The 144,179-nt window shown below is 43.1% G+C and overlaps 1 protein-coding gene across 2 annotated transcripts; it reads right to left on the reverse strand.

The window, feature by feature from the left end:
- Nucleotides 1–35,249: 35,249 nt before the first annotated feature.
- LOC138754003 (PH and SEC7 domain-containing protein 4-like) lies at nt 35,250–96,374 on the reverse strand. Of its 2 annotated transcripts, none has more exons than XM_069917709.1 (16): nt 96,135–96,374; nt 89,843–90,903; nt 76,769–76,880; nt 76,253–76,670; nt 71,850–72,029; nt 69,040–69,120; nt 68,765–68,877; nt 64,256–64,314; nt 61,484–61,573; nt 60,788–60,831; nt 59,085–59,251; nt 54,957–55,027; nt 51,387–51,532; nt 49,033–49,177; nt 46,710–46,853; nt 35,250–41,335 (listed from the first exon to the last, which is right to left on the reverse strand). In XM_069917709.1, the coding sequence occupies exons 2-16, from the start codon at nt 90,812–90,814 to the stop codon at nt 41,090–41,092; spliced, it is 2,988 nt and encodes a 995-aa protein (XP_069773810.1). In that variant the 5' UTR covers nt 90,815–90,903; nt 96,135–96,374; the 3' UTR covers nt 35,250–41,089. The 2 variants fall into 2 exon arrangements, with proteins under 2 accessions (XP_069773810.1, XP_069773809.1); XM_069917708.1 differs by lacking the exon at nt 96,135–96,374 and adding an exon at nt 95,674–96,125.
- Nucleotides 96,375–144,179: the final 47,805 nt, after the last annotated feature.

Below are 144,179 nucleotides of genomic sequence, written 5' to 3' on the forward strand. Positions count from 1 at the left end.
TTGAATTAAGCAGGAAAGCACGTGGATAAAAAGTTTACATGTACCTCCCAGGAAAGAGAAATGTCACTTTACCCAAAGATCGTCAGGCCCTCGTCCACATAGCTGCTGAACGCTTCTCACTTTCTGGAGGACAGTAAAATAAATCTACATGCTAGGGGTTTAAGGAGATTCAGTATGGCACCAAAGACTCTCGTAAACTTCTACAGGTGTACCGTGGCTGGTTGCCTCACTGCCTGGTATGGAGATGCCAACTCTCAGGACAAGAATAAACGCCAGAGGGTCGTTAACTTGGCCTGCGACATCACGGACACCAATCTTCACTCCACCGAGGACATCTTAAGAAAGCAGCCTCTATCCTCAAGGACCCCCACCACCCAGGCCATGCCCTCTTCACTCTGCTATCATGGGGGAAAAGGTACAGGAGCCTGAAGGTGAGCATTCAGTGGCACAAGGACAGCTTCTTCTCCTCCGCCATCAGATTCCTGAATAATCGATGAACCAAAGACACTACCTCACATTGACTTTTCCTTGAACTATTTTTTATTTATTTTGTAAGGTGGTTTATGTCAATGTTTTCCCTGCGGCGCTGCTGCAAAACAACAAATTTTGTGACATGTTCATGACAATAAATTCAGATTCTGAACTGTGTGAAAGCAAACAATTTTATTTTGTTTAACTATTGATATGTCCAGCCTTTATTTTCTTCTATTTGAATATCCATCACTCACTAGTGAATGATTTCCTTGTATACAATATCCTTCACCTTGCTCACTGGTTAACCATTCTTCATCTTTGAACTTAATATCCACGGAGGGCCCATTAGTTTCTTTAACCAGAATCCATAAACCAGAATCTTCATAAAATGGTGAATTTGGATTTCCCTCCTCCCGATGCAAAGGGTAATGTTATCAGATAGAGGGTTTGAAATGAGGCTGCTTTTTTTTTGGCTGGGGCGGGTGGGTAAATCTTATTTTCCAAAACAGAACCAGAGAGGGATTTTGCAGGAGTAATAGCTGGCAAAGATGCTCTGGAGCAAAGAGCCACTATGTTTGCACAGACAGCAAATGGGTAAACATACAGCCGTTCATGCGTGGGATATAACAGAGCACTTCTGTGCTTCTCGGCTTCAATGCTTTTCAGTTTTACATCCTGTCCTTTTCACCACTTATTTTCTGATGATGGACATACATTGAGATAAATTTTATATTCCTACAATGAAACATAAAATCTCACTTCAGCATAAGACGAATAAACAACTCCTTCCATTAATTTTCCATAAAGCACTTCATTTTATGGCATTTTAAACTAACGCCACACTCCCCTTGCCACTGATAATTGGAGTGAAGTCCCATTGAGCAAATTTTTAATTAAAAAAAAATTTGTCATACAGCCCAGTAACAGGCCAATTCAGCCCCGCGGGTCCGCGCCGCCCAATTTACACCCCATTAATCTACACCCCCTGGTACATTTTTGAAGAGTAGGAGGTAACTCAGAGAAAACCCACACAGATACGGGGAGAACGTACAAGCTCCTTGCAGTCAGCGCGGGATTCGGACCCGGGTCCCAATTGCTGGCGCTGTAAAGTTGTTGTGCCAACTGCACCAATATTCTATGAGTGGCAAAATTCATATATTTTAGAGGTTCAAATATAAGAACAAATAAATAATCTGAATCATATGTAATTGACTGAAGAACCTTATCTTAAGAAACAAAGATGGAAACCTCCACTGTTTTGCCCATGGACAGAATAATCGTAGGGTATAGTATATGCCTCTCTGGAATATTCATGGAAGGTGCAGTAAAGTTAAGGGAATTAAATAATTCTTATTCAGGTTAAGATGTTTTAATAAGATATCATGAATCAGTACCTATGTAATCATTAAAATAAAATCTAGAATATCACTATTCAAATGACCAAGGGGTTTTCATCAAATCAAATTTATTGTCACCTGATTGTACATGTACAACCTGATGAAACAGCATCCTTCGGTCCTCGGTGCAAAACACAGAGACACACAACCAGACATAACACACATACAGAGAAACAATACACCTGCAGGACAAGTATTCAGATATACAAATATATAAATGAATATGGTTTTGTAAATATGAGAGTGTCGGGCGGTGACTGTGAGCCGTTCCTTTGGTTGTTCAGCATTCTCACTGTCTGTGGAGAGAAGCTGTTCCTCAGCCCCATGGTGCTGGCTCTGATACTCCTGTATCTCTTCCCCAATGGGAGTAGCTGAAAGATGCTGTGTGCGGGGTGGAAGAGATCCTTAATAATTTTGCACGCCTTCTTCAGACAACGATCCCGGTAGAACAATAGTTCCCAAACTTTTTTGAGTGCAGGTTGCTTGGCTTCCAGGCCACACCTTAAGTGACCCCCAAAACAATGGCACTGGGGGTGGGGGGGTTAGTGGTGGCTCTGAGCAGAGTGGGGGATGGGTGCTTGTGGTGACGCTGAGCGGGGTTGGGGTTTAGTAGTGGCATTGAGTGGAGTGGGGGGGGTTAGTGGCAGCGCTGAGCAGAGGGGAGATTAGTGTCGGCGCTGAGTGGTGGGTGGTGGTGGCAGCAGTGGCTCTGGGAGGGGATAGTGGTGCCAATATAACATGGCGGCCACCGAGACCAGCTCTCGTGAGAAGACCCTGTCGTCATTTATTTTGCCCACTACGGCCACCCCAGTCGGGCCAAAGTTACTGCACTGGCTTCTTCTTCAAACTGAATAATAACAAGTCTGAAGGTTTGGGACATCCCCTCACTGCCCCCTGACTCCCCCCTTTTTCCTCACAGCCCCCTTGGATCATTCCATCCACCCAAGAGGGTGGGGGGGGGTGTGTCAGCCCCCACCTTGGGAATCACTATGATAGATCATGTCATTGGGGGGCAGGGGTGGAGGGAATGTAATATTAGATAGTATAAACAACTGGTGGGGCTCAACAATAAAACCCTCAAGAATGATTGACTATGTCTGATTCCAATCACCACAGTTCATGAATAATAAGAAAATACATTTATATAATCCCGTTGATGTATTGAAATAGCTGAAGATGCATCTTGCCATGTTCCTACATTCACTTCTGCGATCTCTTCTCCTCTTGAATCGGCAATGTCATGCATGTAACGGCAGATCCCGACCTGTTTTACCGATCACCTGGGAGGTGCCACTTTGGAGTGGCCTATATAGCAGAAGGTCATTTTAAGAAGTTCAATGGCATTCTCCATTTGGGTCCTTTATGTAGCATAGATACATAACAAATGCTTTAGGCTTGAGCCCTTCATCAAGGTATGTGCAAAATGTGGGCAGACGCCCAAACAAAATGGTGGGGGGTGGGGAGACTATAGTGAGACGCTGCGGCATTTGAGGTAGTGCAGATGTGTGTCAGAAACAGACTTTGTCATCATATACCCAGCTCCCTGCTCCGATCTCTCTCTCTCTTCCCCATCCCTCTTTCCTCCAGCTCTCCTTCTCCTTCCCTCTCCCTTCATAGAGCTGTCCCCCCACTCACTGATCCACCTGTTTGCTGCTATGCCCTCCCTCCCTTATCCACCTGTTACCACCTGCCTGTTCTCCTCCCCCGGCCCCTCCTCCCCCCCACCATTTTGTTCGGGTGCCTGCCCACATTTTGCTTGTCCCTTGATGAAGGGCTCAAGCCCAAAACGTTGGTTATGGATCTTTATCTTTGCCATATAAAGGATGCTGTTTGACCTGCTGAGTTTCTCCAGCTTTGTGATTTTACTTCAGTCACGGTGCTTGCAGACTTTTGTGTTTTACTCTCAGGACATGATGCTATTGCCTCCCACAAAATGAAGGAGACACATGAACTCCCTAAATTATATCTGACAATGATCACAAGACCATTCTCCTCATTTTAAATAATTAGGAGCCGCTCCCATCCATGAAGAACTCCAGATTCCGAAAGATTATCTAAAGCAGCAGACTGGATTTTCATATGTTGGACAATCCATGTGATTGTGGTCCATACCTTCATCGCTGAAGGGAAATAGAAAGTCCTTTCTCATAATGTACAGTGCACCAGCGACCTCCCTAATGCTGGAGTGAGCAGCAGGCAGTGAGATATGAGACTAGTCGTTCACAGGCACTTGGAATGAATTGGAAGGAAAGGAAATTGTGCGCCACTCTGGCCTTGACAAATCCAGATGCTCGTGCTTGGATGGAGATCTGCCCAGCAAATGTCATGTTCCTGCAAAGATTCCGAGATAAACCTGAGCCTCCAGAAACGTTGGTCCTTGGAAGGGTCAGAGTTCGTGTCCTCATGAGAGAAGGTGGTAGAGAGAGGCTTTGAACATCAGCACTCGTTGTCCCTAAGCCAGCAGCGTCTGGGCTGCCCCTCCCATTCAAAAAGCGCAACCTTGGAGATCGCTCTGGACGAAGTGCTTGTGGCGATATTGTGGAACTATCCCCTCCCCCCCCCCCCCCCCCCCCCCCACCCCCGAGACTTCTTCAACTGCCTGCAGGACTTTAATGTTTCAGTGTGTGGCCTTTTCAATGATGTTGCCTGAGAACCAGTAGTGCCTTGACTTGGGGCTGCCAAATAGAAGTGGTTTCGTGAATCAATGTCATCGGATTTAAATTGGAAATGCTGAGGAAAAAAAAATGCTTTAAGAAGATAGATGTTATTAAGTACACATTTGACACAGAAAACTTGTCAAAACCATAATGCATATCCCGATTGTAAGTACATTATCATATTTCCAAAGTGCAAGCGGAAAATAATAGCAATAACTAACACTAGGTTAAAATGATTTTTGATCACAAGGTGCTGTGTGAAATCTAATTCCTAGGTCACTATGAATAAATTGCTATACAAATAATGAAGAATAACCTCGGGGGGGGGGGGGGCGATCTAGAGGTTTTAAGTCATTCACCTAGCTTTTATTATTCTGTATGGGCTTTAGAAGTAATTGCAAACTGCCTCCTAATCTTTGTTGACTCCTGAATTCTTCATTGTTAATTAAGTTAAAAAAAATTATTGTCATTTTTCATTAGTTAAGCTGTGCAGAGAATATGGCAGACCTCCCATGGCCTTGTTTTATTTGAAACCTGATTTCTTTAATGACATGTGATGCAACATATTGTTCCCCGTACCTAATTAGTCCGAGAACACAAAGGACAAACAGAGAAATATCAGTGGTGTGCAACGTGGCTTCAGAGAAATTGCTTACTGGTCCTTAGCAAGGTAAGAGAGGGAAAAAAAAAACTGTCAGTGATGGGTTAGAACCCTGACTGCCTATGTGTAGGAGCTGACAAAGAAATCAGTGTGGCATCACCAACTTGTCTAAATGTTTATGGCATTTGTATAGAACACCCTCTCTGCATCAGCAAAATGTACCCAAACTGGCTCCTAATTAAGAATGGGAGGGCACTCACCAAGTCTAACGGCCATCCTATTAATCTACTGAATGAGTTGGCGGACATCATTATTTGTATATGGCCTGACTAATTATAATCTTACAATAGCCAATAAAATTATTATTTCTCGGCAGTAATAATATTGTAACTATATTTCCACAAGACTTCCATAAATCGCGACCGCACATCTGGTAATTGCACTGCATTTATTTGAAGACTCCTACTCTGACATTTGAAATAAGCTTCCTCATTCTGTTCAGCCCTTCACAACAACTCAACAGACAAGGAAAGGAGTGCTTATAACTAGAGCGTGCAAACCATTTGGATTAAACTGCCTGACAGATTTTCTTCTCTCCCTAAAGTTAAGTACCCTGAGCTCTCTGACTGCCGCACCATAATGCATCAGTAGGAATCTCAGCTTTAAGGAATTAGAGGAGTCCAGGCAAGCAATTATTGTTCACTTGCAGATTGTAAGCGTCTATATTTGTGTACTGGTACGACTATACAGTAGAAGTCCGAAAACCTGGACTGCTCGGGGATTGGGTCAATCCAGATTTTCGGATTTTCCGGATTCTCAGGCAGTATTTTTAAAATTCAGACTTAAGGAGGAAACAAAGAAGAGATGACCAGGTAAATGTGTTAGTTTATTCATTAGCAAATACAGTGGGCTTCATTTATCAAAAATGAGCAGTTTTAAAGAAAACGAAATTCAACGCTTGACAAAAATGTGAACCGAAGATTTGTTTCACTCCAAAAAATTTATGTTTAAAAGCGAACGTTGTAAAAGAAAAATACAGGATACAGATGAAAGCATTTTGCTAGATCTCCGGAGGACGTTGCTCAATTTCAAGTCTGCTTGAATACCGATTTCAATCTTGGTTGGCGGATGGGGATCGATCTTTATAATCAGCCTTTTTTTTCTCTTTTTTCTTTTTCTTTGTTTAGATTGGAATATGAGTCCATGTATTATCATTTTTATATATATGATACTGATCCAAATATTATATTTAATGTGGACTTATAATGTATGGTTGTATGATAAAACTCAATAAAAATAATTTTAAAAGAAAAGGCAAATGAAAGTAGAAGTTATTTTATACAAATTCATCCTCTTTATAGCGACATACCTTTCTTCCCGGTCGCCTGTTGCCACCGGGCATCTGTGCTATTTCTGCATGCAGCATGCAAAAGCCCGCTAAATTTTAAAAGTTTGAAAAGTCCGGATTCTTGGGTAGATTTTTGGACTTTAACTGTATTTAGTCCCCTGCAAGGATTGTAACTTCTTCGCATCCAGTCCCCTGGAAGGATTCTACAAGATTTTGGTCGGGTGCCTGCCTACATTTTGCTCATACAAGCCTGAAACATTGGTTATGTATCTTTACCTTTGCCATATAAAGTGCACCGTTAAACCTGCTGATTTTCTTCAGCACTGTGTTTTTGTTTCCAATTATGGTGTCTGCAGACTTTCGTCTTTTAGTCCATGATGAAATAGATAAGAGCAGAGGCAGAACTGGTTTAAAACCTGAGAAAGAATCAAGCAGATTCATTGGAAAGGCTAGTGTGGAATTGAGCTAAATATTAGCACAGATCCCTTGGACTCAATGGCTTGTTTTTAATTGTAACTTAGTAACTATGAATATTAATTTTTCCAGTGACTGAAAGAAAGGGAGACCTTAGGAATTATGTTGGAGATTTGAGTGATCACCTGCCTTTGGCTGTTTATTTTCTTCAGGTTCCTATTTAATACAGTCAGGTACATCACAATCAGACTTTATCCCATTGCCGCGTGACTGCTTCCCAACATAATCTCGCAGATGGTATTGTTGGTTCTTCTCCACTCTCCTATAACCACTTGTGGTATCAATACCTCCAACTTGGATGAGATCAGCTAACAGGATGGGCTAAAAATGACATTGGGAACTGCGTGAGCTGGATAAATTTAACAATCCGCAGGTTTTTTAAAAATATTACTTTTTAAAAATTCTTTCAAACGGTGTTGCTCTAGCTGCTAGCATGACTCTTGCACCCATATTTATGTAATAAGTCTGTACATGGTCTTTCTTCCTTATAAAAAAATGCTGAAAGTTTTCCGATTACAAACATACATCTGGACAGCCAAGATGCATACATCAGGATGCTCTTTATCGACGACACCATCATCCCCTCAAAATTAATCAGACCTGGACCTCAATAACCAAGTGTGGAAATGGATTTCCTCACCTCTAAACTCCAGTCAGTGTGGGCTGGTGAGAACATCTCTGCACAATCTCCATCAGTACCAGAACACCATTGGGTTGCATTCTTAGTCCCCTGGTCTACTCGGACTGAGTGGCTCAATATGACAATAACACCATCTACAAGTTTGTTGATGATTCCCCAGTCGTGGACTGTATAAAAAGGGGAAATGAGTCAGCATACAGGAGGGTGATTGAAAACTTGGCGGAATGGTGCACCAAAAATGCCGCCAAGGCCAAGGGAGCCGACTGTGGACTTTAGGTAAGGGAAACCAGATTGTATGATCCAGAGATCATTAGGGGAATCAGAGGTGGAGAGAGTGAGCAAATTTAAATTCCTGGGATTTAATTTCCTTTCTCGGAGGACCTGTACAGAAGTGTGCTGACTGGCTGCATCACGGCATGGTCTGGGGACACCAATGCCTCTGATTGGAAAAGGTAGTGGGCACAGCCCAGGACATCACTGGCCAAACCCCTCCCCTCCGTTAAGAAAGTCTACGGGGAACGCTGCCGTCAGAGAGCAACAGCGATCATCAAGGATCCCCACCACCCAGCACATGCTCTGTTCTCGCTGCTGCCATCAGGAAAGAGGTACAGGTGCCTCAAAACTCCACCACCAGGTTCAGGTACAGCTGCTCCCCTTCCACCATCAGACTCCTGGACGGCAAACCAATCAGACTCATTTAAGGACTGTTACTTTTTTATTACTGCTGTACATTATTTATTACTGAATATTTCTTTCTTCCTGTATTGCACACTCAGTTTGTTTGCATTTCTTTCTTTGCTTACATCTCTCTTTTATATACACCTTCCGTCCTGAGTAGATGCCGCCCAATTATGCCCAATTAACCTGCAACCCCAATACATTCTGAATGGTGGGAGGAAGCTGGAGAAAACCCATGCAGACACAGGGACAAACCCCTTACTGTCAACACCGGATTCGAATCCAAGTCACTGCTGCTGCAACACTACACTAACTGCACTGAAGATATAGGACCACTAGAAAATGACGCTGGAGAAATAATAATGGAAGACAAAGATGGCAGAGGAACTATATGGGTAATTTGCATTAGTAGAAGGCACTTGCCATGTGCCAGAGTTGAAGGGCATCAGGGAAGAGAAGTGATGCAGTTACTATTTCAAGGGAGAATTTGCTCAGAAAGTTGAAAGGTCTAACGGTGGACAAGTCTCCCGTACCAGATGGATTGCACCCTCAGGTCCTGACAGAGGTAGTGGTAGAGATCGTGGAGCCATTGGTAATGATCTTTCATGAATAACTAGATTCTGGTATTGTCTGGAGAATCACAAATGTCACCCCACTGTTCAAGAAGGGAGGGAGGCAGGCAGCAGAAAGGAATTATAGGCCGGTTAGCCTGACGTCAGTGGCTGGGAAGATGTTGGAGTCGATTGTAAAGGATGAGTTTTCAGAGTACTTGGATGCACGTGACAGGATATGCCAAAGTCAGCATGGTTTCCTCAAGGGAAAATCTTTCTTGACAAACCCATTAGAATTCTTTGAGGAAGTGACGAGCAGGCTGGATAAGGGAGATGTGGTGGATGTTGTGCATTTGGATTTTCAGAAGGTATTTAACAAGTTGCTGCTCATGAGGAGAGTGAACAAGAGACCAGGATATAAAAAGAAACATACAAGTGTGGGTGGAGCATTGACTGATTGGCTGGAAGCAGAGGGTCAGAATACAAGGATCATATTCTGATCGACTCCCAGTTGCTAGTGGTGTTCCACAGGGGTCGGTGTTGGGGCCACTTCTTATTAATGATTTGGATTATGGAATGGATGGCTTTGTGGCCAAGTATGCAAAAGATACAAAGGTTGGCGGAGGAGCAGGTCGTTTGGAGGAAACAAGAGGCTGCAGAGGGATTTAGATGGATTAGGAGAACAGGCAGAGAAGTGGAAAATTAAATATAATGTCGGAAAATGTACAGTGATGTGCTTCAGTAGAAAAAAATACATGGACAGACTTTTTTAAATGGGGAGAAAATTGAAAATACCCAGATGCAAAAGGTCCTGGGAGTCCTTGTGCAGGACAGCCTGAAGGTAAACTTGTATGTTTAGGTGGTAGTGAAGATGGCAAATGTGATGCTGGGGTTCATTTCAAGAGGAATATAAGAGCAGGGATATGAGTTTATAAGGCACTGGTGGAAGATTATGAGCAGTTCTGAGTTCATTTAAGCAAGTATGTGCTGACATTGGAGAGGGTTTAAAGGTGGTTCACAAGAATGATTCTGGTAATGAAAGGGTTATCATATGAGGAGTGTTTGGCAGCTCTTGGCCTGAACTCGTTAGAATTTAGGAGAATGAGGGGGAATCTCATTGAAGCATTATGAATATTGAAAGGTGTGGACAGAGTAGATGGAGAAAGGTCATTTCCCATGGTGGGAGAGTCAAGGACAGGGAGGCACAACTTCAGGATTGAACAGTGTCCACTTAGAGAGGAACTTCTTCAGCCAGAGGTGGTGAATCTGTGGAATTTGTTGCTACATGTGGTTGTGGAGGCCAGGCCATTGGGTGGGTTTAAGGCAGAAATTGATAGGTTCTTGATTAGCCAGGACATCAAAGGGGAGAAGGCCGGGCAGTACGGCTGAGCGGGAAAAGGGATCAGCTCATGATTAAATGATGAGGTAGACTCGATGGGCTGAATGGCCCATTCTGCTCCTATGTTTTATGGTCTTATGGTCTTGTGTTGTTGGCTGCTGATTGAAGCATGTTGAGGAAAATACAGATTTCTTAATTGGAAGGAAATAAACCTTAACCTTCGCTCCTTGGTACATACCTTCCACTTCTGTTTGTCATAGCTAAAATAGACACAGCAGTAAATGACCAAGAAGTCTACTGCTTAGCAGGATATAAAAGCAGAGGCTTGTGTAACCCACCACAATAGGTCTCCTCCCCCCTCCAAAAACATGGTTGGGGGGGGGGGGGTTGCAGGTAAATTTGGGGGTATTGGACAGCATGGGTTTAAATGGCTGGAAATGTCTCTATTGTGATGTCAATAAAATTTGAAAAGTAACACCAGCCTCTAAAAACTTTTCACCACTGTGGCTGTGAGTGCCACTGGTCGGTAATCATTTAGGCAAGTTTACCACACTCTTCTTGGGCGCCAGTATGATTAAGGCCTATTTGAAACAGGCGGGTACCTGGCATCTGCGAACTTCTTCAGGCGGATTGAGAGCTTTAAGCAGGTAGTCCTGGAGCAATTAGCAAAGATCAAGAAATTATGCATTCTTTGCGAAGAGATATTCTGAATAAACCAAGAGCGGCATCGGAATTAGCATGCAATCAGAAACCAAATGGTGTATGTATTAAACTCGCCTGCAGCTATACTTGAGGAGAGTCGGTCTGTCACCAAAGGCTCTCGAAAATTTCGACAGGTGGAGAGCATTCTGGCAGGTGGCATTACTGCCTGGCATGGAGGTGCCAACGCTCAGGACAAGAAAAACACTCCAGAGGGTTGTGAACTCGGCCGGCGACATCACAGACATCAGACCTCAGTCCATCAAGGACACCTACAAGAGGCGGTATCTCAAAAAAATAGTAGAAGGACCTAATTCAGTCACTGTAGCTGGTGGATTTGCAATAATAATGTGACCTGAAGGCACCAGGGGATATATGACAGTTAGCTGGCCTGCGTCATGACCTCACAGCAGTTTAACAGATTATTGAAATTTAATGTATCTCATCATTTCCACCGTCAGTTCCGATAGGTTTAGCGTCCATGTGTTTTGCAGGATTTCTGATTTGCTTGTTTGCACTTGTATTTACAAAGATTATTTTGGAATTCTTGGGTTACAAGAAAGTGTGTGACTTGATGCTGACCAGTCTCCATAGTCTTCTCCATGAAGCACTCTGTCCTCATAAATATCCAATCAAAAGTGACAGGAAACAAATGGGGCATGACCCGCACACACCAGGAGGTGATGTGCTTCAGGGGATTGTGGCTGAAGAAATGACAAGAGCTATTTGGACAGTTTCTATGGGCTGTCATTTGATCCCACGAACACATACCACAGTATTACACTGGTTTGGAACAAACCAACAATCATATGTTTCACAGTCGGTGTCAACTGTTCTCCATCTACTCCTCCAGTTTCTTGCTGAACTCTCTGCATTGCAGCTAAATTTCCTATTTCTTGTCGGGTTCTGCCAGTTTTTTTGAAATATTCTGGTTAAACACTTCAAATGAGCACATTTGTTTTGCCTTTCCATAAGAGTACTGCAGCAACATTCTGGATCGTGAAGAACCCTTCGGCCCTCGATGTTGTGCCGACCCATATCTTCCTTAAAAAAAGACCAAACCCTGTAGCCCTCTATTTTTCTTCCCTCCATGTGGGCATCTCGCAAATGCCCCTAATGTTTCAGCCTCTGCCACCATCCCTGGCAGCGCATTCCGGGCCCCCTCAACTCTGCATAAAAAACTTACACCTGACGCCTCCCCCTAAACTTCCCTCCCTTCACTTTGTACAGATGTCCTCTGGTGTTTGCTACTCCTGCCCTGGGAATCCTCTCCAGTCGTTTGCACACCACTGATGCAAGCCCAGGATTCTCCCTATTACCTTCATTTGCTATTTTCCAATCCTCCAGAACCTTCCCTGCGGCCAAAGGGGACTCAAAGATCATGGCTATCTCTTCCCTCACTTCCCACAGCAACCAGGGGACTTATCAATGTTTTTTAAGACGATTCAACACTTCCTTAATCTCAACACTGTGCAGCACCCAAGCCTGTTCTATTCTGACCTCACCCTGATCAAAGTATTTTTCTCTTGTGAATGCTGACCTCTCCAACCTCCTCCGCCTCCAGGCATAAGTTGCCTCCTTTATCCTTTAGCGGCCCCACTTTCATCCTTGTCATCCTTCTGTTCATATATGGATAGATTGTCTTGGGATTCTCCTTAATCCTACGTGCCAAGGCCTTCTCATGTCTGCTTCGAGCTCTCCTAAGCTTCTTCCTGGCTGCCATATCTCATGAACCTGCTTCCTTGATCTAATATATGCTTCCTTCTTCCTCTTGACCAGCTGCCTTACCTATTTGGTCAACAGTGGGACAAACCTATCCCGAACCCTGCAAGAAACGTTTGTATGTGACATGTATTTTAAAATAACTCCATGTAGAAAAGGTTGGAATATTTTAGTTTTAAATAAACATTCGATGTAATTTTGAGGTATGTTTATCAATGTCCTACTGGTCAGAATCAGAATTTACTGTCATGGACGTGACATGATATTTGTTGTTTTGAGGCAGCCTCACAGGGCAAACATCTATATAAACCACCTTAGAAAATAAATTACAATAGTGCAAGAAAAAGGAAAAAGTCAAAGTCAGGCAGTGTCCTTGGTTCATTGATCATTCAGGAATCTGATGGTGGAGGGGAAGAAGCCGTCCTTGTGCCGCTGTGTGCTCGTCTTTAGGCTCCTGTACCTTTTTCCCAATGGTAGCAGAGTGAAGAGGGCATGCCCTGGGTGGTGGGGGTCCTTGAAAATAGAGTTTTCTTTCTTAAAATCTTGTAGATGCCCTCGATGGAGGCTGAGTTAACAACCGTGTGAAATATTTTCTTGTCCTGAGTGTTGGCACCTCCATACCAGGGCAGTGATGCAACCAGTCACATTGCTCTCCACGGTACACCTGTAGAAGTTTTCGAGAGTCTTCAGTGAAACACTGAATCTCCTCCAACTCCTCACAAAATATAGCAGCTGGCACGCCTTCTTCATGATTGCGTCGACATGGAGGCTCCAGGGCAGATCCTCAGAGACGTTGACACCCAGGAATTTGAAGTTCTTGACCCTCTCCTCTGCTCGATGAGGACTGGTGAGGCTAGCAAACACCAGAGACATCAGAGGTACACAGAGTCATGGGGGCCAGGGGTGGTGGTGGAGGCTGGTACAATAGATTGGCACCACATCATGGGCCAAAGGGCCTGTACTGTCCTGTCATGTTCTATGTTCTATTGTGAAAAATTAAATTAAATTAGAAATGTGCATTATGATGATGGGTTAGTTCAGAACAAAATATTCTCATTGATCTCCTTAATATGTATTTTTACCTATCATAAAAACACAGAAATACTGGAAGAACACAGCAGGTATCACAGTGTCCAAGGTCAAGGTAACTGACATATTGGGCCTAAGCAAGGTTCTTCCAGGTACCTTGAAGAAGAGCTCAGATCCGAAACATTGGTCATGTATCTTTACCTCCTGCGGATGGCGCGAGACCAGCTGAGTTCCTCCAACATCTCTGTGCTTTTATTAAAATCACAGTGGCAGCAGACTTCGGCACATAATTTTACCTTAGTCTTGATAAAGGATTCTGACCCGAAACGTTGGCAGACCATTTCTACCCATGGACACTGGGTGGCCTGATGAGTTCCTCCAGCAATTCTTTGCCTATCCCAATTCCAATAGTGGTCCATGGCGAGTCAAATGATTTCACCTGGGACTACAGCTGGGATACAATGACCCCGCATGACCATTCGTGCAATATTCTTGCCCACCATCTTGACTGTAAGAGTTAAAATGTCTGAATCTGTTATTATATGGAATGGTTAAGATAGATAACAGAGGAACTGAAGGGACAGCTGGATAAACATGTATGAGGTCAAAGGAACAGTAAGATAAACATTAGATTATCTCAGATTGTATCAGGCTGGTGTGAAGTAATTATCAGTGACATGATGAAATAATGGTTAATTTCTTACCTGTATGTTCTATGTAATTCTTTGGTTTTTTGAATAATAACGTTAATATAGGATTCTTTGTATGACCATAGGTGCAGCAGAGAAGATCTCTGGGGTCTCCCTCCCCCCACCATTGGCGTGATCTTCCTGGATCATTGTTTGAATAAAATCATTGAGGACCCCTCACACGTCACCATTCAGGTGCTTCCATCGGGGAAAAGATAGAGGAGTATCAGAGCTAGACCCAACAGGCTGAGGCAGTGAGAACGCTAACTCTCAGAGACTCTACTCCACGATTAAACAACATTTGTTTATTTTTATGCACTGCACACAAATCGTCTGTATGTGCGCCATGTCTGGTTGGCGTGCCTCTGTGTTTTGGACCAGAGACGCTGTTTCGTCACAGGTTGTCCTTGTACAGTCAGATGACAGGTTAAACAATGTCAGTGCCTGAGAATCACGGCAGGATTCCACGTTGGGGAAGCAACTGAAATAGTTGGCAAGGAATGTCCCAGATGAAGGTGAAAATACTCTTGCAGCAGGAACACTGAAGGCAAAGAACTCTAGAATTTAGATTCAACACATAGCGTGTTGAATTTACATTTACAAGCCAGGCTGATGTGGAACATGGAGAGTAACCTTGAGGTGGTGGTGCTCCTGTGCACTTACTGGCCTTGGTGGAGGCCAATCATGGTCACCATATTCCTGCCTCAGCAACGTTTGATCCCCATCAGGACACTCAAAAATTTGCTTTCACTGATCTTTGCTGGAAATGAGTTCCAAAGTCATGCATACCTCTTAAGTGATTTTTTTCTCTGCTTTTGTCTCTGTCCCAAATAGATGCTAGATAAGTTTTAGTGCAACGCTGTTACAGCGCCAGCGACCGGGACCGGGGTTCAAATCCTGCACTGACTGTGAGGAGTTTGTACGTTCTCCCCCTGTCTGCTTGGGCTTCCTCTTCGTGCTCCAGTTTCATCCCCCCCCCCCCACCAACCCTTCAAAACATATCAGGGGTTGCAGGTCATTTGGGCGTAATTGGGCAGCACAAGCTTGTGGGCCAAAAGGCTCTGTTACCATGCTGCACGCCTAAAATTTAAATTTACGTGAATTTTCTGGTTGCTTGAGATTGCGTTTGGCATGGATTGGAAAACTGATCCCTAGAGGGGTAATTTTAAACTTCCGTATTTTATACCCATTTATTTTCTGCAATGTTTTTGCAGGTTGCTTGAGGCTGCCAATTGCTTGAATTCCGAATAACAGGAATTTTACCGTATAACCCTACCTCCGTCCAACATTTCTTCATTGGACACCCCATTTGTTCTGTATCAGTCCAGTAAGGGTACTCTGGACTGCTGCCAGTGTACTAACATTCTTCCCTACATGAGGTCTGTAGATGTGCATTCATCAATGCCCACCACAGCTGAAGCACAAACTACTTTTGCGTTCAAAGTTCATAGTTCAGGTTTATTGTAAGAGTACATACATGGCATCACATACAACCCTGAGATTCTTTTTCCTGCAGGCGAGGCAGAATCACCACTTATTGGTAGTGCTAAAACTGGAGTCAAGAAGATATGTGGAATAAGGACATGTAAACAAACTGACTGTGCAATACGGAGAGAAAAAAAAATCAATAAAGTCCTTAAATGAGTCTCTGATTGAGTTTGTCGTTGAGGAGTCTGATGGTGGAGGGGTAGCAGCTGTTCCTGAACCTGGTTGTGCCAGTCTTGTGGCCCCCCTAGATCTCTTTCCTGATGGTACCAGTATGGGCTGGGTGGTGTGGGTCCTTGATGATTGCTGCGGCTCTCTGATGGTAATAGCGTCCTCTTTGCTGTCCTTACTATTTTCTGATCCTGAATACCAGCTCCAGGACACCAAACGTATCTCTCTATGTATCTCAGTGTTCATCATTTAAATAATGTTGAGGAGTGTTGGGCAAAGTGGTGACTCTCCATCTGCCTTACGGTAGACAAATGTTAATAAATTTCATGTATGTTACATTCTAAATGTAGGATTACGTGACAATAATGGAACCTTTACCTTTTAATATACTTCTTTTTATCACTCACTAGTAAAATTGACAATTTTACATATTTCTACAGAATTTTTCACTTGCCTTATCCATGCTCATTCATTTAACCCATCTATCTCCCCTTGTAGAAAATGCTATATTGAATCTTCCTGGCTAGAAATGCTCATGTTAAATACACTCACTGTGCTATTGCCTGAAAACATGTGCATTCAATCTATATCAGTGTAATGCAAAGTATCTGTATATGTGAGCAGCTTTTATAGCCTGTCCCCATCTATCCTGACTCAGCATGCCCAGACCTAAGACAACACTTGCGTAGCACCTGCTCTGAGTTCATGCCCGGGCCTGCTTGAACTGACCACAACAGCTCTCTTTGTGGTCAATATACTAGTAGACTTAAAATATGAAAGGAAATATCAAAAATACATTATATCTAAGAGATGGTATGCAATCAGGAAATTTTAAGGTAATTTCCCTGATCAGCCACCCAAATGCATAAAATACACCCAAAAGTGTTCAGGAAACAGAATCTTGATTGTCCAGCAAGATAGACAGCATCGGTGGAGTGAAAGAGAAAGAAATAATTAACATTTCAGGTCAGTCATACTGTATCAAAACTGATTTTTCATTTGGAAGATCTCCCTTTTGTAAACTGTATACCTTCTGCCTTCTCCTCAACTTGACTGGAGTCTTGTTGAGCTCAGCATGTTTGTAGGAACATTGCCTGAGTTTACATAGTAAAAATGACATCGTTTACCCAGTACCAGGTTCTGTACCCTGGACCCCCAACCATTAACGTATTGGCTTTCACTCCTATTAATGAGTGGGGCCATCAAGTGTTGTAAAGTACTGCAGACTTGTCTGGCTTAGGCATCACACACCCATCCACTGCACAGAATGTTTTCTTAATGAGCAGCACTAATCCTCTTGATCGGGTTGTCTATGTAACTCCAGTGCTCTGATGGTTTTATTTTAAACTCTGTTGCTTCCTGAAGAGGATCTTCAAGTGCCGTATGCGTCAGGAGTACACATTTGTTAACTCACAATGTCTGACGGGTGGTAAAACACAGGATTCTGTTGACACTGGGGTTAAGTGAAAAAAACGTACAAATTCTGGAAAAAATCGGCAGGTCAAACAGTGCCCTTATGTAGCAAAGATAAAGATACATCACCCTCATTTCGGGCTTGCTCCCCCACACCTTGATGAAGGGCTCAACTCCGAAACATTGGTGATGTATCTTTACTTTTGTTGCATAAAAGCACTATTTGACCTGCTGAGTTTCTCCAGCATTTGTGTGATTTTTCATGTCTGAAGGGAAGTTTCCAGTGTTCAGACAAGCTCAGCCTTATTAAAAAAAAGACTTTCTTTGAAATATTTCTTTTGATTCAATCAGCATTCAGCATGGGGGGTGGGGGGGGGGTGGCACAATTATTCTTTTTTAGACATACAGCATGGTAACAGATCCTTTCGGCCCAAGAGTGCAATCCTGGTAGATCTTGAAGGGTGGGAGGAAACCGGATCTCCTGGGTAAAACACGGGGAGAACGTACAAACTCCTTACATTCAGCGTTGGATTCGAACCCCAGTTGCTGGCGTTGTCACAGCGTTGCGCGAACCGTGCTGCCCTTGGGTTAGCCTAGCAGTTCGCACAACACTGTGACAACGCCAGCAACTGGGATTCGAATCCAACGCTGACTGTAACTGTGCGGTACATCTAAATTTAAACAAATTAAAATGACAGGGTAAATGTAGCAACTTTTCTTATCACTTAATTGAAGGGAGAGACGGTGTTTTTAAAGAGCAAATACCTTGTGAAAAAATGCAGAGCTTCAAACTGGTTTCTTGTCTAGATGAGTCGAGTCATTTGGATTTTTAAAAAGTTTTCATAGTCATCGTATTGATGTAAGTATTTTAAAGTAGTTTGGACTCCCATCTTATAGTTTAAAAGCTAAAGTATGGTACATTTTTAAAAATAATTTTATATTTTTCACACTGTGAACCATATCAACCAAACTATATACAAAGGTTTCTCATTAAATATACAGTGGCATTTTCTCCTTTTTTTCCCCCCTACCCTCCCTCCCTCCTTCCCACACCCCTCCAAAATCAATAAATATTCAACATATAAAATATAATAAAACCATAAAACAATGTCGTCACGCAATGAAATATAAACAAGAAAAATGTGTCATCTACTTTTACACACTGAATCAAGTCGTTTTGCATTCTTATCATTTTAGGGGGTTGAGGTCCGAGGCAAGCCCTCTCTGTTATGTTCCATGTAGGGTTCCCAAATTTGTTCAAATAATGTGACTTTATTTTTTAAAATTATATGTTATTTTTTCCAATGGAATACATTTATTCATTTCCATGTACCATTGCAGTATTCTCAGACACTCTTCTGATTTCCAAGTTGACATTATACATTTTTTTGCTACTGCTAAGGCTATCATAATAAATCTTTTTTGCACTTCATCCAGTTTGAGGCCTAATTCCTTACTTGTTATATTACTTAGAAGAAAGATCTCTGGATTTTTTGCTATGTTATTTTTTGTGATTTTATTTAGTATCTGATTTAGATCTTCCCAAAACATTTTTACTTTCTCACATGCCCAAATTGCATGTACTGTTGTTCCCATTTCCTTCTTACAGCGAAAACATCTATCTGTTAATGTTGAATCCCATTCTTTTAACTTTTGGGGCGTGATATATAACCAGTGTAACCAGTTTACCTATCTCGGCTGCACCATTTCATCAGATGCAAGGATCGACAATGAGATAGACAACAGACTCGCCAAGGCAAATAGCGCCTTTGGAAGACTACACAAAAGAGTCTGGAAAAACAACCAACTGAAAAACCTCACAAAGATAAGCGTATACAGAGCCGTTGTCATACCCACACTCCTGTTCGGCTCCGAATCATGGGTCCTCTACCGGCACCACCTACGGCTCCTAGAACGCTTCCACCAGCGTTGTCTCCGCTCCATCCTCAACATCCATTGGAGCGCTCACACCCCTAACGTCGAGGTACTCGAGATGGCAGAGGTCGACAGCATCGAGTCCACGCTGCTGAAGATCCAGCTACGCTGGATGGGTCACGTCTCCAGAATGGAGGACCATCGCCTTCCCAAGATCGTATTATATGGCGAGCTCTCCACTGGCCACCGTGACAGAGGTGCACCAAAGAAAAGGTACAAGGACTGCCTAAAGAAATCTCTTGGTGCCTGCCACATTGACCACCGCCAGTGGGCTGATATCGCCTCAAACCGTGCATCTTGGCGCCTCACAGTTTGGCGGGCAGCAGCCTCCTTTGAAGAAGACCGCAGAGCCCACCTCACTGACAAAAGGCAAAGGAGGAAAAACCCAACACCCAACCCCAACCAACCAATTTTCCCTTGCAACCGCTGCAATCGTGTCTGCCTGTCCCGCATCGGACTGGTCAGCCACAAACGAGCCTGCAGCTGACGTGGACTTTTTACCCCCTCCATAAATCTTCGTCCGCGAAGCCAAGCCAAAGAAAAAAGAAGAAAGAACCAATTATACTGTATCATGCGTAACCTTGTGTCTAATGTATTCTTCATAGTTCCAGAACTTAACATTTGCCATGTTTCATTTTTTTATCTTTATGTTTAAATCTTTTTCCCAATTTTGTTTAGGTTTATAGCTTATTTCATCATTTTCCTTATCTTGCAGCTTAATGTACATGTTCGTTATAAATCTTTTAATTATCATTATGTCTGTAATCACATATTCAAAGCTGCTTTCTTCTGGTAATCTCAGTCTGTTTCCCAATTTATCCTTTAAGTAGGCTTTCAGATGATGATATGCAAACATTGTACCATGAGTTATTCCATATTTGTACTTCATTTGTTCAAATGTTAATAAATTATTTCCCAAAAAACAATTTTCTATTCTTTTGATTCCTTTTCTCTCCCATTCTCTAAAGGAAAGGCTATCTATTGTAAAAGGGATTAGTGGGTTTTGTGTCGATAACAATTTTGGTATTTGGTAATTCATTTTTTTCCTTTCTAAGTGGATCTTCTTCCATATATTAAGTAAAGATGCAGAACTGGTGAACTTTTATATTGTACCATTTTTTCATCCCACTTATAAAGTATATGTTCCGGTATCTTCTCCCCTATTTTGTCTAGCTCTATCTTAGTCCAATCTGGTTTTTGCCTTGACTGGTAAATACCTCCATTGTGTTGCTCTATAATAATTTTTAAAGTTTGGTAACTGCAAACCACCTTGGTTATACCTCTCTGTTAATTTATCTAGCACTATCCTTGGTTTCCCCCCTTTCCACAAGAATTTCCTTATTATTCTCTTTAGTTCATTAAAGAATTTCTCTGTAAGGGAATTGGCAACGATTGAAGTAAGTATTGTATCCTTGGGAAAACATTCATTTTAATGCAATTTATCCTCCCTATCAATGTTAGCGGCAATTCTTTCCAATGTTCTAAGTCTTCCTGCAATTTCTTTATTAGTGGCTGATAATTTAGTTTGTACAAGTGGCTTAAATTATTATCTAACCTGATACCTAGGTATCGGATTGCTTGTGTTTGCCAGTTAAATGGCGAATCTTTTTAAAATTCTGTATAATCCGCGTTACTCATTGGCATCACTTCACTTTTATTTGCGTTGATCTTGTACCCCGATATTTCTCCATATTCCTTCAATTTCTTATGTAATTCTTTTATTGATATTTCTGGTTCTGTTAGGTATACTATGATTTCATCAGCAAATAAGCTGATTTTATACTCCTTCTCCTTTATTTTTATCCCTTTTATTTTATTTTCTGTTCTTATCAGTTCTGCCAATGGTTCTACTGCTAAAGCAAACAATGAGGGGGATAATGGACATCCCTGTCTAGTTGACCTACTTAATTTAAATTGGCTCAATACATATCTATTTACTGTTACCTTCACCAATGGTGCATTATATAATGCTTTAATCCAATTAATATATTTTTCTGGTAGATTGAACCTCTGTAATACTTTAAATAAATAGTTCCATTCTACTCTGTCAAAGGCTTTTTTCTGCATCTAAAGCAACAGCCACTGTTGGCTTCTTATTTCCTTGAACTGCATGAATTAGATTAATACGTTTACAGACATTATCCGCTCTTCGTCTTTTTTAAATAAATCCAGTTTGATCTTGTTTTACTATTTTTGGTACACAATCAGCCAATCTGTTTGCTAATAATTTCGCTATTTTCTTAAAGTATGGTATATTTTTAATGTATTATTACATAACAATAAAAGGAACCTTGACCCCATGTGATGCACTGTAGTAACAGTAAGCAGACACAAGATTCAAAGACTGAACAACAGGCTTTATTCGACTTAAAGTTTCTGCTGTAGTTAGCTGCAACTCTGTGTGACTGACCTCGAGGGGTCAGATGTGGCTTATATCCCAGCAGATATAATGGCTTGGTCCATTCAGGTTGGCTGATTGACAGCCAGCCAGGTGTGGTCTGTCGTCTGCTGATCTTCCTGCAGGTACATAGGTTGCCCCCTGCAGTAGGCTAGTGGTGTATCACCACACCCCATCTATGAGCAAATCTCCTCACAGATCGGTTTGGAGAATAAGAATGCACGCACAACTCTCTGATATGTGCTACCATCCAGGGGTCTCTCAAAATAAACCAATTTATTGAGCTGCCGATCTTGACACCTAAATTACAAAGCAACACCTAATTTTCTGTCTGGGCACTTTCCCACCGGATGGCATTAATAGTGACTTCTCCAGTTTCAGCTGGCCCACTCCCCATTCTCCCTCTCTTTCCCATCCTTCTATCTTCTTCCCTCCACCTCCTTCCCTCTCCATCCCACCTTTGCTGCTGTACCCACCCTCCCTCCCTTATCCACCTATTACCTGTGGGACTGTACTCCTCCCCTTGATGCTCCCCCCACCATTTTGTTTTGGAGCCTGCTGACATTTATCCCTGCTTTGATGAAGGGCTTAAGCCCACAACGTTGGTTATGCACCTTTATCATTGCTATTGCTTTGCATTTGACAAGGTTCCACATGGTAGGCTTATTCAGAAAGTCAGGAGGCATGGGACCAGGGAAGTTTGGCCATGTTGATTCAGAATTGGCCATCCTGTAGAAAGCAGAGGGTTGTGGTGGGGGGAGTACATTCGGATGGGAGGGCTGTGACCAGTGGTGTCCCAAGAGGATCCATTCTAGAACCTCTGCTTATCATGATTTTTATTAATGATTTGGATGAGGGGGTAGAAAGGTGGGTTGGCAGGTTTTCAGATGACCCAAAGGTTGGTGTTGTGGATAATGCAGAGGATTGTAGAAGATTGCAGAGGGACATTGATAGGATGCAGAGCTGGGCTGAGAAGTGGCAGATGGAGATCAATCCGGAGAAGTGTGAGGTGGTGCACTGTGGAAGGCCAAACTCCAAGGCAGAGTACAAAGTTAATGGCAGGATTCTTGGTCGTGTAGAAGAGCAGAGGGATCTGGGGATCCGTGTCCACAGATCCCTGAAAGTTGCCTCACAAGTAGACGTGGTAGTTAAGAAATATTATGGGGTGTTAGCTTTCATAAGTTGAGGAAAATTGAATTTAAGAGCTGCAAGGGAATGACGCAGCTCTACAAAACTCTGGTTAGACCACACTTGGAGTACCGCATCCACTTCTGGTCACCTCATTATAGGAAAGACGTGGAAGCATTTGAAAGGGTGGAGAGAAGATTTACCAGGATGCTACCTTGTTTAGAGAGTCTACATTATGAGCAGAGATTAAGGAAGCCAGGGCTTTACTCTTTAGAGAGAAGAAGGATGAGAGGAGACATGATAGAGGCGTACAAGATATTAAGAGGAACAGATGGAGTGGATGATCCTCACCTCCTTCCCGGGACACCACTGCTCATACAAGAGGGGCACGGCTTTAAGGTAACAGGTGAGAGGTTCACAGGAGATGTTTTTTACCCAGAGAGTGGTTAGTGCGTGGAATGCACAACCTGGGTCAGTGGTGGAGGTAGGTCCATTCAAGAGTCTACTAGATAAGTGTATGGAGGAATTTTTAATGGAGGGTCTTGCATTTTTTTGACCCACTAAGTTTCTCCAGCATTGTGTTTTTTACTTTAATCATGGTGCCTGCAGACTTCCGCATTTTAGTCTTGTGAGTTGCTGCCATTTCAGGTTAATGACAGTGTACATTATGCGTCTCTTAAAATTAAGAGGTTTACGTAATAAGACTGCCACTTTGTATGTCGACATCTACGTTTTGAAGACAAATTAATCATAAATTAAACTATTTCCCTTGATCCCAAGAGAGAGGGATTGATCTGGCTGGGGTGGAGTGGGGGGGGGGGGGGGGGGGTTGGCGTAATTTGTGGGAGTGCTGAAGAATCCAGAGATGAATAGATCTCTGATACCCAGAGCAGGGGAATATAGGATACAGGTTTAAGGCCATAAGATATAGGGGGCAGAAGTAGGCCATTTGGCCCATCAAGACTATTCCGTCATTCTATGATGCTCTCCCACCCAGCCAAACTACTCAGCCTTCTCCCCATAACCTTTGATACCCTGACTATTCAGATACCTATTAATCCCTACCTCAAATATTCCCAATGACCTGGCCTTCACATCAAATTCCAGAGGTTCACCACCTTCTGGCAGAAGAAATTCCTCTGCATCTCTGTTTTAAAAAGGCGCCCTTCAATCCTGAAGTCGTGACCTAGACTCCCCTACCATGGGAAACAACTTTTCCACGTCTACTTTTTCCAGGCCTTTCAACATTCAAATAGCTTATACGAGTTCCCTCCTCATTCTTCGGAACTCCAATGAGGGCAGCCCAAGAGTCACAAAACAAATGTTCCTCATTCCAGGAATCATTTTTGTGAATTGTCTCTGAACCCTCTCCAATTCCAGCACATGAGGAGCCCAAAACTTTACCCCACATTCCAAGTGAGGCCTCACCAGGGCCTTATAAAACCTCAACATTATATCCCGGCTCTTGTATCCTATTCCTCCCAGTGACAGGGGAGAAATTTAATAGGAACCTGAGGAGTAACTTTTTTTTTAGTGTCATGGGGGTATAAAACGGGCTGACAGAGGGGGTGGTTGAGGCAGGTAAGTTTTGCAATGTTCAAGAAAAATTTAAATTGGATAGACCGACACGATGTGTTTGGAGGGATATGGGACTAGTGTGGGTGAGACATTTTGGTCAGCATGGGCATGTTGGGCTGAAAGGCCTGTTTCTATGCTATATGACTCTATGGCCTAAGTTTTGTGAGCTAACCTGTGTGCATGGGCAAGTTCACATGAGTTCAGCAGCAAAGCATTCCGTGAACTGTAGCGCACCCTAAAGTTGGGGTTAGCAATGGGAGAGTGAGTGAGCAGTACGACAGAGAAATTGAAAGGTATATTTAGTTCATGTAGGATCAGTGACAAGTGACGAGAATAAGTAATGAATGTGGAGTTCGATACTGTGGAGAGAGCGAACTGTAGATTCAGTGTTTAGAAAGGGCAACACACATTAATGATAGTTTGAGGTGGCAATATTAGACCATGGTCAACGTGAGCAGCATGTGACTTCACATAGCAATAGATTCAATAAAAATGCCACAGCTATCAGGCTCTTGAACTACCTCCCTGCACTACCTAACCAAAACCTAAACTACCTTGGGACCACCAACAGATCCAGCTGTAATACTAAAAGATCAATTTTTTTCCTTGCAGTAACTGCAAATATGAATATTTATTTATCTATCCTTTGATATTTATTACATTTTTAAAATTTTTAATTAAAAACATTTTAGACATACAGCACAGTAACAGGCCCTTCCAGCCCACAGACCCCTGCCACCCAATTTACACCTACAACCCCCATATGTTTTGAACGGCGGGAGGAAACCAAAGCACCCGGAGGAAGCCCCACACAGAAGCGGGGAGAACGTACAAACCCCAGCGCGGGATTCAAACCCCAGTCCCAGTCAGTGGCGCTGTAGCAGCGTTGCACTAACTGCTATGCCAACCGTGCCATCCTATTTAATTGATATTATTGTAGTTGGTGTATCTTACGTGCCTGTTTAGTTGCTGCAGGTAAGAATATCAGTGCCTCTGCACATTGTTCTCTTGTCTATGACAATCAACATATTGAACATTAAACTGACTTCTGAGGGAATGAGCCTTTGTACTTAATATGCCGGATAAGTGAATTTTCCGGTTGCTTGAGATTGTGTCGTGCATAACTGGCAAAGTAACCACTAGGGGGTGCAAATTTTAAACTTCTGTATTTTTTAACCTATTTATTTTCTGCAATTTTTTTTTGCCAGTTGCTTGAGGCCAATGGTGGCTTGAATTCTAGATATTGGGGATTTTACTGTACTTCCTTTTAAGATTTGCTGGTAAAATGGAGAATTTCACATGTTCCCACCTTATTTTCCATTTGCCTTATTCATTTAACCCAGTGGTTTTCAAACTTTTTCTTTCCACTCCCAGACCACCTTAAGTAATCCCTTACTAATCACAGAGCACCTCTGGTACAGGTATTACTTAAGGTGGTATCACTGGTTTAACCTGTCTATCTCCCCTTGTTGGAAACGCTGCAAATATTCAGCATTGGTGGAGGGAGAGCGACAGAAGGAATGAATATTTCAGGTCAGTGGCGCTGTGTCAAAGCTCCCTTGTAAACTGTCCACTGCTTTCGAATTAATGGGACCATGAAACAATTTAAGCAGGTTCCGTGAGCATGTCCTATATTCAAAATGCTACTCGTGCTTCTGATATTTAACATTTCATCAGTCCAGTAAAAGCCATTCAGTTTTCGAGCATGGCTCCAATACTTTTTGTTTGGATGGGGTCCCACTTCTCTCCTTCTCCACCTTCAGGCAGTGAACTGACAGTGCAACTAATTCAAGGTGAGAGTTCAACTTCTCAGAACATTACCCCCGTGTATATTCATTTACAGAAACCAAGTTACTGGAAATCTTCTGCCCAGTGTTTCCTTTCATACCTGGACTTCAGTCAGAGGTGTAGAGCAGAAATTATCTGATTTGTTCTGTGCCAAGATTTTCACTATATATATAGAAAAAGAGACTTTCTGTTGTGCAATCACAATGGTCTAGAAATCGTTATTCATGCAAATACCATTTTGGCAAAGATGGTGGACCTATCTTTGCAGATTTCAATGGGGTGCAAGGCCACAGATGAGCCTGAACAAAAGCAAATGGATGTGACAGATGTAGTAGTGAGAAGAAATGTTTGAGAATTTGACAAAACAAGTATTGCGCCCCCCACCCCCGGTTTTTGAAAGTTCGCTTTACGCCACTTCACTTTTACGAAAGACCTGTTTTCGCGAACCGGAAGAAATCCAGAGGACTTTCGCTTTTGTGCATAAGCAGTGAGAGTGGCAGCGCCAAGCTCCTTCCCTGGGAACTACACTTGGCATCAAGCCGCCATAGCTTTGAACAGGAGACGGCCCTCCTCCTCTCTCTCCTACACCCCAGTACCTCCCCACCACCCCAACTTCCGGCGACTCAGCCTAACATCCCCACCACCATCACCTCTCAGCCTTCCAGTGTGTTTGCTCTCTTCCCAATTCTGTTAAGTGAAACTACGTTGAACATACATTACTTCTGCATTTATATAGGCTGTGTATTTACCTGCTTTTACTATATGTTTGTGTTGTTTTAGGCTTTATGTGGTAAGAGTTAGTGGGTTATTTTTTTCCCATATAAATTAATGATTCTTGCTTCTTTGCTTTCCATCATTTCAGATCACGAAAGGTTTCATAGGAACGCTCTAATTTTGGACAGGAGGGGATACCCGGCCAATCGTTAGAGTGATCTGTTGGTGTGGAAAGGTTAAAAGGAAGCACAATCTTCAGAATCAGAATTAATTGTTATGAAGGTCACAAAATTTGTTGTTTTGCAGCAGCGTCACCCTGCAAACATTCATACAAACTTATTTGATATTTATATAATTTACAATAATATAATTTAAATAAATCTTGTGATGTGAAATTTGAACACGTACCTGACATCAACTAATATTTCCTAAACATAGCCAGATCGCCATAAATGGTGGTTTTGGGGAAGGACTTTTGCTGTTATGTTTACTGAAGAAATTCTTGGGCACTGGACGCTAAAATTAAGGTTGGCAAGTTCAGAAGACAGCATATGCCAAACCAGAGGCCAGGTTGAAAATCCATAAGCATCTCGCGACATTTGGTGTTTCATTAACAAGTATTGTTGCCCATCTGCCATCTTTCTTCGCGGCCCTGCCTTTTTGAGTGCTAGAATAGAGTCTGTCCCTGCTTCTTCTCCTGGTAGAACACACCAGATTGAAACTAGAAAATACATCTACCTCATGTCACTTCTGGTTTGTTTGACGATCACGTCCATTCCATGTTCCCTGGCCCTGGACTCCTTCAACAATGGGAACAGTTTGTTTCTCGCTCACCTGTTCCTTCATGACTTTAAATGATCAGACGTCCTTGCAGCCTCGTCTGCTCCAAGAACAACCACAGCTTCTTCATTCTGCACATCCAACAAGTCCTTCAGTCCTAGTCATTCTTTCCTGCATCTGTTCTCAAACCTTTACTTTCCTGACAATTTGATGCCACAAACCTCCTTGATCTTATACTCCATGTCCCTGTTTACAAAGGCAGGAATTCCACACACTAATTTTTGCGGACATATTTTAGGTGAGTTTTTTGCAATGGTAAAGACGAATTGATTTGAATGATCGAGTTCCCTATTGTGTAGTTTTTGTGAATCAGGATTTATTGTCATGAACAAGTCACAAAATTTGTTGTTTGTAGCAGTGTCACAGAGCAAACCTTCAGAAAACCACCTTACAATAGATAAATAAAAATAGTGAACGAAAAGTCAAAGTCAGGTTCATTGATCATTCAGGAATCTGATGGCAGCAGGAAAGAAGCTGTCCTTATGCCGCTGAGTGCTCGTCTTCAGGTACAACACAGTGGAGGCCAGATCATTGGGAGTATTTAAACAGGAAATGGATAAGTATCTCATTAGTAAGGGTATCAAGGGGAAAAGGCTGGAAATTGGAACTAGGTGTAAGCAATAATTCAGCTTAGTGTAGAGTCACGGAACAGACTCGATGGGCCTAATGGCCTGCTTCTGCTCCTTTAACTGGTGAGCTTATACTTTTTTCCCGATGAAGTGGATGGTGGGGGTCCTTGGGGATGGAGGCTGCTTCCTTAAGACACTGCCTCTGTGGAACAGTCTGGGCCAATTTTGCTCGCTGCAATCATTCCTGGTACAGTACTTCTACAAATTATGCAGCCTTGGACCAGTGCACAGTCTGAGCTGGAGCCAGTCCCATGCCCATACTTGCGCAAGTGCTGCTTGCCGAATCACTTCACTGATAGTTTGCACAGTGCAGCCAGCCAGCGTGACTTAAAATCCTGCAAAATAAGGGCTGCTCTGTGTCCTCGATGGCTTTTAAGTGACTGTTCACTTTATTCATCTAATCATTACTTTGAGCAGTGAATGAGAAGATGCAAACTGCTGACCAAAGTTTTAAATCCCTTTTTAAGAGTTTCTTGCTGTCCCCTTTTGAGTGTCGCCAAAGCTAATCTTTGAATAAGAGAGAGCCAAGTGGAGCCTGTAGTGGCACTCCTGCCGGGTTAATAGGGGGCTAATGAAGTTTGAGTTCCACTGTTTGTTTTCTTAATGAGTCTAACACAGAAACAAAAGTTCCAATGAGGCATATTTTAAAATGCAGTGCTGCAGCGATAGTCCCCTGTGGAGAGCGCATTCTGTATTGCTTTGCTTGATGGTTTTACATCACTAACTATAAAGGATGCATTGAATTCTTATATCAGTGAAATTATCTTTAAAATATTTTGTCTATGTGACACTACAGGCTCTTAAACCAAAACACTTTCAAGATTCAAGAATCCTTTATTGTCATGTAAATATTTTTCCCCCAAATTTATTCATAATAAATTATTTACAAACAAGACTTTTTACGCTCATAATGTTGGTCACATCCTCATCAACTCACACTAAATCTGCTCTCAGTACACCGTTGCCTCCTTGTCGTTACTGTCATGTAATAGCGTGAAACGTGTAATATGACACAAAACTGCCAGCTGCCTGATGCAAGGCGGACGGAGAGTCGCCATTACCCTGGCCTGGCCCGGCACCCCTTACAGTCGGAGAGAAAGGGAAGCCAAAGGAAGTGACCGTGGACTCGCCTCCAGCGCTCCCGCAGCCTCTACCGCCGCATGGACTCCCCGTTCGAACCATTGGTCGCCCGAGCTCCAGATCCAAACCTCCGACACGATCGGGAAGCCGTCAGCACCCGAGGCTGGAACCCTCAGTGCCCTCTGATAGGCTTTGATTTGTTTTTTTTCTTGCTCTTGACATCCAGTAATGTCCAGTGTGGAGCTCCTGAAGAATAATGACTATTTGGCACAAGAAAAATTAGCGTCTCTTATCACATTCTGAAACTATGAGCCTGAACTTCATTACAGAGAGCAAATGCACATTGTAGGAAGGCACAATAAGTGCCACAGCAGTTTTGCACCGATAGAGTTAATTGGTATTTGCATGTTGATTCTGGCAAGAATGTTTGCATTTTGGATGTTAGCATATTCTTCAGGAGCTCAACGCTGGACATTACTGGATCGAAAAAGCAAGGGAAAAAAATCAATCAGAAGGTGCTGAGGGGGAAGAAGGGCTCCTGAAGGGACTCAGGGCACTAAAGGCTTCCCCAACCGTGTCGGAGGTTTGGATCTAGAGCTTAGATCGTTGGCATTTCCATGTTGATTCTGGGAAGAATGTTAGTCTGGGCCCCAGGAGAATTTTCTCCGAACTCAGAGTCTTTAATGTGAGTGAATCTGCATTCTGGAAAAAGAAGGGGGATAGACTTGAAAATAAAAAATCAAATAAAGGCAGAAAGAACAAAATGAGGCTGAAAATGTAGAATCAATGTGGGTGATATTATCACTTTTCATAATAGGGAAGGTCCAACATTATATCATATTAAATAAAGTGGGAAAAGTAGTCAAATGGTGGCTAACTAGAGTTGTCAAAGATGTACTGGTGGCAGAAGATTTAAAAGGGAAGGTGTTCGATTTAATCCACAGCAATATACAGAAAATCCGCATCACTTGTGGAAAACCAAGGAGATGATTGTGGGTGTCAGGAGGAAGTCAGGGGAACACGACCCAGTCCTCATCGAGGGTTCACTAGTGGAAAGGGTCAAGAACTTCAAATTCCTGGCTGTCAACATCTCCGAGGATCTGTCCTGGAGCCTCCACGTTGATGCAATCACAAGGAAGGCTCACCAGCGGCTATACTTTGTGAGGTGTTTGAGGAGATATAGTATATCACCCAAAACTCTTGTAAACTTCTACAGGTGGACCGTGGAGAGCCTTCTGGCTGGTTGCCTCATTGTTGGGCGTGGAGGTGCCAACCTTCAGGACAAGAATAAACTTCAGAGTTTATTCGGCCTACAACATCACAGGCACCAGACTTCACTTCATCATGGACATCGACATGAGGTGGTGTCTTAAAAAAGTGGCCTCAATCCTCAAAGACCCCCACCACCTGGACTTTCCCCTCTTCACTCTGCTACCATTGGGGAAAAGGTACAGGAGCCTAAAGACGAGCACTCAGGGGCACAAGGACAGCTTCTTCCCCACTGCCATCAGATTCCTGAATAATCAATGAACCAAAGACACGGCCTCACTTTTCGTGCTCCCTTATTGTTATTTTTTTAATATTTATTGTTGTAAGATGGTTATAATTATGACGCCACGCTGCTGCAAAACAATGAATTTCGTGACTCGTTTACGACAATAAATTCTAATTCTGATTTTCAAGAACACCCATTCTCAACTTTTTATCTGACATTTCCCCCGCCCCCACCCCCCCAAGACTCTGCTCAAAGTTAATGGGTCCCCTTCCCTGTGAAACAGTCAAACTGGTTTCTTCTGTAGGGACTTCATAAAAAAAAGAGTAAAATTATTTCTCTTACATGTGGCGAAAAGAAAACAGGCCTTTACTTAAATGCGCTGTGGCCCCTGGGGTGGCCTGTGTGGTGCCCGTTGTGAATGGCTGCTCTGGAATTCACCCATTCTGGTATTGATGCAAAGCTATGAAGAGAATGTAAGAGTTAAAATTGATGAAGTGGGAAGAGGCTTTGTATGGAGAATGGAACCGCTGGATAATTTTGGAAAGAGACAATCGCAGTATTGGGTAGGCTTGAAGAACCAGAAGAAAGGGATAAACAAATGTCTAAGGCCAAAAAGTAGGCATGAGGAAACAATCAAAAATATTAAACCAGGTTGTAAGGGGCTGCACCAGAAAAGAAACAGGGTCCCATTGAATCAAAATCAGAAGAAACTGCAAAGGCAACTCAAGGAATGGTGAGGATTTAAAACTAAATATAAATTTAGCATGGTAACACACCATTTTGACCCCACAACTCTGTTCCACCAAATTATTCTACACCCCACCTTAGCATGTTTTGAATGGTGGGAGAAAACCGGAGACACCCCTCCCCCGGGGAAAACCCATGCAGACATGGGGAGAGCGTACAAACTCCTTACAGACAGCGCGGGATTCGAACCCTGATCCTGATCGTTGGCACTGTAAAGGTGTTGCGCTAACCATCACGCCAACCGGGCCGCCGTTAAATGGATGCCTATTTTCAGATAAAGGACACAATAACAAACGGGGAATGGTGGCAAACTAAGGGACTGAGGAAATTCTGACTGTTTGTTAAAAAAAAATCAAGCTAAGTGGTGGTATCCACTTGACCTGATGGTTCCCTCACCGCGGAGTTAAAAGAGAATCAGAATTTGTTGTCATATGTGCGTCACAAAATTTGTTGTTTTGCGGCAACATTACAGACAGAAATTTGCTATAATTTACATTTTTAAACAATAAACAAAATAGTGCAAATGTGAGGTAGTATCTGTGGTCAGAAATCTGACGGCAGAGGGGAAGAAACTGTTTCTATAACATTGGGTGTTCGTATTCATGCTCCTGTATCTCCTGCCTGATGGTAGCAGTGAGAAGAAGGCATGAATGAATTGTAGCTAGTGAATCGGATGAATTGTAGATAGTGAATTGGATGAATTGTAGATAGTGAATTGGATGAATTGTAGATAGTGAATTGGATGAAGCTAGTGAATTGGATGAATTGTAGATAGTGAATTGGATGAAGCTAGTGAATTGGATGAATTGTAGATAGTGAATTGGATGAAGCTAGTGAATTGGATGAATTGTAGATAGTGAATTCGATGAATTGTAGATAGTGAATTGGATGAAGCTAGTGAATTGGATGAAGCTAGTGAATTGGATGAAGCTAGTGAATTGGATGAATTGGATGTAGCTAGTGAATTGGATGAATTGCAGCTAGTGAATTGGATGAATTGGATGTAGCTAGTGAATTGGATGAATTGTAGATAGTGAATTGGATGAATTGGATGAGGGCTAGAGCAGAGGTAACCAGATCAGAGGAAATATATAGCATATTTGGAATTTTCAGAAGGAATTTGATTACAAAAATCAAATCAGAATACGGATTGTGCGATTTTGTTCACTCGTCAGAATCTATGGTTCCAAACCTTGAGGATAGCAATCAGAGGTTAAAAATCATCTACTTCGGTGTGAAGACTGGAGAAGAATGGAAGGTAGGAAAGAAGGTAGGTTTTTCAAAGGATCTCCATATCCTTGGACACAAACCACAATTTTAGATTCACGGGAAGTTATTCAGAAGTTGACTGTTGTGTTTGCTTTCTTCTAGGGAGCAGGGAACGAGGGCTGCAGTTAAATAGGGCATTAGTGAGATTACACCTGAATGTTCAGTCCTCTCCTGTTTAAAAAAAAAAGGATGTAATGGCCTTGGAAGAGGGGGTAAAGGTTGCTGTGATGAGACTATTTTTGTGTGTTTTTTTCATTTTTAGACACACCACAGTAACGGGCCCTTTCAGCCCACGAGCCCGTGCTGCCAATTACACCCAATTGACCTTCAACCCCAGTATGCTTTGAAGGGTGGGAGGAAACCAGAGCCCCTGGAGGAAATGCAGACACAGGGAGAACGTACAAACTCCTTACAGGCTGTGCTGGATTTGAACCCGGGTCACTGATACTGTAACAGTGTTGGGTTAACTCCTACACCATCTGCCCCTTCCCTGTGAAGAAGGTTTGGAAAGAATCAATATATTCTCGTTTGGGAAAATGAATGATAACCTCAATGAATAATACACTTTTTCTTGGACAGGGTTGACAGGACAGTTCCTAAGAAACTCATTGCCTTGAGCCAGTCGTAGGAGGCATGGCGTCGGAATAAAGGCTTGTACATACGTGACTGAGAGAGAAGTACGTCACTTAGAGCAATCACATTGTAGGCAATTTACTACTCAGGAGGGCCATTGAAACCTGGGATGAATAGCATGCGTGACAATATAGGAATAGGACGGGAGCATGGAATTGATGAAGAAATTCTCCCGTGATTAATTATGGAGCAGGAGGAGAAAATGTCTGGCCTATTTATATTCCATGACTTTTATTCGCGAAACACAAACGCCTGCATATGGCGTGGTTGTCTTAAAAATGCATAGAAATGCTGGAGAAAACCCCGCTGGTCTTGCAGCATCCATAGGAGGTAAAGATATAATTACTGACATTTCAGGACCTTCTACTTTTTGTTTATGCCTTGAAGAAGGGCCTGGTAATATCTTTACTTCCTATGTATTCTGATTTCCTGCAGCATTCTGTTTTTACTCTCAGGAACTAGGAGAACATTTGTGGTTATATAACACCCTTCAGTCCTGCAGTGCAGCAGTGCCCTGCCTTTAATATTGCAAAGTGGAGAGAAAGGCCAATTGGCCCAGCGGATTCAAAGCACCATTACAGAAACTTCCCCCAATCCTTCTTCACCAGCATTCTGTTTCATCCTCTGCATATTTGAAAGGCGAAGTGAAGTTAAAAAAAAACACGAGGGCCGGAGAAACTCAGCAGATCAAACAGTATCCTTTAAAGAGCAAAGATGAAGATACATAACCGACATTTCAGGCATGAGCACTTCATCGAGGAATGAGCTCTTCATTGAGGAATGAGCAAAATGTCGGCAGGTGTCTGAACAATATGTGGGGGGGGGGGTGGGTAGGGAGAGGAGCACGAACCCACGGGCAGGAGGTAATAGTGGATAAGCGGATGAAGTGAAGCGCAGTTTAAAGTCATCCTTGGCACCACTTCAACTGTTTAAACAAAACACAGGCATTTTTTTTCCCTCAGTCTCGAAATACTTTACACTTTTTGATCAGGTATAGATTTTTTGGGAAGCAGACATTTCACCAGGCATTCATCACAAACCACCCTGCACTCCCCCCCCACCCCCCCAGATGTGGTACATCTGCTCATGCATTTCAGCTTTTACTTAATCCCATCACGGCAGAAAGAGATCTTCCCAAGATGCATTATTCGCTGGCCGACAATTTCATTCATGTGGAGAAATGTTTTTGTGCACAACACAAGTTCAGCTTCAAAATTCAAATCACTAAATGGGACTGGATCATGCATTTGACCTAAATTAACTCTGGGCCTTGGCTTATATGACATGCATATTCATTGAGGCTACCAGCTGTGTTCAGTGATGATAAACAACACATTTTGACGTCCAGTACAATTTTTTTTTATTGTGTTTGAAGTCTCTGAATGATTGCAGCTAATTTCTAACAGCTAACAAGAGAACTGAGGCTGGCTTTGGCGTGGAATCCGAGGAACGGCTGGAGTTAACTTTAAACGGGCTGATTAATGTCCTATCCCCACCTCAGTCCAGTACAGCTGCCCTCTGCTTACCAGAGAGTGTAAAATTCACCAATATATTTTGATTGTAACTTTTTTTGTCGGCATGACATTTGCTGACAGAAGGACACGTGGTCTTCTTGCTCGGTGTGAAGTACTATGAAGATGCACAAATGTATAAATCACTTCAATTTATTTGACAGCTTTTAGCTAAAAAAAGAGGCCTTAAAAACATTAATACATAGACATCTTATTACAGAACTCATTATTATAACATTTCATGGCGCATTTGTTTACTAAAATAGCACACAATTATTTTTCGTTCGACTGAAAAAAATAAATCTTTTGATATTACATCTCTATTTTTGTCTGCATATATTACATATGCAATTATACATTTGGTATCCCTTGACCTGAGTTGTAAAACAAAGAAAATTGGAAAACACAGTGGTTTATTGAGTTAACATTACACATCAGATTTTTTTTTCTCTCTGGGAAGTAAAAAGCAGTTTCCAATTCTGATGAAGGATCTGCAGATAAATGTTCAACAGACTTATCTTTAAGGTACAGTCCCAGCATTTTCTGTTCCTAGTTCAAGATTTCCAGTTTTCTCATTTTTATTTTTAAATATCATCTGCCCAGACTGAAAGGCAGAGGCTGCCCTCTGCTGCTTCCATTCGGTAAGAACCATTGCTGAGAACTCTACAGTAGAAGTCCAAAATCTGGATGCCAGGATTCCAGACCCACACGATAATCTGGACTTTACAAAAATTCTCAAACTTGTAAAATGTCGCGGGCTTTTATGTGCGTGCCTGCGTAAGCGCCACGGATGCACAGTGGGACAGTGGGAACAAGCAACCTCGCTTGTGGACATTTTCTTTAAAACTGCTCCTTTTTGATAAATGAGGCCCACTATATTCGCTAATGAATAAACTATTAAAATTTAACCTGTTCACCTCTTCTTTATTCCACCTTAAATTAAAATTTTAAAAGTACTGCCGGAGAATTCCAAAAATCCAGACTGACCCAATCCCCAAGCAGTCCAAATTTTAGGACTTCCACCTGAATTTTCAATAATTTTTCATTAGATTTAAAATTTTTAAATCAAAAGGTATATTTAAAACTTTTAATCAGAAGCTCTAAAACAGTGCCACTGCATAATCAACCTCTATCTTATGCAAATGAACAATCCCAATGGCAAAAAAATTGGTTCTTTATTTTCACCTTCTTCCTATCGTGGGCTGACACAAATTCAAGGTGAATGGCCCTTGATCAAAAATGACCTCATTAAGTGCAATTAAACAGGTTGAGACACCAAAATGTTGTAGGAACTCAGCTGGTTTATTCAGCATCTCTTGAAGACAAAGATATGTTTCGGGCTCAGGCTGTGAATAGACTGGTCGGGCTCCTCCAGCATTTCGCTGTTTTTACTACAATCACAGGGTCTGCAGCCCTTCTCTAAGTAAACAGGTTGAGACCGGCAAAGAAGAGGTCTCAAATAAATATTGATCACGATGAGAAGGGAGGGACTTGGTGGGTCAGGAGAGAAATGAGCTATAAACCTACTGAATCCCTCCCGTTTCTCAAGATTTGAGCATATGCAGTTTTATGTCTCAAAAAATTGATTCAGTACTGCTCCCATCATTAATAAATTTTTATTTTAAAAAAATTTAGACATACAGCAGGGTAACAGATCATTTCGGCCATTGAATCCATGCCACCCAATTAACCTGCACTCCCAGTACATTTCGAATGGTAGGAGGAAACTGGAGCCCACGGGGAAAACCCATGCAGCCACGAGGAGAACGTACAAACTCCGTACAGACAGTGCGGGATTTGAACCCTGGTCCCAATCGTTGGCGCTGTAAAGGTGTTGTGCCACGCCAACTGTGCCATCTATGGTTACTGAAGAACGGGTGATTTTGGGAACTGGATCAGATTCATTGGTCAGTATCAGATTTTGTGAATCGTTTGGATTTTAAAACAGATATCAGAAGGGACAAATCATAAACACGGAGTAAAGTGCCATAACAATAATAGCTTCAACGTTCCGTTTTTCATTAGACTGGCTAAGTGAGGAGAGTTGAACGCAAATATATCTGGATATCTTGGCCTTTATAGCAAGAGAGTTTGAGCTCAAGAATCAAGGTGCCTTGCTCTCATTAGATAAACTCCCCCAGTGAGGCCAAATCTTCGAGTCTGATTTCTCGATTTAAGGATTGATTCTTGAGGTGGTAGATAGGTTGCACAAAAAATAGATTGAGCTGGATAAACCTTTAATAATGAGATCACAAGAACAGAAGAAATAGGAGCATTTAATAAGATTGTGGCAATTCTGACCATGGACTCAACTCCATTTCTGTTCCCCATAGCCCTTAATTCCTCTATTCTTCAAAAAATCTATCTTTTGAATACATTGAAACTGTTTCCTTGGTAGAGAATTCCACAACGCTCTCAGAGCAGTTCTTCCCTATCTTTGTCTTAAATCCTTAAATCTTGAAGCTATGTCCCCCATTTCTAGTCTCTCCTGCCAGTGGAAATAATAATATTAATCTTCGACTTCCAACCTATGCGAGTCACATCCACCCGCACATACGAACAAAATTATTTTAAAAATCTTTATTAAAACAACTTTACAAGTACATATTTTGTATTAAAGGTATTGACTATGGTGGTCTCCGTTCCCCAAGGCAGCCCAAGATCCCCGATCCCCAACTTGGGACCAACCCCGAGTTACAACCAATCCTTCAGTACCCATTACTATCATAATTTTATGTCTCTTTAAGAGACCCCATTGTCCTTTTAAACTCTCAGGCTACTCAATCTCTTCGAGAACCAGGTCAACTAAATGAAATGCACGGAATTTCAATTGGGCTTGACAGGGTGGTGGGCGTATTTAGAGCCACAGTCGAAAGGGAAGAGGTCAGCCATTCAGATTAGAACTAAGAGGACACTGCTCCATGCAAAAGGGGAGCGAATCTTTGCAATTTTCTACCTAAGGTGGTGGAAGAGGGTTGATGATTTAGATATACAGTAAAAATCCCCGATATCCGGAACCGGTTGCTTTTGATTAGCGAACTGACCACCAGGGGGCGCCAATTTCAAACTCTTTTTCTACCTATATACTTTCTGCAATTTTTTTTTGCCGGTTGCTTGGGGCTGTCAGTTGCTGGAATTCCAGATAACGGAGATTTTACTGTCTATAAATGGCAGAATTTGACAGAGGGAATCAAGGGAGTGAGGTGAATGCAGGTATACAATATCAGCGAAGATCTCATCGATTTGCTGAGACTGACAAGCCTACTCCTGGTTCTGTTCCTTATGATCAATGCTCTTGATGCTACTGCTAGACAAACACATTTAGTAGTCAGTGATTTGAAAAACAATGATGAAAGCTAAGCTCAAATGGATAAAGTGAGAACAACTTGAAGGCTATAGAAAATGCCAAAAGTGAAAGAGAAGGATAATGGTTTGATCTACCCCACATTGCTGCAATTCTGCTTTGTTTCTCCACTGTATAGGCTGCTGTGGAGTGTGTGCAGGGTCCTGCTGTTGTCTTAACCATCCGGTGGAAGAAATGTGAAGGAAGCGCGCTCATGGCTTGACATTCTTTTGATAAAATATATGAAATAGGAGCAGGAGATGGCCATCCGGCCCGTCGAGCCTGGTCTGCTCTTCAATGAGACCATGGCTGATCTGATGATGGGCTCATCTACACCTACCTGCCTTCCACCCCCCCCCCCCAATAATCCCTCAATTCCACTATCATATCAAAATATATTCAACCTTGACAAATATATTTAGAGGTCGCCTCCACTGGTTCAATGGGCTGCAAATTCCACAAATTCACCAGCCCCTGGGAAAAGCAATTGTTACAGGAAGGAATGGAAATAGAAAGGGCACACAGAACACTAGCCCCGAAACCACAGTCACAACAAAAACCAAGATCTGTTTTAGTAGAATTTATGAGATACACGACAAGAGAAAATATGTGAACATGGAGGTGAGAGAGTTGGAGGTTTATTGGCGGTGAGCGGGAGGTTTGAGCTAGTGGAGTTGTTCTAGTGAACCGGTGCGGACTTGAAAGGCCAACATGGCCTGTTTCCGCTCCGTAAATGGTTATATCTCCGCTCTAAACCTACTACCCTGAATCTTGAGGCTATGTCCCCTAGTTCTGTTCCCCCCCACCAATGGAAACAACTTACCTACCTCTATCTTATCTACACCTGTCATAATTTGATATGTTTCTGTCAGATCCCCTCTCATTCTTCTAAATTCCAGTGAGTACAGTCCAAAATCTCTCCTGATGGGGTTATTTTGAGAACAGGTATTAATCAAACAATCTCCTCATCCTAAAAAATCTTGAAACAACAGAAATATTTCTAGCTTTGCGATAAAATCCCCTGGGGCGCAGTTAAAGCTTGGGATGTTACAAACTCTTTCCTTCTCTTTGCTAGAATGACCAGTACTGAGCCTATTGATCCCATATACCAGTAACAGTAACAGTAAATTCTTAAAACACATTTCATCATTTGCTAAAATAGTGCAGATTTCATGAAAATTAAAAATACATTTCGACTCCAGTGCAAACGCTACTGCATTTCATCAAGGAAGTGATTGTAGCCAGATGAACACTTTGCTGCAGTCAGCTTCAGTCACTACAGTAGTCTATAAGATCGATCTAAAAGGTTGGGAAGACACTTTTTTCTACCCACTCCCATTATTCACATGGAATTGCTAACAATGTGCCTTTTAAAAAAATAATTCTCCACACAGTTCCTCCATGTGTGTACATTAACTCCAAACTAACAAGGCTTCTCTTAAAGCCATTGGGCTTATCCTCTGTGTAGCCAGATGACCGTAGCCTCCTGTATTAAGTAAGGAGGAATGAAAGCAGGGCGAAAAATGCATAGTGTGTAGGGATTTTTTTGATTTTATGCGAAGTATGAAACAGGTGATGTTGAATTTGCCACCCATTTTACATCTCTTCCTATTTTTTTTACCTCCACTGAAGCTGTGGGTATCAAATGGGCTGTCGACTCTAGCGCTATTGCACAAAGTTGAGGTATCTTTGCTGCCCCGCCTCTGACATAAAGCAAGCATCAGAAAGGTGGAACCATAAAATTATGGAAAGTTACAGCTAAATCATTAGTGAAGAAAATGCATAAGTAACCTGCAGATTTAATAATCTTTCAACTATTTGAACCTGGTGGAGGTCCACAAAAATTAGCCAATTTATATCAGTGTCTTTTGACCGCAATCCTGAGGTGCATTACATGCTAACAGCCGCTTGGCTTTTCTTACCTTTTTTCTCTTATATTTTAGGTCTTCCTCTTTCTGTCTTCTGCGCCAACAGTTGTTTTTTTTTTGATGAATGGATCATTTAAGTTAGAGGGCAACGCGGTCAATTATCCTGGAGATTTGGAACTTGCAGCACAGAAACAGGTCATTTGTGGCAACTCCTCTGTGATATTTATGCTCAACAGGATTCTTCTTCCATCTTACTTTATCTCACCTATCACACGCGGGAGAAAGATGACTTGAAGGAAGAATGTTGGCAAGGGTGGACAAATTGTTCTTTGTTTAATTCCTCACCAGCAGGGACTAGAGAAGAATGTACGTGTGCCGGCAGAAGCGAATGACCAGCGGTGATGAGGTGAAAACCTGGCTGCGGTTAGTTCTGTACTTCCAGTGACTCTGCGCAGAGCACGACCCAAAGGCTTGTGCAACACCACACGGTGCCCTGGGCCAGTAATCCTTCGCTGTGCGGCAGGTCGATTCGCCTCGTGAAGACGTTTCTTTTAGATGAATGACCCAGCAGGCCACATTCTCAAATTGTAGGATGTGTTCAACGTGAACATTATAAAGCAACATTAAAATTCGCAATCAAAATACAAAAATAAAATACACTCCCTCCTGTGTTGGTCCAACCATTTGGCCTAATATTTCCTTGATTGTCTTCATGCATTTGGTTACCGGAGTCAAAATATTTTGTATAAAACAAAAACAATTCTATCTATATTAATTTTCTATGCCTGATTGGAATAATTTTCCTGTAGGTCCTCCGTTCTGACACATTTCTCTTCACCTTGACAAATGGTACCTGCTCCTGGTTGAGGGATGGACTGGAATGTGATTTTTTTAAGTTGCATTCTTCTCCCTCCAATCTGTTAAACAGCTGCGCCTCCAACTTGTCCAAATCATCAGTGCCTTCACTCAGTTTAATTTTTAAAAGCTTCACGTAGGTTTCAATTCGGTACTTCTGCAAATAGGAAATGATTGGAAAACTGGTTATAGTATTTTGTGGAGTGACACAGTTGAAAGGATCAATGCAAATTGTACATCTAACAACGGTAGCTAAAGCACAGTGTAGTCTTCATTAATGGTAAAAACACAATGTTGGAGAAACTCAGCAGGTCACACATTATATAGCAAAGATAAAGATACATAACCAATGTTTCAGGTCTGAGATCTTCACTGAGGCATCAGAAAAATGCAGGCAAGCATCTGAATAAATAAAGCAGTTGTAAATGATGCATTGGAAGAGGAATTTGATAATGCTATAGGGCACACATGTCAAACTCTGGCCCGCGGGTCAAATTTGGCCCGCGATATAATTATATTTGGCCCGCAAGATCATTTCAAAAATGTATTAGAGGTGGCCCGCTGGCCGCCGCGCCAGTATGGTGCATCCACAGTAATACAACAAATCCCAGAATGCATTGGCGTCAGTCTGCTAATCGCCCCCACCTCCTCTGTTTACGTTGCAGGGTCTCACCGTGGACTCTGGTTTTGGGGCCTGGCCGGTGTCAGGGGAAGCCAAGGCCGCTTCCCAGCGCCCGGAACCGGAGGCCTCGGGCCTGACCTCGCCAGGACCGTTGCCCACTCCCCCTCCCTGCCACAGGCCGATCCGCGACTCACGGTGACGGAGCCGGTGATCCGCCGAGATGCCGCCCTGCAGCGGGAGCCGATGCCCCCACACTGTCGTTGTCCAACCCGATCACCCGCAAACCCCGCCCTCCAGCACACAGGCCTGAGTAAGTATTATGAACTTTAATCTCAGGATAAAACGATCTTCAAATAGTTTCATGTCACAGTGATAAATATATTCCTGGTTAAAAATGGTCCTGCACCTGGATACAAGCTCATTAAGCATAAAACTTGAAAAGTGTGTAAATCAAAGGATATCTGTACCAATGGAAAAAGGGCATGGCAAATAACCCTGCTAGAGTTCATGCCCACAATCAGTCACCCATTTGATTGTTTCAGGAATCATGTTATTCTCCCACATTCTCAATAGCCCTCAGATTTTACTATTCGACAGCACACTAGCAACATTTGACAAATCCTCTATAGAGAAATAATATTTATTGAATATTTTATTTCTCATTTGTTAATGGTTCTGGAAAGAGTTTATCCAAAACTATTATTAAACATTTATTTTAATAAGAAAAAGTTTAACATTACATGTGTTGAAAGAAGAGAAAACATGCAGATGTTGTTGAAAATTTTCAATCAATATTTAGTTCGGCCCTCGACTTAGTCCAAGTTTTTAATTTTGGCCCTCTGTGAATTTGAGTTTGACACCCCTGCTATAGGGTGTAAGAAAGATTCCTGAGAATTCAAAAGTTGCCTCTTCCGTTGCTCTGTAAGTCTGGCCTATCCATTTCTCTCGTGCTTCCCCTTTCTTGATCTTAAGTATGCTAATACTGATTACACTTGCAGGGCAAGTTATTGTTATATTACTTCAGTTATTTCTGATTGAACGTATAAAATAACTCAGCTTTTCACCCTCTCCTGATGCTACTTGACTTGAAAAGTATTTCCAATTTTCTATTTCCAGCAACTCAACTGTACAGGACATTTTGTTCTCCAGCTTTCATTCATCTCCTTCCATTTACACTCCTCTGCAGAGAGCAGTTATGATTAAACAAGTATTCATCACCTCTTTCAGGAAACACCAAAAATGTTTGGGTCATTTGAGCAACCGTGGTGGTCTATATCCTGTCGTAAACATTCCCTTTGTTTTCTTCATCCTGCCTCTGGACTTGAGACTTTCCAGGTTCAATTAAAGGTCCTGAATCTGAAGTATCAACTGCTTCTATCTCTGCAGACACTGTCTGGCCTGCTGAATGTTTCCAGCATTCACTTTTTTATTTTGGATTCACATTTATTTGACAGGGCTGGGGAAGTTAACTTGCGGGCAGTGATCAACCTGAGTGCTGATTAAATTGGGGGGGGGGGGGGGGAGTCTATGATAGAGTGAATGACAAGAATCAATTCCCATAGCATGAAAGTCAATAGCAAGGGTTCAGAGATTTAAGCTAATAGAAGGAACAGAAGGAAGTTGAGGTAAAAAATATACTCCCAAGTTGCAGTTGGGTTGAAGTCTTGATGCATTTAGAAAGCAGTTGGGTGAGGATTTGATTTGCTGTAATCTACATGGTTCTGGACTAATAGTTGGAAAGTGGGATTAGTCTTAATTCCACCCTTCCATTTGATAGTTTTATACGACTCTACAAGGTTTAAGCCTTCTACTTAAGACTTCTCCAATAGTCCACCTACACACACAATGGTTAAGTGATATCATGTATTATTTAAGTCTAGCAAATTTAGATTTGCCATTAAAGATTCAAATATTAATTTCCAAAAGATGTGGAGCCCATTTATGGACGATTATCAAAACCTAAGGAATTTGGGCATTTAGATCTTCTGGTGCGGTGCTCCCTGGTTCCGTGCTGGTGCCACTTGATTCCCATGTATCTTTCTTTTAAAAAAAAACACCTTGATTAGAGGTCGTGGTTTTGATTTAGAAGGCTTTTTTAATGTTTGGGATTTTCTTTTCTACTTTTGATTTTGCTAATATGACAGATAACTGCTTTGTTCAACTGCGAGTAATGTAAACTTTGATTAAAATTATTATGGATGGGGAAGGAAATAGGATTGTTGGTTTTTTAAATAAAAAGAAATGTTATAATTTCATATTTTCTTTCCTTCTTTTTTGTTTCTCCTTTGTGTTGGGTTTATTTTTGGTGTTGTACTATTACCAATGTGCTTTGGATTTCTGAATTGTGTTCATTTTTTCCCCTTTCATTTTAATTATGCTGAACATTGTATGACTGTTCTATTGTTTATACTTGACATACTACTAAAAATATTTTAAGAAAAGACTCTCCAATACAATAGATCTTGCAATAAGTCTCCAATAAGAGACTTCTCTGCATTCCTTTCACCGTGCACTTTTCTGACGGGACGCTTCTTACAGTTTTCACTGTCTTGCACAAAATAGGTCTTTCCCTTTCAACTTTATTCTGTTAACTGCAAATTGTTCCTGAATGCTCTTTCCATCTGCTTTTCTGCTGATGGGGCTATGGTTCCAGATACAAAGCCTGCTATAACTCTTAGCTAATGAGGCTATTTCCCTGTTAACAAAAACACATCATAATATTTCTCTTTAATTGTGCCTTCAGTTTTCTATCCTGGTCTCATCATTACCCTTTTCTCAGTATAAAGTAATCAATTAGGTTTTGTGGAAATTCACTGTAAATGCAAGTTATTCTTTGAAAAAAAATTAACTCCTTCCAGTCGTTAACCATATTGCCTTTCCTAAATTCCTGTTAGCCAAAATTCAAGCAACCAGCAAAAAAATTGTGGAAAATAAATAGGTAAAAAATATGGAAGTTTAAAATTGGCGCACCTTGCCGTTAGTTCACCAATCTCACAATCTCAGGCAACTGGAAAATTCACTTATCCGGCATCTGCCAATCCCCATAGGTGACAGTTATCAAGGGGTTTTACTGCAGTATCAAAGCAAACTAATTGAGAATACAGGCAAGTATTTACTACAACAGAGTTCAGAGTCAACTAATGTTCAGATTCTTTAAGAATCTGCATAACCTTTCACATTTCTTGCTACTTATTTGAACAGATCAGATTATTTGATCATTTCCAGCTTCCAGCTACTTGTGAGCTCTAAATTTATTCTTATTTTTCAATCACTTTTAAAAAAAATTCTCCAGCTAAATTGTAACATCTGAACAAAATTATGAAGTGACAACGTGGATCATTTGGTACAGCGGCAGAAGTCTTCGTTCACCTCTCAGATCACCTTCACCCACTGGTCCACTGGCTGTGAGGGTACTACACATGTTTGTGCTTTCCCAGTTCGGAGCCTTGGGGTACTAGCAACCAAGTGATTGTAGTAAAAAACACAAGAAATAATGGAGGAACTGCCAGTCTTACAACATCTTTAGGAGGTAATGATATATAACCAAAGTTTTGGCTCTGAGTCCTTCCTCAAAATGCAGACAGGCACCTGAATTAAAAGGCTGGAAGAAAGTTCAGGGGAGAGGAGCACAGACCAACAGACAAAAGGTGATAATTGGACATGGATTGGAGGACAGAAAAGAGGAAAGGTGAGAATTGTTTGGGGGACGGAGGGAGTCTGGCTCTGTGGAAGCAAAGCTGGGGAAAGGAGACAAATGGAAAAGGGAAGAGAAAGAGAGAGAGCTAAAGGAAAAGAGGCAAAGGGAAAGATGTAGGGTGGGGGCGGGGTAACGAAAACCAGAGGTCGATGTTAATGTCATCCTGTTGGAGGGCGCCCAGAGGGAAGATGAGGTGCTGTTCCTTCGTTTCAGTCTGGCAGTGGACTGTTGGGAAGGGAATTGTATGAGCAATCATTTACATTTAAAGGGGTGAACTCTTGAAGCATATTAGTTGAAGAGGATTTCAAACCAAGAACTGCGAAGTTTGAAGATCAGTGGCACAAAGTACAATCAGGTTCTGTGTGAGTTCATGGTACTAATTGTACACCCTTGCCCAATGAGAGACACGCGGCAATAGATTCATAATTCAAATTCCTACCTAACCTGTACTATATCAGCAGGTCTGTTTCAGGCAAGTCATCCTTATTAGTATTAAAAACAGGAAATAAATGATTTGAAGTAAAAACACAAAGCTGGAGAAACTCAGCAGGTCAGACAGTGCCCTTTATATAGCAAAGATAAAGATCACCAAGGTATGAGCAAAATGTGGGCTGGTGCCCAAATAAAATGCTGGGGTGGGGAGAAGCATGGAACCACAGGCAGGAGATAATAATTGAATAAGGGAGGGAGGACACAACAGCAAACAGAACTGAAATGGTCGGCCACTGGGAGATCCCGGACACCGATGCAAACAGAGTGAAGGTGCTCGGCGAAGAGATCTCCCAGTCTGCGTCCAGTCTCTCCGATGTAGAGGAGACCACAACGGGAGCATCAGATGCAGTAGATGAGCCTTGCAGATTTACCAGGAAGGACGGTTTGGGTCCATGAATGGGGGAGAGGGAGGAGGTGCGGGCACGTATGGCACTTCCTGCAACTGGGGAAGGCGCCAAGAGGGTAATTAATGACCATCCCACATTATTCATGTTTGGTTGGTGAACGCCTGTGCTCCTCCCCCACCCCTCTCTTCTCTATTTTGTTTGTGCACCTGCTTACATTTTGCTTATATCTTGATGAAGGGCTCAAGCCCTTTGCTACATAAAATACACTCTCCGATGTGCTGAATTTCTCCAGTGTTGTGTTTCTACTTCAGATAACACTGTCTGCAGACTTTTGTGTTTTACAAGATTTGATACCCACGTTTTAAAATCTTACCTCGTATTCATAATACTCCTGCTTCATCTTGTACTCCTCAAATTCCTTTGCTTTGCTTTTCTTGTCTGGAACATTCAGTTGATGATCTTCGAGATCGTCCAAAATCGATTGCAACATGGAATCATGAGAATCGAGCTGTGCCTCCTGAAACAGTAAGTTTAGTGCAGGGATATGGATGTTCTGAGAATGGTCCCTTGGGGTTATTCAAGCCCACCAGAAGCTAGCTCATTCAGAAGGCACTCTTTTGCCCCATTGTGCTCTCCTCTGTACTTGTAGTAATTCTAAAATTTACAGCTTTCTTCAGCTCAGTTTTATTTCCTCTTACCTGTTTGTTTTAGAAATTAACCTTTCTCTATAGAACAGGAACAGTACAGCACAGGAACTGGCCCTTCACCCCTGTGCTAACCATGATGCCATTTGTATATATGCATGTAAGAGTCAAATTCTGTGGACCAATTTTTAGGGTAAAATTTAGTTACTGATTATTACACTAGGGTAAATACCAGCATTATTTGCAACGTTGGGAGCTCAAATGAGCTGAACCGGGTGGTATCCACTTTATCCAGGTGGTTGGGACTGGGTGTTGAGACCGAGTACGGAGCTAGGGTGGGCAGGTGACCAGGGCCCAGGTGAGAGTCCACGATCAGAGCATCGGGAGCTCAGATGGGGAGGGGGACTGCGGCATCGGGAGCTCGGGTGGGCGACTGGGGCCTAGGTGAGACAGATTTCATGGACTCTGTCCGTGGACAGAGTGTTGAGAGCTCAGATGGTAAGGTGGCCGGGGAATTGGGAGCTTGGGGGGGGGGGGGGGGAGGGGGCACGTGGCCGGCTCCTAGGCAAGAGTCTGTGGTTGGGGTGTCAGGAGCTCCAGTGGGCAGGTGGCTGGGGCTGACTTTTGTACTAGTGTAGATGGTAATCCCATCTGCCAGCACATGGTCTGTATCCCACAATGCTCTGCATGCTCATGTCAGTCTAAGTGTGGCTTCGAATTTGTTAAAACACTTCAGTCGATATCACTGCAGCTTTTGGGGGCATTTGCTGTCTTTTGTACATTGCAAACTTAACTAGTTCAAAAATACATCATTCGCTGTAAAGCACATAGGGATGTTCTGGCAAAAATATGACTGACACTGCATGAATTTTCACTTTCTTTCTAATGCACTGATTAAAATTTGCTCTTACATAATTTATCTCGGAAAAAAAAAATGACAGATGACACTGCTTTACAGAATACTGTGATATGGACGATGCTCCAGAATACATGGGGGCCACCTGTAATTGAACTAACTCCTGTCATATGCATTTCCGCAAGGTTTCTCCAGGAGGAACATAAATTAGGTGAAGATATGGAAGAAGAGTTCTGGCAGAATATGAAACTGAGATGGAAGGGTAAATAATGGCCAGGGCATTAGGCATACCCCCACCCCCAATATTTTCTCAAACAGTGGGGTTGGGCCTTTTATATTCACATGAGCTCAGTTTAATGCCTCAGCCCAATCTCAGCTCATGCTACTGAGAGTGTTGGTGTGGATCATGTGCACAAACAACCAGGGTAGGACTTGAGCAACAATCTTATCATTCAAGAGTCCACGATGCTACCTCGCTCTGGAGCCAGAAGCAGTAAGAGAACTACACCCAGATAATACGCAGTGACCAAGAACAATGCGATATATCAGGTTAGCAATCGGGACTGAGGTTCAAATCCTGCACTGTTGATAAGGAGTTGGTACGCTCTGCGTGGGTTTTCCTCGGGGACTCCGGTTTCCTTCCACCCTTCAAAACGTACCGGAGGGCAATAGGTTAATGGGGTGTGAATTGGGTGGAACGGACTCGTGGGCCAAAATGGCCCGTTAAAGAAAGAAATAGTTGAGGGTCAAATATATACCAATTAAAGGCGGCACAGTTAGCTCAAGGCTGTTGCAGCACCAACGACCCAGGTTCCAATCCGGCGGTGTCTGTAAGGAGCTTGTACGTTCTCCCCATGTCTGCATGGGTTTCCTCCGACTCTTCAAAAATATAGGGCGGGCGTAGGTTAATTGGGCGTAATTGGGCTCTGCAGAGGCGCAGAATGAAAGAGATGGGAAAAATGGAAGATAAAAAGAGTAGGAAATGTGGCATTTAATAGTGGTGAGAATAAGAAGGCGAAGTTGGTATTTTTTGTGTCTGTGGGCAACGTCCCCCAATGGACCAGTTTTTGCACGATCTCACTCAGAGAACTTTACAGATAGCACCGTTTTGAATAAGGTCCTTGATATTTTGTTCTGTTTGGAAGGAGGTACTTTGGCAGTAACAATATATGGAATCAGTGCACCCAGGAATGTACCTCCGACTGTTTAGAGACGGTGGCTGGATATATCGGACGACTGAACTTCCTCTTCGATCCAATCGCTGCTGGGAAGGGAGGCGAAGAAAACATGGCAGCCACTAGATTGATCCGGGTGATCCAGGAGTTCATTTGTTCAGCACTTCTGTTAGAGATGAAAAATGGCATTATTGGCACGCCTTGGGTATAGAAGTTTGATTACGTTCATTTAACTTTTGCCTTGCTGATTAGTTTTAAATGTGGGGACTGAAAGAGACTATAAAACTGGTGGGATGACTATTATTCGGTAAGTCCGCCATATCCTTCAAGCATGCCTCGAAATAGTGTGATCAAGGATTATGGCACTGATAGAGTAAGTCATAGTGAATGATATCCTGGCTGGTGTTTTCTGGAGAAGGGAGCATTGCAGGAAATCAATACAAATCTGTTCTTTCTAACCGATGATGGAATTGTGAATTGCAAATGGACCTCTGTTCATAGAAAGAATTTGGGATTATTTCCTGTAACAACATGTGAATTGTCTAAATGAGATTCAGTCTCTTCTAATACGATAGAATTAATGAGTAATTTCACAATGGTGGCTCAGTAAGTTTGAATTTTACCTTGAATTCAAATTGGCACCCCCAAGCCTAAAGCCACAGTATAACATTTCTAGTTGTGAGAAGCAAAATTAGATAGGTATAAGGTTAATTGGAAAATAAAATTAAATGATTTAATGATTTATAAACAACGGCAAGCATTTGAAGATAAGATAATTAATTCTTAATTATTTTTAATTTCATTGAGAAAGAAAGTCTATGTGCAAAATAAATCATCCATGAAATTTGAAAGAGTGCAGAGATTTACTCGGGACTCGAGGAACTGAGTTGCAGGGAAAGATTAAACAGGTTAGGACTTTATTCTCTGGAGTGTAGAAGAATAAGGGGAGATTTGATGGAGGTATTTAAAATTATGATGGGTATAGGCAGAGTAAATGCAAGTAGGCTTTTCCCACTGAGGTGAGATGAGATACAAACCCGAGGACATGGATTAAGGGCGAAAGGGGAGTATTGGGAACATGAGGAGGGGAAATTTCTTCACACAGAGTGTGTGGATGAGCTTCCAGCTGAAGGGGTGAATGCAGACTCAATTTTAACATTTAAGAGAAATTGAGACAGGTACATGGATGAGAGGGGAATGGAGGGATATGGACTTGGTGCAGGACAGTGGGAGTAGGCAGAAGTGCAAAAGGGCCTGTTTTTCTGAACTGTAATGTTCTCTGATTCTATGAAGGAGCATAGAACAGGATAGAGTTAAAACAAGAAAATTGCAGACGCCGTGATTGCCGTTTACACAAAAATGCTGTAGGAACTCAGCAAATCATGAAGCATTTTTTATTTATCTATCTATTCATTCATCAATTCATTTATTTATTCATCTATCTGTTTATCTGTGTCTATCTATTTATCCATTTATTCTCCTATCTATCCACAACGCTGCGTGACTTGTTGAATTTCTCCAGTATTTTGTGTACACGTGGAACAGTATAGTTAAGGAACAGGCCTTTCAGCCATGATACAGCAAAACCCTGATTTCACGTGAATTCGGATATCATCATCCTCTTTATTTATCGTGCATACCATGCCCGGACAGTAAAGACGAGATCGCGTTTCTCCAGGACCATAGAGCATATTTACATAAATACAAGTTAGAATAGAAGTTAAACACATTGAAATATTAAAATATTAAGACGTATACAGTACACTATACACATGTTCTGGGAATAGCTTGGGGGAAACAAACTGTTGGCCAATTTGGACATTAGGGTCCGAGTGCTATGGTACCTCCAACCAGATGGCAGAAGGGAGAACAATTTATGTGAGGGGTGTGTGGGGCCCTTCACAATGTTTATTGCCTTTCGCCTGCATCGTGTGTTGTCGATGTCCTTCATCATAAGAAGAGAGCCCCCCTACGATCTTTTCCACTGACTTCACTATCCTCTGTAGGGTCTTGCGGTCCGAGGCGGTGCAGCTTCCAAACCAGGCGGTGATGCAGTTGCCCAGGATCCTCTCGATACATCCTCTGTAGAATGTGGCAAGGGTGGAGGGTGGGAGATGGACTTTCCTCAGCCTTCACGGGAATGAAACGCGACGAGTCATTGGACTCAGGCGTCGGGCTTCCGGCAGGAGCGGGGACCTTGGACTGCCGACAGGAGCGTCGGGCTGCTGGCAGGAGCGGGGAACTTGGGTAAAATGCAAGTACAGTGAAACCCCGATTTAGCGTGGCCCTGCTTTGTCCGTGATGAGATTTATGGGCCACAACGATCGCGTTATAATGGGGTTTCCCTGTACCTGTGCCGAGCAAAGTTTACTTACTGAGCCTGAAATAGAAATATTCGCCAGTCAGCAGTCTGTAGACGGAAAACGTGAGGGCGCTTGTTATATTCAGCAGCTTTGGATGCTAATGAGTGGTGGATGCTGATGGCCTCCTCCGATGACTGCTTGTCAGGCTTGTATTCATCCTGGGGAGAGTAATCAGATAAAGCATTTCACTGCTACTTTTATATTCAAGTGTACCTGTTTCCCTTGTCTAATGATGTTACTGGGATAAAGAGCAGAGGAGAGCATCTTGATAAGAGAGTGAAACATGAACGTCTGCAAGCGCGGTGATTGTAGTGAAAACAGAGGAACTCAGCTGGTCTTGCAGCGTCCCTAGGAGGTAAAGAAATATGGTTTATATAGCTTTATCTCCGTTAGAGACTGTGAGACCCATGGAGTTTCTCCAGCAATTCTGACAAAAGAACCTCAGAATGTGCAACTCTTGGTTCAGTCACCCCACGCAAGAGTGGTGTGGCTTTGTGGATGGACTTAGAATTGATTAAAAAGGACAATGAGTGTGTTTAGGGGTCTGTAAGCACCTTCCAATAATCCAGACAGTGTGTTGTACAATTAATCCTGTTGATAAGCTTTAGAATTGCATTATGATAGTTGTTATTTTACAAAGGACATGAGGTGAAACGCGAGTTTGGTGGGGGAGGGGGCGGGGCAGTTTGAAAACCACTGGTCCAGACCATGGGTGGATGGGCAACCTTGATTTTTTTTAAAGCTCATATTCCACCTTAAGTATTCTCTATGCCATCAGTGCTCTGTGATTAGTAAGGTGGTATGTGGGTGGAAAGGGAAGGTTGAGAACCACTGGTCTTGACCCAATTGCCACTCAAATGTTTTGCTGGAGTGAAATTGTCATTAGCCTCTTTGGTGTTATGAAGCCATGCACATAACGAGCCAATGAGGGATGATTAAAGCAGTGGTTTTCAAACTTTATCTTTCCACTTTAACCAATCCCTTACTAATTACAGGGCACTTACGGCATAGGAAATATTTAAAGTGGAATATGAGTTTTTTTTTAAAAAAAATGTTGCCCACCCCGGTCTAGACCATTAGAGGCCAAACCGAGTGGCCAGCAGTGTTTCTGTTCTTTTTTTCTCTGGGACCCACAGAGGTTTACAGCTGCTGAAGTGGTTTCCATCTGCTTTACAGGAGATGCAAGCTCATTCAAAACTATTCACGCTTCATTTAAAATTATTTTGAAGTCTCATTGACATACAAGGGTCCTGAATGACATAAAAACCTTTGGGGGATTTTGCATCATCTGGCTGCAAAAACCTCTGTTGATAATCAGACTCTGTGTTGGCAAGTAACTGCTTTTAATTGTCCATCTGGAGACATAAAATTAGATTCATCTTTGCCATATCATGTCTCGACAAGCCATTCTCAACAGGGTCCCCAGGAGGGCTACAGTAGATGTATGTAAAAGCCCGGTTTTCCTCTCACCTCACGGGATTGCTGCCTGTGCCATGCACCAGTGAGGACACAAGCCGGAAGCTGTGGCAGATGAATGCATGGCTGGAGAGTTGGTGCAGGAGGCAGGGGTTCAGATTTGTGGATTGCTGGGATCATTTCTGGGGAAGGTGCCACCTGCACAGAAAGGGCGGGCTGCACCTGAACGGGAGATGGACCAATATCTTGGCGGGTAGGTTTGCTAGAATTGTTGAGGAAAGTTTAAATTGGTTTGGCACGGGTGGGGGGGGGGGAGAGGGGGGAATGGGAAGGGGGAATGGGAGGGGGTGGGAACCAGAACGTGAGGGCAGAAAATAGAACAGAAGGTGGAAATGATGATGCAATGTGTTCTGGGTTTATGAGGAACGGCAGGCAGGAGAGAATGCATAAATGCAGTTCATTGGAGGGTCTCAAATGTGTTTATTTGAGATTCAGAGTACATACATGATGTCACATACAACCCTGAGATTCCTATTAAGTTAGGTTATTAATGTTGTATTGTAATTATATTATTTTATTTTATATTTTTTCTTTAAATGTAATTTTTCTTTTTATTCCTGTGATAAAATCTTTAAATAAAGTTTAAAAAAAACCCTGAGATTCTTTTTTTCTGCGGGTGCGGCAGAATTACAACTAATTGGTAGTATAAAAAATGAACTTTACACAGCGTCAAACATGTAAACAAAAACAGAAAACAGATAACAAATATAAACAAAGCAATATAATGCAAAGCAATAAAATGAACAAGTAAGGGTCCTTAAACGAGTCCCTGATTGAGTTTGTCATTGAGGAGTCTGATGGTGGAGGGTAGCAGGTGGTCCTGAACCTGGTGGGGTGAGTCTTGTGGCACCTAGACCTCTTTCCTGATGGCAGCAGCGAGAACGGAGCATGTGCTGGGCAGTGAGGGTCTTTGATGATTGCAATACAAGGTGTATTAGTTATAAAGGAGATGAAATTTGAGCATGGAACTACAATGTTGTGGCTGTTACAGATACTTGGCTGACGCAAGAACAGGATTGCCAGGTCATGGGAAGAAGACTGGACCGTCATGAGTTAATGGTGCAGCTCTAGAAATCTCTGGTGAGACTACCCTTAGAGTATTGTGTTCAGTTCTGGCATCCTCATTACAGGAAGGATGTAGAAGCTGTGGAGAGGGTGCAGAGGAAGTTTCCCAGGATGATGTCATGATTGGAAAATATGTTTTATGAGGCAAGGTTAGCAAAGCTAGGGTTTTTCTTTTTGGAGAGAAGGATAAGAGTGACTTAATAGAGGTCTATAAGATTATGAGAGGCAAAGAGTCAGCACCTTTTTCCAAGGGCCAAAGTAGAAAACATCTGTAGAAAGTGAAGGAAGGAAAGACTAGTGGAGAGATCAGGGGTAAGTTTTTTTTTTTTACACAGAGAATTGTCAGTGTCTGGAAGGCCTTGAGATTTACAGGAAAGAAACAATTCATTTACCAGAGCTTATGCTTCTCCCAGTCAAATTCAATTCAGTTTATCAGGATTTATTTTGTTAAATAAATGGAAGAAATGATGAGGTCAAGGTACTTGGTGGAATGATTGATTCATCGTCCTTGGAAATTTGTGGAAAGAAAGGCTGACAGAGAGGGAGGACCATTACCTCTGGGTCCCATCTTTACTTCACTATTCTTTGCCAGGCATGACATTTGCAGTCAGAACTTGCAGAAGTGATCGACCACTAAAGCTAAAATGACCAGTGATTGCTTCAACCTGGGTCAATATGCTTGGATAATTCATAACTAATGATTCAAAAATGCCAACAACTTGCAAATGAATCTTGTTTATGTATTTTTTAATAACCCAAACCTAAACATAATAACTCGCGTGCTCCTCATATAGAATAATAACAACTTCTCTTTTCCAAATCAGTTTCTTTAAACCAGTTTCTTTTCAGAATTTGTTTATCTTTAGATTATGGCCAAAAAGAATGTTAGGAGAAGATGAAGAGGTTCATTGTTGAAAAGAGAATGAGAAGGAATAAGATGAGTTAGGAGCAGGTGTGATGAGTTAAATTTCGTTAGAGTAGAGAAAAGGTGAAACCGAAGGTGATTCAGGGGTGTTTGAGGCCAAATGAGAGAGATTTTACCTTCAGCAGATAGATGATTGTTCCCTTTAATACAGCATAAAACGTTTTCCAGCTTCTCTTTCCCCATGGCGCTATGGAAGACAGAAAATCAAGAATTATAAATAGACACAAAACTGAATCAAATTTTACTGGGCTAGTAATTGCATGGGCAAAAAGAAGGTGCTGAGCTCCAGCTCACACTAGTTTTATGGAGATCATAAGTGCGATGCTTCTTTTACTGTAATATAGAAACTTGGGTTCTTTTAAAACAATGAACTTTATTAGCTTTATCATGACCATGTGGAAGTATCCATCCTGAATTATCCTAAGCTACAACAAACTACATGTGACTCCCTCTAGTGGTTGGGAGGATCTCTAGTCCTCTATAACAACAGTCTCCAACTCCCTCTAGTGGTTGGGAGGATCTCTAGCATTCTTTCACGACAGTCTCCGACTCCCTTTAGTGGTCGGGAGAATCTCTAGCATTCTATCATGACAGTACTCCCTCTAGTGGTCAGAAGGATCTCTAGCACTCTATCATGACAGTCTCTGACTCCCCCCAGTGGTCAGGAGGATCTCTAGCATTCTATCACAACAACAAGATATCACATTTCTTTCATGAATGAGAGTTGTCTTTGGGCAGAGGTGAAACTCTTCCACTGCTAGCTCTGTCAATGCAGCATTAGGAAGAATTCAGTTGGTCTGTGGGGATGGGTTTGAAGATGTGGGTAGTGATGATGGGGAGGGAGAGGTGGATGTGATGGGGAATGCCATCTGGAGGTTAATGGATGTCCTAGATTCTCTCTCACAATCCCATGCAAGATCAAGATCATTGGAAGTAACATTAACGCAGTCCCAAACCCTCCAGTTGAGATATGCTTTACTTTGCTAGGTTTGTGCCATTTCTGGATCGAACACATTTTGTAGATGACATCAAAATATGTACTTTGATCTGTCACCAAACATGTCTGGTGTCCTCCTTGCATATGCACAACATATCCATGGAGTTCAAAGTTCAGGTTTATTGTCCATCTTGCACAACCCTGGATTATTTTTCCTGCAGGCCAGGCAGAGTTTTTACTTATCAATAGTGCAAAAAAACTGTACTCAAGAAAATATATTTTTTCAAAAGAGAGAAATATAAACAAACTGACTGTGCAAATAGAGAAAATAATAAATATTCAGTAATAAAAAATGAGGAAATAAATGAGTCTCTGATTGAATTTGTTGTTGAAGACTCTGATGGTGGAGGGGTAGCTGCTATTCCTGAACCTGGAGGTGTGAGTCTTGTGGCACTTATACTGCTTTCCTGATGGCAGCAGTGAGAACAGAGTGTGCTCTGGGTGGTGTGGATCCTTGGTGATCGCTGCTGCCCTCTGACGCCAGTGCTCCCTGCAAATGTTCTCGATAGTGCGGAAAGCTTTGCCTATGATGCACTGGACCGTGTCCATTACCTTTTGGAGGACTTTACACTCAGGGGTATTGATGTCCCCATACCAGACTGTGATGCAGCTGGTCAGCACATTTTACACCACACTTCTGTCAAAGTTTGCCAAGGTTTTTAATGTCATACCAAACCTCTGAAGAACTAGAGGCACTAACATGTTTTCTTCACAATGACATCCATGTTTTGGGTCCAGGATAGGTCTTCCAAGATGGTGACCCCCAGAAATTAAAAATTTCTCATCTTCTCCACCCCTGATCCCCCAATGACCACTGGATCATACACCTCTGGTTCTCCCTTCCTAAAATCCACGATCAATTCAAATAAAGTCCACAATCCACAAGATCCCCAAGTAATTGTCCAGAAAAGCACTCAAAATGAAATTGTTTTTGGATTTTAAATAAATAAACATATAATATGCAGAAAATGCACTGTGTAATAGAATTTCCAGGTCAATGATACATATATCAAATCTCTACATTTTATCTAATTGTCCTAGATTTTTAACTGCTTCGGTGCCAGAGCGAATGCTAGAGGGCATTAGCATGTTAGAGAGGGACACGGTGCAGAGCTCATAAACCTGGCCCCCCCCCAAATGTAGGTGCCAAGGGTGCTGCTTTTATGGTGTCAAGCGTCATTAGCTGCTAGTGACGCTTGACGCACGCTAGTGACATGGATGGGCGGGGGTGGGTGGAGAGTCACTAGCGTGCACCAAGCTAGATGCTGGTGAATCTTGACGCACGCTAGTGACGCAGGTGGGGGGCGAGCGAAGACAGTGACCGTGTGGGGGACACAGCACCTCGCTTGGGTGGGGAGGATGCCCGCGGATGCCCCCCGCCTTGGTTCCGACCCTGGATTTAACACCTTGGACACTGCTTCAAATTACCCAGGAGATAGGTTGTGGGAAGAAATAACAAAAAAGAAGGGTTTACATTTAGTTTGAGCATGCAAACCAGGTTCAGGTGTAATTGTTGTTAATTGGTGAAATCTGTGAAAATGAAATTGAATAAAATATTACCAAATATTTCTTGGGCATGATCTGAATGCATTTAGATTTTATTCCCTCCTTTTTATTTCTTTAGGATTCTAGGCTTGCATCCATATACAAGAAATCCATTTTTGGTTAAGATCGAAGAAACAAGGAGGCCATTTATTCGACATTTGATCCTTCCTGAATCCTTTTTAACATCGCTTTTTTGTGAGTGTAGAGGAGCGGAAATAAACACAAAATAATTGTTTATCCGCTGAAACACGGTCGCCCAGCTTTTGTTTTCTTAGTTAGGGGATATTTTTGCTGCAAAATTTGATTCTGTTTCATGCTTGGCCTTTAAGGGGTTGGGAGGCTTGGTTTCCTTGTCTGTGTTTGTACCTGTTAACCGTTGTTGATACAATCCCCATCTCTTTGTTTATTAACCCGAAACGTAATCAAAAGATTGAAAGACCTTCACCAGCTTCATCTGTGGCATGATCCCTCTCATGCAGGGCTGCCTCACTCTCACCCTTGACTAATTTTGTGCACGCAACCCGTCTCTGACTGTGCACTACCTGAGAGGAACAAGATGAGATCAAGTGCTCATTGTGCACGCAACCACCCAAGAACCCACATCCTTCCGCTGCAGGTTGGAGACGACTAATATAAGCGTGTTGCCATGTCAACGGCTTAGAGGACTCGAGAGGTAAATTTATTTTGTCATCTGCAGCTACAGGTCTCAGATTCTTGCTTTTAGTAATTGTCGATGGTGAAGGTTTCGGCACAAGGCCTGGGGGCAGATAATAATGCACAAATGGAGGATCCTTGCTTGCATAATCTGCCCTGTGATACTTAAATTATGACTGTAATTTAACCCAATCCAAGAGAGCATTATACCTCACCTACACTGTGGTAACCTCACTGGACTGTGAATATCATTCTTTCTCCACTGCACCTTATTCCATTTTGGGCTCTGTAAGATACTTGCTTAATGTCTTACCCGTCGCACACAAATTTTATTTAAAATTTAAAATTTAGACCATACAGGCCATTTCAGTCTACGAGTCCGGGCCGCCCAATTTACACCCCATTAACCTACACCCCCAGTACGTTTTTTTTGAAGGGTGGGAGGAAACCGAAGCCCCCAGAAAAAAACCCACGCAGACACTGGGAGACACGTACAAACACCTGGCAGACAGCGTGGGATTCGAACCCCAGTCCCCATCGCTGGCACTGTAAAGGCTAACCGCAATGCCGCCCGAAGTTTTATCTAGGTAAATCTTTTCCCCTTCTTCCCCCTCCCTGTGTGACTCTGACTTAGAAGAAGGAGAGTTCAAACCTCACCTCGAGACGAACTAAAACAGACTATCATTTTAGTGCAGTACAGGTGGAGATACAGTAAAAACTCATGTTATCTGGAATTCAAGCAATCGGTAGCCTCAAGCAACCAGCAAAAAGATTACTCAAAATAAATAGGTAAAAAATAAAAGAAGTTTAAAATTGGCATGTCTCACTGCTAGTTCACCAATTATGCCAGCATTTACCAATCCCCCGGGGTCTTGCTGTACCACCTATGGTTAAGCTGCTAGCTCAAGTTCCTTTCCTACTTCTCCCTCTTTGTTTCTCTTTCTTTTCATTCTCCTCTTTCTCCCATCACTCTGCTGACGGAGGGGATATGGTAATGGGTAGTCCTGGCATCCCTACTGGAGTGGGGGGGGGGTGTGGAATAACTCACTTTTTTTGCCATCAATGTCAGCGTGGAATTTGCGACTGAGAAACCCTTGCTTGTAGGTGGGAGCTTTGTGGTCGTGTGGGACTTCCAGGAAGGGGCTCATCCCTTTGTCCGTGTTGATGAAATCTTCACACATTGGCATGATCGATTTCTGAAGCTCTTCTTCGTCTCTAGAATTAATGGAAAAGAAGATGGATTTTAATTTTATCTGCTTCCATATGAAATAAGTTGACGATTATACACAATGACATTATTTGCTGAGCATTACATCCTTAACTAGGTAGGCTTTGTCTCGTAAAAGGTCCTGGCCTGAAACGTTGACTGACCATTTCTACCCACAGATGCTGCCTGACCTACTGAGCATCTCCAGCAACTCATTGCAGGCCCCGTATAAACTTGATATTTTGCACTGAGCTCTCTCTGTCTCCCTCTAGATTCTGCATTTGTTTATTGGCACGTGTCTGCGGTACAATGAGAACGTTTGCAAGAAGATTGAGAAGGTCGCATGAACCTCACTAGTTGGATTTTGTATGGACTTGCTTGACGAGACAATGGTGGTGGGGTGTATGAAAGGGGGTGATGAGCAGCATGCCGGAGGGAGATTGAAAACTTGGCTGAATGGTGTCACCAAAAGCAAGGAACTGATTGTGGACTTCAGGAGGGGAAAACCAGAGGTGTACGATCCAGAGATCATTGAGGGATCAGAGGTGGGGCACATTTAAATTCCTGGGAGTCACTATTTCGGATGATCTTTCCTAAACCCAATACCCAGATGTCATCATGAAGTCAGCACCTCTACTTTGCCAGGAGTTTCCAGAGGTTTGTTAATGACATCAAAAGCCTTGGCAAACTTCTAAGTGGGAAGTGTGCTGACCAGCTGCATCATGGCCTGAGCGGAAAGCCAAGCAAAAGGTAGTGGACGCAGCCCAGGCAAAACCCTCCCCATATCGAGAACGTCAGCGGGGGACGCTGCCGTCAGGGAGCAGCAGCGATCATCAAGGATCCACACCGCCCCAGCACACAGCTCTGTTCTCGCTGCTGCCATCAGGAAAGAGGCATATGTGCCACAAAACGCCAGGTTCAAGGACAGCTGCTCCCCCTCCACCATCACACTCAAAAACAAACTCAATCAGAGACTCTTTTTCAGACTCCTACTTTGCACATTTATTATTGAATATTTATTTTCTATTTTGCACAGTTTGGTTGCACTCCCCATCTTCTTTACATTTATCTCTTTTGTGTAAGTATCATTTCTTGACTACAGTTGTTTTGCATTACCAATAAATTGTCCCTGGCCCGGTGGAAAAAGAGACTCAGGGTTGTATGTGTTGTCATGCATGTACTCCCACAATAAATCTGAATTTTGAACTTGATAACTCTCACTACATTCTCCATAGACTCATGGCTCAATACTGAATTCTTCATCAATCTCCCGTCCAACTCTTCCCTCACTGAGCACAATGGCCCTCAATGCTCATCAGCAAATTCTCTCTGAAACTGGAGTCCCTTTATGGATCAGAGGCCCCTATTTACTGTAGTTCTTCATCAATTCAATGTGTTTCACTAGTGGTGTGGCTGTCCTCGTGACTCTCAGAATTGACTGTATGGATCTTCCGCATAAAACTCAGGTCTCTCACTATTTTCTGCAATGATCTTGTGTCCAATTAGTTCAGATTTTATACCAGATTCTGCTGTTAGGTACTTACACAGCCCATTCAAGCTTCTTACTTTTTATGGAATGGTACAGCGCCTGGAAACGAGAAACAGAAAATTCTTTGGAAGTTCAACAGAGATGACCAGTGAACAGGCCGTTGACTCACAGCTAACAGTTACATAATCAGCTTGCACATTAATGCATACACTTACTTGGCACTGAATTGTTTGTGGTTACAATGGAGGATTTATTGCATCATCTAGGTTAAACATAGACGTTAGTCATTCGCAATTCTCTATATAGTGTTTGCAGATTTCAATTAAAGTATCTCGTCTTGGTGCTCCTGAGGGACTTAAAGTTCAAATCAGTCTAAGGCCAGCCATTGTCAATGATGTGGTGGGGGGGGGGGGGGGGCACACGGACTGAAATCATAAAGTATATTTTTATGTTGTCGGTAGTACGAAAGAAACTTGGCTGTTTGACAGGGAAGGGGGCCCATAAACTTCAAGCAGAGTCCCATGGGGCCACAGCCAAAAATAAGGTTGGGAATGGCTGGGCTAAGCTTTTAATGACTTTCTAGGATAACCAGACAAAACTCAAATCAGATGAGGAAGGGGGTCTCAGTGCTTTGCTACCATAAGATGACTGTGTTTCTTGAAACCTTATCGACTTGACAGTGAAGATCTTCAATTCAAGTGAGGAGAGAATTTGTTGAAGAGGAGGAAATTGAAGCCATTTAAATTGGTACCTTGAGGAAGTCTTTTGGAAAATCTTTCCCATCATTCATGCCTTCCAAGTTAGTTATGAAATCTTGACTGGACATACTTTTTCCAAGATTCTAAAGCGGCAAATAATGGCCAACAAAGAGGAAGCATGTTAACAATGAAACATGAGTCAGGGTGAAGTCATATGCTGATAACTTGAGACCAGGCACAGTGGCAACCACCAGTTCAAATGAAGTCAAGCCAAAATGTAGTTGAATGAATTATGATGATGTACTCTTCCCCAATATGCTTAATCTCCTGCAAAGCACAATGAACACCATCTAAGTCAGTAATGAGTTCTAATTGACGAGCGTTATGGCATCTGATATTTCCAATAAAGCAACAGAAAGGCTACTATTATCCCTGTGGTGGAACACAGTGGTGCAGACCTTGCTACATGGTATAGACTGGCCTGCCTCCGACCCTGTAACTCCTCTCTGTAAGATTCCCAATAAAGGCTGATATCCCTAGTCACCTCCCTCAATAGAGGCAGCATGTAGCGACGTGCCTTAAGTTTCAGGATATTAAAGCCTTTAATCACTTGCTTCGAGTTTGCTTGTGACAGATCACTCTATCCTTTGTTGCCCGCTGACAAATTTTTCTTCTCAAAGAACCAATGTTCAGTTTAAAATGACTACTCATTCTGAAATCTTCCAACTGGCCAAAATGGGCTTCATTTGGAGCTGGCCCAAGTGCAGATTTTGACTGTGTCTGGCACCTTGGCAAGGATCTGCGCTATCACGAAGCGTTGGTGAGCTGAAAAATACTTGGCAGCTGCCTAGGCCACATCCCATCAGTAGCTGACTGCCAATTTTGTCAATTCAATTTCCTGACAGTCAAAACTAATCCAAAATGGGTGACACTGCGGTACAGCAGGTATAGTTCCAGTGATCAATGTTGAATCCTTTGATCAAATATTTGCATATCCCTTCTGTGTATGCAAAGGTTTCTCCTGGGAGTTTCAGCTTTTTAATGCATGTGAAAGATGTGCTGATTGGTAGGTTGACAGGCTACTATTAGTTACCCCTGATAGGCAGATATTAACCGATACAGGGGGCATTGAGGGGAATAGAATGAAGAATGGTTTACAGGGAAATAATTGGTGGATGGGACTGCTTTGAAAACCAGTTCTATGAAAAAAAAATTATAAAACAATTAAGGATCAGTAAAATCGTTAAACAGTTTATAAAAAACTTTAATATTAGAACATAAGAAATAGGAGCAGGAGTTGGCCATCCAGCCCGTCGAGTCCAATCCACCATTCAATGGCTGATCTGATGATGGGCTCATCTCCACCTTACCTGCCTTTTCTCCATATCCTTTAATTTCTGTAAAAATCTATCCAACCTTGCCTTAAATATATTTACTGAGGTCACCCCCACTGCTTCAGGGCAGCAAATTCCACAGATTCACCACCCTCATCTCTGTCCTCAATCTACTACCCTGCATAGGCTGTGTGTCCTAGTTCTGGTTTCCCCTACCTCGCCTTTCATAATATGTTTATATAAAGTATCCCCTCTCATTCTTCTAAATTCCAGTGAGTATGGTCCCAGATGACTCATAGGCCAACCCCCTCATCTCTGGAATCAACCTGGTGAACCTCCTCTGCACCCAGTACTGCACGTTGTACTCCAGATGTGGCTTCACCAGAACCTTGTACAGTTGCAGAAGAACCTCCCTGCTCTTAAATGCAGTCCCTCTTGCAATGAAGGTCAATTCCATTGGCCTTCTTGTTAGCCTGCTGCACCTGCAACCCAACCCTTTGCAATTCATGCACCAGCTCTCTCAGGTCCTTCTGCACACGCTGCAATCACTTGCCATTTAAATAATAATCTGATTTTCCATTTTTCCTTCCAAATTGGATCACTTCACATTTGCCAACATGGTACTCCATCTGCCACACCTTGCCCACTCACTTAACCTATCTATATCTCTCTGCAGTCTCTCCGTCTCCTCTGCCGAATTTGCTTTTCCACTCAGTTTAATGTCACCAGCAAACTTTGATACACTGCACTCTGTCCCCTGTTCCAGATCATTAATGTACATCATTAACAGTTGTGGGCCCAGCCCCGACCCCTGCGGCACCCCGCTCACCACTGATAGTTGACCGGAAAAATACCTGTAACCAAACTCTCTGCTTTCTATTGTTTGAAAAATTTCAGACATTTAATTAAATAATTACTCAAAACACATAACTTACTCTTGTCCATCCCAGCCATTTCTTTCTATTTGAACTTTGCTTATTTCATCTTTTTGCCGCAGGTCTGATCTGGTACAGGACAAGGAGGCTGATATCTTGTCATAAGCACTGGAGAAATTCAGTATTTTCTCACATTGATTAAACCCCCTCAAGGTCTGCCCGGCACGTTTGAGACTTCCACATTTATGGAACTGTGGCACTTCAGAGCACGTTCCAGCCTGTTGTCTGCTTGTACATGATCAGCAACTAGTTTGTGGACTTTGTAAATAAATTTAGACATACAGTACGGTAACAGGCCATTTCGGCCCACGAGTCCGTGCCGCCCAAATTTACACCCAATTAACCTAAATCCCTGGTACGTTTTGAACAGTGGGTGGAAACTGGACCCCCCCTCCCTCAGGGAAAGCCCACACAGACACGGGGAGAACGTACAGACAGCACGGGATTTGAACCCTAGTCCCGATCGCTGGCCCTGTAAAGGTGTCGTGCTAACAGCTATGTCAACCATGCCACCCAAGATGCCAGCCACCTGCAGACTAGTTCCTGCAAAACTTACCTTGCCATGAAGATCTGAATTTAAAAGCATAAGTGCACATGTTATGGTGTGAACAGCATCTGCAAAGCATAAGAGACAGAAGAAATAAGATCAGACAAGTGGTTTATTTTTATTCTCATTGTCCTTTATAAATAGCACCCTCAAGGCTGATACTCAGGTAGATGGTGTGGTGAAGAAGGCATTTGGAATGTTGGCCTTCATAAATCGGAGTATTGAATTCAAGAGTAGGAAGGTTATGATGAAATTGTACAAGGCATTGGTGAGGCCAAATTTGGAGTACTGTGCACAGTTTTGGTCACCAAATTATAGGAAAGATATAAACAAAATAGAGAGAGTGCAGAGAAAGTTCACGAGAATGTTGATAGGATTTCAGGGTCTGAGTTACAGGGAAAGATTGTGCAGACTGGGGCTTTTTTCTCTGGAGCGTAGAAGATTGAGAGGGGACTTGATAGAGGTGTTTAAGATTTTAAAAGGGACAGACAGTAAATGTGGATAGGCTTTTTCAATTAAGAAAGGGGGAGATTCAAACTAGAGGACATGGTTTAAGATTGAAGGGGGAAAATTATAAGGGGAACATGAGGGGAAATTTCTTTACGCAGAGGGTGGTGGGGATGTGGAATGAGCTTCCGGCAGACGTGGTCGAGGCGGGATCATTGGTTACATTTAAGGAAAGACTGGATCGTTACATGGATAGGAGGGGACTAGAGGGGTATGGACTGGGTGCTGGTCAGTGGGACTAGGAGGGTGGGGATTTCTTACGGCATGGATTAGTAGTGCCAAACTGGCCTGTTCTGTGCTGTAAGTGGTTATATGGTTATATGGTAATTTCAGGTTTAATTGTGGTTAGAAGACAACCAATCAACTGTTTGTTTCCTTGGCATTGATTTTTCAGGTCTATAAAGAGACGTACAGGAATAAAGGGAACAATGATCTTCTACTGCTGGGACCACTTGGAGATGAAGATTATTTCACATCAGTATGGTCACTAAAAACAACACTTGGAAAGCCTTATATGCATGAAGCTCAATTAATACTGGTTCTCCTACTTTACGCTAACCATCTGGCTTCAGACTTCTGTAGTGTCGCTGAACTGCTTGCTGAAAATGAACATTGATCCATTGCCACTAAAGGCTCTTTTGAAGGTTTTGGACAGGTGGTAAGGATGCCAGTGGAAAAGTCTTGTGGCACTCCAGCAAAGGCTGGGGTAACACATCTCTTGCTTCTAGTTTGAGGGCTGTTCGAAAGGCCATTGACAATCTTCAGTGATCTGTTAAATATATAGAGCTTGCACAAGACAAATTGCAAAAAATGTGTTGAAACTGGCAACTGGTCCTCATTAGTGGCAGATTGTTGGATCTTGGTTTGGTTTGACGCCAAACACATCTTTACAATCAGGTCCTATTTTTGGCTCCCTGAATTGGCCCTGTGGCCTGTTCTCTACCCAGATAACAGTCACAATTATTGGCAAATTTCAACTCCAGTTTCTCTTTGGTAGAGTAGGTTTAACCCTTTGAACTCCGGCCATTTTTAACCTCGTGACTGGGTCCATGTGTAAACAACGGTATGAACACCAGTACGAGCAGCTGTTGGTTGGGTATAAAATGCATCCTGGAAAACTAGCACACAGAGTATATGCACTTGTTGGTAATTCTGGAAAACCAGGTCATGGGGTATATGCGCTGTTGACAGTCCCTGAAAACCAGCACACAGAGTTAAAAGAGAGATTGTTTTTTCCCTCCCATATAAAAAGTAAAACACCATAACTGCCCCATTTTCTCCCCCCCCCCCCTTTATCTGCTTCCACTGCTTCACCTTAACCCCCTCCTTGATCTACCTTACACCCTGTGATAGATTATGTTGTGTTTGTATTGTATATAGATATGTTTTGGGGAAATAAATTGGGGAAGGCTTTTTAGTGTAGGTCACATACAAACAGGCACCAAGACCTTTGGAGAGTGCCCAAGAGACTTCACTAATGGATTGTTGTTTATAAAAAAACAACAGATGAAAGAACTCGTCAGAGCCACAGGCTGTCTGGAGTGGAACTTGCTGTTCTAAGATGGTCATATAGCTTTGCAAGCAGAGAAAGTCAAATTGGTTTTCTCTCTGAGAGAGAGAAAGGGGGGGGGATTCAATTCTGCAGTTTTACAGTCAGCAGCAGCAGCTAGGACTGGAACAGGACAAGCTGGCAAGCTGTGGAAAACCCCATTTGGAAGACTGCTTAGTTCAGCCTGGTCAAAGCCCTTGTGGTTCATGGAAGAGGAGAGGACTGGCTGCCTAATGTTTCACTTGAAATAAGAGAAACAAAAAGGAACTCTGTGGTGACCTGAAAGAAAGAGGTTATCATCTGGAAAACCCTGATGGGGCAAGTTTCTTCAGCAAGACACTGAAGTGACTGGTTACAAGGAATCAGTTGTGGGTGTCCAGCGAACAACAAATCTCTCTCTGAAACCGACAAGAACCTTACCTTTCAAGCACCAAAGCCTGGTGAATTTTATAAATGTTAAATTCTGTGCACAGTATAAGAATTGCCTGCAACCAGTGAACTTGGAGGAATGAGAAGTGAGATTGGAGTGTGAATCAAAGAACTTTTATAAACTTACACACACATTACATAGCATGTGCGCTTAGAATTAGAAGGGGGTTAAGTTAGGTTAGTTAATAGTGATAAGTTAAAGTGTGATTCTGTTTTTATGTTTAAATATAATTAAAAGCAACTTTTGTTTAAGTAACCATTTGTCTTGGTGAATATCTATTGCTGCTGGGTTTTGGGGTCCTCTGGCCTCGTAACACCCCTCCCTCGCTCTACAATATTGCCCTTCTTCTATCTCCTTTCTCTATCCTGAAGCAGGGCTTCGACTTGAAACACCAACTGTTCATTTCCCTCCACAGATGCTGCTGGACCTGCTGGGTTCCTCTACTAGTTTGTATTCTGCTCTAGTACCAGCATCCGCAAACTCATTTGCTGTTCTTAAACTAGATGAGAATAAATTCCCTTCAATTGGTTGCAACCTACTTTGTGGGCAATTAAACTAGTATTTGTCAGGCAGGTCATACGCTCTTGATCTCTGAGAAAAAACCCATAGGCTGCAGACACTGTGATTGTAGTAAAAACACCAAAATGCTGGGGGAACTCGGCCGGTCTTTTCAGCATCAATAGGAGACAAAGATATATTGCCGATGTTTTGGGTCTAAGCCCTTCTTCAAGGAAAAATCCAAAAAGGCAGAAGCAGGATATCTCAGAATTCAAAGAATGGGGAAGGAATCCAGACCAACAAAAGGTGTTAATTGGATGTGATGAGGGACAGGGTAGAATTTGTCATGCCTGAGCGAAAGGAGACAGGGAGTGAAGAGACAAGGGTCTCCCTCAGCACCATTCGTGCCCCCAAACAGTCCTTCCAAGTGAAGCAACATTTCACTTGTGAATCTGCAGGGGTCATCTACTGCATCCGATTCTCCTCTACATTGGAGAGACTGGACACAGACTGGGAGATGACGTTGTTGAGCATCTTGGCTCCATCTGCCGCAATAGGTGTGGTTCTCCCAGTGGCTCCCCCCCATTTCAATTCTCTATCCCATTCCCTTGCTGTCATGACTGTCCATTGTCTCACATACTGCCAGACTGAGACCTCCTGAAAATTGGAGGGACAACACCTCAACTTCTGACTGGGCACCCTCCAACAGGATGGCGTCATATCAACTTCTCTGACTTTCGTTAAAACCCTCTCCCCTCCACCTTCCTTCCCCCATCGTCTCTCCATTGTCTGTCTCCTTTCGCACAGACGTGATAAAATCTACCTCATCCCTTACGTCGGCAATATATCTTTGTCTCCTATGGATGCTGAATAGACCAACTGAGTTTCTCCAACATTTCAAGGTAAAATACAGAATTCTGTGGACATGGTGGTTGAAGTAAAAACACACAATGCTGGAGAGACTCAGCAGGTCAAGAAGTGTCCTTTATGTAGCAAAGGTAGAGAGACGCTTGAGCCCTTCATCAAAGAGTGAGAAAGTGCCAGTGAGCATCAGAAGAAAAGAGTGAGAGGGGGGAGGGAGGGGACAACAGCACCATGGTGGGGGGAGGAAGGTCATGGAAGGGCAGGGCTGTGTAGGTGAAAGAACCGGAAAGGTAGGAAATGGGGGAGGGGGAAGAAAAGCCGAGCAGGTTTAATGGGAAGCAGAGAAGTCCTCCAGCATTTTTATATTGTGGTGCAACCACTGTATTGTAATGGGCTGGCCTGCTCCCCTGAACCTGTGACTCCTCCCTCCCGAAAATCCCTATAAAGACTGTTATGCCCAAACTCCTCCCTCAGTACCTGCCTTGGAAATCGGGCCAGCCATGCGCGAGATGTGCTGATGTCTTACAATAATTAAAGCCTATTACTCATGACTAATGTGGTTGATCGATAGCACTGCATACATTCGCTCTCAATCTCTGACCACAAGGAAGCATTTTGTGCAGCGGGAAGCCTGCTGTACAGTGAGGTGTCCCGTTTCATTTCTCATTACCTTTACTGTGAATAATATCTGGGTTACACTGCTGGAAACGGTTGGAGAAGTGGTGCAACACTCGCTCTCGTTCCTGAGTCTCTCCAGTCAAGGCAAATGCCATTAGGAATTTTCTGTGGGCAAAATAAGGATTATTAGGAATTTTCTGTGGGCAAAATAAGGATTATGAAGATGCTCTTTAGATTCATCGTTAATAATTCATTATCAATTAAAATACTTTTCTGCAAAACAGTATTTCAGAAGGACGTACAAAAGAGAACCAAGACACAGTCTACCTTAGTGCCTGATCGAGGGACATCTCTTTGAAGTCAAATAATCGCAGGTATTTCTCCGCTACCATCTGACTGAATTCGTTACTAAAGGATAAAAAGGAGAGAAATAGGAAAAGATTTTTTTTGGCTTCTTCTACATGGGCGGGGTTATAAGCGCTCTTATAGGATTTGTTTATTCCAATTTGTAGCTGGAGTTATTTAGGTGTCAGTGAGATAATAATCTCAGTTCCTAGATCCCAGATCAAATTGCCATCTTTAAAAATCTCACCCAAAAGTTCCCAGTGAAGTGCAGCTCCCTCTTAAGTGTCGTTGATCAGTTCTTTCATCAAGAGCATGAGAAAACAGGAATGGGCAGCTCGTCATTCGATGTGATTGTGGCTGACCTACCCCAGGCCTCAACTTCTCCTTTGGGTCAATGCCCTCAATCATCACAACCTTTCACAAATTTATCTGCTTCCACTTTCCACTTCTCTAAGCTGGCTTAGGCTCAGCGTTCAACACGATCATACCTCAGAGGCTGGTGGAGAAACTCGGACTTAACACCCCTCTCTGCAACTGGGTCAACGTAGTTGGCCACATCAGCGACAATGACAGAGAAGAGGTGGAAAGTCTTGTGAAATGATGCGAGAGTCTCATCGTGGACAAGACGAAGATGATGATTGTAGACTTCAGAAAGGCCAGGGATGGCCACCCTCCACCGCGCTTGAAACATAAGAGTTCTGGGGTGGGGGCGTGGTGAGGGAAATGTATGTTGAAATGTTTTCATCAGTGGGAGACACTTGAGGAAGTCAGCATGGTTTTTGAACAAGGAACTAGCATGAAGGATGTAGCCAAATCCCAAGTCTCACCACACTGAGCACTGGCTCACCTCAGGGCTTGTGTGCTCAGCCTGTTTCTCTTCAAGCTGCAGACGCACGGCTGCACTGCCAGGTTCAGTTCAAACAGAATCATCAAGTTTGTGGGTGGCATAACAGTAGTTGGCCTCATTGGCAACAATGATGAGCCATATTACAGAGAGGGAGCTTGGAGGCTTGTAAAATGGAGCGAGAACAACAATGAGAGTCTCAGCTTGGACAAGACGAAGGAGTTTGTGGACCTCCGGGACGAAGGTCGACCATTCTCCCTTACACATCAATGGTTCTGTCGTGGCAATAGTGAAGAACACAAGTTTCTCGGTGTGCACATAAAGGATAACCTATCCTGGATTCGCAGCACCTCCTCATTTGCCAGGAAGATGCAGCAGTGCCTACACATCCTAAGGAAGCTGAGGAGGGCAGGGTTAACAGCCCTCATCTGGAGCACAATTGAGAGCGTCCAGTCTGGGTGCATCATTGGGTGGGATGATAGCTGCAAAGCATCGGACTGGAAGCCAATACAGAGGGACATCAAAATGGCTGAGATCCCTGGGGTCTCCCTTTCCCCTCTTGACGACATCTGCCAGGTGCGTTGCTTAAATAGGGCACCAAGAATTATGGAAGACAATTTCCAGCCAGCACACAGTATCGTTGACCCACTATCATCAAGAAGGAGGTAGAGGAGCATTAAAATCAGGACTGCCAGGCTGGGGAATAGCTTCCTCCCGCAAACTGCGAGATTGATGAACAGTATCCTGTAATGAAGTAAATCATCCCAAAATATTTGCATACTTATTTTAAATTATATCTTTATGTATATTTGTGATTAATATGTATTGTGTGCATTATGTGTGTGGAGAGAAACACTGTTTTGTCGGATTGTAGATGCCTAGTTATGATAATGAACTTGCATATCCACTCTCTGGGGCAGAGAATTCCAGGGATTGAGCACCCTCTGCAAGAACAAATACCCACATCCTTCATGCTAGTTCCTTGTTCAAAAACCATGCTGACTTCCTCAAGTGTCTCCCACTGGTGAAAACATTTCAACATACATTTCCCTCACCACGCTCCCACCCCAGAACTCTTATGTTTCAAGCACAGTGGAGGGTGGCCATCCCTGGCCTTTCTGAAGTCTACAATCATCATCTTCGTCTTGTCCACGATGAGACTCTCGCATCAGTTCACAAGACTTTCCACCTCTTCTCTGTCATTGTCGCTGATGTGGCCAACTACGTTTTCAGCTGAAATGCAGCGTTTCTAACAGTGGAGACCAGCTTTTTGGCCTGTGTGGTTCAGTTGACTGGATATACTCAGGTGCCAATGTGTGATTTAGTGCTCATGACAGAAACACCATCAGGACTCAGAGTGTGGAGGTCAATCTGACTATTGATGACAGGGAATCTTTCATAAGCAGATGGAAATAGAATGAATTTAAAACATATTTTACACAACAGAGCCTATTTCTGACTCGAATACTTTTACCACTACTAAATTGATCACATTGGATTTTTCCGATGGTGAAAATAGATGGATTACGTACACTCAAAGATAAACAGGCCTTGTCTTAAAAGTACATATGCAAAGTTGTAGAAACTCAGCAGGTCATTGTCCTTATACAGCAAAGGTGAAAAGATGTTCTGGGCTTGAGCCCTTCATCAAGGTATGGAAAAATGTCTGAACCAAAGAGGGAGGGGTGGTCGCAAAGCCAGGAGGTGGTAGGTGGAGAAGGGAGGGAGGGGACAGCAGCCACCAAGGGGAGGAGGGAAGGCTGGGTGAAGGGAGGAGAACTGGAAAGGGGAAGGGAAAGGGGGGGAGGAGGAGAGCAGGTTAGTAGAAACCAGAAAAGTTGATGTTAATGCCATCCGGCTGGAGAGTGCCAGGTGCTGTTTCTCCAATCCCTCTAATTTCTATAAGAAACGAAACATATCTGTAGAAAATATTCTGTAACAGACATACTTCTTTTCTATGTAGGGGGCAATATCTGTCTTTTTAAACCCTTCAAGATTGTAGAGCTTGTAGGCCAACTTCATAGCAACTTCTTGATCTGGTTTGTTCCCATCGGCCAGTAGAGCTTCAAAGTCAGTTGATTCCCCACTGTCGTTTGTTGCTGGCAGTTGCTTGGTCCCAATGGTGTCACTACATTAAGTCAAATAAAGTAACACTTTATTAAGAAAATTAAGCTCTGTAATTACGTGGATGCTCTTTCTTTCTCCCATCATTTCGGCAAGGGACTGGGGTACATTTCAAGGCCTGAAATATTTGGGAACAGAAAAAAATCTTTCAGGCCCAACTAACACATCCCTTTGAAATAACAGCTCAATATTCCTCTATACCTCGTTTTCCCAGATTATCTGTCGGGCTGACAGGTCACCTCCTCCTCATTGTTTATTTCTCACTTCTTTCTGATTTATCATCTGAAATTTGAATGTGCCTGGAATCACAGATCTTCATCTTTAATTCTCCCACTCATTAAACATGCAGAAAAACTAGCATGTATTGGCCCAAGTGGGCTAACTCATCATACTCAAAGAGGCTAAAACTAATTACACTGGACATTGAAGATTTTGCTTCCCACACACTTTGGGTGTATTTTATGAATTTTGGGCCACTGATCATGAAAATCACCTTAAAATTTTCCTATCACATACCAGTTTTCAGATATAGACTATTTTGTGGTTTCCTGTCATATTTTTAACGTGCTTCAAGCATATAAAATCATGTCATTGAAAATTCATTTTCTGCATTCACACTTGGACTCCTTCCCTGCTGATCTCGGTGCAGTGACAAACCTGGTGGAAGGTTTCACCAGGACGTGGCGACCATGAAAAAGCGGTATCAGGGCAATTAGAATCGATCAAAGCTGGCTGACTATTGATGGACACTGTCATGAGAGGCATCAGATCCTGAATATAAATGAAAATCAGCGGCAAAACAGTTGAACTCACGCAATGTATCAGCATTATTATGCCATTAAACATGGCAAATTCAATAAGTTAATTTAACGTTTCTCCAACTTTCTACATGATACAGCAAATCTGAAGTTGTACTCATCTTAAGTGCTCTATCATAATCCCCAGTTTGTTTTCAGGAAGCAAACATTTGTAAAAAAAATTGTTGTCCAGTGGCATGGTCCTCGGTCTTTGATTTTTGCACTGGCTCAACATTGGATGGACAGTGGTGGTGAAGTTCTATTTTTGTAAGTCTGCTTTTTTATATACTTGCTAAAAAATTATTTATGGCAACCAGAGTATTTAATGAATACAAGAATGACTCACTATAATTAAATCCTCACATATTTTAAGAATGGCGTACCTTATAAACCCAATCAGACAGAACACTGTGTTGCATATTCAATTGCATGTCATATGCCAATACCATTAACAGGGATATTACAGCATTTTTAGCTTATTGAGTAGATTCTATGGACATGTCCAAGCATTGTACTGCTGTGGCTTCAGGGCTGGCAGCTTACTGATTGTACAAGATGCAGTTGTCCCGATGAATCGGAAACCTCATTGCTAGTGTCCATTTGTGGCCCTCTAACCTTCCTCTCATTTATCTTGCTGCCAATTCCATGATAGGAGTACAGTACCTTCGAGCATCCTGTCAGAGGAGATTTGATGGCAGCTGTTGAGACCTTAACATTAGTGTGCCCAAGACCGCTTACTGGTGGGGGAGGAGGTTGGGGGTGGGGGGAGAAAAAAGATGGTCAGACAAACAGTTGAGCATGCAGATGCCAATATGGGAACAGATGGATGGGACACAAGATCCTGTTGTTTCACAACCCCAGGCTGTTTTAAATACCCAGATCACACCCTCTGTAATGATGCACTGCTGAGGGACTTTTGCTGAATGAAGAATGGGTGGTATCTAAATCTGAAAGAGCATATTTTTTTAAATAAAGTTCAATTTGAGAGTAAATTCCAAACAGAACAGAAGGTCCAATGAAATAATAAAACAAAGATTTGGCTAATCTATCCACATCCATAAACAGGATACTATGAGAGGTTCAGACTTGTTCCTTTCCTGGGTCATTAGAATGGGACCATTACCAATAAGCCTTGCTCTCCTTGAGAAGATGACGTTGAGACACTGTGTTAAACACTGAAAAATCACGAGATGAAGATATTACCGTTAGCACTATATTGTGAGCGCCAAATTGGTTCAAACGATTCTGAAGGAATGGCATTACATTTCCAAGTGTGTGACTTGGGAAGGTGTGGCTTTGCAAGTGCTCCAATTTTCTTTCTCAGTGTTAGAGGTTGGAGACCATCAGACAAGCCTTGATGAGTTGCTGCAATTTATTTTGTAGAAAGTTCACACTGCAGTCCTGTGGTAATGAGTAAATGTCAATTGGATTGCTTTTATTCTAGGTCAGCCATTCTCAACGGGGGCCCTAAGTGGAGGTGGGGGGAAACAGCATGTTTAAGTAAAAGCCTTGTTTTCTTTTCACCTAACACAACATAAATATTTTAAACTTTTTTTTAAAAAAGTCGGTAGGGGGTAAGTACGGAAGAAACCAAAACTTGACTGCTTCACGGGGAAGGGGGCCCATAAACTTGGTGGGGGGGGGGGGGGAGAGACGGCCAAGAAAAGGTTGAGAATGGATCTTTGAGATGTTGCCTGACTCTTTGAGTGTTTACAAGTGGAGAGTACTCCATGACAAACTGATCCATGGTTGAAAGGCTTTGCAAAATCTGGAGATGAGTGATTTCCTGCAAAATTACCCACTCTGACCTAAGAGGTCGATAGAGAACATGGTGCCTCCTCTGTTGGCCATCTCTCATCAGTCAAGGGGATGGAGGAGTTGGGGGCATTTGCTGGAAGTTATGGATTTAACGTACGGCTATTTCAGTGGATTGGCAGTTGGCAGAGGAATAACTACTTCTGCACAAGTCCTTCTGGAAAAGAACCAGAACCATGAGGAGAAACACAGCACTGCAATGAGTGACTGCAATGCTAGTTAGGAAAATAGGGATAGATCCTGTGAAATATTCAAAAGATAATCAAAAAAATAATTGAAGGAAAAAATAAATTGAAGTCATGTTAGAAAAATGGGTCTGTGTAACTGAGAGTCTTGGCAGATCCAATGGCCTAAATGGTTTCCTTCAGTTCTGTACTGTTCTCTATTCTATTGTGACAGAGTATTTAGAGGTGTTTTGGGATGGTTTATTAGAGCAGGTTGCACACAAACATTTTAAAACACAGAATATTTGCAGGACTTTTGCAGTGCTTTTTGCAAAAAGAGCAAGTAAGCTGCAGCATACAGCTTGCCTGGAAGAGCATGTGATTTTTGCAGGCAGAGACAGAACAGTTTTGCTCTCAGAGAGGGAGGGTGTGAAATCAGTTCCAGAAGGACAAAGCTGGACAAAACTTTTGGAAGACTGCCTGATCAGAGGAGAAGGGTGACTGTCTGAAAGGTGACCTGAAAGAAGGAGGATCATCTGGAGAACCCTGAAGGGGGCAAGTTTCATCAGCAAAACTGATTGAGAAGGAATCAGTTGCGGATGTCCTGGAAAAGGAATCTCTCTCTGAAAACTAGCAAGAACCCTCCTGAGTGGTAACCATTTGCCTGTTAAGCACCAAAGACTGGTGAACTTTGTTAATGCTAACTTCTGTGCACAGTACAAGAATTGTCTGCAACCAGTGAGATTGGACTATGATTCAAAGAACTTTTCTAAGCTTATATACACATCACACACACCTGTGCTTAGAATTAGAAGGGGGGGGGGGTTAAGTCAGTAAGTAAGTAGGTTAAGTAATAGGTTTAAAGTTTAATTCTGTTTTCTTGTTCAAATATAATTAAAAACTATTTTTGTTTAAGTAACCCTTTGTGTTATGGTGCATATTTATTACTGCTGATTTTTGGGGTCCTCTGGACTCCGTAACACTATACTTAAGGTAGAGAAGGACAGGTATTTGATTGATCAGGGCATCAAGGGCTACAGGGTGAAAGCCAGGGAGTGGGAGAATGGATCAGCTCATGAGTAGAATGGCAGAGCAGATTTGATGGGCCGACTTCTGCTCCTATACCATGTGATCTCAAGGAATTTTTTTTTAGACATAGAGCATGGGGAGAACATACAAAATCTTATGGACAGCGCTGGATTTGAACCCGAGTTGCTGCTGCTGTTAACAGCGTTGCGCTATCTGCTACGCTAACCGTTTTGATTGGGTGCTTAGAATTCATATGATATAACCAGCACATCCTGTTCTCCAATCTGCGTATTACTTAGCGGTAAGAGGTCATCATTTTTATGTTGATAAGTGATTCTCCTGCATTTCTAAATTCCACCATGGTCAGAAGGGTAAATAGACAAGATCAGTAAATAAGTCAGCTCTGCTTTGAGTTTCCTTACTTTTCAGCGATGGCATCTGTGATTTCTTCTTTCTCCTGGTTTTGAGGAGAATCACTCCATTCCATCCCTTTAACATTTTTCTCAGCATAATCATGGGTGCAATTGATTGGATCATTCTTCACATTAATTGTGCATTCTGCTTGCTCTTGGACTATCTGCGAAGCTACTTGACAATCCGAGGCTGTGCTCCAAACCTCCCTACTGGCCACAGGAGATGGCCGATTCATTTCTTGGCCTTCGTGGAGTAATAGCTCTGTGTTCCACGCCTGGCCAGTTTTCAGCGAAGCAGCGGAAGCATCTGGTCCATGGCAGGCATAATCCAGATGATCCCTGAACGTTCCTCCCATTGAAGTACCCTGACTGTCAGAGAAAAGCACGGCTTCAGATATTGATTTGATGTACGTGGTCCGGGCAGGCCCTTTTGTACGTAGAGAGCACAGAGAAATAATTAGAGGCTGCTGGGAAGAACAAGGATTGTAAAAAGTGTTCAGTTTAAAAAAAGACCCAAATACTTACCAGCAAATAACATTTCCTTGGGATTGAAAAAATCGGGTAGAGATTCTTTGTTATTTGAAACTTTATGCTCTTTGGAAGATGACTGAGTTCCAAAAGAAAGGTAGATCGTGCCCTATAGCAATAGAAATAGTACATTATTTACGTGACTAATTCTTATCTCCAGGATCCTGTATTGTGTAGTTTAATCACAATTCTCTGCTTATTTTTCTTGTAGAAACTCTGTTTAATTTAAAAGATTGAGATGATGAGAGAAGAGTTAGAGAAGACAACCCTCTGATGATTCAATGAACGATAAAAACCTGGAAGGTCTCACGAGAGTGATTCCTGGTTTAGCATACGAAGAACATTTAACAGTGTACTCCATGGAGTTCGGAAGGCAGAGTGGAAACAGGCCCTGTTGCCCAACTTGCCCATGCCGACCAAAAGGACTCGGCCACACTAGTCCCATCTGCTGGTGTTTGGCACATATCCCTTCATGTCCATGCATCAGACCAATTGTTTCTTAAATATGCCATAATTCCTGCCTCAACCACCTCCTCCAGCAGACTGTTCCATGCTCTCTGTGTAATAAAGTTACCCCTCAGGTTTCTGTTAAATCTCTCCCACTCCCTGAGAGGAATAGGATACAAGAGAAGGGATATGTGAAAGAGTAAGTTTAACGAATATGCTTAACAAAGGGTTAATGAGTTGGGTGAGAATAAAGTTGTCTTTTAACATATGTGGGAATGTAATTGTCTTCTAACATGACCTGTGCTGTAGTGAGATAACACCACAAAGAATGCAGTAAGAATAACTATAGATAATGAATAAGGTCATCCTGTTTTTGTCAGCTTGTCTGCAGGAGAACACATGTTGTAAAGACAAGAATCGGCAGTTGTGTGAAACTTGTGCGAAGGATCTCATGCAGCCACCTGCCCAAAGGTGTATAAAAATGGGAATGGATACACTGTACATTTTGAATGGAGCTCAGTGTAGAGAACGAGTTACTGAACTCTTTCTTGGTACCCTTCACTCCCGCTGGCATTATCAAGGCTGAATAAAGACACTGTTGTACACTTAATTGGTTCTGCTGTTGGTTTTATTACAGCTTGGCCTGACTTCAACAGATATGATGTTGAGATTTTATAAGGCACTGGTGAGGCCTCACTTAGAGTACAGGGTTCTTCATTGAAGAAAGGATTGGAGAGAGTTCAGAGGAAATTCACAAGAACGATTCCTGGAATGAAGGGATGGGAGATGTTGGACGGCTCTTGGAGTGGACTCCTTGGAATTCAGAATGGTGGGGGGGGGACCTCATAGAAGCATTTCGAATGTTGAAAGGCCTAGACAGAGCAGATGTGGCAAAGTTGTTTCCTATGGTAGGGGAGTCAAGGGCAAGGGGGCACAACTTCAGAATTTTTGTTTTGAATATTTTATTTATAAATTTCCAAACTCAAGCAGTTTCCAATAGTCAATCACAAATTAGAGTTATCAATTCTATACAAAATTCATTGTCGAGTCTGAGCCATTTTTTTCTCCCTTCCCTCCACACACTCACCAGACCACAGTTACGCACAACATTCAAACAACTTCAGGGCTGAAGGGATTTAACATGGGCAAGTTGGTTTCCTGCACAAGGTCATTTTAATTGCCATAGTTTCACTTGAGGGCATGAAGAAACAGGAGTTGCTGGAATCGTAAGAGGTCACTTATCTCAGAGACCTGGGAGTTTATAACTTTACGGATTTGAAAGAATTCCGCCCTTCCATGCCCCTCGAAGGGGAGTTATAATCCTGCTGTATCTACAGCCTACCAGAATATTTGTTCCGTCATGTTGGAGAGTCCATGCAAAGTAAAAGGCTGTGTGTGGTGGAACATGTTATGGTGGGCATGTCCTCACTGGGCTGGGCCAGGCTGGCCTGCCTTCTGTACCTGTAGTCCCTCCCCATGAGATCCCCTAATAAAGGCCGAGAGCCCTAGTCTTCTCCCTCATACCTGCCTTGGACATGAGCCAGAGGCATGTCTGGGTCTTCTGATCAATAAAGCCTTTGACTACCTGCTTCGTGTCTGCGAGTGGTCATTGATCACGCCACAATTTATTGACCAGAAGACCCAGACATGCCTCTAGTTGAAAAGCCCATGAAAAGTAAAAGACTGTGGAAGTTTGGGGCCCAAACCTTCCTTCAAGAAGTTAGTTAATTTGCTGTTTTTTTAGATAACCAGAAACTTTGGCTGCTTTATGAGGCACCGTAATTACGTGAAGAATCCTGTAGGATAACATCACATATTGCCTAGACAGGTTAATAACTGGCTTGCTTTGAACTTGCCACCTGCATGATTATAGTTGACCTAAATAATCAAATCCTAGGATACAGAATCTGCTATTTTTGGGTGCTATGCTTGCTGAATTGGATCAAAAATAACACAAGTATGTAATAAAGAAGTAGGATCCTTTCTGCATGCAGTCTGGCAATGTGAAAAGGTAGACACGTTTTGGAAAGATACAAATATTTTACTGGGGATGAGTTTTGAAGACAGAGATTTTGAAGGATCCCAAAATATTTTTCCAATTGAAGTTGGATATTTATCAGAAGTTTTTAAAGTGTAGCAATAGCAAAACAATGTATAGGTGTAACGTGGAAATCAGATGATATTGTGGGTTAAATAGATGGCGAATGGAGTTATTAAATTGTATACCATTAGAGAAAATAATGTACAATTTACGAAACCAAACAGAAAAATTTGGTAAGATATGGAAACCCTACATGGATTTTATTGCCATGACTTTACCTACAGCGCCCGCCACCACCACTCCCTTACCCAATCCGCCCTAATTAGTTCATGGTTTGAGATTATTATGTAAACTTGCAATTAGTTAAAAGATACATGTTTGTTCGACAGGCTTTCTTTCCTTTATTTCCCCACTTTTTTTGGGGAGGGAGGGGGAGAAAATGTATGTAAATGTATTCTTTTTGAGTTATTTTTAATATGGATAAATACTGTACATGTATTGATGCACATCAAAAATAAAATTTAAATGAAAGGAATGCAGACAAAAACATCAGTGAATTGTGGCTTGAAGGGAAAAAAAAACCCAAGTATGAACATTTAAATTGAGTCTGGCCAGATGCAAAATTTGTGGGGTGGTAGCGAATGCAGAGCTGGAAATCAAGGGCAGTGTGTTAAATGTTGGAGAGAATGAGCCGGAAACTGACATTGAAATGAGAGGGGAATGGGACAAGTGGGAATGACCGGCTGGGAGTTCCTGACAAATCTAAGGAGTAGAGAGATGGTTTTCTGGCTCACATCTTCAGGCCTCACACCCACTGATGTCTGTGTGGAATTTGCATGTCATACAGCGTGGAAACAGGACCTTTGGCCCAACCTGCCCATGCTGACCAAAGCCATGTGACTGCATGGATTTTCTATGGGTGCTCCAGTTCCTTTCCCCTTCCCAAATAAGGAAAGTGGGAATAGGACAAAGAGGATTTCAGCTTCTGTGGGCTGACTGGCCTTTCGAACATCCCAATCCCCCATTCTTTCTTCTAGCCTTGTAGGGGTTTATCTTTTTTTAAAAAAATATCTAATTACTTCTTAAAAACATTATTGAATCTGCCTTTACCTCACATTCAGGCAGACATTTCAGATCATAAAAAAAGTTCAGGAAGACCAATGATATTTTGGGCTTCCGCACAGGAGGATTTAAGTGCAGGAGCAAGGATATCTTATTTCGCTGCATCAGGTCTTGGGAGTTTAGTCTCTTTCGGTCAGCACGGTTAGCACAATGCTGTTACAACACCAGCGACCGGGGTTCAAATCCCGTGCTGTCTGTAAATTCTCCAGTGTCTGCATGGGTTTCCTCCAGGGGCTCCAGTTTCCTCCCACCCTTCAAAATGTACCAGGTTGTAGGTAAACTGGGTGCATTTGGGCGGCACGGGCTCGAGAGCCAAAAGGGCCTGTTACTGTGCTGTATGTCTAAATTTAAAATTTAAAAAAATTATTAGAGGAAGGATATTATTATTCTGGAAAGAGTGTCAACACGGCCACCTGGGATGGTGGGACTGACTTATGAAAGAGTGCATATTTCATAAAAATATAAACAATTCTAATAAAGGTTAAAGTTCCCATTACTGTCACGTAATACCACATTTACAATGTAACATACATGAAATTCTTTGACTTTTGTCTACCGCAAGGCAGACAGAGTCGCCACTTTGTCCAGCACCCCTCACAGAATCCTACAGCACCTGGTGTTCCGAGGCGGACTCCCCTCCCAAGTACTGACCAGCCCTGAGCCTGCTTAGCTTCCGAGATCAGGCAATCTCTATTAGGCAAGACAGACTAGGAGTTCATTATCAAACTAGGTGATTAACTCGCTTGCTTCCAACTGGCTAAAGTCAAGGTGTTCCAGATGGCTGAAGAGTCATGAACAAGGGACTAAGATGAGGAGCAATTAATCTAACCCGAATGGCATTCGTGGAAGGGAATTCCAAACTTTCTCCTCTACTTTCTCTCTCTCTCTCTCCCTCTCTCTCTCTCCCTCCAAGAGTTTATTAATTTCATTCCTGGCCATGATTTCTGACTGTACTCCTTTACACATGCTCCACATCGCTCCTAGCCATCCATTGTTTTTCTGCTGATTTTGATCGTGCATGCCAGATTCTTTTTATACTCCCTCCTCGTGGATCTCACCATTGGCTCACCAATTGTTCTTATTATCTCTTCCAGCCACCATCAACTTCGTTCATTTTTGCTTTGTTATTAGATATTTCTTTCAGTTTTACACGTTTTTTTTCTCCCCCCACCTTCCTTGGCTAATTTTTAAGCAAAGCATTTTACAATATTAAACTTGTTCTGTATCACATTAACTTCTCCATGAACACCTTCAATTGATTGTCTGTCATTTTACCTGTTTAACAGATTTGCCCTGTATGTCATGTTGCAATATACAGAAGTCAGCATGATCTTCGAGGCTGTTTCAGTTTCCTTCCTTTCAAACATGGTTAACGAAGCTGCCTTAACAGCGCCAGCAATCAGGACTGGGGTTCAAATCCCACACTGTCTGCAAGGAGTTTGTACGTTCTCCCCGTGTCTGCGTGGGTTTTCCCCGGGGGCTCCAGTTTCCTCCCACCATTCAAAATGTACCAGGGGGTGCAGGTTAATTGGGTGTAAATTGGGCAGCACAGACTCGTGCTCTATGCCTAAATTTAATTTCAAGGATGTTATTGGGGCGGGAGGGCTTGAGTTATGAGGAGAGACTGGTTACGCTGGAGGCTGAGGAGTGACTTTCAAGAGATGTATAAAACCATGAGGGGTCTTGATAAAGGTGAATGGTCATGGTCACTTTCCCAGGGTAGGGTAGTCTCAAACTCAAGGGGTTAGATTTAATGTGAGAGGGGAAAGATCTAGAGGGAACCTGAGGAGCAACGTTTTCATAAAGACGGTGTATATGGGACAAGCTGCCAGAGGAAGTGGGTGGGTACATTTGCAGTCTTTAAAAGGCACATGTGGATAAGAAAGGCATGAGGAGATGAGCCAAATGCAGGCTAATGGGACCAGCTCAGGTAGAGGAACTCAGCCCGCAGGCAGCTTCCATAGGAAGAAGTGGCCCAGTCAATATTTTGGTTGGGATATTTACCTCGATAAAGTGTCTCAATCCAAAATGTGGCCTGGCCATTTCTACCCATTTATCCTACATGTCCCATTGAATTCCTCCAGTTTCTCAACATTTGCTCAAGAGTCCAGCATTTGCAGTTTTTCTGGCTGAGGTAGAACAAATTGTGGGCACGTTAGAGCAAAAGGCCCTGTTTCCCTGCCTTGTCGATCTAAGCTTTAAAGTTCATCCTCACATTATCCACCAACAGGAACAGACTCTGTTAATTTATTTATCCTTGATCACAAGATAGTTAATTTAACATTGGTAATTGGAAAATGATTAAAATCTAGTTTAAGAGACAGATAGGATGGTTAATCAGGAACAGGCCACATGGATTTGTTCAGGGAAGGTAGTACCTAAGTAATTTGAGGAGACTGTGTGGTAATTATGCAGAATGCATTTGTCCTGTGAACAGGGCATACCTGGGCAAATGTCCATACAAGGTGTCGTAACTGCTGCTCCTAGAGCCCCAGCTCAGAGGAAAAATCAACATAAAATGAAGTCTGCATTTGACTGAATGGGAAGAGGAAGTGGGTGAGGTCTGGGCTATCGGAACTGTGGGTAAAATCATCTCACAGCTCCAGCAAGCCGGCTTCGATGCTGCCCTCTGACCTGTGTGGTCTTTGTACAAGAATGTAAGAAATAGGAGCAGGAGAAGACAACTGGCCTGTTGGGCCTGCTCCGCCATTCAATGAGATCTTGGCTGATCTGATGATCGGCTCATCTCCACCGACCTGCCTTTCCCCATATCCCTTTAATTCCCCTACTCTGTAAAAGTCTACCCAACCTTGTCTGAAATATATTTACTGCTTCAATTGCACAGATTCACCATCCTCTAGGGATAACTGAAGAGCAGTTGCCTTTTGATTTCTTGGGATGCAGAGAGATCAGAACTCAAGTTTAAATTTTTTAATTTAAATTTTAAATTTAGACATACAGCACGGTAACAGGCCATTTCAGCCCACGAGCCCATGCCGCCCATTTACACCACATTATCCTACAACCCCTGTACATTTTGAACGGTGGGAGGAAACCGGAGCCCCCGGGGAAAACCCATGCAAACATGGGGAGAATGTACAAACTCCTTACACACAGTGCGAGATTCGAACCTGCGTCTGTTCCCAAACGCTGGCGCTGTAAGGGCGTTGCGCTAACTGCTAGTTGAAAACTAATTCCAACCTGTTGAACTAAAACATTGTGTAAGACTGCTCAAAATTATTTGTAGTGCTCAGATTTTCTGGATTATAGTGATGTCATTCCTTGGGGAAGGCAACCAAGGAAAAGATCCATCATTTGCCTCATCTATCAGAGCAAAGGGGCAAAGGGGAGAGCCAGTGACTGCACGGGCGAAGGGGAGAGCCAGTGACTGCACGGGCGAAGGGGAGAGCCAGTGACTGCACGGGCGAAGGGGAGAGCCAGTGACTGCACGGGCGAAGGGGAGAGCCAGTGACTGCACGGGCGAAGGGGAGAGCCAGTGACTGCACGGGCGAAGGGGAGAGCCAGTGACTGCACGGGCGAAGGGGAGAGCCAGTGACTGCACGGGCGAAGGGGAGAGCCAGTGACTGCACGGGCGAAGGGGAGAGCCAGTGACTGCACGGGCGAAGGGGAGAGCCAGTGACTGCACGGGCGAAGGGGAGAGCCAGTGACTGCACGGGCGAAGGGGAGAGCCAGTGACTGCACGGGCGAAGGGGAGAGCCAGTGACTGCACGGGCGAAGGGGAGAGCTAGTGACTGCAAACTGGCACGGGAGAAGGGGACTTCCTGAGAAGAGTTATTGTTTTCACAACCAGCCTGTTACATCATAGTTCAATCCAGACTGTCTCCTTACTCCAATCTGTAACTTTCAACCAAGAGAACTCAGGTAACCCACAATAATTCTTCTTTCCCACTTTAACTCCGTGAAAGAAATGTTCCCAATCCATGTTCTGAAACACCCCGCTCCAAACTGCATTTTTGCAGTTGACCTACCTTTTGAGGGCATGACATTTATTGCAACTGCTATGAGTACTGTGACAGAGTATATAGATATGTTTTTGGGAGATCAATTGGGAAAGGTTTGTTAGAGTAGGTCACATACAAACACTTTAAAACAGATCTTATTTGAAATACTGGAGCTCTGCCCCATGCTAGACATATCAGGGCCCCCAGAGCTTTTGCAAGAGCTTTGGAGAGTGCTCAAGAGACTTCACTTGAGATTGTTGTTTACAAAAAGGCAACAGATGAAAGATCTTGTTGGAGCCGCAGATTGTCTGGAAGAGAACACGTTGTTCTAAGAGGGTCATGCGGTTGGTTTTGCAAGCAGAGAGAGTCAAACAGGCTTTCTCTCAGAGAGAGAGAGATACACACACACACACACACAGATCAGTTCTACAGTGTTACAGTCAGCAACAGCAGCTGGGACTGGAACAGGACAAGCTTGTGGAAAACCCCATTTGGAAGAAGGGTTATGAGTTCTTAATTCAGCCTGGTCAAAGCCCTTGTGGTTCATGCAAGTGGAGAGGACTGGCTGTCTAATGTTTCACTTAGAATAAGACAAACAGAGAAAGAATGCTGTGGTGACCTGAAAGAAAGAGGTTATCATCTGGAGAACCCTAAAGGCGTGAGTTTCGTCAACAAGACATTGAAGTGGCTGATGACAGTACATCAGTTGTGGATGTCCTGGAGCAACAAATCTCTCTCTGAAAACTGACAAGAACCTTCTTGAACAGTAACCATTTACCTTTCAATCACCAAAGCCTGGTGAACTTCATGAATGTTAAAGTCTGTGCACAGTATAAGAATTGTCTGCAGCCAGTGAACTTGGAGGGATGAGAAGTGAGATTGGACTGTGAATCAAAAAACTTTTCTGAACTTGCACACACATTACACACACGCGCGCTTAGAATTGGAAGGGGGTTAAGTTAGGTTAGTTAACTTAAAGTTTGATCCTGTTTTCATGTTTAAAGATAATTAAAAGCAACTTTTGTTTAAGTAACCATTTGTCTTGCTGCTGGGTTTTGGGGTCCCCTGGGCTCGCAACACTCCTTACTCCAATCCGCATCATTCAGCCGAGAGAGCTCAGATAACCCACAATAATTCTTCTTTCCCATTTTCACTGATCACACTACATGAAAGAAAAGTTCCCAATCCATGATCTGAAACACCTCGCTCCAAACTGTATTTTTCTAGTTGACCTACCTTTTGAGGTCATGAAATTGATTGCAAGTGCTATGAGATTCTCACCTTGGGGACTACTTCCTGTGGTGGTCCCAGTGGATTTCCCGCCCCTCTCCTAGCCCAGTGAACTCTCGGGGTTTCTACCCTGATATTTATCCCAGCGATGAAAATACCGAGCTGGGGGCTCTCTCCATCTCCCTTGCAGACTCTCTCTCTCCTTTACATTGATTTTTGGAGAATATGCTTTGTTAGGCCGCTGTCAGACAAGTGTGGAAGTTATTAGGGCTGCATTCAATTCAGTCTGCTCCTGTTGAAACCCTAATTTTCAGCACCGATATGTAGATTTAAACCCAGTTTTAAATGATTTTTGGCCAATTTTTTCATGAGGAATTTGATTTGCAGGCAACGCTGTAAAGGTCATTTAGTTATCCAAACAGAGGTTGAAATCTAATTTGTCATCAGTGGTTTATAACTCTCTCACGAGCCCTCGATTTTTCGAGGAAAAGTAAAGAACACATTGACCAAAGGGACAATCTGTGCATGGAACCAGGTGCAAGGGAGGTCTTAAAGGAATACTTCACATCTGCTCGACAGGTTTGCAACATTAAAAAGGACCATATAAGTGGAAATCATAATTGCAACTGTCAGTCTGTTTACAAAGAAACTCAGGAGGCTAAATTAACCATCAAATGGTTTTTGCAAACATCTTTCACAAAGTTCTAGATATAAAACAGAGGTGTCTACATGATTTTTAATTAACAAAAACATTATTCATGTTAACAGGCCATTTCAGCCCATGAGTGCATACTGGGGGTGTCGGTTAATTGGGTGGCACAGACTCGGGCTGAAATGGCCTGTTACTGCACTGTATGTCTGAATTAAAAATTAAAAGGTTGGCCACCCCTGAAGCTGGTTTCATAAGATGGAGAACTAATTCTATCCTCCTCTATTTACGTCATCTCACCACCCCACTATCTCCATTTATTTTCAATGATCTATTCAATTCAACCTTCAATACTGATGTCTATCCTTCAAATACAAAATTGCATCCCCCTCGCAATCTTTTGCTGTTTTTCTATTCTCCATCCTGCATCTATTTTCCGATCCCTCAGCCTCAACTGTTGGGTTTCTGTAACCCCCCTTCATTATTTCAAAACGCTCCTTTCACGGAGCGGCCCCGGTTTACAGCGCCAGTGATCGGGACCGGGGTTCGAATCCCGCACCACCTGCAAGAAGTTTGTATGTTTTCCCCGTGTCTGCATGAGTTTCCTCCGGGAGCTCCGGTATCTACCCACCGCTTGAAACGTACTGGTGGTTGTAGGTCATTTGGGTGCAATCGCGTGGCACGGGCTCGTGGGCCGATTGGGCCTGTTACCAAACTGAACGTCTAAATTTTAAATTTAAAAAAATTATGATCTTTCACACTTGAACTGCCCTACAAAATCATCCAATGCTTCAAGTTTGTTATTTTCCATTTATATTTCCTCATCGTTAAATCTGCTCTGCATTCTTATTACCACCTCAACATCCTTCCAATAATAACACAGCTCTCCCTCCATCTGTGGTTTTACCTTGCATACGTTCACCATAGTATCTCAATTCTCAATCATTTCCTGCACGACCCTCTCCATTGTGTTTTTGACTAGCTCGATGTGAAGCAAGCAAATAAGAACTGAAGACTTGGGGAAGTAAAGAACTGAAAATTACCAATGCAGTTAGAATATTGCAAAATGGAGACAGCTAAAGGCACCCAAAAGAAAATCGAACTAAATGTGCCAGTAGAGATTACATTTTCCAAGAGAGAAGCTGATCCAATTTAAGAAAATGTTCCCTTCTCTGAGTTATCATGAAAGAATAATGGAGTTCGTGCTGAGCCAGCTGGGGTATTGGTCAGCATATCGAAAAGCTTTCCCACAAATGAGCGCTAATTAAATCTGCAGCACTGTCCAAGGTGAAGCACGTTATGATTTTAACCACGTTAGATATATTAAAAGTTTAAAATTCTTTTAAATTTAAAGTTTTTTAACAACACAGTAATAGGCCCTTTCGGCCCAGGAGCCTATGCGGCCCAATTACACCCAATTGACCTACAACCCAGGTACATTTCGAAGGGTGAGAGGAAACTGGAGCACCCGGAGAAAACCCATGCAGACACTGGGAGAACGTACAAGCTCCTTATAGACAGCGCCGGATTCGAACCCGGGTCTCTGGTGCTGTAACAGCAGTGCGTTAACTGTGTTGCTTAAATTCTTCTAATTATTTACATTTTCAGTGCAGAGGGATGTCCGTGTATAAAAGTGTCAGAGTCTCCCAGTGTGAAAATGCCCACACGGATTGAGCAGCGCAGCATTTCCTTATCGGAAATCAACACAAATCGTGGAGAGTCTTAACTTTGCTCATGCCCATTTTATTCAGGGAGAAATTATACTGTTGTTAACAAGGCTCCTGCTGTGACATCCATGTTCACCACGTGATGTACAGAATATCTTTCTGACATTTAGCAACCAGTTCCAGTAACTGGTTTCCAGCCTTAAACGTTATCTTGTCAAATACCAGTACTCACACCAAGGTTCCATCAAACCCCAGCACTCAGTCCCGACTAAACCCAGTATTGGCCACTGCATGTTGCTGCAAAGCCAGCAATAACCCTCAGTGATGCCAGTTCTTAGCTCCAAACACAGCTGGCTACAGAGTGTCATTTTAATGCCAAATAACAGCAGCATCGTTCAGTAATTAAATACCTAGCAATGACTCTGGTACAGTCAGCCCCTAACACCTGGTGGCATCATACCCGACCATTTGCCCTGGGACAGTCCTCACCACTGCCCCTGGTGTTGTCTGTCCCCTGACCTGACCCCACTGAATCTTAGTGCTGTCAGGGGATAATTTTCAGACACCAAACTTGATCCTCAGTCCACCAGTGGTAATTCTGAACTGACACGTTAAAAATGTATTCCTGAAAATCTCTGTTCCTGTTACCTTAGATCACTTTCCTACAATATTTGTTCTCTGATTCATTGTAATCAACACCAGAAGATTAATTGCACTGTACATCAAATTTTAAATTTTTACATTTAGACATACAGCACGGTAACAGGCCATTTCAGCCCATGAGTCCGTGCCGCCTAATTTACACCCCATTAACCTGCAGCCCTGGTACTTTTTGAATGGTGGGAGGAAACCGGAGCCCCCGGAGAAAACCCACGCAGACAAGGGGAGAACATACAAATTCCTTAGACAGTGCGGGACTCTAACCCCAGTCCTGATAGCTGGCGCTGTAATGACGTTGTGCTAACTGCTATACCAACTGTTTTGAGGATGCGTGTCATTCTTCCGAGCTCAAACTTCAACATCTCCGAAGTTTGTTCCATCATCTAGACTATCACTTCAAGCCTTTAATCTGGTACAGTTTCTGCACAGCATCAATTGGAGGTCAATCCACAGAACCATAAGAGAGCAGAAAAGATCACCGAGGTCTCCCTCGCCTGCCCCCATTTACCAGGACCGTTGTCTAAAGAGGGTTCACAAAATGATTGAGGACCCCTTCCACCCCACACACAGCATCTTCCAGCTGCTCCTGTCGGGGAAGAGATACAGGAGTATCAGGGCCAGCCCCACCAGGCTAAGAAACAGCTTCTTCCCACGGGCAGTAAGACCGCTGAACTCCTCATATAAACCTTTTGTGACTCAACTATTAATTTAACAATAATGTTTATTTATTTTAATATTGTATATAACTACTGTGCATCATTTGTGTGTATGTGTGTTATGTCTGTACATCATTGCAGTGCGTTGTACTGAGGACCGGTTGTACTTTTGTTGGGGCAGCACAGTCGGTGTGTCTATTGGTGCAACGCCTTTACAGCACAAGCTATCAGGACCGGAGTTTGAATTCTGCACTGTCTGTAAGGAATTGCTACGTTCTCCCTGTGTTTGTGTGGGTTTCCCCCGGGGGCTCCAGTTTCTTCCCACTGTTTGAAACGTACTGGGGGTGCAAGTTAATAGGTAGTAATTGGGCAGCATGGACTCATGAGCCGAAAGGGCCTGTTACTGTGTTGAATGTCTACATTTAAACTTGTACAATCAGATGATTAATAAACTTGAACACTTACAATCTACAGATTTCATCTATACTTTGAACCACACAGTGCTTAAAACCAATGTCAGTGGAGATCTGACACCTTGAAATATAATGTAGAACTGAAGCTTCACTCCAGAAGGGATGAAGGAGAACTCGAGGGTCAATCTCCATCTCCACAGTTTGATTATAAAAAGATTGCATACCTCACTCTCCATTGGTAGGTTATTCCATCCCACCAGTTCCTTATGAACAGAAGGAATGTAAGAAGGTAACATAGATATTGAGTCATGTGTGCTTATTACATCACAAGTTTCAGTGATAACTTCCTTGACCCCATGACCTTCCATTTCACAGCTTGATGGCTTACAGATCACCGGATCCAAGTTATTCTTTTCACCCAGCTCCTCTTTTCCTGTGGTCAAAATTGGAATAAAAGCTTGGTTCTGGTGCCACACGTCTTGTTGTAAAAAATCGACGTCTAATGGATCCATGATAATTTCATCAGGAGTCGTGGCTGCATCCGAAACTTCAGCTTTATCCCTCAGCAATTCTTCATCAGTTTCTTCATTGACAAAGGGCGTCAGGGGCTCTGATGGACTTGGGCTCTCAGTCATCATCCAATCCGAGTTATTAAATAGACTAGCAGTACATTCCTCTGCACAGTTTCCCATTTCATTAGTTCTTTTAGTCAATAATACAGCTTGTACCCATGGTGTAGATCCATTACTTTCAAACGAACTTGCACTTTCAGATCGATTGGTGGAATCTAACTGATCTTGGTCATCCTCAAAAAGCTGAATGTTTGTTAACTGACTGGTAAATGTTTCAATTTGTCCAAAATCCGAGTTCTCACACTGAGTACACGTGCTTTTGTTTTCTAAATCAAAGTCCAAGAGCACACTTTCTGTAGCAACAATATTATCTTCTTCATTGTCATCATTCACAGACGTGAGGTCACCCAATTCCATTTCTTTACCTGGACTGGCTGAGATCCGAAAGGGGTTTGTTGTGCCATCTTGTGTCCTTGCCTCCAAAATTAAACCAGAGTTGTTACTAATTAGATCCAGGGCACTGATGCAATTGTCTTCTTCAATGTCGGCATCACCTTCTGTACTGTCTAAATCTTTTCTGGAAGATGTTTGTTCCATGTTAATTAGGAAATCGAAATCATCCATCTTCAAAATATTAAAGGGAAGTTACAAAAGGTCTGCTGTTGATTTCAATGGTCCCCACAAAGTTGCAGTCAGCTCTTTGCCATGGTGATCTGCAAAATAAATAATTTGTGCGATTGCAAAATGATTGTTAAATGTTTCCATTTATCCTGAATTATGGTTGTGTAAACTTTGCAAAGAAATCACATACAGGTTGATTAGCCCTTATCCGAAATGCATGGGACCAGAAGTGTTTCAGATTTTGAACCCCGATTAGACTTGTTCTGACATTGACCCTGGACTGGGAGAGATTCAGAACCTAGCGAAGGTTGAGCAGGAGATTGATTTAGAAAAGGGGAAGGCAGTGAAAGAGTGCTATGAAGCTTCTATAGATAAGTCAAAAAGAGAAGACTAGCAAGGGCAAATATGGGTTCTCCCAGTGACTGTTGTGAGGGAGTGTACAGAAGGATTTGGAGACAGGATTGAAGATGTCTTACTGCAATTTGCTTCATACATTGCTGAGACCACACCTGGACTACTACAGGTTGAGTACCCCTTATCCGAAATGCAAGGGGCCAGAGTGTTTCAGATTTTGGAACAATGTGTTGAGGGTAACTAAGCAGCGCAGTAGCATCAGCAGAATCCCTGTATCAGCTGTTAAACATGGCAGGCTTTCAGTCTCCACCTACAATGCTGTGTTTTGATCAAAAGGTTACAGTACACTGGATTTTTTTCCCCAATGTGATAATGATACACTCAAACGTGTCGTGTTACACTCAAACACGGCATTTTAGGAGGAGATAAATTTCAAGTTTCACACAAAATTAATGTTTTGTACTTCCCTTGATTCAGAACCATTTTGGCTATTTCACCATCAGTCATTTTCAACAATATCTCCGTACCACAGAGCAGAGAACAAGCAGAAAACACAGTGAGTAATGCACGTAGGTCTAACAGTGATGACGGTTGGTAATGAACTGGCACCAACAGATTGTCAGAGCCCCACATGGGCAAGTAAGGTCAGGTGCGGAATTTTCCACTTGTGGCGCCACGTCGGCACTCAAAAAGATTTCGGATTTGGGAGCATTTTGGATTTTCCTGGCCAAGAGGTTTACATGACTCCCATTTTAAGGCAGTAAATCTTGGGAGAAGACATACCTATTTCACTTGCTTTTGCTCCAAAGTTAGGACACATTAAGTGACTTTCTTTCTGGTGTTAAATAAGCCCGCAGCAAAGCTTAGTCCAAACGTAATAAAACCTGGCACCTCTGCCTCCTCCAAACATATTGTAGAGCAGGTGATGAAATCTTTAAAAATGTAAAAATTAACATTTCAACTACAGACTGAGTTCCAGCATATTACTACAGGCTGGGTCCACCCTCTACAGAAAGGTCCTAACAATGCCTTTGAAAAAGATAGCTCAAAATAAGTGTTTTTATTTCACTAATGATCATTTGATGATGCATCAGTGGTGGTGGAGGCAAATGCAATGTTGGCATTCATTTCCAGAGGGGTAGCATACAAGAGCAGGAATGCAATGGCAAGGCTCTATGTGGCACAGGTGAAACCTCACTTGGAGTACTGTGCACAGTTTTGGGAGCTGCATTTGAGGAACGACGTGCTGGCACTTGGAGAGGGTTCAAAGAAAGATTTACACGAGGAACGAAAGGAATGATTATCAGCACTTGGACTGTACTCATTGGACGGGGGTTGATTTCTTCATGCTGAAAGGCCTGGACAGAGTGGATGTGGCAAGGATGTATCCCATGGTAGGGGATTCTAGGACAAGGAGAAAAAGGTGTCAATTTAAAACAGAGATGCGGAAAAATTTTAGTTAGAGGTTCGTGAGTTTGCGGAACTAGTTGCCACGGGCGGCTGTGGAAGCGAGGTTGTTGGCTGCATTTAAGGCAGAGATCAAGAGCTATTTGATTAGCCAGAGAGTGGGGCTGAGTGGGGGGGCGGATGGATCAGCTCATGATTAGCCTGGCGGAGCAGACTCAATGGGCCAACTTCTGCTTCTAAATCTTGTGATCATGATTTCTATTTTTTGCCTTTGTATAATAACTCTCCATGTCCTTAGATTGTCTTGAGATTGTGAAGTACTTTAGGATTGCAATCATAATGTTAATAAAGGTATCTTTCATATTTAGAACAAAGAGACAAACATTTATTTAACTACTGCCGATTTTGTTTAGTTGATGACTAATAACATTACTAAGTGCTCTGTTAAGAAATTCAAGCACAGAGACACAGATAGATAGAATTGGATCCTAAATTATTATATTTAAAATCACAAGTTGACCTAGTTTATTGACATTTATTGAGTAACTTTCACTTTAACAGTTAGTTCCTAGTGGAGGACATCATAAAGTTGTAGGAAGTTAAAAATATAGCAATCGACAGAAACAAAACTGTGTTTATCGACAATGAAGACTATTTAAATAAAAACCACATCTTCAATTGCTAAAAAGAATATTTTGATCAGTGATAGAAGTTGTACCTCAAAATTACAGCTACAGTATCTTCAGCCGGAGATCTCATCCTATCTAACCAGCCTTTTCCCTCATCTATTGGCATTTCTTTTCAAATATTTATCCAGCTTTTGTCCAAACAATCTCTGTCTTTGCTTCAATCACTTTTTATGGCGAAACATTCCATTCCACCAGTACAAATAATTTCCCCCTTTGTTTATTTAGTGATAACTCAAATATCTAGGCTCGCTTGTGACTGATTTAGGTCTGTGGACAAAATCTTTCATTTTTCGTCTCCCCAAAATTGTAATAATATTGGCAACCTCTCAGTTGTATGTGATGTCATGTATTTGTCTGACAACAAATTTGAACTTTCATTTTGTTAAACCTGTAATTTTGACATACAGCATGGTAACAGGTGCTTCCAGTCCATGAGCCCTTACCCTCCAAATATCCCAAATTAACCTACCACCATTGCGTTTACCACAAGAGTTACGTTTTTCTCTTCTGTCTTTATAATTACAGTTAATATTTATATGCTTAATGCCGCATTTTATTGGTTACATTTTAATCTTAGTTGACTTTACTGAAAATTAATATATTTTTAAAATTGCAGAAAGAATGTGAAAACATGTCAGGATTATGACTGAGCTTTAAGAACATAGGGATTTTGGTATTCTTGTCCTTCTCACTGGCTTTAGAGGTCAAGAGTGCTGCCCACTTGACTGATATTGAACTTTAACACATAAAAGCACTGGAGAAACTCAGCGGGTCACACAGGAGGTAAAAGATGTACAACCAACATTTCGGGTCTGAGCCCTTGTTTTAGAATCGGAGGCTAATCAATGGTTTCATTGCTGTGGTGCAGTGGGTGCTTTCATGAAGGGAAGAAATGACATCATTGCAAGTAATAAAACAATTTCCCCAAACACAGGAAAACCTGAAACCACATCCCTTTGTAAATGATACTAATGTTTTAGATTAATGAAAAGGCTTGGAGTAATTTAGAAGATTATTAAAAAGTTCTCTTTGGTCTATTGCAATATATGCACACTTTTATCACATCTGTGTGTTCGTTCGACTGTATGGTCAGATTAGTAGTTAAGCGCCAGAGACCTGGGTTCCAATCCGGTGCTGTCAAAAGGAATTTGTATGTTCTCCCCATGTATGTTTCTTCCGGGTCCTCTGGATTCCTCCCACCCTTCAAAAATGTATGGGGGTTGTAGGTTAATTGGGCAGCACAGATTTGTGGGCCGGACGGGCCTGTTAATGTCCTGTATGACTAAATGTAAAAAAAATGCATACAAAGATTTAATATATATATTTGTCTATACTCCTTGCACACACACGAGCCATTCTCAACAGGGGCCCAACAGCACCAGCCCCCCCCCCACCCCCCCGGTCACAGAACATAAAAGACTGATTTTCTTTTTGCTTCACATAATTTAAATTTTTTAAGGAGTTTTTTTTTATGTAGTTAATCGGAGAGAAGTACAGAAGAAACCAAAACTTGACTGCTTCACAGGGAAAGGGGGGCCCATCGACTTTGGGCAGAGTCCTCGTGGGGCCATAGCACTAAAAGGGTTGAGAATGGCACACTCTCGCGTGCGGTTAACCAGCTGTAAACCCCTCTTCCTGCCAAAGCTTGCCTCTACTCCTGCACACCACTTCAGCATCTTTATTAATGCTAGACCAGGTTAGGATTGCACTAGGAGATTCAATTCAGCTTATTTCCATCTAGCAGTAAAAGAGAAGATTGATTTCTGTCATTGTATTGGTCAGAAGAATATATGAAGTGCAATGCTATTTTGGAATAGTCCTCTCTAATTATGGTGTTAAAATGTTAATTGACGCCAGATAAATAAATATGTGTTTATGAATAATTGTCCCACAAATGATTGTCTGTTTTACATGGAAAACACTGTTTCGTCAGGTTTGTATTTGTGCAAATCAGATCACAATAGACGACCTAAGTGAAATGTTTTCAGTTTGATCGTAATGGCCATTAGGAAACACAGAAAAGATTTGAACCACCCGGATGCAAGAAAGACTCATACAATTAATTTTTAACGTATTGGAGAAGTACTTGAGTGATAAAGGCTAGTTTCAACTCTTCCTGCATTACACAGGGATTTAATACAGCCTGCAGAATACATAGCACCTGTCTCAAATCAGCAAACCCACATCCTTGCAACCTCCTCCCTGTTCACCATAAATCAACATGAACACAAGTGGACTTTATTAAAAATCTAGCATCATCGGTGTTCAGTCCACCAGGGGAGGTTCTGATCCTTTCAGAGTCTTTAAGCCCAGGTTGCTAAAAACATGCAGGACAATCAGTGACCTACCTGTCGCCAAACAGGCCCAAGCCCACAGTTGAGATGAGTTCTGAAGTAAAGTTTGTGAACTTACCCGTCGGGTTTCCCATGTGTCACTCTGCCTGAGAAAGGAACAAGTTCCCTGAGAAGTTGGCCATCCACAGCAGGGTGGACAGTGGGTGAGGAGGGGGGTAGGTTGGAGGTCTGTCCCCAGGCTGCTTTTCTTTTTGCCCTATTTTCTAACAAACTGAACTTTTTCTCTCTCTCTCCTCCCCCCCCCCCCAACTCAAGTCTCTGCTCAAATTTGACACATGCTCACTTCCTTCCGCAAGTTCAACGTTTGACAGAAACTGAGTGAATTGGGTGGATCCACAGTCACCCGCGGAGATACCGGAAAGTTAAACTGATTTCCTTGACCTGCTGAACCACGATCGGCGAAGAGAGATTGAAAGGGAGATTTGAGCCAGCGAGATGCCCGTGTTGCCCACTGGCCCCTTAATCTGTCCATGGTCCGAAACCATTCCTGCTGCTCCCCTCTTTCCAAATGGTTCTTACCACCAGTGACAATCTTAAAAAGGCTTCCGTGGTCTCGATACGATCAAAGCCTCTTGCATGGAAGCCGGAGACCACCTCGATCCGCTCAACACCTGCTGGAGCGGAGCGCTCCCAGCAGAAAGACATCGCGAAATCGATCAGGGGGATCGCCATTGGCCCGCGCTGAAGTAGCAACTTGGCCTTTAACTCTTGCACTGCCGTGGCCCAATAGAGCGCACAGGGTTCGACGCTCTTGAAAAGGCTGCTCCCCGCGCTGGTCCCCAATCTGAAGGGGTGGGGGAGAGACAAAAAATTTTTAATTAAAAATTCTGGAAAGTGTTCTGACCGGCCTCACCAATACCTCTGAGTCAAAAGTCCTGCCCGGTGCACAAACCCCCCCACCCCCCCCCCCATCGACCTTTTTCTTTCCACTCACCTCCCACTTTAAGTAATCCCGATGACGGTGCTCAGGGGGGTGGGTGGAAAGGAAAAGTTTGAAAATTGCCAATCGTCCCTGATCGACTCGTTATGTGCACGGTTTCGTTGCTCCAAAGGAAATGGGCCAATTACAATTTTTTTTCTCTCTCAAGCCAAATATTTCAGGAACAGTTGGGTCTCGGGCAGTGATTCTCAACCTTCCCATTCCCTTAAGCAATCACAGCACACCAATGGCATAGGGATGACTTAAAAGTGGGATGTAAGTGGAAAGAAAAAGGTTGAGAACCTCTGGTCTGCAGGGAGCGCTGCCTTCGGAGAGCAGCAGCAATCATCAAGGATCCACACCACCCAGTACGCGCTCTGTGTTGGGCCTAAGCCGCCCTCTGCTGGACATTATGACACCCATGTCATGATGTCACCCTTCCATGTCTATCACCCTGTGTGTCAGTAGCCAGGTTAGTCTGATAGAAGTAAAGGACGAGAAAGCATCACAAGTCTTAATTGTGTGAGTGCACACACAACAGTGGCAACGAGGATGGGTATATTGTGGAAGGTCCAGTAAACCGCAAACATGCCCTCTTCCTCAGTATAACGGGCAGAAAAACATTCGACCTCCTTAAGACCTTGCTGGCCCTGGAGGATCAACAAATTACGCACAGCTCTAAGGAATCATTTAAGCCCCAAACCACCAGTTATGGCAGAAAGGCAACGATTCTATGAAAGGAGAAAAGGACCAGGAGAAACAGGAAGTGAATACCTGGTATTGTTGTGTGGCAGAGCACTGTTATTTCAAGCATTTTCTAAATCAGGCACTGCGAGACAAATTAGTGATGGGGCTGGAAAATCGCCAAGCAAGGTAAAAATTATTAGGAATGGTTGAAGACGTTACATTACAGATCATATACAGGGCTGCCTGCAGCTCTGAAATGGCAGATAAAAACTTGGATGTGGGTCAACCAGAGCTACTGGTCGGGAGGTTTTCCTGCCAACAATCCTTCCAATATAACCACCGACCAGAAAACTGTTACTTCAAAAGTTCTAAATGCAACCATGGCAAAACAGGAGGATATATCAAAGTTAAATGTCTGCTTCTAAAGCGCAGATGGCCTGCAAATAAGCAGGCAGCTAAAGTCAAAACAATTGCAGAGAGAGAGAGAGAGAGAGAGAGGCAACTTAGCAAGGATGATGATAAAAGCCTAACGGGAAGCCCAACGGCTGATCTTCAAGTTCCTGAAATTTCAGCTCCTGAGATATTACACATCCAAGGAATAAATGTAGGAAACACAGCAATCTTTATACAGCTAAAAATCAATGGACACCCCCTGAAGATGGAGTTAGACACAAGGGCAGAGGTGTCCCTAATGCTGTTACATGTAAAGGAACGCTTGCTACCACGCCTCCCGGTAAAAACAACTGAAATAACTTTAAGATCTGTTACAGGAGACAGAATCAGTGTTTGGAAAATGTACGGTGCAAGTACAATGCAAACAACAGCAACCAAAAACATTCTCTCTCGACATCGTAGATACCCAGGGATCAGCACTCTTCGGAATAAACTGGCTACAACACATTCCCCTAGACTGGCTGGAAATTGGTTCAATACTAAATGTAAACCACACTGACACCTCCCAGCCAGAACTCTACTAAATCCTCAACAACCACACAGTGGTTTTCCAACAAGAATTGTGTGAGATAATGGAGAATTAAATTAAAAGATAATGGAGAACCAAAATTCTTCAAAGCCAGAACAGTCCCATTTGCTATGAAAGGGAAAATTGAGGCTGAAGGTAAACAGACTAAAACATGAAGGCATATTAGAGCCAATACAATACAGCAATTGGGCAACACCCATCGAACCCATACGAAAAGCAAATGGTGAGATTCGCCCCTCAGTAACGTATCTTTGGTTTACAATCATCAACAAGGGAGTGTGAATGAATCCAGCATAAACAGAAGCTGTTCGCAAGACCCTATACCCAACCAACAAATCGGAATTGCTAATTACTACCAAAAACATATCCCTAATATGTCTACACTATGCAGCCTGCTGAACCAATTACTTAAGAAAGATCAAACATGGTATTGGAACAGAAACTAAAAACACAGTCAATCAACTAAAGGAAATACTAATGTCAACAAATAAGGTGCTGATCCATTATGACCCTAGTAAAGAAGTTACATTCGTCATGGATGCTTCACCAGTGGGCCTAGGAGTGGTATTATCCCAAATCACAGAAAAAGGTGAGCAACCAGTAGCGTATGCTTCACGAACATTAACCACAAGCAAAGGCAATTATGCCCAACTAGAAAAAGAAAGATAGGAAATAATTTTTGGTGTAAAAAATTCCACCAATATCTTTACGGAAAAAAATTCACCTGATCACTGACCACAAGCCTCTTAGTTTAATCCTGGGACCACACGAAGGTATACCAGTATTAGATGTGGCCAGAATTCAAAGATGGGCCATGCCTCTAGTGACTTATAACTATGATATAAAACATAAACCAGGAATACTCAACAGCCATGCAGATGCCTTATCACACATGCCGCTACCCAAGACAGAACAATGAGAAGAAATTATTAAATGGAGAGGCAGGACCCATCAACCGAGAACAACTTCAACAACTGCCCATTGCAGCCCAGATGATCGCAAAGGAAACCCAAAAAGAGGCAACATTAAGCAAGATCCTATACTTCACCCTTAATGAGTGACCCGAATCTGAAATAATTCCAGAAGATCTAAAACCTTACCACACACGCCGCCATGAACTACCAGCTGAAGAAGGATGTTTACTATGGGGTACCTGTACAATTATTCCAGCCAAATGGCAAACTACCATGTTATCAAAACTATACCACAACCATCCGGGAATGGTACGAATGAAGGCACTGGGCTGAATGCATGTCTGGTGGCCCTCCATAGACAGAGACATTGAAACAACAGCAGGAGAATACAAAGTATGTCAGTCAATGCAGCCAAAAATGCCGCAAGCTGAAGCTAACCCATGGAAGTGGCCATCCAAACTCTGGCATCGGATTCATATAGACTCCGCTGGACCATTCATGGGTGAAACTTTCTAATAGCTGTGGATCCACACTCCAAATGGCCAGTAGTTTCACAGATGAAAAACATCAAAGCAGATCCCACAATTGACTGTCTACGAGCTATCTTTGCCACTTATTGATTGCCTCATGAATTAGTTATGGATAATTTTCCCCAATTTACATCAGAACATTTTAAAAAATATATGCCCGACATCAATATCAGACATATTTTGTCCGCACACTATCACCCAAGTACTAATTGGGAGGTAGAACATTTTGTACAAACATTCAAAAAAGTAATGAAAACCATGAAACCTCTAAATGCCTCCTGAACACACAAAATCGTAGATTTCCTATTGGGATATGGAAACATTCCGCATTCTACCACAAAACGCACCCCAGCAGAACTAATGTTTGGCCACAACCTGTGGACCAGGTTGTCCACAGTTCATCCACATCTGGGTCTCCGATGGCAAAAAACAGCATTGCAACAAACCTCATCTAGAATATTGGAAGTGGGTGAGAGACAATATAATGACCCATGGGTGGTAGGAGTAATCTTACAAAAATTGAGCCCCTGCTCATACTCTGTTCTAGCGGGTGACAGATTGTGGAAGTGTCATGTTAACCAATTATGAGCATTGACTGATACTAAGGTCCATGAACTGGAGGAGGTGGAACCGGACCTGCCGTGGCCTGCTCTGACCATCCCACCCCTCAGGCCAAGTGAAGGGGGGAAGAGACTGTAGCGGAGCCGAGGAGTCCAGTAACTGAGACACAGAGCCAGGAGGGCAGCGAAGACAGGCAAGTCGCCGCCGAAGGTCAGCGAAGGTGGGCAGTTGCCACCGATTCGATTGCCATCCCGACTATATACGGGTCCCAAGCAAAGACCAGAACAGCAAATCACGCCGTGGCAGTTCAAAAGAGAAAGAAGACCACCCGAATGCTTTAAGGACTATGTGCCCTGATTATTATTAAATACTTTTGCTTTTATAATTATAATTATTCATGAGACGTTTTCTAATTCTCACTTGTAGGCCTGAGTCTATGTAACCTTATTAGTTCAAAGGGACCTAGTCAGCATTTACTGCATGGGTAGGGGGGGGGGGGGGGGTCAGAAAAGAAGTTGTTGGGTATAAGCACACCCTCTGCTGGACATCATGATGCCTACATCATGATGTCACCTTTCCACATATATATAACCCTGTGTGACAGTAGCCATGTTAGTCTAATAGAAGTAAAGGATGAGAAAGCATCACGTTTCCGAGTCTTAACTGTGTGAGTGCATTCACTATGGTAATTACACCACTAGGTCACCAGGGGTCATCCCAGTGACCTTGTATATAAAGCAGTCCAGAGCTACAGTCTAGCCTTCCAGGTTCGTCTTGCAGAGAGACAAGACCTCTTAGCGTACATATTAGTTTATTAAAGTTGTCTTATACTCGCACTGCTGATGTGGTTATTGTCAATATACAATTTAATAAACTAATATCATAGCTACTGGGATCCAATGCGCATTCCCAGCCATCTGGAGACTCTTCCTGAGGAATGGAATCCGGGGACGACCAGCACACACGTGCATCTGAGGACAAAGATGGTGAGGGACCGCTGTACTGGAATCATTGTGGAATGCGGGGAAGACCAGAGATAGGGCAGGTAAGAAACGGCCAAGAGTCCTGCCTGCCCATGGGTTTGCCGGTACAGGCATCGCTGACCCTAAACCCCAGTCCGATCAGAAAGGGGCCACTATAAGCGCAGGTGGAATGATCTCCACAATTCGTGCTCCTGATCACCACATATGTGCAGAATTCCCGACCACTCCAGAGCCAGGGAAAGCAGACACCGCTACCATCACTTCCCCAGCAGCAGTTTCCCCAGTACCACGGACACCTGATGCTACCGCTGGGATCCCCCCTTGAGCCCGCTGCAAATGTCCCAAAGCCAGAGACTCAGCCAACAGCCCCAAGCACCCAGGTTACTCCTCCAGCAGACACAAGCCCCACAGAGGCTCTACCAGCAGCTCCCAGTACCCCAGGGTCCACCCTTGCTACACCTAGGCCCAGAGACCATGTGGAGACCAAGAACAACCCCCAGGGTGCCCCGCATTACCTAAGGGACCAGAGACTGTGGCTTAGCCATGTGCTGCGACCAGACAGGCTGGAGCTCGACCCCAGAAATTCCGGAGCTGGCATGCACTTTGGCCGCTGCCAGAGATGCTTTCTGAATTACGTGGAGGGTGCTGAGGCATCGGATAAAGAGCTATTAATGCTGCTGTTAGCCCAGCTGGGAGACCACCCTTACTCCCTTATATAGGATGCCAGGTTCTACCAAGAGACAATGAGCACTTTACAGAGGCATTACAGTAAGGGGCATAGCGAACTCCACTCCTGGAAAAGGCTCATGACCAGGTCACAACAAGTAGGGGAGTCTCCCAGAGACTTTATACTCTCTTTGAAAGACCTGGTGAGAGGCTGCAACTTTAAAGCAGTATCAGCCCAGGAGTATGCGGAGGGCCTATTCCCAAACAAGAGGATCCCCAGCCCACACGGCCACATGACCAACAAGTACTTCCCACTCCCACATCTCCACCAAGAAAGACCAAAAGGCAGACCGCACACCCCACCCCTATACTACTACTGAGGAGGTCCAGTAGGCAATGGAAGCCACAAAAAATTTTGGACATGAACTTACAAACAAGGGAAGGAGGACGGTGTGGGGGGGGGGGGGGGTGGGGGGAATAACTATTTTTTGAGGGGTGAATGTAATGATATGTAATTACACCACTAGGTCACCAGGGGTCATCCCAGTGACCTTGTATATAAAGCAGTCCAGAGCTACAGTCTAGCCTTCCAGGTTCATCTTGCAGAGAGACAAGACCTCTCAGTGTACATATTAGTTTATTAAAGGTGTCTTATACTCGCACTGCTAGTGTGGTTATTGTCAGTACAATTCTCAACACTCTGTTCTCACTGCTGCCATCAGGAAAGAGATGTCAGTGCCACAAGACTCGCTCCACCAGGTTCAGGACCAGCTGCTCTCCCTTCACCATCAGACCCCTCAACAACAAACTCAATCAGGGACTCATTTTGTACATTATTTTATCACTTTTTTTCTACATTTGCTCAGTCTGTTTAAATTTATTTTGTGTTTACATTTCTCTCTTTTTTATATGTATCTTTTTCTTGAATATTGTTTGTATACCATTCAGTAGAAATTTTGCCCGGCCCACAGGGTTGAAAATCTGAAATTAAAAACTTTAGAATTGTATCAGTACTTGAAAAAAATAAAGTGAATATTTCAGGGATAGATTAATTTTTTAAATTTAGGCATACAACACAGTAACAGGCCCTTTGGCTCAAGAGTCTGTGCCACCCAAATACCCCAATTAACCTACCGTCCCAGCTCATTTTGACAGGTAGGAAGAAACCAAAGCACCCGGAGCAGACATGGGGAGAATGTACAAACTCTTTACAGACAGCACCGGATTCGAACCTGGGTTGCTGGAGCTGTAACATCGTTGCGCTAACCACTCAATTAAATGATGACCACATCTTTGCCCATTAAGGCTGGACACTCTGACATTTCTGAGATATCCAGTTCCTTGTATCTCCTTAAAACCTGCCGCTTTCAGTTAGCACCTGACTACGGGGGCTTGTCACAATTATTGGCACTGTTCAGTTATTTTTTTTTGTTAAGATTATACACTGTTCAGCTCCCAAGGAACAGGGCTTGTACTGGAAGAAGCATTTTCCTTTACACAGTGTGCTAACACCAAGTAAACAACCAGGCACTGGAGCAGGGCTGGAATGATTGCAGAGAGAGAGAGAGAGAGAGAGAGAGAGAGAGAGAGAGAAGGGTTGGAGATGGGGATGAGAGTTGACAGTACTGAGTCAGAAGGTGGGCTTGGAACATCAGATGTCAGCAATTGCTAGAGTCTAGAATAGGAGACCAAGAGTAGTTCAGGTGAGTTCAGGGTGTCCTGTGACCAGAGGTCAGGGAAATGAGAAGTGTCGGTACAGAGAAGGTTCACAAGAGCTCTACCAGGTTTACATTTCAGGAAATGCCTCAAAGTGACAGTGAAAACAAAGAGAATGTTTTAACCAGTGAGGAAGAGAATAACTGGAGTTAATCAACATGCAGTAAACATTATAAAATCTGCACTGCTCAGGGATTGGGTCGGATCCGATTTTTGGATTTTCTTGTATTTCAGGCAGTGCTTATAAAATTCAAATTTAAGGAGGAATAAAGAAGAGATGAACAGGTAAATTTTGGTTAGTTTATTCATTAGCAAATACAGCGTGCTTCATTCATCAAAAATGAGCAGTTTTAAAGAAAAATAAAGTCAACACAACAAAAATATAATCATAAAATGTTTTCACTACAAAAGAAAGAGCACGTAATGCTTGAAATTATGTTTAGAAATGAACATTGTAAAAGAGAATTATAATGTACAGATGAATTTCCTTGTGATAAGATCACCTGTATTAAGCGTGGTCGCTTGTTGTCACTGTACATCTGCAGCGCTCCCGCACACAAAATCCCGCTAAATTTAAAAAGTTTGAGAGTCTGGATTCACAGGTGGCCCAGGTTTCTGGATTTTAACTGTAAAACAGAATTTTAAAATCAAGATGTGGCTAGATACTGCTTAAACCAAGTTTTCATCGACGGTTCAATCCTCAACAGTGTTGCAGATATCTGAAATCTGCTGAAGTAGAGACATCCAGAGGACTGTAAATTATGGAAGGTTACCCTGGATCACCTATTCTAAGTTCCACTGTATCAGCACATGGCAACTAGGTCATACAAGTGACAACATGGCCACTGGATGCAGCTGTCAGATCAGATCAGATACTATTTGTTGTCATGTAATAAAGCAGAAATGAAATATTACGCAAAATTGCAATTAATCTCCCTTAAGGCAGACAATGATTTGCCATGAGCTTTCTCATTGCCCAGTGCCCCTTCCAGTCGGAGAAACAGTCACCGAGTATCCGTGGATTCGCTTCCGCAGCCCTCTGCAGCTGCACAACTTCAGTAAAGTTCAAATTGTCAGCAACCCGAGCTCCACGTCCAAACCTCCCCTATGGCGAGGAAGGCCTCAGCACACAGGGAACCCTCCGAGCCCTCAGAGTCCTCTTGAATCCCGGTTGTGATACCTGGTTTTTGCGAGCCACTCTCCAGCAGCCCGCAGTCCTTTGACCTCAAGTCACCAGTGGTGGGCTCCTTGCCTGCAAGTCGCCAACAGCTCGCCACCTGTGTGCACCCTTCAGCCGCAGAGCCCGTCACTGGTCCGCCACCGTGGTCACCGTCCTTAGGCTCGTCTCCTCTGCTTCCTCCTGTCTTTTTTTTAAATTTAATTTTAATTTTTACAAGACTCAAATAGAACAGTATTACATATATACACAAATAGTATTTTAAAATTACCGAGTCTCCTCCCACTGAGGAGGGGGGTGTTTGAACTGCCTTCATTAATTAGTCCATATCTTGATCTTAAGGAATTCAATGCTATTAACCTAACTATATTATTTAAACCTTTTTGGGGATGTTAATTATATCCTTAAGCCAGTATAAGGTTGCTATGTTTTAACAAACATTATATTTCTTTCTGAGATTATGTTTCCGGGGGGGAAAAGCTTTGCATTTCCATATTCCAGTGAGTAATAAGTAGGGGAGAGTCGGACTTCCATGCAACAGCGATACTTCTGACTATCACTCGTGCAACCCTCACAAACTGGATTTGATATTTTGTTCATTTTATGCCAATAACCATCAGATGGCTTAATAAATACAGTTCTGGTTCCAATGGAAAATCCACTTCTATGATTTTGGTCAAAATTTCTGCAACATCATACCAAAAGGATCTTACTTTCATCCATAGCCACGTTGAATGTATAAATTTTCTATACCACAGCTAAAAAAAACAAGCCCAGAATTTCAGATTTTAAACCATGTCCTTTTCCCCAAGTCCGTCTCCCACCTTTTCCCTCGATTTGTGCAAGCCCGGTTTCGAGCTTGCTCTGCAATAGAAAATGCACCTTTGATATAAATTTACTTGTGATGCCTTTCTGATGAAGAGCTTCCATGTTTTACTACACATTGGCCAGGGTCATGGCTGGTCCTAAACTATCCCTTAAAAAAAAAGATCTTAATTAAAAATTGCAGAGAAAGTACCATTTGACAAATCGTATCTATTTTTTAGCTGTTCAAATCTCATAAATTGTCCTTGTTCATGACAAACCTCGATACACTTGATCCCTTTATGGTGTCAAGTGTTCAGGATTTTATTTCCTAATGTCATTGGCATTAACTCATTTTGATACAAGGGTGTTTTTGAAGATAACTCCACTTTTAGACCGATTTGTTGCCTTGTCCAAATTATGTGTTTTAGAATGGGGTCATCTGTCTTTCCAGACAATATAATATTCCATCTGTAAATGAAAAATCTGCCATCTTCTCACCCAGCATGTGTCGCCCCATTTTAGCCCAATTAGGAATATCCCCTCCCTCAAAAAAAGATGCTATAAATTTCAATTGGGCAGCCAGATAATATTTTTCTATATTGATTAATTGTAGTCCACCCAATGAATAATCCCAAGTACGTTTTTCCATGGAGACCACTGGGCATCTTCGAATTCCATATAAATTGTCTGATGTGCTTGCTAAGTGCTTTAAAAAAACTTGCTGGTATAAGAATGGGCAAGGATTGAAAGAAATATTGTAGACTTGGCATCACTTTCATCTTAATACAACTGATCCTGTCCATTAAAGTAATGGGCAGGCCTCCTCCATCGATGTAAATCCTCCTCAATTTTTCCCAGCATGGGGCGGTCATTCTATTTATATAAATTCTGCAGGTTATTGTCCTGCTTCTTCTTCTCAACAGGGAATGTTCTCCCTTCTACTGCTCCCCCGGAGTCGGCAACCCCTCATGGCCACTGCTGAACACTGGCTGCTGCATCCAAGCTTGCGGACTAAGGTTGATTCCTGACCTCATGTGCTGCCTGTTTGGAGTTTACATGTTTTCCCTGTGACTACGTGGTTACACCAGTTATTACTGTTTCTTCGCATATTCTTAAGATGTGCCACCAGATTACAGGTGGTCCCCTATTTACAACCTATATGACTTACAACCATCTGTACATATGTCCAAAAAAAACAGTCTAATTTTTTAAAAATAAAAAAATATGTATATACAGTAAAACCTCATTAGAACGCGATAGTTGGGTTTCAAGATTTCATACCACGTTATAGCCAAGTCGCGGAACACATACATATATGTCAGAGTGCCCACAGATAATTAAACCCAAATATTTTTGAAGGATCTGCTATCTATAACTTTCAGTGTTGATTCAGGTATGCCAGTCTCCCTGCAGACTTTGGCCTGTGTCTCCCCATTCCTTATCCTGTCAACCAGATCCAACTTTTCATTGATTTGTTAAAAAGGCCCAGAGGCGCCTGCACTTCCTGAGAATGCTCAAAAAGAGCAAGGTGGGTCAGAAGCTGCTGATTACCTTCTACAGTTCCACCGTACAGAGCATCCTGCTGTACTGCAGCACAGTATGGTTCTCCCATTGCACTGAAGAAGAGCGGCAAAGACTTCAACGGGTGGTGAGGGCAGCAGAAAAGATAATTGGATGTTCCCTACCCTCCCTGAAGGATCTCAACACCTCTCGTTGCCTCAGTAGAGCACAAGCAATAATAAAGGACCCCACCCACCCTGCCCTGCATCTGTTTGACCTACTACCCTCTGGCAGACGCTACAGGTCAATCAAGACAAGAACAGACTCAGAAACAGTTTTTTCCCCAGGCTGTCTCTATACTGAACACACATATCCACAAATTCCCCTCTCTGTCCTCCACATCTATCATACATACAGCCGACACCACCCCCCCCCCTCCATTTACATAAAGGACATATACGGCACTGTAAATTAAATTATTTATTTAACTTCTGTGGTGCTGCCTGTGGTTGCGTCGCTGCATTGGTAACCTTGAACTGCTGTTTTTTAATCTCGTTGTATAACTTGTACAATGACAATAAAGCTATTTGATTTGATTTGATTTGATTGAGCACTTTCTCTTGGCCATTTTGATTTTGTATTTCTGCGCACTGTTGTTGTTTCTGATGAGATTCTGAGCAATTAATGATGTGACTTGTTATGAAGTCCAGAGGACCCCAAAACCCAGCAGCATTAGATATGCACCACAACACAGGGTTACTTAAACAAAAGTAGTTTTAATTATATTTGAACAAGAAAACAGAATTAAACTTTAAACTTACTACTTAACCTATCTAACCTACTTAATCCCCCCTCTAATACTAAGTGCAGGTGTCTGTAATGTATATTTAAGATTAGAAAAGTTCTTTGGATCACAGTCCAATCTCATTGGTTGCAGACAATTCTTGTACTATGCACAGAAGTTAGCATGAACAAAGTTCACCAGTTTTTGGTGCTTAACAGGGAAATGGTTACCACTCAGGGGGGGTTCTTGCTGGTTTTCAGAGAGAGATTCCTTTTGTTCCAGGACATCTGCATCTGATTCCTTCTCAATCAGTCTTGCTGACGAAACTTGCCCTCTTCAGGGTTCTCCAGATGATCCTCTTTCTTTCAGGTCACCTTTCAAACCGCCAGTCTTCTCCTTTGACCAGACAATCTTCCAAATGTTTGCCAGCTTGTCCCTCTAGAACTGATTTCTGTGACTCCTTCTCCCTCTGTTTCACTCCCTCCCTCTCTGAGAGCCAAAGCTGTTCTACCTCTGCCTGCAAAGATCACATGCTCTCCCAGGCCAGCTGGATTCTGCAACTTAGTTGCTCCTTCTGCAAAAATTCTGTGTTTTGAAATGTGTGTGTGCAAGCTGCTCTAACAAATCCTCCCAAACCACCTCGAAATACTCTGTCACAGGCTTCCAGCATCAGGGCTTTATATAGTGATTCTTGATCATGCTTGCAGTTAAATTTTCACAAGTTTAGCGAAACAAAAGAACATAATTAATGTGGCACTATTTGATCAAGCGTGGTGTTAAATAGGTGAGAAGTAAATCGATCTCGATAATGGATTAACACCTTGAAAGAAACTAAATTCAACCTGTAAATATATAAAATGTCAGTCAAACACATCTATTAAAAATAAGTTAAGTGTTTAATTTATAATTTCAATTGGTTCCCTTTGTCATCTTGATCAAAGAAACGGATTTTGAGGACAAAACGCAAATCAATAATCTGTCAAACCCATCCTTTTTTCCATCCATTTATCTTTCAAAATTTGCAAAGTTTGGGGTCCACAGACACCCGCGCTATAAGCGATTCTGCGGATTAACGAATCACGTTCTAACAAGGCTTCAGTGTATAAAAATTACGCATCAGGTCCCGGGGATCCAGCAGCTGTTTATTTTGATGGACCAACATGGCAGTGGCCACGGGCTGGGAGGGCGCCGAGATTGCTCTACCACCGAATATATTCTATTTTCGGGACAGAAGGCGGTGGCGGAGCCAGTGTTTGGGGTGGTGGAGGTGAGCGCAGCCCAGGCACCTGTGGTGGTGGACAACAGGGCTTTCCAGTGCCGGGCAGGCTGGGCCGTGGAAAAGTGCCACGGCTCCAGTTTAACAACGTGTCAGCCTGGAGTGACATAAGTCTGACTTGCGTCTGTTTCAATATCTGACTGGTCGGTCAGAACAGAACTCGGATGTACGTCGGGGACCATCAGTAAATGGGTGCTGTGAATTATCTCTTCATGTAGATTACTGCAAAAAGGTTGAATGGCTAATTGATGAACATGTGGAATGAATTACAGGTACTTATTGGATGGCTAACCTGAGAATCAGCATGGACCAGATGGGGAGAGAAAACAAACTACTAGCAGAACTCAATGTGTCAAGCAGCATCTACAGAGGGAAAGGCTTGGTCAGTGTTTCGGGTTGAGTCTGAGTGTAGAGGTAAAATAGTCAGCATGCAGAAATGAGAGGATGGGTGAGACATACGCGATGGTTGGAACCAGATGAGGGGTGGGGAATGATGAGTAGGTGGGGGAATGGTAGTGTCGAGCAGAAATAAATAAGGGGGAAGTAGATTTGGCCAATGGAAGCAGGTAAGGGCCAGGAAGATAGGAAGAGGAGGCTGGTAGAGGATGTGAAGCCAGATAAGGGAAAGAAGGTGGACTGATGGAACCAGGTGGGGGAGGGTCTGCAAAAGTCATATCTAACTTCTGCCCACTCAAGCAGCAAATGATCTATCCTCTACTGCCATTGTCAAGTCAAACCCAAACTAGAACAATATCATGTTCTGCGTGGGTGGCCTATAACCCAATGAACATTGAATTTTTCAATTTCAGCTAACACGCACTGCAATGATACAGTACTAGTGATCCACCTGACCACGAGAGGGAGGCAGAGACTAGTTTGTTGCAGCTCTGTTGGGTTCAAGATGGATGCCTCTACACAGTTTTGAGTTCATTCTCGAGCTAATAAACTACAGTTGATTTAAAAGAACCCAAGTTTATTACAATAAAAGAAACATCTCACACACACCTGCTGTGTTCCTTTCCCAACTTCAACAGTCCATCCAGGTTCTCTCTTCTTTTTTTCAGCCCTCTCTCCCTCATTACCTTCCCCATCTAACTCCATCTGCCCTTCACCCACACACCTATCCATGGATTTATTCCTCCATGCCTCACTTCTCCCCTCCTCCTCCACCTGGTTCCACCTGTCTCCATTCTCCTTTTATTTAAGATTCAAGATTCTTTTATTGTCAGAGAGTGTAATATTACACAAAATTTCCTTTAGTCTACTGTATGGCAGACAGAGATTTGCCATCAGCACAAATTACTCAGTGCATCTTACAGTCAGAAAAGAGAACCAAAAGAGAGCACCCCCGAAGTCACTGAGTGCCCATGGATTTTCCCCCAGCACTCCCACAACCTCCACAGCCGCAAAGCCTTCAATCCAAACCATCGACAACGAGCTCCAGATCCAAACCTCCAACACTGTCCAGAAGCCTTCAGCACCCTCGGCACCTTCTCGCATCCTGGTTCCGATACCTGGTATCCCTTCCGACAGTCTCGAGCTAGTCTCCAACAGTCCACAGGCTGACACGAGTCGCTTGACCACAGTCACCAGCAGCCCACAGACCGTGTGGATTCCTCGCCTCAAGTCACCGACAGCCCATTGCCTGTGTGTGCTTCAGTCTCAGAACCCCTCGCTGATCCGCCATTGTGGTCACTGTCAAGTGGACCGTATCCTCTGCTTCTCCTCAAATGGAGGGGGTGGTCTCCCTGTTTTCTGGTGTCCTAACTCTCCTTCCCCCACCTGGCTCCATCGGCCTGTCATTTTCCCCCGTTTCACCTGGTTCTATCTAACACCCACTCTCCCACTCTCTTCTGCATTCTGGGCATCTTCCCTGTGCACTGCCAATTGTGATTTTGAATCTTGATCTGACCACCCCTTGACTTCCACAGATGCTGAGTTCCTCTAGCGGTTTGTTTTTTGTCCAGATGTCAACATCAGCAGTGTCTTGTCCCTCCTGGGATTGATGGGATGAATTGTGGCCTTCAGTACTATTGCAGGACCAAGTATGACCACATGGTGGCAGTGTTGTGGATATTTCTTTCTTTTTCTTTGGCTTGGCTTCGCGGACGAAGATTTATGGAGGGGGTAAAAAGTCCACGTCAGCTGCAGGCTCGTTTGTGGCTGACAAGTCCGATGCGGGACAGGCAGACACGATTGCAGCGGTTGCAAGGGAAAATTGGTTGGTTGGGGTTGGGTGTTGGGTTTTTCCTCCTTTGCCTTTTGTCAGTGAGGTGGGCTCTGCGGTCTTCTTCAAAGGAGGTTGCTGCCCGCCAAACTGTGAGGCGGCAAGATGCACGGTTTGAGGCGTTATCAGCCCACTGGCGGTGGTCAATGTGGCAGGCACCAAGAGATTTCTTTAGGCAGTCCTTGTACCTTTTCTTTGGTGCACCTCTGTCACGGTGGCCAGTGGAGAGCTCGCCATATAACACGATCTTGGGAAGGCGATGGTCCTCCATTCTGGAGACGTGACCCATCCAGCGCAGCTGGATCTTCAGCAGCGTGGACTCGATGCTGTCGACCTCTGCCATCTCGAGTACTTCGACGTTAGGGGTGTAAGCGCTGCAATGGATGTTGAGGATGGAGCGGAGACAACGCTGGTGGAAGCGTTCTAGGAGCCGTAGGTGGTGCCGGTAGAGGACCCATGATTCGGAGCCGAACAGGAGTGTGGGTATGACAACGGCTCTGTATACGCTTATCTTTGTGAGGTTTTTCAGTTGGTTGTTTTTCCAGACTCTTTTGTGTAGTCTTCCAAAGGCGCTATTTGCCTTGGCGAGTCTGTTGTCTATCTCATTGTCGATCCTTGCATCTGATGAAATGGTGCAGCCGAGATAGGTAAACTGGTTGACCGTTTTGAGTTTTGTGTGCCCGATGGAGATGTAGGGGGGCTGGTAGTCATGGTGGGGAGCTGGCTGATGGAGGACCTCAGTTTTCTTCAGGCTGACTTCCAGGCCAAACATTTTGGCAGTTTCCGCAAAGCAGGACGTCAAGCGCTGAAGAGCTGGCTCTGAATGGGCAACTAAAGCGGCATCATCTGCAAAGAGTAGTTCACGGACAAGTTTCTCTTGTGTCTTGGTGTGAGCTTGCAGGCGCCTCAGATTGAAGAGACTGCCATCCGTGCGGTACCGGATGTAAACAGCGTCTTCATTGTTGGGGTCTTTCATGGCTTGGTTCAGCATCATGCTGAAGAAGATTGAAAAGAGGGTTGGTGCGAGAACACAGCCTTGCTTCACGCCATTGTTAATGGAGAAGGGTTCAGAGAGCTCTTTGCTGTATCTGACCCGACCTTGTTGGTTTTCGTGCAGTTGGATAATCATGTTGAGGAACTTTGGGGGACCCTGAAGTAGGGCTCAGGCCAGAGTCGGCGTCAGGAGAGATCTAATTGGGAGCATTAGGGTTACCGCAGGGTTGGGCAGTGGAGGGGGCACAATCTGCCGATAGAGAACTCAGTTAGCTGTGGGGAAGGGGGAATATACCTGGCATGGATCTCCGGCGTTTCAGACAAAAGCACGTGTTTTATAGTGCATGGAGACGAAGCCACGCAATTCATTTTGGTGACGGTCCCTCTGATGGCGGTCCGGAACCCCCCAGTGACGCTAGTGCTGCGAGTGGGTGGAGGGGGCACACAGTAACTTATAGTGGGGCGGGGGGCATGGCTCATAAATGAGCTCCCCCATGATGCTGAGCCCGACTTGGGCCCAAAACGTCCTAAACACGCTGCGAAACCAGCTGAACTCCTCCGGCATTTCTGTGTGTTTTTATTACAGCATGTTGTCTACAGACTTTTGTGTTTTAGAATGATGGCAAAGCCCCATCGTCTTTTCACATTTTATTAAGTAATTTGGCAACACTGCAAGTTGGACAACACAGAACAAGGTGATTCTGCTGTCTTCATGTACAATGCAGTGAATTCTCCTCCCCTCTGCTCTCCCAATGGCTCTTCAAATTATTTCCTTTCAAATACCTCATTTCACTGCTACAACCACTTCTCTTCCCTCTCCTTCCCCAGTCTTGAATCAATATTTCACAATACATGGATTTCTCTCCATAGATGCTGCCCGACCTGTTGAGTTCCTCCAGCATTTTGCTTTGGATTTCCGTGCCTGCAGTCCCTTGTGTCTGCAGGGAATCTGCTTTCCAGACCTGAGCCTTGTACCTTGAAAATATTTCATCTTGTCTTTTTGACCAGCCAAGGTTCTTTGTCCTGAGCTTCTTGATTCCTCAGCCAAAGGGAAATGATTTTCTGTCCGTGTCCTTCAAAATTTTCCAATCCTCTTATTTGGTCCCCTCGCAATCTCTTCAACTGTGAGGAGAACTACCTTAACTTCTGCAATCTCTCTGTCGAACTGGAGCTCTTCCTGAACTCTTTCTACCTTTCCTGAAGTTATGGTACCCAGAACTGGACACAATGCTCACTGAAGATGAGCCGATTTTTATAAAGGTTTGTCATGAATTTTTTGCATTATGGGCAGGATAAAAAGATTGAATTGAAGCTATTATCATAAACATGTCACAAAATTTATCATTTTGCAACATTACAGGTGCAAAAATTGCTATCAATTACATTCTTTTAAAAAATAATTAATTAATGGAAAAGGAGCGATAAAGTGAGGTGGGTCATTGACAATTCAGAAATTTGATGGCGGGGGGAGAAGCTGTTTTTGTATCATTGGGTGTTTGTCTTCAGGCTTCTGTACCTCCTTCCTGAGAGTGGGAAGAGGGCATGGCCTGGATGGTTAGCAATGCTTGATGTTACAGAAAAACCTCCTGTTATTGAAGCAACTGGCAACAAAAAAAATGACAGGAAGTAAATAGGTAAAAAATATGAAAGTTTAAAACTAGCACTAAATTCGCCAATCACGCAACACACAGTCTTGAGCAACCACAAAATTCACTTATTAGGCATCTAACAATCCCCATAGATGCCAGATACCAAAGGTTTTACTGTAAATTGAATCCTCAGACCCTCCACCACAAATATCCTAACTCCAAGACCTGGGACTCCACACCCCATTGTGTAATTGGATCCTGGATTTCCTCACCTCTGGACCACAATCAGTGTTAATTGTTAAGAACATCTCCTCCATAATCTCCATCAGTACTGGAATACCACACGACTGCGTTCTTAGCCCCCTGATCTCACTTTACACCTACGACTGTGTGGCTCAGTACAACGTTAACACCATCTAGAAATTTGCAACAATACCACAGTAGTTGGTTGTATAAAGAAAGGTGATGAGTCAGCATACAGAAGGGAGATGGAAAACTTGGCTGAATGGTGCACCAACGACAACTTCGCACTCAATGTCACCAAAACCAAGGAGCTGATTGTTGACTTCAGGAAGGGAAAACCAGTGATCATTGGTGGATCAGAGGTGGAGAGGGTGATTAAATTATTAGGAGTCACTATCTTAGAGGATATATCCTGGACCAACACACTAATGGCATCGTGAAGAAAGCACGTCAGTGCCTCGACTTCCTCAGGAGCTTGCGGAGGTTCGGTATGACACCAGAAATCCTGGCAAATTTCTACAGATGTGTGGTGGAAAGTGCACTAACCAGTTGCATCATGGTCTGGTGTGGGGACACCAATACCCCTGAGCGTAAAGCCCTCCAAAAGGTAGTGAACACAGCTCAGGACATCACAGACAAATCCCTTTCCACTATCGAAAACATCTACTGGGAACGCTGCTGTCCGAGAGCAGCAGCAACCATCAAAGATCCACACCGCCAAGCACACGCACTGTTCTCACTGCTACCATCAGGAAAGAGGTACAGGTGCCATAAGACTCGCATCACCAGGTTCAGGACCAGCTGCTTCCCCTCCACCATCAGACCCCTCAATGACAAACTCATTCAGGGACTCATTTAAGGACTCTGACTTGTGCACTTTGTTTATGTGTGTACGTTGAGTACAGTTTTTTTTTGCACTACTAATAAGTGGTGATTCTGCCTGACCTGCAGGAAAAAGAATCTCAAGGCTGTATGTGATGTCCTGTATAAATCTGGGATCTGAATCTACAGCCCTTAACTCTAACAAATCAATTTTGGCCGTGCTTGCATTTCTTCCTTGGTTTAGTCCAGGCAGGTGCCAAAAGGGGAAAAAGCCCACCATCTTCCCAAAATACTGATGCTCCAGTATTAGATCACTAGATCATATAACCATAACCATATAACCATCAACGGAGCGGAAACAGGCCATGTTGGCCTTTCGAGTCCGCACCGGTTCACCGATTGCCACTGATTTTTGTTTTGTACTCTACATCTGATGCCTCTCGTGTCAGTGTCCAACAATAGTCGGCCAGAATTGATGCATTCCAGTTGCCTTGATACTGCTTTTCCATGGTCGCAACCTCCTGGTGAAACCTTTCACAATATTTGTCACTGCACCAAGATCAACAGGAAGGAGTCCAAGTTCAAATGCAGAAAATGAATTTTCAATGACATGAGAGATTAATTTTAAAATTTGGGATATTTTATCATTCTAAAGAAAATTGATTATACTTTAGTTAATAAATACCCATTGTAAATATTAACTTTGGCAGGATGCTCATTGACAACGTGTACTAGCCATGTGACTAATTAGTTTTGGAATGTAGACTGGGTGAGCTCACATAACTCATTCAATCAATATAGTATATCTCTGGGATGATGTAACTCACATCCTGTCACTGAACTGAGAGAACTTAAACACTTATAAAAGCCTGGGAGCAAAAATAATTTAGAAACTCACAACTTGCACTGATTACCGGGCAATTCCAGGATATTGAAATAATGTTAGTTCCTTGTTTTCATTTGAGAAATTAAAATTAACAATAATTGTACTCAAACTTTTTGAAATATTTGGGCACTTTTCAGTTTGAAAGTCAAGGAGAAAAAGAAAAAAAATCTCAGTGAAATTATTTTGTGGATCTATATCTTCTGTTTCCACCCCTGATTCTTTACACCAGGGCTGTCACAGGCTTGATATCAAAACAGCTGCGGTCAGGTATGTCCCCATTAAATTGTTCAGAGTTTTCCCCAAGCAGAAGCCTTGAATGAACTATGAAATTGGGAAATTCCTGCAATTTTTAAATGGTCAAACCAAAATGTATACAAATAACCTTGAATAAAATCTGGAATGAGCATCTCAATTGCGTGGATTGTTTGATTACAAATTTAAAACTGTGGAGCACAGGGGCAAATAAAGGAAAAAAAGTGTCTTAGTCCCAAATATTATGGAATGTGCTGTGTATTATCACAAACAGCTAAAGAAAGTTAGACCATAGAACCATCGAACACTACAGTACAGAAACTTGCTCTCATAGTATGTGCCAAACTATTAATCTACCTTGTTCCACTGATCTGTACCTGGATCATATCCCTCCATACCCCTCCCATCCATATACAGGCCCTTCGGCCCTCAATGTTGTGCCGATCTATATATACCTACCAAAAAAGAAAACAAAACCCTCCCTACCTAAAACTCACTATTTTTCTTTCATCCATGTAGCTGTCTAAGAGTCTCTTAAATGCCCCAGTTGTTCCAGCCTCCATCACCAACCCTGGCATGGCATTCCAGGCACCCACAACTCTGTGTAAAAAAAACTTACCCCCAGTGTCTCCTCGAATCTTTCCTCCCTTCACTTTGCACAGACGTCCTCTAGTGTTACTCTCACCCTGGGAGAAAGGTGCTGACGTTTTACCTTAGCCATGCCTTTCATCTTCTAGATCTTTATTAAGTGATCTCTTATCCTTCTTTGCTCCAAAGAGAAAAGTTCCAGCTCTGCTAACCCTGCCTCATAAGACATATTTTCCAATCCAGGCAACATCTTGGTAAATTTCCTCTGAACCCTCTCCATAGCTTCCACATCCTTCCTGTAATGAAGTGACCAAGACTGAACACAATATTTTAAGTGTGGTCTCACCAGAGATTTATAGAGCTGCAAATATTTCTTAAATATCAAATTCACCAATTCATCTGTCAACTCGTTCCACATTCCCACCACTCTCTGCATGAAGAAGTTCCCCTAATCTACCCTTTAAACTTTTCCCCTTTCACCCTTAACCTCTAGTTTTTAATCTCTCCTAACCACAGTGGAAAAAGCTTGCTTGCATTTACGCTATCTATACACATCATAATTATATATACTTGTATTTTTATAGACTTGTATTCTTTAGAGATTAGAAGAATAAAGATGATCTTAATAAAACATCTGATTGTAAATATCCAGGTGGTTTGCAACTAGTTAGAGCATCTTGAATGAGGGAACATAGTTATAAGGTGTGGTGGAATACTGCACTGCAGTCATTGTACTGGTTGGCCTGCCCCCGATACTGTAACTCCTTCCCCTCCAGGATCCCCCTCCCTCAGTATTGCCTTGGAATCGGGCCAACAGCATGTAAGATTTGACTGTCATTTTATAGTGATTAAAGCCTATTAATCTCAATTTGAGTCCAATTGATAGCACTACATAAGGGAATGCCATTTAAATTTAATATTAGGCATACAGCAAAGTAGCAGACCCTTTTGACTCACAAGTCCATGCTGCCCAATTACACCCAATTGACCTATAACCCCCCCCCCCAGTATGTTTTGAATTTTGGGTGGAAACCAGTGCCCCCGGGGAAAACCCATGCAGACACAGGGAGAACGTACAAACTCCTTACAGACAGCATGGGATTCAAACCCCAGTCCCAATTGCCGGCACTGTAACTGCGTTGCACTAACTGCTACGCCAACCTAACACAGAATGGTAAATTTCTAGAGTTCTTCAAAACAGGACGCTGGATCGTTAGAATTATTTAAAGAGGAGAAAGTTCAAATTTTGAAGGCTCTTGAAATTGGGGAAGAAGAATTGAGGCTTGGAGCAGTTTGATCATCGAATGGCAGGTCAGACCTGAGGAATCGTGGCCAACACCTGCTCTTATTTTCATGCATGTATTCTTGTCTATAACTCCAACAGTTCTTTTTGCTGTTAGCAACATCAGTATACAGTGTAATTTTTGACAAGTTACTTAATAGAGGCCTTTAAAATTATAAAAGCAATTGATCAGATTCAAAAATTGCTTTACTAGCTCTTAATGAGTTTAGAGAGAACATTATGGGTCACCTTTAAAACTGTTTGTAAAGCCCATAAAGATCAACATTGTTTGCTGTAATATTCACAGATTAGTAGGGTTAGATTTCTCTAACACCACATTAAAATTGACAGTGACGGTTCTTGCAGCTGCCAGCCTTTCGCCTATCAGTTGCTATCATGGCAGACAATGCATTCAGCATTTACCAGCAAAGGGGAGTGTTCAATTACATAAAATAATGGGAAGGCTATGGACATGTGGACAAAGGGACTTGATCAGTGCCTGCAAGAGGCATGATCTTTGTACAAGGTAATCACAGAGAGAGTAAATGTTCCTGCCAGGGATGTCTCCGTAAGGTAATGAGTACCTGTGCCGAGGGAAACTGAGATGTAGGCAAATCTCTCCATGCACTGTTAGCCTTTGATATAGAGTTTGGGTGACCTCCTGACTGCAGCAGTGATCCTCAAACTGTGAGATGTGACAGGGTTGAGCAACAGCAACCTGAAATGATCCTGAAACCTGAAGCTATTACCCTGACCTCTATCGTCAGAGAAGTCCAGATGCATGACCTAAAGTATATTTACAGTCATTGGAGATCACAGATTCAGTGAGATGGAAGAATGGAGTTTGTGTTTTGCCTTTCAAATAACCGGATTCAGGGAAATAAGGTAAATAAAATTTGGTTATTGTACGATAAAATAAGAACTGTTATTTTTCGGACAAGTTAGAACAATTTTTATGTAATTTAAGGTAGATTTACAGTAATACTTAGCCAAAGAAAGATAACATGTCAGCAGTTAGAATGCTGAGACACCCAGGGATATTTGCAATAGTGTGTATCTACGTCAAGCCATTTTCCAATAGCACAGAAATAGTTTTTGGAATTTAAATTTTAAATTTAATCTTTTTTAAAGTTAAACATATGGCTCGGGGATGCTGCCCAAATACCACCCAATTAACCTACAACCTCAATCCCCCCCCCGCCCCACCCCCCCCTCACCGCCCCACCCCCCCCCCCCCCCCATCATTCCCAAACATTTACAGACAGCATTGGATTCAAACCACCTGGATCACTAGCACAGTAATAGCATTGCACTAACTGCCCATCTGAGTCATTCAAAGGAATTTCGAGGGCAATGTTTCCTCGTTAATAAGAGTAGCTTTAGGACTTTCAGACACTCAGGCCTTCTCTAAAATTCCACCTGGCAAATATGACATAAATCTAACATGGAATTCACTGACGAGGCAGTGAAGATTAAGGTATGGAACTCACAATTTAATAGATATCTATAAGAGAAAGCAGATAAGCACAAAAGAGAGGAAGAAGCAAATCGATTCACTGATATGGTCAGAGTAGGAAGGGTAGGAGAATGGCCTGTTTCTGTAAATCTATGTATGTTAAAAAATGTTCCTGGAAACTTGGTCCTATTGAGTGGAAGTTGGGCACAATGGTTGCCATAATGAACATTGGTGCACGAGTGTGAGTGATATACAAAGTTGGTGAGCATCCATTCCTCTCTGAGAGTTTTTAATATTTTTCCCTTGACTTTTTTTGAATGCCTGTTGCACTTCGGAAAGAGAATTAATGTGGAAAGATGGAATCAGAATCAGAATTTATTGTCATGAATAAGTCATGAAATTTGTTGTTTTGTAGCAGCATCACTGAGCAAACATTTCTATAAACCACCTTACAAAATAAATAAAAATAGTTCAAGAAAAATACAAAGACAAAGTAAGGCCGTGTCTAAGGTTCATTTCTAAAACACAAAAGTGCGCAGACACCGTGGTTGGGAAGTAAGAACACAAAGCTGGAGAAACCCAGAAGGTCAAACAGTGTCTTTTATATGGCAAAGATAAAGATACATAACCAACATTTTGGGCTTGAGGCCCTTCATCGAGGTATGGGAAAATGTCAGCAGGAGTTCAAACATAAAGGTAAATGGGGCGCAGGGGGTTGCCATGGGGGGAGGAGAATGGTCCTAAAGGCAGGATGTTCATTGTTCATTCAGGAATCAGATGGCAGTGGAGAAGAAGCTGTCCTTGTGCCACTGAGTGCTCAACTTCAGGTTCCTGTATCTTTTTCCTGGTGGTAGCAGAGTGAAGAAGGCATGGCCTGAGTGGTGGGGTGTATTTGAGGATAGAGGCCGCTTTCTTAAGGCACCGTCTCTTGTAAATCTCCTCCATGGGGTGAAGACTGGTGCCCATGATGTTGCAGGCCGAGTTAACAAACCTCTGGAGTTTTTTGACTTGTCCATATCAGAGCAGAATGCTCTTTACAGTACACATGTGAAAGTTTTCAAGAGACTTCAGTGACATACCGAATCTTCTCAGATTTCTCACAAAGTATAGCCGTTGGTGAGCCTTCTTTGTGATTGCTTCAAGATGGAGGCTCCAGGACAGATCCTCGGTGATGTTGACCCCCAGGAATTTGAAGTTCTTGACCCTCCCCACTGCTGACCCCTTGATGAAGACTGGTTTGAGTTCTCCTGATTTCTCCTTGAAGTCCACAATTATCTCCTTGGTTTTACTAACGTTATGTGCAAGGTCGCTGTGACACCACTCAACGAGCCGATCTATCTCCCTCCTGTACACTTTCTCATTACTGTGTGTGATTCTGCCAGCAACCAAGGTGTCACTGACAAATCTGTAGATAGGATGATGCAAAGAGCTGAATTTTGTCAGCCTGAGCTGAAAGAGACCTTCCTTTATCCTTAGAAGTCAATCCACCTGGATTTATTAAATTAAATCAAACAGCAAAGAAATAACACCATCCACTAGTTTAATTTTTTCAGGAGGTTCCTGTTTTGTAAACATTTAATCCATTCCTGATTTTAAGCTCGTTTGAAGAATTAACAGCACTTAAAGTGATATTTTTCATGGAATCAAAGCAAGAGGATTGATTTGCCTTGGCTTTAATAACATACATGGAGATTACAGGCTTCATACTAAGGAGAAACAGGCCTACACTAAACATAAGAGTAGGCCTTAAGTGGTCAAGGGACAATGTTACCTTTTGCAAGAACAACAAATGTGGTCATTCAAAGTGCTCTATCAATCAATGATTTTCTCTGAATTGTATGATGTAAAGAAGCAGTCAAATCAGAGTGTGGTATAAAAAGTGTTTGGTTAATTATGCAGATTATATGCATAGTTTATCATCTGGAAGTCTTGGGGCATCTTCTCCCTGTTTTTTTAGCGATCTAATCAAAGCATTTGTCTTTTTTTTAAATCAAATCTGTTTCCATTTATTCATAAATTTATTTTTAAAAGCATTAATTGTAAGATAGGAACTTAACACATGCATTTTAAATGTAATTAAACATTTATTCATGATAAATGTAGCCTTTCTGCTGTTGAGTAACAGCTGTATACTTCTGAAATGACAGAGCAAAGGGCTTCCTCATTCTATCAGAATTCTTTAAAGTTCCCCAAATTACAGTGGTGCTGGCAATAATTCTGAATCGTTTTTGGGCAGGGAGAATAACAATATCATATGAGGAACCCAGAAATTAATTTAATTTTCCAAGAAATTGCTTCCATAATTTTATTTCTCTCTGTTCCATGTAATTGAAAATGGATTTCAAATTGCATTTGTAGTTAAACAAGAAATTCTGCAGACGCTGTGATTGAATTCAGACAAAAATGCTGGCGGAACTCGGCAGGTCCCGCAGTGTTCTTTGTGTAGCAAAGACACATACGGGTAACTGTTCTTTTCCCCCAAGCCATCAGGCTCCTGAGTTCCCCGAACACACATGGATAATTTACCGTGGACTTTTAGTGCAGATGTCTTAATATTTTAACTTGTATTCATGTAAATCTGTTCCGTGGTCGTGGAGAAACACTATCTGATCTTTACCAAGCAATGCATGGTATGCACGATAAATAAAGGTGGCTTGATTTGATAAAAATTCCTGAGCCCTTCATCAAGGTATGAACAAAGTGCACACAGGCACCTGAAATACAAATTTCAGGGTGAAACCATGTACATTGAAAAATTCTACAACGTACACTTAATCGTAAGTCATTCTTGCAATCCCAACACAGCTTCCTTGTGGATGATGCAAGATGACGTCAAGGCATGTGGCACATCCAGGACAATTAGGTCTTAATCTCTCATCTGGCAGCCAGGGAGACCTCTATGTAAAATACTTTGGCATTTGTTCAGGAACCTCTTCAACTCTTAACTGTACTGACCCTTTATCTGCTGCTCACCCCATTCCTTATTGTATGGTTAGTCTCTGAACCATCCCCACATCTTTCACCAAAGGCTCTGATCCCTCTCCCTGTCCAAAATTCAAAGTTTATATTTAATGTCAGAGCATCACATACAATCCTGAGATTCTTTTACCTGTGTGCCAAGCAGAATTTCTACTTAAACTTTTCTCAAGAAAACAAACAGAAAATAAATATTCAATAATCAATAAAGGGCACAAATAAGAGTCCTTAAATGAGTCCCTGATTGAGTTTGTCGTTGAGGGGTCTGATGGTGGAGGGGGCGCAGCTGTTCCTGAACCTGGTGGAGCGAGCCTTGTGGCACTTAGACCTCTTTCCCGAGGGCAGCAGCGAGAACAGAGCATTTGTTGGGTGGGTGTGGGTCCATGATGATTGCTGCGGTCCTCTGGTCTCAAGTTCCTCCATGTGCCTGCCTGTCCACATGATCCATTGCCTACGACTGACATCCTCACCTCCTGACCCTCCCAATCCTTTGGGTTTCTTGGGCATTGGTCCTGAACTCTCATTGTTTCCTTTTTTGAATTAAAGTCTAGTTGGATGGAAGAGGTTGGGGAACTCCCCTCCCCAAAACCCAATCACTACACTATCCCACAAGTCGTCTCATCTGATCATCATCTTCTCCTGCAGCAAAACATGGGGAGAGTGGACGTTTTGGTTGAAGTCCTCTCTATGGAAATGTGCAAAATCTTTGGCAGGATTGTTAGGAAATTGAATTTCAGCAGGTTCCAACCATGATTTTTGTCAGCAACAATTTCCTGCAGGTTCTATTCACCACACAACAGGAAGGGTGTGATAGAGCTAGAGAGTGATTAAGATTTATGAGGGCATTGTAATGATTAGAGGCATACGGTGAAAAGGAAGAACATGCTTTCCTTAATAGTGAGGACGGTAATTGATGCGCAGTTAAAACTCTGAGGCTCAGTCACTGATCTACAGGTTTTTCTTCACAATTGTCCTGTGCTGTGGCCCAGGCTTTCTGGGGAAGGGTCAAGGTGTTAGAGACTTTATACCAGGTCAAAGAGGGAGGGGGCCACAGGTACAGGGCTGTCCTGGGTAAACTTCGTTCGTTTTAGATTCGTCACAGTGTTTGAGCTACCGAAAGAAAATAGACACACACGCCGAGAGCACTTCAGTTTATACAAATGTTTATTACAAATTTTAAAGCTGATATCAAACTACAATATGCAAGCCCTTCCCAATTATACTTATCAACGCCTGGACTGGTCCCAACTGCCGAAGCGGGGCAACGACCGTACACTTGTAAGTAGGTTGTCGGGGCGCCGGTAGCAGCTTCTCCACCTCCCCCCGACCGGGACGTTGGCTGGAATCTAGAAGTTCTTCTTCTTGCTGAGAGACATTGCCACCTTTCGGAGAGTCTCAAACTTCAGCAGCGGGACCATGGCTTATATTACCCAAAAACTGCTTAATCAAGCACCTAGTCCCAGCACAGAAAAGAAAAGATAAGCCAGCAAGCTAGCATGCCTAGGCTTCTATCGAAGAACATAACTTTCAGCTTATCACTTTGAATACAATGGTTTATTTTGGGTCAAGGTTAGGTCTCTTCCTGAAAGACTGTGACCAAAATGAGCAGGAAGATGCCAATACTGGAGATGTAACTCATCTATCTCACTCTCACATCTTTCTGTCTCTCTACTACCATATCTTAACTTGTTAAGCCTGTCTTATATTTCACAACTTTTATGTTCCTTTATTTCGATTCTCAATCTGCAATTGTTCTGATTTCTACATCTAACTGCCTTCAATGGTGGAGAGAGTAGAAAGTACCAAGTTCCTTGGAGTCCACTTAACAAGTGACTTACCGTGGACACACATCATCTCCTCACTTGTCAGGAAGATACAACAGCGACTGCACTTACTGAAGAGGGCAAGACTACTGCCACCATTATGGTCAACCTTCTCCAGGAGCTCTATTGAGAGAGACTTGGCCGGCTGCGTCACAGTGTGGTACGGTTGCTGCAGAGAAATGGATCGGAGGTCAATCCACAAGATCATAAGAGAGGCGGAGAGGATCACTGGAGTCTCCCTCTCCCCCTCCATCAATGTGATCTACTGGGATCGTTGTTTAAAGAGGGCGTGCAAAATCGTTGAGGGCACTTTCAGCTCACACACAACATCCTGTATATCTGTATATTTGTTCTGCGTATATATTGTTTGTGTGGGAGTTTTATCTATATGAATGCCGGGACCTGAGAATGCTGTTTCGTCGGGTTGTGCATGTGCAATCAGACGATAATAAATGTGAACTTGAACTAAACCATTCTCTACAACATATCCCCATGGCAACTGGCCTCATCCACTCCTTGATTTTTCACTGTCCTATCCATTTTTCAACCTTCTTGGCAGCTTGTTTTCTCTCTTTCCCAATTTGAACAAAGGGCCCTTGACCCGAAACGTTAACTTTGTCTCTCTGCGCATGTGCTGTTCACCATGCACGACCTGCGGGCTTTCCACACTTAAAATCACCCCCGCCATTATTCGCCAATCTCACTCCCAACTATGAACCCACTAAAAGTAGACAGTACAGAGCTGGGGACGGGGCCTTGATCTGGGCAGAGGTACAGTGCTTACACAAGGACGGAATCATTGAACCCAGCACCAACCCTTGGAGAGCACAGGCAGTGGTAGTACAGAACGGGGAAAAGAACAGGACGGTCATTGACTACAGTCAGTCATCAATGCAATTGGATGCATACCCCCTCCCACGCATCGCCGACATGGTCAACCAAATTGCCCAGTATTGGGTCTTCTCGACCATTGACCTGAAGTCAGCATACCACCAGCTCCCTATCCACCCGGAGGAGTGCCAGTATACTGTGTTTGAGGCGGATGGTCACCTCTACCATTTCCTGTAGGACCCCTTTGGTGTCACAAACATCGTATCAATCTTCCAGCGGGAGATGGACCATATGGTGGGTCAATTCGGGTTGCGGGCCACTTTTCCAAACCTTGACAACGTCACCATCTGCAGTCACGACCTGCAGGACCATGACGCCAACCTCCAGAAATTTCTTGAAACAGCTAAGCTCCTTAACCTTACATATAAGGCACAACCCGTCTGGCCATCCTTGGCTGTGTCATGGAGAGTGGATTCGTCCCACACAGCCTCAAAAGCTGCCTTGGGTTCTTTTTCTATTATGCTCAATGGGTCCCTAACTATGCAGATAATGCCCGCCTCCTCATCAAAGCTACATCCTTTCGCCTGACGGTGGAGGCCAGTGCTGCCTTCAATCATATCAAGGCAGATATTGCCAAAGCCACAATGCATGCTGTAGATCAATCCACCCCATTTCAGGGGCAAAACAATGCATCAGACTTCACCCTGGCAGCCACCCTTAACCAGACAGGCAGGCCAGTCACATTTTTTTTCCCGTACCCTGACGGGTCCCAAGATTCGACACTCCTCAGTCGAGAAAGAGGCCCAGGCCAATGTCAAGACAGTGCGGAACTGGCACCATTATCTGGCCGGTAAGAGATTCCCCCTACTGACTGATCAATGCGCAGTTACGTTCATGTTTAACAATCAGCAGCGGGGTAAAATCAAAAATGACCAAGTACTGAGGTGGAGGATTGAACTGTCCACCCACAATTACGATATCTTGAACCGGCTGGGCAAACTGAATGAGCTGCCAGATGTCCTGTCCCATGGGACCTGTACCAGTGCACAGATCGAAGAGCTGCAAAACTTCCACACCGGCCTCGGTCACCCTGGATTTACCAGGTTTTTCATTCTATCAAAGCATGCAACCTGTCGTACTTCATTGACGAGATAAGATCCATGACAAAGAACTGCCAGGCCTGTGCTGAGTGCAGGCCACACTTCTACTGACCAGACAGGGCACAATTAATTAAAGTCACCAACCACTTTGAGCGGCTCAGTTTTGATTATAAAGGACCTCTGCCCTCAACTGACCGCAACATGTATTTTCTTAACATTATTGATGAATACTCCTGTTTCCTATTTGCCATCCCCTGCTCAGACATGACCTGCTGCCACAGTCATCAAGGCCCTGCGCAGCCTCTGCTCTCTGTTTGGCTCGCCAGGGCCTGGGAGCTTTCCATTATGAGTGAAGAGCACCCTAGTACCTGTTGGCCAGGGACATTGCTACGAGCAGGACCACTAGCTACAACCCCCAGTGTAACGGCCAAGTGGAGAGGGAGAATGCTACAGTTTGGAAAGCAGTCCTCCGGGCCTTGTGGTGTAAGCGCCTTCCAGTCTCTCACTGGCAAGAGGTCCTCCCAGAGGCACTCCACTCTATCAGGTCCCTGCTATGTACTGCAACATATACTACATGGCATGAATGTATGTTTTCCTTTCCCAGGGTCTATACTGATGTGGCTGATGTCCCCAGGGCCCGTCCTACTCCAGAAGCATGTGAGGAGCCATAGGTTTGACCCCTGGTCGAAACGGTTCACCTCCGCCATGCCAACCCCCAATATGTAGCATACCCTAATGGACATGAAGACACCATTTCTGTCAGGGACTTGACTCCCTCAGGCACCTCTGCTGATTACCCACACCCCCTCTCCATTGAACACACGCGATGCCCCTGATCGCTGGTACCCTGCCTCTGCCCCGAGGGAGGACTCATTGGCACCTACCCAGCAGCACAGCACTGATGAGTAGGTTCAGGTGCCCGAGACTGTCCAGGACCCCGCCATTGCACTGCAGCAGCGACCGGTACTACGACGGTCCCAGCAAATGACCAGGCCGCCTGAGAGACTGAACTTGTGACTTTTGAATTTGTAACTTTGTAAGTTCCTCATTACCCTGCTGGACTCTTTTTAAAAACAAGGGGTGAATGTGGGAAACCACTGGTCTGTATAATTGTCTGGTCAGGCACGCCTATTGGCCAATTGTACCCGTGGCCCCTCGCCACAGGCTCCTGTATAAAGGTGGCTGTTCCACAGTCTTCTCCTCAGTGCAGGACAGTCGAACAATATGGAGGTGCCATTGTTCTTAAGTGGATAAAAGCCTATTGGTTTCTCAACAACAGTCTTCCGAGTGATTGATGATGCACTGGTGTGTCTCGTTGTCTGCATGCTTAACTCTGCATTGTGTTTCCCTTTCCTTCCTGCACTCTGCATTTTTCTGTTTCAGTGTTTCCTGTTCTTGCATCTCCACATGGAGTGTCTGCTTTCCTGCATTGATGGTGGGCATACAGTGCATACCACTCTGCCCTTTGGTCTCAGCTTTTTTTTTCTCTATGCCTTGTGTTTGGTGTTCTGTGCACCGTTTTCTGGTCTGCACTGCATGCTTGCTACACTACTGTAGAAACAGCACATGCCTGTGCTGACTGTCATTCGTTCAGCTGCTCTGCTTAGAGCTCATTTTAGTGTACAGCACCAGGTACTTTACTGTGTTTCAGACTTGCTGTTCTTGGTTGTGAACTTGCACATTTGTAATTCCACATTTCTCCTTCTCTGTTTGCTGCTTCCTTTCTTGAATCCGAAGCCTGACGAGCCTAGGGATTCTTCTTCGTGCATCCCCTGAAGTTCCATGGGCTTGTTTCACTTCCATCTCAGCATCATCCCCATCCAGCCCACTGACCTCATGCCATGAACTGCCCTAACAAGTACCTCAAACTGCTACAAGTCCGTTTACAGTTTTTTAATTTGTTTACGTGTTTTTTGCTGTGAACAGTTTATTTTTCGCCCAACCAATTCTGTTGCGCTTGCAGGAAAAAATGAATCTTAGGGTTGTAGGTGATGCCATGACAATAAATCTGAAATCAACTTTAAGCAGGAGCCCGTAAAAAGTACTGCTGATTTTCAAGGTTTCACTTTCTACTCATTAGTCTTTCTGCTAAAATTACTTCTGCAAGTCAACAAACTTGTCAGCATTGTGTTGGCTCGCTCTCGGTGCAGTTTGTACATGTTCACCTCCTGCTCCTTGAAGATAGGGATCATATGACTAGCCTGCAATCTCTTAACCCTCTCCCACAATTAACCAACAATTGATTTAGTCAGTAGAGAAAGAGAATTTTAGTGCAGAGTCAAAGCCGGCTAGGAGACCACAAGCTGAAATTAACCCATTTCCAGAGGATGTGGAGAAGACAGGAAATTAAAGCAGCTCACGAGAAAGAAATCTCTGGCTGTGAATCACATCCTCAGAAATTAATTTTTAAAAAATTATTATTTAATTGTTAATTAAATAACAGATACCTGTTGTGTATTGTTTAATAGACAAAAGTGCTGGAGAAACTCTGCCGGTCATCCAGCTGGAAAACTGATGTTCCAGGCCTGAGGTATGAGCAGAATACAGGCAGGCAGCTGAATAAAATGGTGGGAGAAGGAGGGAAGAAGGGGCAGTGAATACGTCCAACGGTTGGCCATGAAATATAACGTTGCAAACAAAAACCTTTCAAAGGAGAAATGGGGTAGGGCGGCATAATTGGTGTAGCGGTGAGCACCATGCTTTACAGTGCCGGCAATTGGGGACAGGGTTCAATTCCCACGCTGTCTGTAAGGAGTTTGTGCGTTCTCCCATGCCTGCATGGGTTTTCCCCGTAGGCTCCGGTTTCCTCTCACTGTTCAAGATGTACGGGGGGTGCAGGTTAATGGGGTGTGTAAATTGGGCGGCAGGAACCCAAGGGCCAAAATGGCCTGTAACTGTAGGACTAAATTAAAAAAATTAAAGTAAAAAAAAACACAAGAAAAGGGGAAACTAATTGTGACATAGGAAATTAAACAGTATTAAGCCAAAGAAAAGCGGTTGTGAAGTTCACAGAAACAGCAGTAGCCTGACAATTGAGAGTATTTTGTAACTCGGAAAGGGAGTACCAAGAAACTGAAAACACACACAAAATCTGCCAAATATATGTGTGCTGACCAGCTGCATCACAGCCTGGTATGTGAGCACGAACACTTCCGAGCCAAAAAATCCTGAAAAAAGGTCAAGGACTCAGCTCAGTACATCACAATAAAACCCTCCCGCCACTGCATGGAACACAGCTGTCGGAGAGCCACTGCAATCATCAAGGATCTGGACCGCACAGGAAACACTGTTCTCACTTCTGTCATCGGAAAGAAAATACTGGTGCCACAAGACTCACACCTCCAGGTTCAGGAATAGCTGCTACCACTCTGCGATCAAACTCCTGAAGAACAACAGACTCAATCAGAGACGCATTTCAGGACACGTACTTTGCTCATTATTTATTACTAAATATTTATATTTCTGTATTTGCACAGTTTGTTTACAGTTCTTTCTTTCTTTGAGGACAGTTTACAGTTACTGATAATTAGAAATTCTACCTGGCCTGCAGAAAAAGAATCTCAGGGTTGTATGTGATGCCATGTATGTAACCTGACAATAAATTTGGACTTTGAATCTATCAGAGAATCTAGGGTCCAGCGAGAATGAGTAATTAAAATAATTATTAGTCAAAGTACAGAAGTACTAATGGCTCTAAAAGTGGTCATAGTCGAAGGGTGGTACTGCACTACTGCACAGATGCTTTTCATGGCACGTGACTCTAACAGCCTTTGAAAGCCAAGTCCAACACCTGGCCTTCATGTGTGGCCTAGTTCTTATGCCCAGCAGAACTGTTAGAGGCCCACCTTTTCCCCTTCTCCTGTCTGTGAGAACAGCTTGAAACCCGTTGCTCTAGGCCAATGGGGCTCGTTAACCACAGGTGGTAACTCATCTAGGAGAGAGAAAACCCCGATTTCAAACCTCTGTTGCCTTGTGGCTATACCTGCTCGTGGGAAGGGCTTTGGAAAAGTCTGGAGTCGGAGACCTGAAGGAGGCTGACTGCTGCACCCAGCACCGGCTCGGCAACTCCTGCAACGCTGTTGGCACCAAACTCTCGACTTCTCTCATTCCTGTGCGCCTGTCAATAGCATGGAGAGGGGGGTCCCACTGTAAGGCCAACAGACAGATCTCTATATCAACTCTGCCCTGGAGAGATCACTCCACAGTGACTACCAGAGGCGCAATACCCATGGTCAACCATGACAAACGGAGGCCACAAAAAATTGTACTAAAGGAGTTGCCAAGTTTGATATTCCAAGATCCGAGAGATATATCCCAGAAAATGGTGGCTTGAGAGATAATATTTTGGTTGTCATTTTCCATTTGTATAGATTCTGAAATTCTTCATGTGGATTAGTAGGTTTGGGGAGAGTGGGTGAGTATGTCCAATATGACCCCACCATTTAAGAAAGGAGACAGGTAAAATGCACCTTTGCTTTCTCTACATCCATGATGGGGATCTCCCAATGGCCAACGACTAAATTCTGAGAATTGCTGGAATCTGTAATAGGACTGAACAGATTCAGCATAGATTTATAAAAGATTCATCATATCTGACTAATCTACAGTTCATTGAGGACTTGGGTTTATGCAAAGAAAGGGGATGAGTCAACATTGAAAACTTGGCTGAAAGGTGCACCGACAACCTTGCACTCAATGTCACCTAAACTAAGAAGCTGATTGTTGATTTCAGGAAAGGAAAGCCAGAGGTATAAAATCCAGCGATCATTGGGGGAAATCAGAGGTGGAGAGGGTGAGCAAATTTAAGTTCTTGGGAGTCACTATTTCGGAGGATCTTTCCTGGACCAAACACACCAATGGCATCATGGAGAAAGCACGTCTCCACCTCTACTTCCTCAGGAGTTTGTGAAGGTTTGGTACGACACCAGAAGCCCTGGCAAATTTATACAGAGGTGTGGTGGAAAGTGTGCTGACCAACTGCATCACAGTCTGGTATGGAAACAATACCCTTGTGTAGTGCACGTCGAAAGAATCAAAGACTTGTTGGTCCAAACCAAGGCTTTTATTAACAAAAGACTGGAGCGCATCACATGTTGGTCGACCAACCCAGAATGATCTGGGTCTGGCTAGGAGCAACCCTTTAAGATATGTCAGTAGGTGTGGCTAAGCTGTCAGCCAATCACAGCCATTCTATACTACAATATACACATATATTGTGATAGAATCCATACTATCACATTCACCCCTTCTTTGAGAACTGACCCTGGGTGAATGGAGGGCTGTAAAAAAAAGGGGGAAGAGAGAAAGACTGGTGGGAGATTAGGGGCTGTAATGGTTGGGGGGCCTGATCGTCTAGCGCAACCGTCGTAGTGCTGGGATTGGGCCCGCTGGAGGGATCGTTGGGTGTGTACACCACCTCGCTCAATTCCCCAACGGCGTTGTCAACAGGCTGGCCTGAGTTGTTGCCACTGCCACTGGTGGGGTGGTGCTGATCCCTCTGTTCAAGCATGTGACCTAGGGGAGAAGGATTTGGAGGAGGTTGGGCTGGGAGTGATGCCGGGTCTGATCCGGCTTGGACTAGGCCCCTTTTCTGAGACCGTGTCCTCCCATCCAGGTACTCACTGTATGCATAATGCGGGTTCGCATGGAGTAGCATCACCCGGTCAACCAGAGGGTTGTTCTTTGAGTACCGGATGTGGCGTCGCAGGAGGACAAGTTCAGGAGCCGTGAGCCACACCGGCGTGGTTGTTCCCGATTTGGATTTCCTCGGGAAAGAGAACATCCTTTCATAGGGAGTGGCATTCATCACGATGCACAGGAGGGAGCAGATGGAATGTAGGGCGCTAGTGAGTATGTCCTGCCAGCGAGCGGTGGGGAGGCCTTTGGACTGGAGAGAAAGTGTGATCGCTTTCCAGACGGTGGCATTATCTCATTACCACGTGGGTTAGAGTTGGTGGTCCTGCTTGAAGCAATACCACACTCCAGGAGGTACTGCCGCAGCTCAGTGCTCATAAATGAGGACCCCTGGTCACTGTGGATGTAACTGGGGTACCCGAAGATGGCGAAGATGCTGTACAAGGCCTCTATGACTGAGGAGGCAGTCATGTCCATGCAGGGCACAGCGATCACCCAAAGAATGTAGGTGTTATGGTTGGTCGACGGTAGGGGCTTTAATGACGCGGGTGTTCTCTGGGCGGAAGAAGTGGGGCTTGCACTCAGCGCACACCGGGCAGGCTTGGGTCATGGAGCAAATCTCCTCAACTGTGTAGGGTAGGTTGTGGGCCTTAATGAAGTGCGCGAACCTAGTAAACCCCGGATGACAGAGCTCCTCGTGGAGTCTCTGCAGCCTGTCCAGTTGTATGTTAGCGCAAGTCCCCCAGGAGAGCGCGTTTGGCAGGTCATTGAGCTTACCAGGCCGGTACAGTAAGTCGTAATTGAAGGTGGAGAGTTCGATTCTCCACCTAGTGATCTTGTCGTTCTTGATCTTACCTCGCAGGGTGCTGCTAAACATGAACGAGACCGCGCATTGGTCAGACAGCAGTGTAAAACGCCTCGCAGTGAGGTAATGCCTCCAACGACGTACCACTTCGACTATGGCCTGGGCCTCCTTCTCAACAGAAGAGTGTCGGCTCTCTGGGCCCTGGAGGGTCCTGGAGAAGAAGGCTACCGGCCGGCCGGCCGGCGGCCTGGTTCAAGGTGGCCGTCAGTGCAAAATCGGATGCATTGCTCTCTACTTGGAATGGAATGGACTCGGCGATAGCGTGAAGTGTTGCAGCGGTGATGTCCAATTTAATGCGGTTGACAGGGGGAAGGAGGTGGTTTTGATAAATGACTGTGCCTTTCGCATAGTGTGGAACCCATTGGGCGTAGTACGAAAAGAAGCCCAGGCAGCGTCTGAGTGCCTTTTGGATGTGGGGTGGGGGGGGGTGGGGGGTGGCAGGTCCATGAGGGGACGCATGCGGTCAGGGTCTGGCATTACCACCCCGTTCTTCACCATGCAACCTAGAATTGCGAATCGAGTGGACCAGAAGACACACTTGTCGAAATTGTAGGTTAAGTTCAGCCGAATCGCTGCCTGAAAAAATTTCTCAAGGTTGGCATCATGACCCTCCGTGTCACGGCCGCAGATGGTGACATTGTCCAGATAAGGGAAAGTAGCAGTCAGCCCGTTCTGGTCTACCATCCGGTCCATTTCCCGCTGGAAAAATGTGACGCCATTCGTGACCCCAAAGGGTACCCTGTGGAATTGGTACAGCCGCCCGTTCGCTTCAAAGGTCATGAAAGGTCGGTCTTCTTGGTGGATCAGGAGCTGGTGATAGGCTGAATGTAGGTCAATGGTGGAGAACACACGGTATTGGGCGATCTGATTCACCACATCTGTGATCTGTGGGAGGGGTTGAAGTGTGAAGTGGTTGACTCTCTGGCTGTAATCAATCACCATCTGCAGCTTCTCCCCATTTTTAACAACCACCACCTGGGTCCTCCAGGGACTTGAGCTGGTTTCGATAATGCCCTCATCCAGCAGTCTGCACACCTCGCTTGTGATGAATTACCTGTCTTCATAGCTATACTGCCGGCTTTTGGTGGCCACTGGTTTCCAGCCAGGGGTGAGGTTTGCGAAGAGTGTTGGAGGAGCAACCCGGAGGGTGGAAAGGCTACAAGTGGAGCGCTGGGGTGCGGGGGCTGGTGGTGTGGGCTGTTGCTAGCAGGAGGCCTCCGGGGTGGAGTGGTTACAGGCAGAGAGAGGGGAGTGGGGTCCTCCATAGTTCAGGGAAACAGTTTGGAACTGGCACTGAAAATCCAATCCCAGCAATACAGGGGCGCACAATTGAGGGAGGACTAACAGTTTAAAATTGGTAAATGCGATGCCCTGGACTTTCAGGGTCACCATGCAATACCCCTTTATCCCAGTCAAGTGTGATCTGGTTGCCAATTAAATCTTTTGGACAGTGACCATTCTGCAACGTTGGGCCAGGTCTGGACAGATAAAACTCTCAGTTGACCCCAAGTCAAATAAGCAATTAGTACAGTGTCTGTGCACTTTAATAAATTCCATCACTTTTGTGAGGGGATGGGGGCAGTCCTGGTCCAGGGTCACTGATGCAGCAACCTGTACTGGGGACTGTGGAGTATTGCGTGATGATGTCATGCAGCGTCGGGCCTGAAGTGCACAACGTGTGTGCGGTGACGTCACTGGAGCAGTCAGGCAGGAGCTGTCGGTGGCGAATGGCTGGGGCTGGTGGTTGCAGCTGGGGACGTCGGATTGCCAACGGTAAGTGCTGGGAGCTGCTGCTTGCAGTTGGCGGTGGGGCGGTCGGTCAGGCAGTCGTCGGCAGTAGTGGCAGTGGGTACCTGGTCGGCGGCAGCAGTCGCTGAAGTCAGGGCCTGATTCAGAGCTGAGGTGACTGTCACTGAGGTCGAAGCTGGAGCTGGGGCAGCTGTCACTTGAGTCAGAGATGCAACGGCCATTATCGGGAGTGGGGCCAGGGCCTGGGCAGCCATTGCTTCATGTGGGCGGTCCAAGTGGGCCAACGTCATCGTGGCGAAGGTGGAGTGTCCCTTCCGCATGAGGCGCCTGCACCATGACGTCAGGCGCTTCCGCGCGATCGAGCCCTCACTCTCATTGGATGAGAACTCTGATGAAGAGAAGTTTGAATGAGGGGGTGGTGGTTGGGCCTCACATGAGGCACTGTGTTTGGCAGCGGCCATTTTTGAGCGATGGACTACAACAAAGTGGCCATTTTTAAGGCACTTCTGGCACCTGGCTTTCCTTACAGTACACTGGGACCTGCTGTGCTTGTCCCTCCTGCAGAAGTAGCACTTCGGGGTCACATCACGCAGGGTAGCAGTGGCAGCCAGGCCATCGGAGGGCCATGGGGTAGTAGGGTTAAGAGCAGGCATCCTACTCACTTCATGGCGTGGGGTCCAGCCCTGAGAGTAAGCATCCATACTTAAGACCGTAGCCTCCATCGTCTCTGTGATCTGGGTCGCGTCCTCTAAGTTTTCTCCCCTGTTCTCTAGCAGGCACTGCCTCACCTCATTCGATCAGACCCTGGCCACATAAGCATCCCGAATGAGATCGTCGGTGATCTCAGCTGCAGTTCTCTCTGGGCAGGCACAGGCTCTGCCCAGTAACCTTAGTGTTTGGAGTTAAGCTCTATAGGACTCAACGGGCAGTTGCCTCCTGGTCGCTAGCTTGTACCGGGCGTAGACCCAGTTCACAGGTCGCTCATAGAGACCTTTCGGCACCTTCATGGCTGCTGTGCAAGCGGATGCATCCTGGATGCTCTCGTAGACCCTCGGTTACACCATAGACATCAATACTAGCAGTCGATGGCCGTCCTCCTCCATGGCAGGGTCAGAGAGCTGTAGGTAAACCTCGAAACACCTCATCCAGTGCTTGAAGTCATTCGGGGCAGTAGCTGACTGCGGGTCGATGTTGAGGCATACGCTCCATCCCTAGAAAAGTCTTTTGTTAATAAAATTGTAGTGCATGTCGAAAGAATCAAAGACGTTGATCCAAACCAAGGCTTTTATTAACAAAAGACTTGAGCGTTTCACTTGTAGGTCGACCAGTTCAGAATGATCTGGGTCTGGCTAGGAGCAACCCTTTAAGACCTGCCAGTAGGCATGACTACACTCTCAGCCAATCACAGCCATCCTATACTACAATATACACATATATACATTGGTGATAGAATCTGTACTATCACACCTTGAGCGTTACACCCAGGACATCACAGGCAAAACCCTCCCCACCATCGAGAACATCTACAGGGAACGCTGCCTTCGGAGAGCAGCAGCAAGAATCTACACCACCCAGCACACGCTCTGTTCTCGCTGCTGCCATCAGGTACAGGTGCCTCAAGACCCGCACCACCAATTTCAACAACAGCTGCTCCCCCTCCATCACCAGACTCCTCAACAACTAACTCGATCAGGGACTCATTTAAGGATTCGCACTTGTGCACTTTATTGATTTTCTTTTTGTTCTCTGTATTGCACAGTCAGTTTGTTTATATTCGTTATCTGTTTACAGTTCTTTGTTTGTTTATGCTGTGTGAAGTTTATTTTTTGTGCTACCAATTAGTGTTAATTCTGCTGATCCTGCAGGAAAAAGGGAATCCCAGGGTTGTATGTGATTTCATGTATGTACTCTGACAATAAATCTGAAATCTGATATGATCTGATGAATGGATCAGTGTGAATCATTGATGTGAGGTACTTGGATTTTCAGAGGGATTTTGAATAAATCCCACACAGGAAACAGGAAGTTGCTCATAATAGTTCTTCACTCAAATGACTGTGGACATCAGAATCTGAATCAGAAGAAGAATTTATTGTCATGAACATGTCACACAATTTGTTGTTTTGTGGCAGCATCATACTGTGAATGTGTATATAAACATAAAATAAATAAAAATAGTGCAAGAAAAAGACAAAGTGAGGCAGGGTCTTTGGTTCATTTTTCATTCAAGAATCTGATGATTCTGATGGCAGAGGGGAAGAAGCTGCTCTTGTGCCGCTGTGAGCTTGGCTTTCGGCTCCTGTACCTCTTTTTCCTGATGGTAGCAGAGTGAAGAGGGCATGGCCTGGGTGGTGAGAGGTTCTTAAGGATAAAGGTTGCTTGTAGATATCCTTGATGGAGTAAAGACTGGTGCCCATGAGGTTGCAGGGTGAGTTAACAACCCTCTGGAGTTTTTTTTCTTGTCCTGAGCATTGGCATCTCCATACCAGACAGTGGTGCAACCAGCCAGAATGCTCTGCATGGCAATATCTGCAGTTTTTAAGAGTCTTCAGTGATATATCGAATCCCCTCAAACTCCTCACAAAGTATAGCCTCTGGCGAGTCTTTTTTTTTTAAAATTTTTTATTTTTCACACCATAAATCACATTAGCCATGCTACACACTTTTTCTTTTTCACACATATACAGTGGTTTTTTCTCCCCCCCCCTCCCTCCTCCCAAGCCACACCCCCACCACCCCTCTCATCCATTTTAGGTATACAATCTAGGTTGCATTAAGCCAGTCAGACAATGTTGTCATTCAACAAAAATACACCAGAAATTCTACTGAGTCCATTCTTTTCTTTCCTTCTCCTTCCATCAACTTAGGTAATGATTGTCCCCGGTAGGTTTTCGCTATTGTATTTAATGTAAGGCTCCCATATTTGTTCGAATATTTCAATATTATTTCTTAAACTATATGTAATTTTTTCTAATGGAATACATTTATTCATTTCTATATACCATTGTTGTATTTTCAGATTATCTTCCAATTTCCAGGTTGACATAATACATTTTTTTTGCTACGGCTAGAGCTATCTTAACAAATCTTTTTTGTGCATCCTCCAAATCAATTCCAAATTCTTTGTTTTTTATGTTACTTAGGAGAAAGATCTCTGGATTCTTTGGTATATTGTTTTCTGTTATTTTATTTAATATCTGATTGAGATCTTCCCAAAATTTTTCTACTTTCTCACATGTCCAGATTGCATGAATTGTTGTTCCCATTTCTTTTTTACATCGAAAACATCTATCAGATACTGTTGGGTCCCATTTATTTAACTTTTGAGAGTAATGTATAGTCTGTGTAACCAGTTATATTGTATCATACGTAGCCTCGTATTTATTGTATTTCTCATCGTTCCAGAACATAATTTCTCCCATGTTTCCTTTTTTATCTTTATATTTAAATCTTGTTCCCATTTTTGTTTAGTTTTACCATTTGTTTCCTCATTCTCCTTTTCTTGCAGTTTAATATACATATTTGTTATAAATCTTCTGATTAACATTGTATCTGTAATCACATATTCAAGGTTACTTCCCTCTGGCAAACTCAAATTGCTTCCTAATTTATCCTTCAAGTAGGATCTCAGTTGGTAATATGCCAGCGCTGTATCTCCAGTTATATTGTACTTATCTCTCATTTGTTCAAAGGATAAGAATCTACTTCCTGAAAAACAATTTTCTATTCTTTTAATCCCTTTTTTTTCCCCATTCTCTAAAGGAAAGGTTATCTATTGTAAAAGGGAGTAACTAATTTTGCATCAATATTAGTTTTGGTAATTAAAAATTTGTTTTATTTCTTTCTACGTGAATCTTCTTCCAAATATTGAGGAGATGATGTAATGCTGGAGAAGTTCTATGTTGTACCAATTTTTCATCCCATTTATATAATATGTGTTCAGGTATCTTTTCCCCTATTTTATCTAATTCTAATCTCGTCCAGTCTGGTTTTTCCCTTGTTTGATAAAAATCTGATAGGTATCTTAATTGTGCGGCTCTATAATAATTTTTAAAGTTTAGCAATTGTAAGCCTCCTTGTTTATACCATTCTGTTAATTTATCTAGTGCTATCCTCAGTTTCCCCCCTCTCCATAAAAATTTCTTTATTATTTTCTTTAACTCTTTGAAGAATTTTTCTGTCAGTTGTATTGGCAATGCCTGAAATAAGCATAATATCCTTGGAAAAATGTTCATTTTAATACAGTTTATCCTTCCTATTAGTGTTAGTGGTAAATCTTTCCAATGCTCTAAATCGTCCTGTAATTTTTTCATTAGTGGATAATAATTGAGTTTATATAATTGGCCGAGATTTTTGTTTATTTGTACACCTAGGTATCTTATTGCCTGCATTTGCCATCTAAATGGAGATTCCTTCTTAAATTTTGAGAAATCCGTATTATTCATAGGCATTGTTTCACTTTTATTTACGTTTATCTTGTAACCCGACACTTCTCCATATTCCTTCAATTTCTTATATAATTCTTTTATTGATAGTTCTGGTTCTGTTAAGTACACTATAACATCATCCGCAAATAGACTGATTTTATATTCCTTGTCTTTTATTTTTATTCCTTTTATATTATTATCTATTCTTATCAATTCTGCCAGTGGTTCTATAGCTAACGCAAACAATAAAGGTGATAGTGGGCATCCCTGCCGTGTTGACCTGCTAAAGTTAAATTGCTTTGATACATGTCCATTTACTGTCACTTTCGCTAACGGTCCCTTATATAATGCTTTAATCCAATTAATATACTTCTCCGGTAAACTGAATTTTTGCAATACTTTGAACAAATAATTCCATTCTACTCTGTCGAAGGCCTTCTCTGCGTCTAAAGCAACTGCTACTGCAGGTGCTTTATTTCCTTCTACTGCATGAATTAAGTTAATAAATTTACAAATATTGTCTGTTGTGCGTCTTTTTTTGATAAACCCAGTTTGGTCTAAATTTACCATTTTCGGTACCTGCTCTGCTAATCTGTTTGCTAATAGTTTAGCTATTATCTTATAATCTGTGTTTAGTAAAGATATTGGCCTATATGACGCTGGTGAGAGTGGATCTTTCCCTTGTTTTAGTATTACTGTAATTATTGCTGTTTTACATGAATCTGGTAAGCTTTGTGTTTCATCAATCTGGTTGATTACAACCAGGAGGGGTGGAATTAATAAGTCTTTAAATGTTTTGTAGAATTCTATTGGAAATCCATCCTCTCCTGGTGTCTTATTATTTGGTAATTTTTTTATTATCTCTTGTATTTCTACTGTTCCAAATGGTTCTGTTAATTTATTTTGTTCCTCTATTTGTAGTTTTGGTAGTTCAATTTTAGTCAAAAATTTATCTATTTTCCCTTCTTTCCCTTCGTTTTCAGTTCGGTATAATTGTTCATAGAATTCTCTAAAGTTTTCCTTAATTTCTTTTGGATTATATGTAATTTGTTTGTCTTTTTTCCTTGATGCCAATACCATTTTCTTAGCTTGTTCTGTCTTAAGCTGCCATGCTAGGATTTTGTGCATTTTTTCACCCAGTTCATAATATTTCTGTTTTGTCTTCATTATATTCTTCTCTACCTTATATGTTTGTAATGTTTCATATTTTATTTTTTTATCCGCCAATTCTCTTCTTTTAGTTGTATCTTCCTTCATTGCTAATTTTTTTTCTATATTTACTATTTCCCTTTCCAACTGCTCTGTTTCCTGATTATAGTCCTTCTTCATCTTGGTTACATAACTTATTATTTGCCCTCTAATGAATGCTTTCATTGCATCCCATAGTATAAACTTATCTTCCACTGATTCCGTATTTATTTCAAAATACATTTTTAATTGTTTTTCAATAAATTCTCTAAAATCCTGCCTTTTAAGTAGCATAGGGTTTAATCTCCATCTATACATTCTTGGTGGGATGTCCTCTAGCTTTACTGTCAATATTAAGGGTGAATGATCCGATAGTATTCTAGCTTTATATTCTGTTTTTCTTACTCTATCTTGCATACCAGCTGATAACAAAAATAGGTCTATTCTTGAGTATGTTTTATGTCTAGCCGAGTAATATGAATATTCCTTTTCTTTTGGGTTTTGTTTCCTCCATATGTCCAAAAGTTGCATTTCTTGCATTGATTTAATTATAAATTTGGTTACTTTGTTCTTTCTGTTAATTTTTTTCCCAGTTTTATCCATATTTGAATCCAAATTCAGGTTGAAATCCCCTCCTATTAGTATGTTCCCTTGCGTATTAGCTACCTTCAAAAAGATATCTTGCATAAACTTTTGATCTTCTTCGTTAGGTGAATATACATTGAGTAGATTCCAAAACTCCGAATATATCTGACATTTTATCATTACATATCTCCCTGCTGGATCTATTATTTCCTCTTCTATTTTAAATGGCACATTTTTACTAATTAATATAGCCACTCCTCTTGCTTTTGAATTATACGATGCTGCTGTTACATGTCCTACCCAATCTCTCTTTAATTTCTTGTGCTCCAATTCAGTTAAATGTGTTTCTTGGACAAATGCTATATCAATTTTTTCTTTTTTCAGTAAATTTAGCAATTTCTTCCTTTTAATTTGGTTATGTATTCCATTAATATTTAAAGTCATATAGTTCAACGTAGCCATTTTATACTTTGTTTATCTTCCCTTTCCGTTTTTCCATCATTACCTTTCCTCCTTTTCCATTTCTGTTTTCTTATTTTAAACCCTTTATAAGACAACATTCCTAAAACATCAAACATTTTCCTTATTCTCCTATTTATAACTTCTTTAGCCCCATCTCCCCTTCCCCTCCTGAGTTGTCCTTTATCCCCTGTCGGACAACCACATCTCCCCTCTCCATTTGGGTTTGCGAATTCACTCGCAAGCGTCAACTGATTTTGCAGTGACCGTAACTCCTCCCCACCCAGCCCCCCCCAGAAAAGATTTCACTTTTCATATGTAACAAAGGTCACTCTTTTAATTCCCTCCTTATTCTCTCTATTCCATTACCTTCCCTTATTAATTCTTGTCTATACTATCTATATTTTCCTCTCAGTACAGATACATTCACTTATGCACATTATACCTATACACTCTTATACCTCTTTACCCACATACATATCAATCGTGATCATTTTTACTCTCATTACACGTCTTCATCCCTCCGTCTATTTTGTAATTGTTCTGCAAATTTTCGTGCTTCTTCTGGATCCGAGAATAGTCTGTTTTGTTGTCCTGGAATAAATATTTTCAATACCGCTGGATGCTTTAGTATATAATTTATACCCTTTCTTCCATAAAATCGCCTTTGCTGTATTGAACTCCTTTCTCTTCTTTAGGAATTCAAAACTTATATCTGGATAAATGAAGATTTTTTGCCCTTTATACTCCAGTGGCTTGTTGCCCTCTCTTACTTTTTCCATTGTCTTCTCCAGTACCTTTTCTCTTGTAGTATATCTTAGGAATTTTACTAAAATAGATCTTGGTTTTTGTTGTGGTTGTGGTTTAAAGGCCAATGCTCTATGTGCCCTTTCTATTTCCATTTCTTGCTGTAGTTCTGGACATCCTAGGATCCTAGGGATCCAATCTTTTATAAACTCCCTCATATTCTTGCCTTCTTCATCTTCCTTAAGGCCCACTATTTTTATGTTATTTCTTCTGTTATAATTTTCCATTATATCTATTTTCTGAGCTAACAGTTCTTGTGTCTCTATAGCTTTTTTATTAGATTCCTCTAATTTCTTTTTTAAGTCCTCTACCTCCATTTCTGCTGCTACTGCCCGCTCTTCCATCTTGTCCATTTTCTTTCCCATTTCTGTTAAGGTCATATCTATTTTATTCATTTTTTCTTCTGTGTTGTTTATTCTTCTTCTTAAATCATTAAATTCCTGTGTTTGCCATTCTTTAAATAACTCCATGTATCCTTTAATAAGAGAAAGTGTATCCTTTATCTTGCCTTTCCTTTCTTCTTCTATTTCACTGTATTCTTCCTCTTCCTCTTCTTCTTCCTCTGGGTTGGCCATCTGTTGTTTCTTTGTTGCCCTTTTCTTCTCTTCTTTCTTGTTTCCATTGTCTTCTGTGTTCTCTTCTTGCTGCAGGTGTTCTGCAGCTGTCGTTGCCGGCTGTGGAGATCGACTCCCCAGCTGGTCCCCCCTCCCGTCGGTGTGTTTTTTTTCATGCGCGGTTGCGCACTTTTACTCAGCTCAGCGAGCCATTTTTGTAGTCCAATTTCTACCGACCTGAGGGAGTAGGTTTCTCTCTTCACCGCGGGCCTCTTCGAACAGGTAAGGCCTTCTCCTTCTTCCTCCGTTGTCTTCTCTTCCTCTCTTCTTACCGTTGATTTCGATTTTTCTTTTTTTGTCGCCATCTTCTTTCCACCTTTATACTCACTTTTCTTTAACTTTTATTTCTGTGCCTTTGTGTTTTCCTTTGTTTTTTCCGACTTTTCTGGAGAGGGCTGGAGTTCACCGTCTGGCCACTACTCCATCACGTGACTCCTCTGGCGAGTCTTTTTCATGATTACATCGACATGGAGACTCCAGGACAGATCCTCAGAAATGCTGACACCCAGGAATTTGAAGTTGTTGACCCTCTCTACTGCTGACCCCTTGATGAGAGCTGGATCGTGTTCTCCTGACTTCCTCCTGACTTGGTTTTGCTATCGTTGAATGCAGGGTTGTTGTTGTGACATCACTCAACGAGCTGATCTATTTCTCTTCTGTATACTTACTCATTGCTATCTATCATTCTGCCAACAACCATGGTGTAATTGACAAACTTCAAGATTCAAGATTCAATTTATTATCATAATAAAACAGTGTCATATTACATGAAATTTCTTTTTGTCTGCTGCAAGGCAGACAGATTTGCCACTGGCAGTAATTGCTTATTATCTCTACAGTCTTACAGTCAAACTTACAGTCAGAGAGGAAAAAGGAAAAGAGAGTCCCCCAGAGTCACCGAGTGTCCGTAGATTCGCCGTCAGTGCTTCCACAGCCCCCACAGCCACACAGAGTCCAGTCCAAACTACTGGTAGCCTGAGCTCCAGATCTGAACCTCCGACACGGTCAGGGACCCTTCACTGCCTTCGGCACTGCCTCGCATCCCAGTTCCAATACCTCAAACCTCTCCAGCCAGTTCGAGTCAGTCTCCAGCAGTCAGCAGACCGGTGCGAGTCTCCCGACAGCGGTCTCCAGGAGCCCGCAGCTTCCGCGGGTCCCTCAGCTCAAGTAGCCAGCAGCCCGCTGCGTGCACTAGTTCCTCAGCCGCAGAGGCCCTCCCCCTCACTGGTGCGCTGCCATGGTCACCATCTTTAAGGGTCGTCGTCGTCTCCTCCACTTCTCCTTCTCAGACGGGGGTGGGGGTGGGGGGTGATCTTCCCGTCCTCTGGCGCCCTGCTCCAGTCATCCACTTCACCGGATTTTGCAGCTCCTCGTGGCTGCTGCCAATTAATATGCACCGCCATCTTGGGCATAGACCCACGGCCGCAGGATTGCATTTAAAACCACAGTTGGCTCCCTCAATGAGCCATTCAAAGCTCCTGCGGAGCCGATGGCAGTCAACTGGACGCCGCAGGAGTGCTGCATCTCTGCTCCCTCGTTCCCCATGGGTCCGCACCAACAGCAGCACTGCCGCCATCTTCATGTGTAGATAGCATTGGAATTGTACCTGGCCACAAAGTCATGGGTGTAGAGTGATTAGAGCAGTGGGCTAAGGACACATCCTTGA

Source organism: Narcine bancroftii, chromosome 2 (assembly GCF_036971445.1).
Source record: "Narcine bancroftii isolate sNarBan1 chromosome 2, sNarBan1.hap1, whole genome shotgun sequence".
Lineage (NCBI taxonomy): Eukaryota > Metazoa > Chordata > Chondrichthyes > Torpediniformes > Narcinidae > Narcine > Narcine bancroftii.

Excerpts from the sequence above, each read along its gene's own strand:
- LOC138754003 (XM_069917709.1), bottom strand. The coding sequence starts at position 90,814 with ATGGATGATTTCGATTTCCTAATTAACATGGAACAAACATCTTCCAGA. Across the intron at positions 72,030-76,252 it reads ACAGATGCCATCGCTGAAAA|TGACACCATTGGGACCAAGC; the intron begins GTAAGGAAACTC and ends GACTTAATGTAG. Across the intron at positions 69,121-71,849 it reads GCCCCCTACATAGAAAAGAA|TAACGAATTCAGTCAGATGG; the intron begins GTATGTCTGTTA and ends TTTATCCTTTAG.